This window comes from Vanellus vanellus (genome assembly GCF_965231255.1).
Source record: "Vanellus vanellus genome assembly, chromosome: 5".
Taxonomy (NCBI): domain Eukaryota; kingdom Metazoa; phylum Chordata; class Aves; order Charadriiformes; family Charadriidae; genus Vanellus; species Vanellus vanellus.
This window is the reverse complement of record NC_138910.1, coordinates 17,299,916-17,442,728: the sequence shown is the minus strand read 5'-3', so window position 1 is coordinate 17,442,728 and position 142,813 is coordinate 17,299,916. Positions and strand designations below refer to the sequence as shown.

Genomic DNA, 142,813 nt, shown 5'->3' with positions numbered 1-142,813 from the left:
CACCGTGGGCCAGATTGGAGAGGTTCTGCGGGAACAGGTTGACTTTGTCAAACCGTTTGCCTGAAAGTAAGGTTTCCCAGGGAAATGTGCCAGCTCATCTTTCACGTCGAAAGGTCAGAAACCCACTTCCACTGAATTTGGACATTTTGAGGTTTCACTCAGAGGTGGAATGAATTATTTTCACTAGAAGTGGATTTTTCAAAGAGAGGGAATATCTCTCCTTAGACTAACTAGGAGAGTTGGAAAGAGAGATGCACTTTCAGGCTCACCAGCCCTTCTTCAGGTCTGAAACAAGTGTGCCCCATTTTCAGCTGCACACAGGTGGGAAACACTTGTTCTTGGTTTAATGTCTCCATGTCAGCTGTTTCGGCAATTTGAGGAAAGACCGGTCAGCCCCTGGGGGACGAGGGGAAGAGGCGTTAGCAAAGAGAGAGGGGTCAAAGTAACAGTGTGAGACAAAGACAGGTACAGGTAGATTAAGCTGTGTGTCTCTCTTGAATCCATACTTTTTATCTCCAGTTTTTGTATCCTTTTTTGTTGTTGTTGTTGTTGCATTTTTTTAATTATTCCTTTGCTTTTGCGGCAATTCTGGAACATTCCTGGGTGCAGGAATCCTAGGCTTTAGCTCCTCTCCTCCTCTGGGATTAAAGAGCAACAAGTCTGCTGCTCTGGGAGAAGGCAGGAAAATGCTGGCGTAAGAACAGACAGTAGAGAATATGTTTTCTCCTTTCTCTGAAGGCTAGGAGAGCCTGTGTGGCCCCCACAAGAGGCGTTAAAGCAACTAGAGCTACCCTCAGTTTTATTCCCGCTGCAGTTTGCAATCAGTTGTTGCGTTAAACTGAACTATCTGGTACGTGGACATCTCCTGACCATGACTCTTCTCCATCACCAGCCCTGTCTTACCTTCTATGGGAGCCTGGTAGCAGGACAAGAATGAATTTACCTCCGTCGAATCATTTGAGCAACTTATGTGACAAAGCGAAAAACAACTGTTCACTTGGGTGGCTTAGTTCTGCTACTGGTGGTGCAGAGAGGAAAAGGGCATTTGCGTTTGAATAGAGAGGGAGCTGAATACCTGGGGAGAGCCGGCAAAGAAAGACTCTTTGCTGTCATGCATTTGGGTCCGCGGTCAATTCTGGACACTGAGCTCCCTCCTGAATTCCCAGGAGTAGACGGGCTAACGCTATTGCTAGATCTCTGCTTATTTTATTGGGAGAGACATCATGAGAACAAATCACAGATCTGTTCTCTGCATTCTTGCAGGTGTGTGGGCAGCTGAGGACATGACAAAGGAGGAAGGAATGGCGCATGGCCGTGGGAGACCAGCTCCCAAACAGGAGGGGCAGTCTGGGGAAGGGGTAAGGAGCTGCTTGAAAGCGTAGTGGTATTTCTTCACATTACTTGCATTTTCCATGAGAAGTTCCTTTGCCTCTGAATGCTGAGCACACCAGAAGCGGGAAAGAGGAGGATTCACTGAGGATGGTGCCTATTAAACACAACAGTCTACAGGGCACCCCTTCTCGGTAACTCCTTTAAGAAGCTGATTAAATAGGAGTCGGGAGGTCCCAGCTAGAGAATGGATGGTGCTGTAACTTTATTTCTTATGCTCTTTCCCCAGGCAATTTGCCACTGACCACAGGTAGAAGAGCCCGCTCAGCTGTGCGGACACGCAGTCTGACATTTGCAGAGGACATCTGACAAAACACTTGGGAACTGGAGTGCCACCGGCACGGGCAAACAGGGAAGCAAAATGACTGCCGGTGGGTTGCATTCAGCCAAGGGGATACCTTTCTGCAGTGAATCTGAACCCCTTCAGGAACAAACTCATCAAAATGAGAACTAAAACGCTGGGGAAACTCAAGGTGGACCCATCCAGTGCTGTCTGACCCTGGTGAGCTCACGCAGCAGAGAGATTTCACTAGCGAGAACAGAAGACAGTGAGTGACAGGTCTCACAAAGAGCAGTCCGAAATTCTCTCCTAGGGAATAAATATCACGTTTACCAGCGCTGTCAGCACCCGATGCCCAGCTCTGCGCACCTGCAGATGACTTCCTCCTGAATTTGGTTCCAGTCCCTCTCTCTTTCTTTAGCTGAGCAAGGTAGGAAGGGTGAAACTTATTTATTTTATTTATCTATTTATCTATTTATTTTACTTACTGCACATAAATCAATTCCTCCTTTGCCGTGTTGGCAGAGTTTCAGTGAGCGGGAGGATGCGTGGGAGCGGAGGCTCCTGAATGGTTGCACACAACGACTCCCTACCTCCTTCCTGGCACGGAAAAACGGTTTCCCAGCACTGGGTTTCCATATTGCTCTGCTGGAAGAAACAGAGCCGGGCATGCTCTCTCTGGGCCTGATCTTATCTAAAAACGCTCCCATCGCTGTATTGCGTAGGTATGGGATGGCTGTGGAGAACCCTATTTTGGCAGTCTTCAGCAAGCTGTATGGGAGCTCTGATTTTCACATACCCCGCAGCACGTTTTGTCTCCTTTACATCTCAACTTTTTTTTCTCTCTTTGATCTAAGGGAGACAGAGCTTCCTCCTTTATTCCCTCGTTAGGTTTCAGGCCCTGGAGGATTTATGATCATTGAGTCATGATCATACAGAATCTGATTCAAAGTCGGAGAGACCTCTTCTATCTGCCCTCTCCAAGAAATGAGTTTCCAACCTGAACCTGACCCAGGAGAGAGAGGAAAAGTGACACAATCAGTATCAGGACAAAATCTGAAATTGCCTAGCAGGGAAGAAGATAATTTGTGTGAGAATAACCAATTGGCATCTAGCCCCAATGGGCAATTAGTCACCAGAGACTCTCAGTGGACCAGAGCCACAGAGTCTGGACTCAGAGCTGGATCAGAACTCACCTCTCCCTTCACCAAAGTGAAACCACTGATATTTCTAAATCTGGGCTCCCACTGGCAATGATCCTGAGTCAGTTTTGCAGTAACGTTCAACCTGGGAAACCTTTATCTAAAGTCATATACTTCTTCCTTTGAGATCAAGCAATTAGGAAATATCAGTTAAAATGGATTTACCCTGCTCTATTTTGTCTCCTCGTGGCAAGAGGCAGGTGCCAGCAGTGTCACTCAGGAAAGCCAATGGTCTGGGAGAGACAGAAGAGTGGAAAGAAGCTGCCTGAGATACATGTCCTTTGTATGTGTGCTCCTTTTGCCCTTTCCTTCATCCAGATTTCTTCTGTTTCCTTCTGCCCACCTTCTTCACTCTCAAGCTACATCACTGAACTTACCATTGGCTTAGCAGCCCAAAGAGGAACCCGCAGGGCACACACCAGCAGGGGTTTCTGATCATCTGGAGAGAGTACGGTAGGATTTTCCCCAAATCCTTCTACACAGCGCTTTTGAGCAGCTGAGCAAAGGACCGGAGCTGCAGGCATCCAGCAAAGCAGCGCTGGTGCAGCCAGGCAATCGCTGGTCATTTCTGAACAAGGGTCCTGTGGCTTAGCCGAGGCAATGACAGGTTTCAGCCATCATCCTGCCCTTCCTCGCAAACCTACCTTCTGAACAGCAAATTGGCAGCCACGCCAGGTTGGCTGGACCCCAGGCCTTCCTGGATCCCTTCCCTGACTTCTCATCATGCATGTTTTAAATTACTGTTTAAATCAAAGATGTCAGTGATTCAGGCCAAAAGGTTTTGCTGAGAGGTAATCTCATACTTTTTCTCTGGCGTCCTTCCTTGTGCTGATCCCAGCACCGAAGGCTCGAAGATCATGAGGGGGCTGGAGGGACTGCCTCTCCGTGCATGGAGCATGGTCCACTTCTCTGGAGAACCAGAACATTTCATCTAACATTTCCTTCTATAGGAAGGACATGGGACAAAAATTGCATGCCAGATCTCTTCTGGTTTTTGAGATGATGCAAGTTGTAGTTTCTAGGTTTGTTCGCCTTTTTTTTGTTTGTTTGCTCTTTTGCAAAAGAGTCACATTTGTTCCAGGGGCTTGGGAAGAGTTCAGAGTGCATGCAATGGTGTCAATGCTGTATGGACCGTTACAAGAGCAGATTTAGTTTTGCAGGGTTTGGCTTCAGTAACCCGGCTGCTCCGGTGTTCCTCTTGCTGGGTACGAGGTCACCTCCTGCTGATGTGGGATGCACCCAGGCCCCACCAGCTGATGGATACTTTCAGAATCACTGCAGACTAGAAAGAGTGTTTTAGAGAACTTCCCAGCTCCTCTAAGCTTGGACTATAGGACCTCAAAATGAGGGAGAAGAAACCTAATATCTGCTGCCAAACTCTGCAGGAGAGGAGAAACTCTTCTCTAAGCACAGCGGATATTAATGTATACTCCCTCCCTACAACAGCGTATCCCACTAGGGACACTACTACCTATGCCACTGCTGATATTTGAATGCAGAGGAATAGCCTCTCCTGTTATAGCCTCTCCTGTTTCGGAAAGAGTTCAAGAAATTATCTGCAGTACTGAATTCCCTGGGCCGGACAGAAAGGGAAATACATTTCCTTCCCTGTCACCTTTAATTGCATTGCACCTCCCCCTCGTTTCTCAGCCACAGCAACGCTAACAAGATGCCTCTGGTGGGACGGCTGGCATGGTGGATTGGTATTACACCCTGCTCCGGGTCTAAGCAGGGGCTAGCTGAGTAGGATCTGGGGGGCGGGGGGGGGGGGGTAATCAAGCTTTACGTTTCCCTTTAGTCTGATGGATAAATTTAAAGTGTCTAAATCAGATACTTGCTTTGACACAGCTCTGCCTCGTCTTCAGCTTTGCCCAAGAAATTCTCTATGGGGGCTTATTTCTGCTTTAGCCTCAGCCTTTCCTTCTGTATTTACTCGCCTCTCTCAAACCCCTTCTCTTGTCTTTTCCTTCTTGCACATCTCTCTATCTCAGCCTCTTCTGTTAAGCTGGAATTTTGCTAGACTTAAGAGGCCTTTTTATAAAAGCCCAATAAAATATGATCATGGCTTTATAAAGTGCACAAACGTGAAAAAGTCAAAGCCATAAATGCGTCTCCAGCCGAAAAAGCTCAGCACATAGACTAATGGTCTCAGGCATGAGTGAGGCTCCTGGAGTTAGTGTGAGGGGCACAGACTACTTTTATTTCCACCCCTGGCAAAATCTTCAGTCTCAGCACCTCAGTAGCGACCTCTGGGTCCCTTCCATAGGGGATGTTTCCCCCAGCCCCCAACTTGACTATAGCGCAGCTCTGTTACTCTCCAGGCTTCTATCCTCACCGGTCCCTGACAGGGATTTGAATCCAGATCAATAGTTTCTTGTGAGGTTTTTTTCCGTCCTAAGGCCTGAACAGCTGCATCTCATTCTAAGGAGCAAACAAGTCCCCAGTGGGTGGGAAGGATGTCTCCTCATTGTGATCTAACCTACTGTTGTCTTTTGATACCTGATTGCTTCTCTGTTCTTGCACTGTTTTACAGACCGGACAACACAGACTTAAAATTTACCATCCAGCTTTTTTTTTTTTTTTTAAAAAAAAAAAAGTAAATTTAGATATGTCAGTATAGTTGTCAGTTGGATCCTTAATAATTTTTCCCTAAAAAATAAATAAATAATAATAAAAAAATGCTGTCGTGCACTTGTATCATGTCTGTTTTCTGTAGTCAGTCAATGCTTTCCCTGGCATGCTAGGAACTTTCATGGAGAAATATTCTGGTGAACATTAAAATCACTCTGGTTCTATGAGATTTCCATGGACAGATACTGTCCCAGGTTTCTTGCAAGTCTGATTTTTAATGACACCTACTCAGACATGCGTCTGGGACACCAACAGTATTGAAAAACAATCTAGAGATTCTCTCTTTCAGCTAGAAGTGCAATAGGAGGGGATGTTCACATCAAGGGGTTGTCTGCCTTTTCTGAATTTCTAAATCAGTTACTCCCATCAAAAACGAAATCACAGCCACCCCCACACTCCAACAAAGGTTTAGTAACAAAGCACTACTAGACAGATGTAGTAATAGGATAAATCCTATTAGTAAGGATTTATCTGTGTAACAATACAGGCATTACCCATCATTCTCTGGAATCTATTAAAATTAAGCTTTATAGCCAACTTTACGTAACTTTTGAAGATTTCAAATTTGGAGCCAGAATGCTAAGCAAAACTAAAGCACCAAACCCAAACATCTCCCAGTTTGAGAGAAGGCTGAAAAGAGATTATGAACCCTCAGTCAGGGATGACTGTTAATCAGTTTGTCCTAGGTGAGGATACGTTGTCTTCTTTGTGAAGTAGAATCTGGGTGGGTTTGGAGGCCAATTCAAGTTTATCCACTATTTTTCTCACTTAGTCTACAATGTTTCTGAGATTAGGTTGTTGGTCCCTTCTTCCTTCTAGAGCTAGAGCATCCATGCAAAGCCTTCTTAGCACTTACATGTAAAAGGGAAGAGCCTGGGTTTAGTTTTATGCTCAGAAGGAAGCCAGAATACCAAACTGATACAAATATGGTGACAAAATGATGATCTTTAGAACTGACACCTGTGTGAAGTACAACAAGACAACAGGGGGGTCTTGTTCCTCTCCCACCCATTTTGTCCTATCGGTGTTTCTCAGTTTTCTTGGAATAGGCAATTCTAATATTTGAGAGAGGTATAGACTCCCCATTTAGTCCTTGTCGTCTCTACTGGGCTGGCCAGTTAGTGCCAACGGCGAAAGGGCAACATGCTCCATTTTCGGTTCCCCTGGGGTATTCGTTCCATGAGAGAAGAGACAGAGCCAAGCTATAAGCATGGACACTCTGTAGGCTAGAAGTTTATTTCCAGGGTTCACAGCAATTCAATCAATCAGCTGCATATGCGATTAACCCCATTGTGAAGGCTGTCTGGGAGGAGATCTCTGCAGGAATGTCTCTGTACGTGGAGAGTATCAAGGTCTACAGTTTCTGCCTGACACCCATTTCCCCGGATGATCAGATACCTCCAGTTCCCTGTGCCACCGATCTTTGGACCCATTTCACATCTCCTTCTCCAATGAAAGAAGTGAACTATGGAGATTATACCTAACAAAAACAGAGACGATAACTAATGAAAGAGCAGAAATGAAATTTGCGTGAGGAAAAGGAGATTTTCATGTAACAAAGGTCTAAGGAAGGATTAGCTCCACAGCCCAGAGGTGACCTCAAAGCTTCTGCACCAACTTTTGGGGGGAAACAACAGACTTGAAAACTACATTAGCAGGGGTCAGTCCTTGTTTTGAGGCCTCTCCTATCCCTTCAAAAGCATAAACACCCCACACCTCCGTACCTTGATAAGTCAAGTTTGTGGAGAAGCTCAGGTTTTATTCTGCACCGACCTCTGTTTGAAGGGTTCAGCCATGGGCTAACCCCCCTGCCCTGTAACATTTCAGAGCAATCAGGGAAGACAGACAGATGGAAACACAGGGGGATGGAGGGAAGCTGATTTATATGCAGCTGAAACACAGCCCTGGGGCTGCTGCCAAGCCATATAGATGTGGTGGCAACACAAACAGAGACACGCAGAACAGCCTGTGCAAATATAAACACTGCCACACGTGATGAGGGTTCACCAAGTTCATGCAAACACCAGGGAAGGAAAAGAAAAAAGAGACTTAACTGGGGAGGCAAGTGTAAAGATTATGTCAGGCACAGGAGCTCTGTTAAACACGAAAACAAAAAGAAAGTGTCTCTTCTCTTGTTCTGCAGAAAAGCACGCTTAGATAACAGGAATTTGCAACAGATTTAAAGGACACAGGCCCATCTTCTTGTGTCATCAGGAGATATTCTTAACACTCCTGTGCATAACAGTTGTTATCAGTGATCAGTTTTCCTCTCCTGTCTAGAGCTGGTGGCTGGTAGCTCATTAAATCATATGTCTCAGATCGATCATTATGTTTGTTTCTCTGTCAATTCAGGATTGTTTCCAAAGGCTCCTTCCAGAAAGCTGGCCTGGCACTAGCCACTCCAGTGAACTGGCATTTCTTCTCTAGCTTTCCCACGTGAATCCACACCAAGTTCAGCAGAGACTAGAAGTCATCATCCTGCTAGAAGGGGCTCGCATGGAACGAATTTGTGGAGCTGTGTATAGTCCCTGGAGGTTATGAATTGCAGGGTAGAAACCACTGAAGTAATTATTGCTGACTGCCATCCTAGGACAGAAGGGACATGGAAACTAAACATTCAGCCATCGCTGAGGACATCTCCTCCACCACCACGAAGTCCTACTGGCCACAGATGTAATAACAAACCGTATTCTTGCTTTGGAGTATCATGTTGCAGAGATGCCAGTGCGGCATTTTTTAGCAGCACCGAACTGCAGAAAATATTGCATGCCAGACAGTGTGTTTTCCAGGATGGCATGCCTTTCTTGCACAGGAAAAGCAATTACAGCACTTCTTCTATTGCACGTACCCCCTCTATTCACATCCTGGTGCCCCTCTAAGGTCTGCCTCTTTGCTGCCATCCTTTGGCAGCCTCCAGGTAGAAAAAGGTAAGAGAATCACTGACTGCCATCTGTGAAACCTTCAAATATCCCCATCAAAAGCTAAGCACTCAACAAACAAAGCTGTGGTGTCTTACCAAGGGCCCACAGGGACACCGCAATTTCCTTTGGGCTGAGAGATTAGATGGTTAGAGCGCAGGACTGTAAGCCAGAAGGCTCCCATCCAAGCCCAGCCACTGACTCAAAGTCCATAACCACCCACAGGCCTTTGCCAAATACAGCTGTAAGCAGAAAGTTATATCCATGAGACTGATGAGACACAGTGTCCTCTTGTTTATTGCTGTCCATAATATTGGCATGAGTAGGCCACATTGGTTAGTTGAAATTGGTTAAGATGTCCTTGAGCAACGGGCCTTGCCATTTCAGTACCCTTAGCTACAGAGACGCTCTTGGCTGTTGGCACATCCTCTGTCCACCCGCAGCAGTCGGCTCCACAGATGCTGAGAATATTCCAGCCTTTCACTGCTCCAGCCATACCTTTTCCACGGGGTGGTTCTCCCCCGCAGAAAAAGGGGACCAAGACCAGGAAGCTGAAGTTCCACCTATTTTGTAACCTATAGTTTCTTGTTTCTATGGAATCTTTTTATCCACGCGGGATTAGTTGGATACTCATCATTTGCATTCTCTACACCAGCTGGATGATCCTGTGCATCTCTCATGTATTAATCTCTCATGACAGAGTACACCTCTCATGTACGAATCAACCTGCCTGCAATAATAAAAAAATACATGCTATTTCAAGATCTCAGTCTATCATACTGATTTCCTTCAGACTCTTACTTTCTTGATGATTCTTTCCTTTTTCTTCAGTGTCTTAATCTCTCCAAGTCTTTCCCAACAGTCGTAAGGCACTGTTGTTACCTCATCTACTAGATGACGGTGCCTTTTGCTCTCCAGACAGATTGAGAAATGAAAATGAAGTGACTATTGCTTTTTGCATTGTATTTTTGATAAGCAGATGGAGTAAACTCTAAAATATAGCAGTACAAAAGTCATTTATCTTTTCAGAAATGCATCAAAATGTCTCCATATCTGTTTACATTCTCCAGTTCTACATCTCATCACCACAGGGACTGAGCAACTCTGATTGGTCTCGCACTGAAGTCTGGATATTTGTTCTGACTCCTTGTGAAGGCTGTATACAACCCAAAGCACAGTTCTTTTGGATATATCCCCATTCCAGCAAGATCATGTTTCACTTTTTTTTTTTTTTTTTCATTTATAAAGTGCTCTCTAGTGTGAAGAAGGTTCAGTTGACAGCTCTGGAAATGGAGGTCCTCCGTTTAGCCACAGTAGATGCAATATAAGTAATACAAGTTTCACCACTCCACCCACTGGCAACAAGACCTCAGCTTGGAACCTCAGCAAAAAGAAGAGCAACTAAAGTTCACTCTCTATGACCAAAAGTTAGCTCTTCTGCTGTTGCAGTCAATAAAAGTAGCAGTTTTGAAGAACAGGCAGTTCCAGGCAAGTCTTGCTTACCCTCTTTGGATTAGATACCATCTGTTCTTCCTCTTCCATTAACAATCAGTTCCAAACATTCACATTCACCAGCTTTCCTTGGTTCCAGCCAGGAACCCTGCTAGCAATGATTCAGACTTGCTCCCAAACCAATCACCAGCATCAACCTCAGTTCATGCAGTACGTTGAAGATCTGTAAGGCTGATAAGAATCCATATTTCTCTTGGTTACCCTGCACACACCACCCAGCTCTTGCCATTCCCCAGCTCAGCTGGAATGCATGGCCAAGCCAAGACTGCTATGATGCATTTGGCATGTGGGAGGGCCAGCAGTGAGCCGAACAGCAACCATGGCTTCAAATTAATAAAATAAAATTAAAAGATAAAAAATAAATTATGAAAGAGGATCAAATTCTATACAAAACTTTTTTACATTTTCAGACAGGTCCTTCCACAATCTGGTCCCACATCCTTTAAGGGAACCTGCTATGAATATCTACCAAGTTACGATGTTATCTTCTTTGAAACCCATCTTTATACCTTCCCTTCTTTACAACATGGAAGGCAGTCTCGGCACTTGTTAGATCTCCGATATCCTGAGACACCTGATCATTATGTTTCATTGTTCTTGTTGTTCAGTATCTCTGTATTCATCTTTCTGTCCCCTCTCTTACAGAGGCCTATCTTTTTGCTTATACAGTTCATCAAATAATCTAGATTTGGCTTATGAATGAACTTCATGAACACCAGTGAGTATAAATAAACCCCATTCATAACGTGCATTTTAAATGTGATGCATTTATCCTCTTCCTCACTTTCAAAGGCAGAAGAGCTGTTCTGTGGAAAAACTGAGGTTGGGAAAACGTTCTTTAAAGAATAAGTTGGGGAAGAGCAGGCTGGGAAATAGTTACAAGTGATTCCTTCTTTCCTGGAAATTGCCTTTAAAAGGCACTAGTGTTGGCACTGGAGCTACAGTTCAATAAAAGGAGGCTTTTGATTGCCCATATCACCTCTCTTTTTAGTAGAGCTGTCTGACACATAAAGCGTGAAAGAAAATGAAATCTGGAGGGGGACCCTGAATTGTCCTCCTACTTTATAACTTCAGGCCAGTTCTGTCCAGACTAATTAAAACCCATCGGCTCTACATACCTCTCCCACCCAGCATCATTGTTTCAGTAATCAGAAAAGAGTGAGGACTGTTGTGTCGTATTTACAGCTGGCAGTGATTTCATGAGCTGTTGTAAACATCTCTGCCACTTAAAGATCATGAAGCGTGTTGAGAATATATCAGCTGTATACTGCCACGTGCCTTTTTAGCAGAAATGAAAATGTATGGCTGACTGTGATGGATTGGTTTCCATCATAAAAACTGAAATGCTTTAATGAGAACATGCTTTATGAGGCTAGCTGTTAGCCGTGGGGGTGTCATCACCCTGCAACCTTCCAATTCCTTCCCTCTGGGATGAGTCGAAGGAGGCTGGACCACTAATTTATTACAAAGACAGGTGCGGGAGACAGCAGGAAAGAAGCAAGCAAGGAATAAAGGAAGAAAGAGTGAGAGAGAGAGAAAGAAGGAAAGCAAGGAAGAAAGAGCAAAAGCAAGCAAGCAAGCAAGATGGAGAGACTGACAAACTTAACTACAGGACAGAATTTGCCTGGGCTGCAATTTGTTTGCACGCCAGATGTCTGTACGGTTTAGGCTGACAGCATTGCAGTGGGTGGGAAGTTCAGCACTGCCCAAAGCCAAATAAAAAAAATTACTTTGCTGTTTATTTCCTTCACCAGTAAAAATGGGGTCCCTTCAGTCACGTAGTTGACCATAACATGCACTAACACTTTCCCTTGCAAACATGTGGCTGGAGTCCTCCTCAGAATTTGGCTGGACCAGCTGAAAAAATGGATTTTAATGCTTAGGCTGAGGGAGTCATAAAATGCATCTCTCTAATTAGTTTATCAGTTTGAGAGTTAAGAACTCGGGTGAAGGAATGTAATGATGTCAGTTCTGTGATATTTGAACATGCTTATTTACATTCCTCACCTTGTATCTTTTCCTTTCACACCCATCTTCCTTTCTTCACCTTTCTCCCTCCCTCCTGCCATCCTTGTTTCTTTTTTGCTTCTTACCAAGTCCATCACGTATCTGGGGTCAACCAGAAAGTTCTGCAGATGGGTTGATGACACTGCAAAACACTCAGGATGGGATGTTTCTGTCTGGCCTACAGATGGGAGACTCATAAACACTTGATACACCCAGTGCCCCATTGCTGGTTTAACAGCTTTTCTACTGGAAAGCCAAGAGCTTCCCCAGACAATGCAAGGAGTTGCCATATGTTTGGGATACTAGTAGTTCCTCTAAAAACTCATGTGTTTTCAAGCTAGCAAGAAGAAGGGAAATTCTTTTCTTCTTGGTATGTTTTTAGTGGTTGAGGAAGGATCCAACTATATGGGCTGTTCTGTGGGTATTGGCAGGCTTTGCCAATTAGATATGTGTGAGTGTGAATGATGATTTTTGTCTTAAGTCATACAAATGGATTGCATTTTAAATGTTCTGCACCAGTATCTTCTGTCCCTGATGATACCTTGTCACGGCTCCTTGGAGAGACCACCACTTAATCTGCCTGAGTCAGAGCCCAGTGTTTCTGAGAGAGTTGCATATATCCCTGTAAAAACTAAATGGGAAAAAGAGGCTGCTCCACACCTCGAGAGCTCTGCTCCATGCTGCACAGAGCAATGGACCTCTTTGATGTCAGACTATCTTGGAGTAGGAGACAATTAGGAGCATCCTGTATCCCAGTGAGATTCCAAGTGTGAGCTTAGGACATCCACATCTGATGGAAGAGAAAGTCCCAGGAGATTCTTCCATGTGTAAGGCCTAAAGGTGTTCAAGTATCCTACTAGAAGAATCAGTCTTCTTGAATTCCTTTGGCTAACCTGAAATGGAGATGGTCAAACAACGATCAGGTGCTGTAAGGTGCAGTGAGCATGATAAAATACTCCTTTATCTTCTCTATTTCCTCATGAAGTGCTAGGAAGTCTCTGTCTGATGGTAACCCAAGGATGGAGGACTTAAGAGAAGACCACATCAGTCTGCAATGGTGGAGGATTCCAGCCTGCATTTAGTAGGAAAAAGCTCATTAGCCTTGGTTTTCTGGCTGGGTTACTTCAGAGAAATTGCATTCTTCTTCCTGAATCCCTTTTGTGGTTTGAGATTGACAGAACATCCTTCTTTCCACAGCAGAGATACTTCAGTGGTCTTGTTCTGTGCCACCTTCTGTCCCAGCTCTAGTTATACTTTTTGTATATTATATATGTAAATCCCTAAGGAAACTGTAAAAACTTGTGCAGACCTTGGTGAAAGCAAACTGGCTTCTCAGTGAGACAGAAATGAGGTGTGCTGAGAAAAGAACACCTCCAAAGGGAAATTCAGAGAGTTGTTCCCTAAGTCTTGTGCCAAATTCCTTTGTAGCCTCAAGGTCTTGGTGGCCAACAGAGACTACATCACTCTTAGGAAGAGGCTAGAAAATATGACTGAAAGTGCTAGAATGCCATTGTGTACACAGCATCACTCCCTGACCTCAAACATAGTTTGAATCACCAGCCCTCAGAAAATGTATAACATAAACAAAAAAGATCTAGAGCAGGAACATGGAGAGACTTCCACACAGAAAAGACTTAGAAAGGAGCCCTCTGATGTAGATCATTAACAAACAAAATACAAGAGAGGGATATAAAACTGTGACTGAAACATGGCAGTCCCTAATGCTCTCATCATACTCCCGGAATGAGAGACTTCCACCTCTTTCTGAAGCACGTGCCTAGCTTGATATACAAGAGCTGTTCTTATAACATCTTCATGGGAACCCCTTGGATTACTCCAAAGATTTAAATTCTGGCATCTGCCTCGGGACGTTGCTGAGTCAATGCCCCAGTCTGAAGAATAGGCAGTGGACAGGACTGCCCCATTCACCACAGTGGGGCTCCATGGACAGTGAAGCAGCAGCTGTGATTTCCAGTCCCAAACCAGCAACTGACTCATCCTACCTTCATTCTTGGAGCCTTAGTTTCTTCATACCAGAGACTGTTCTTCCTTCAGATTAATTCAATCTCTGTGACGTTGGCTCCTGTCTGTGTATCCTGGGGGTGACTCCCTCTGCCCTTTCCTGAAGAGCATCTTAGACCAATGAATAAAGTTCAAACTAGATGTGGTACGTTGAGCAACCTAATAGCCTTTGGTTCTCCAGACCCCACAGTAATCCCCATCACTAATATGAGGAACATTTCCACAGAGAAAATGGGGATTTGTATTCAGAAAAGTAGAAGTTATACAAAAGTCATTTGTGGTGAGATCTTTGTATGTGCAAGCTCCCTTTAAAATCTCAGTGTCATAAAAGGTTCTGTCATCTCCAAAAAAAAAAAAAAAAAAAAAACCTAGCCAACACATTTACATTAAAAACAGAATTCTTGGAAATCTGTTTCTTCTTCTGTTAGTTGCAAAGGAAAGAAGAAAATAGTCCACATTGGTAATTCTTTTGTCTACAATACAGCACAGACGCCTTGGGTCCTCTGCAGTCTGTCAAGTACTTCTTATTGTTACTCACATGGTGAAAACAACTTTTGTATACTCTTAAATGCGGTGCAGGAGAATATTTATGTAATGAACCAGATGAAGAAGGCTGGACAGACTCATTCTTATCTACAATGATGTTCATTCCACCAGCTTTAGCCATTTTTAAATTAGGTGCCTAGATTAAGTAACTATCTAGATTATTCAGCTAATGAAGAAAAGTAGGCATTTCCAACCAGGAATACCCCACCTCTGGGACAGGCTGGGATAAATATTCCTTAGAGATATGCATCTTTCTCCATTGCCTAAACTGGGATCTCTACAGCTTGCTGTGGCAAATACCTAAATACTGGACAGCTTAAAATCAGATGAGTTCAACCCCATCTTGAGACTGGCCTCCTATGTAACATTAATCATACCTCTCACTGAATTAATTCCTTCATTTTATCCTGTTTCTCCAACCTGCTGGGTCCTTCTCTCTCTGATAAAGCTGTGCCAGACCCCTATTGGACAGCAGAGTGATTTTGCTGCTCACCGATGTGATATTTTTCCCCTCACAGCCTGTCACTGTCAGGTAGATCTTGTTTCATGCCACCACAACAACAGTCTCCTCTCTTTTCTACATCTGTCCCTTGTGCTCTTGGTTTGAGTTCTGGGGACTTTCCCACACTGTGTCACTTCATCTGGTCACAAAGCCACAATCCCACCACAGCCTCCTTTGCCAAATGTGTTGCATAAGGTTCAGCCTTGTGGCTTTCCTCTGGAGCAAGGAGACAACAAAGATCCTCTGTGGGAGCAGAAACACCAGCCTGCTCTCTCAGGGTGCACTAGAAGGGGGCTTTGGCCTCTTTGTTTCCAAGTGATTACAGATTTTAACCTTAAGCGGGATTACAAAACAGGAGGAAGATGCTCAGAAATGCCTGAAAGTACTAAAGTACTAAAAGGAAATAATTTTAGTACTAAGTCCCCAGCTAACAGCCAGGGTATGCCCGGGGGTACTGCCAGCAGTATCTTCTAGCTGCCACTCCAATAACCTCACAGATGAGTGACTCCTGACCCTTGCTTGCAGGAGGTCATGCTTCTCACCATCCAACACCTAAAACCCCTGCTGTGTCCCCTGGCTGTTCTCCCTGTACCTCTGACAATCCCTGCAGTGCCCCTGCACGGCAGTGCCAGGCCCAGTAAACGAGCCAGGGTAAGCTTAGTAATTTGTGTCTTACTCCACACCTACCATGGAGCAGGAGGCTTTGGATTAGATGCAGGTGCCTGGACACCAGACACATCTAGTCTGGTAGGAGCAAAATGCCAAGAAGGTAGCAAGGCTGTATGGTCACCCAGCACCTGCCTATAGGTCACTGCCTATAGCAGGCAAGAAGGCTTTACTGCACACACTTTGCACATGAGGAACCAAGGGAGAGCACTTAGATCTCACGGTTAGCATTGAAACTTCCCCCAGTGTGTTTAAGCAGCATTGTTTTGTGGATCAGCAGCTGTGTGTAAATGTCTTAGTTATCACCAAGGAACATTTCTCCCCTCGTTCTGTTAATGATGACCAAGAGGGAAGTATTTGGTATTCTCTAGGAACACTCATGGCAGTTCCAGAAAGGGCGTACTTTGGGTCTCTGGCCCGTCCCAGGCAACGTTCAGCTTAAGGCAGCTGCCAGGGAACTAGAAGATTGTATAAAGACATGAGGGCAGCTGAGCTGGGTCTGACCACATGTACATCTAGCCCTGCACCCTGGGGAAAGTAAGAACAGGAGAAGTATAATGCTGTTTCCCCCAGGTCTATCTAAACATGTTTAATCTCTGCATATTTATTAATCCTCCATGAATTTCTTCTTCGTGAACTCATCCAGTCTCCCCTGGAAGCTTTTCTCCATCCATGACATCCTCTGCCCATGCATCTGTCAGATCGACTACATGCCGCAGGAGGAACTACCTCCTTTGGCTGGTTCTGACCCGGCCTCCCCAGCTCTATTTGGTGCCCACCCCATGGGTGCCCACCTCAGTCCCTGTGCATCCTTGTGGGCAGCTCCGCGTCCCCCTGCACCAGTGCTGCTAACTTATGGTGGCTGTGACCAGTGAGCAGGGACCTTTGCAGTGAAAGATTTAAAGCTCAGCTCCTCCGCCATCCTGCTCCGGTGCTCCAGCCCCTCTTTTGCAGAGTTAATACTTCACACATGGTCTGTGCTAGACAGGTATGTGAGACGAGATAGCGATCAGCTGACGAATTTCAGAGTTACAAACTGGCTGGGAGTGCTGTTCTCCAAGACCTCCTCGTGTGCACCAGGAGAAAAGCCGCTGAGCACGAAGGAAGGAGACGGCTCAGCGTGTCAGAGCACGACACCGGTCCTGCTTCTGCTTGGCATAAGTAAGAAGGAAGCAAGAAAGCTTTCTTCAGGCTTTCCTAAATCAAAGTGAGTGAATAGCTGAGGTTGCGGAAGAAGTTGCCCCCTGCCAACACACACACACACACACACACACACACACACAATCATTTCTTCCATCCATATCTCCTCAGGCAACTGAGTTACTGGTTAAGCCCAGTGCTGAGTCACTGAGGTATAAATTCAACCAATATAAAAACCTTCCTCCTTGACAGCAATCCAAAAAAGCACAAATGAGCAGAAGAGATGGAAGAAAAAAAAAAAAAAAGAAAAAGCTAGGAATGTATCAGGGCTGACAGCCCAGGACGAGGTCCTACAGGATATATCTCAGCACCTTCTCTCTGCAACAGCCTGCCCTGGCAAAATCAGAGCCATCCCTTTCCTGACACCCCACAACAACAAACCCAAAAGGATTAATGCTTGCTCTTGAGAGATGTCAAGAAACCCTCCACTCCTACTTAAATCAGGAGATTGCAGAGACCTTTGCACCTGGCAGGATGAAGTCTTTTGGGTCTTGGAGGGAAGATCTCACTTTATGGCTGGAGATGAATGACAGCCATCTGAGCCCTCATCCCATGCTGTGATGGGTGGCAGGGCTGCTGGCTGAGCTGCTCTGGCCAATTTTTACAATGGTGCCATTATCCATCAGCCATCTGGCAGGCGTAGCCTCTATTTTTAATGCAGCAAGCCCTGTGTTGGCAGATGTTAGGTGGAAAGGGAGATTGGTGGGGGGAGACCAGAGATTTGACATCTTGTCCCTTCTCCCTTTTGCTAACATTCCTTTGGCTTGCTAGTACGACAAACCAGCAACAGGAGAAGATTGTTATCAGATAAGTTCTTTGCAAGGACACGGGGTCACGTGGTTTTCATCCATTTCTTTTAAGACTTCAACGACAAGCGCGTTTCCCAGGAGTGAGCAAGGAAAAGGCTATTCAGTAAAGCAACTAGGGGAAACTCTGGGTTTGGTTTCATTGTTTGTAAGAAGGTAGGAATGGCACATCCTCCAAAATATCCTTGAGGGTCGCTGATAGTCTTGGTTATTAAAAAACCTCTCATGAGAGTCACGGGCAATGCAGCAGGTATAGTGCAGAGGGAAGGCAGAGGGGGGACGGAGGTCTTCAACACATTATTGTCACAGAGGTTTCACATTCAGGCTGCCGATGGGGGGCTGTGCTGCTCCACAAGCTCGTTTCACGGAAGGAAAGAGCATATCCTCCCCAAATATGGCCTGATTGCCTCAGCTGATGATGCTGTTATTCATTATTTTAACACCCAAAGCAGGGATTGAGGTCCCATTGTTCTCGGCGCTGTATTAACAGCATAAGGACAAGACAAGCTCTGGTAACCAAACCCAGCAGGAGAGGGGTTCCCTCACACCCAGCCCCGCTGCTGGGTGGTCTCAGCAGAGCTTGCGCTCTTCTGGGGAGACTGGGCTGGAGTGGACAGCATTTCTCCAAGCGGCTGAGTACGAAAAGCGAAGGCAAAAGGAAAAGCAAGCAGGCAGAGGAGCTGCCCAAGGCGCTCGCCCACACCACGGAGCGGTGCTCCTCTCCAAATGGGCTCGGTGGCTTCTGCCAAGGGCAGACTCATCGCGAAGCTTGTCCAAAGACAGCGTGTCTCACTCTCTGAGTTTAACGTGACGCCTTTTGGTCTCTGCAATTCCCCTAGCACCTCTCAAAGGCGCATGGATTTGATTTTGGCAGCTGTTCAGTGGGCCACATGTTCGGCTGATCTGGATGATGTGATTGTTTTTGGGAGGACTTTCCAGGAACATTAAAATTGCCTGGAGGATGCATGTAGCTGGCTGGAGCAGGCTGGTCTGAAAGCAGAAACCCATCCAACTGTGACTAGCTACGGTCCCAGGTGCAGCCTGTTGGTCCTATCGTGTCTTCAGCAGGGTGTGCCTCCACCTCCAGCCAGGACAGACACCCTGAATGCAAACCCACCCCAGGAATGGCAGCTGAAAGGAGACGCTACGGCCCTTCACGAGGTGTGTGAGTCCTGATTTTGCTCTATATTATCTGGCAAAAGAGAAGGAAGGGGAGGGACACATGAAAGAGCAGGCTGCATCTGAATTCCCAGCCCGAGGGTAGACCTGCAGCAGTGTTTTTCAGCTCACCTGTTGCGTGTGCGGACAGCAGCGCTGAGATGCTGGTCCTGTTGTCTGTCCACGTTACTTGCCTTCTCCAGCAGGGCTCAGCTTTTGGACCTAGGAGATGAAGGCAGGCTGTGTCCCTGCTGCAGCCATTTCGGAGAGGTGGCACAGAGCTGCACACCCCAGCGCTCACACGAGCCCGGAGGGAGGAAATGCGAGGATTTTTTTGAGTTAGCTGGTGGTGAGGAAAATCAAGCGATGCTCTTTGGAGTGAGATGCAGGGCTCTCTTCCAGCAGAAGGATCTTGAGCCTGAACCTAAGCCAAATCAGCTGTCATGAGTAATGGCCAGGTGTCACACTGGCTACCAGCGACCAGAGGCACTGAGCCCCCTGGTCTGGCAGTAGCACACTCGGATCACAGCCTGCTCCTTGTAGGGGGGGAGTAGAGTAGATAACAAAACATAGAGAAGGCTTGGCTGATAACACGACAGAAATAGGTCTCCGTGTTAGGATAGTTTTTCTGTCCTCAGAAAAAAAGCAGACGGTACTACGCCAGCTTCTCCAGATATCATGGAAAGACAAATTTAAAAAACCTTCCTTTTGACTAGCAAGATTTAAAATGACCAGCAAGTGGAGGACTTCTAATTGGGGACACCAGATTAAAATTAACACAGTTCTTGTCCCAATTGCCTGATCCTTCATCCCAGAGTCAGTCCTTTCTTCAGGAGACTTCTCAGCCACCTCCCTCCTGTCCCCCTCTCAGCATCCACTATGGACCTGTTCAACTGGCCACCTCCCGAGGGGCACAGACAAACCTTTCGGTGGAGAAATACTGAGCTCATATGGGGATACCTTTCACAGGAGTCTTCTGCAACACAAACCTTCTCACAAAAACACTCAAAACCTCCTTGGAGCCGCATCACATTTCTTCCTTATTTGTAATGGGCTTCAGCAAAACTCGTTGTCCATCAAATCCATGTGTCCAAGATCCTGTAGTAGGAAACCTGGAGCACGTGTGAAAGCGACTGCATTTTGCTGTTGGATGTCTTAGCTAAAATGCAAATTAGCTGTCACTCTTCGGTAAATTGTGTGGTACTAAGCTTTACTATGCTTCCTTCTTTTCCCTTGTGTTACAAATAAACACGCGGGAAGGATAGCCTCTCCTACACATCTAGAGATGCTGATAGCTCAGGCAGGCAGCAAGATTTGGCTGGGCCTAGCTGTTTATAATAGCTTACAAATCTTGCAACTTAAAAACTACAAACCACATGCATATGCTGCTAAATCACTCGGCCCCGCATGGTTGGGGGAACCCCCCAAGCCTAAGTGCAGCACAGAAACCCAACAGAAAAATGGACATCAGATGGGGTAGAAAAGAGGACTGACAGTCCGGGGGGAGTTGGCCCCTGTACAGTGAGAAATCTGTTCAAAATTGCCTCAGGTAGGAGCCGTGGCCCATTTCCTTACAAGTCTTTCCTAGAGAGATGTCAGCTCCCATCTTTCTATGTTAACATGTGTTGGTTTTGGCACCACCAAAATCCAGGTGCACTTCAAGTCTCAAGCACTAGGTCCTCCTCCGATGGGCTGCCACAACTGTGCACAAGAGCACCTGCCTCTTGTACTGAGACCTTCTGATGGGTGGAAATATTGTTTTATTACCAGCAATTGCAGAAAGAGAAAATTAATTACTCGTCGCAAGTTTGGGTTACAATAAAGCAGCTGATGCTGGGTCTCTCGAGACAATTAATGCAGCTCAGCTTGGAGACTCTGAGAGCTGACAGCCAGCTGGAAGGCTGCAAACAGCCTAGTGAAGTGACAAAGTCGGCAGTTACTACCTTTTCCTGGCGGGTTGTGTATCTCATACTTAAGAGACGAGACAACCTTTGGTCACTTTATGGGTTTTAATCACAAATGGTGCTCTCAGCAAGAGAACCCAACGGCCCAAAGCTTTGCATACTCCACCGTAGTCCCATAAAGCACCCCCTCGCACTGCGGGCAACTAAACACGGGCTGCCTGGCAGCCCCTCAGCTGCACAAAGTTGGTGTATCAAAAACCAGCACGACAGTGTTTCTGTGCATAACAGGACGTTTGTTCCCAGGTTCAGCCACCTCTACAGTTTGATCCAGACCTTGAAAAACACCTGAGTGTGGTGTTATCACTCAGGCCTGAGCGTGACCTCAGGCAGGAGGAGATCTGATTGCTGGAAGGAAGAGTTGGGAGCCAGCACCAAAATCAGTGTGAGTGCAGATGGCTGCAATGGGCCAAAACTCCAGGCACTGCTGGAAACAAAAAGTATCAAAATCTGGGGTTGTCTCATGCAATCACCCAACACTTGATGTAGGAAAGCATCATTTTCCAAGGCTGCTGCTCTCTCTCCGTCCCGCTAAGTGTGCTGTTTGCTGAGGAGCTCTGCTTTGCACCAGTGGGGTCAAAACCTGAGAGATAATGCAAGACAGAAACATAACACACTTTACAACTGTCTAGCAGGCACATCTGGATGCAGTGTAAACCTCACTTCTTCGTCAATATAATAGTATGCATGTATTTCTCCCTCTGGGAAAAGCATAAACAGTTCAGATCTGTGCAACAACAACAAAAAAAACCAAAACAAAACAGTGATCAGTGATGTGGAAATTCTGCTACAGGAGGAGACCCTGCAAAATGTGGAGTGGTTTTGATAAAGCAGGTGAATTATCCAATTCTGTCCAGAACAGAAGCCAAAGCCCCCTTTTCCTTTCCCCAGGGGAAGGAAAAGAGAAGCACTGAACTGTAGGACTGCTCATGATGGAGATTACCCCCACCTGCTCCCTCCTGGATATAACCCTGAGAGTTACTGTCTTCTATAGTTTCGATGAACTTCCCATTCGCCACTCTCCCATCCTGGTCCCCTGTGATGTAACAAATGTGACAGCTTCTTCAGTTCTCAGTTGAGCAAATATCCCAGCCACACCACAATCATGACCACACCGATACATCTCCTAAATTTCCCCACCACCTCCTTCCCCACCACCCTTCCTCCTTTGGCCCACATGGGACTGACCACCCTCATCCTGCCATAAGCATCCCAAAAGTTTTTCCTGCTGTCCTGCCATTGCAGTAGGTTTCACAAGAAGCTGACGCCAGGCTCTCCACTCCTCACATGGTCCACATCCAGCAGATTACGTATAAGCACAGATGGCTCTGTACCGTCTGCTAATTGGGGATTGTTCCTTTTTATCTAGTCACTGGGGCTTGTCCTGGCCAGGGGCTGCCTGATTTCTTTCTTTTTGATTTCGGTGGGTTTTGTAAGAAGTTACCAGGCAGAACAGAAGGGCTGGTGGATGAGGCTTTCATGAATGCCTTGATTTGTGTGGTCTGTAGCTGTGCAGTCAAACACAACAGTGGCTTTCCAAGGATCTTACCCTATCTGCACCAGGCAGCGGGGTTACGTGGGGTGTACAGAAATGTGACCCAACAAGTCTCCAATCCCCATAAAAAGGATGAAAGTGGATTTAGAGTAGGGATGGCTATGTTTCTCCTACCAGCTCACCCCCTCTGTCAAGTCCCTGAGTACCAGGGGTGAATAAGGTCAGCACGTGCCACAGGCCAGTGCGTAATGAGCCGTTTTTATCACCCGCTTCTCAGAGGTATGTAACATCCATGCACCATTCTGCTCTGCCCCACTCTGCTGGGGGAGATGCATGGGAAAGCTTCAGCTCAGAGCAGCTTATGGCTCCCTATATGCACTTCTCCATCACTGTCTGCCCGTGGCTGTAAAGCATGGGCCAGGATGGTGCACGCAGAGAATTGACTCCTGGGTGCCTTTGAATGGCCTTTTCAGGCCACAACTCCTGCTTCCCTGCTTTTCTTCTCTCCCTCCCGAACCTACCTTGGCCTCTCTGGTTGAAGCAGCCTAAAGCACAGTGATGGGGCAAACAATGGGCAGAAGGAAAAGCTATAGCACATCACCCATATGGACAGAAAGGCAAGTGTGGACACTAGGCAGAAGAAAAGCTTGCTTGGACATGTGGGGAGAGCAAAGAGAGTGCCCCAACAGCCATCAAGGTCACAGGGATGGAGCAATGCCTCCCACAGCAAGGGAGTAGGGAGGAGAAGATTTTGACGCAACAGCGAGCTGCAGCTCCACAGAAGGATCAGCTACAGCGGTCCCCTCACGCATGTCAAACCCATAGCAAGGAACAGGCTTCACAAACTCCTCAGCACATCTGGCCATGCTCCGTAGTCTAGCATGGCTCATCCCATCGCCTCTGTTCCCCTTGTGGATACAGTCTGCCGGTGGTTCATGGGAGGGCTGAACTGATGGTGTGATTCTTTCCTACATTAGCCTTTAAGAAGGAAAATAACCCTCAACTAGGACATCCAACACCTAATAAAAATTGCCTTAAAGAGACTTCTGACAATATTCTCTAGACCTCACATTTCAGTTACACGTAGGCACAAAACCTTCTGGTGGCAGGGGCAATTCTTATGCAAGTGAGGCTGTTGGTGAGCATTTCCCAATGTGGGAACACCTTTGGCAGAGGAATGAACCCTCTGGTTGCAAAATATCATGCAGGTATTCCTTAGATGGCCATGACCAAACCCCCACCAACTTGGAATGAGCAAGACAAGCAAACAGACCTTTGACTGTGCTGTTGAGTAGCATCTCAGCAGGACAGTGCTCCTTTGCCCTTCCTGTGAGCATCCAGGCATCATTAGCATCCCTAGCGTGAGGAAATCCTCATCAAGGACATGACCTCATTGTTTCAGCGCCTGCACAAATGCAACTAAAAGATGGTCTCTGCCCCCAAAGAGCCCATAATCATATGTAAAATGCTGGATAGGGAACACAGTTTGATTGAAAGAAAGTGTAAAGGAATAATAAGATAATACTGTAATATGTCCTTGGCCTGTCTCCCTTTCCTCAGTGCGTGACTCTCTCAACCCTGATGATGTGATGTCTCATTTACAATTCTGGAAACGCAGGCCATATATATCCCTGTAACCCGTGTAAGAGATCAGGGACTGTACTCTGGAGTCTGCCTGGCACAAGTCAGCTCAGCTTGGCTTGTAACTAAATTCCCTTTCCTTTCCCTCCTCCATGCTGTGGTAGCCACCTCCACAATTCTTACTGGGAATGGCCCTGGGACATGCTATTCCCCAGGCCGAGCCTAGGAAATGCAGGTGTGAGCTGGCCAACTAAAAGGAAATGTTTGTTATGCCCAGTGTATAGGGCTAAGAAGTTATGGCTGACTTGCCTATGGCCATGGGGAAAGTCAGTGTTGGAGACCAGGCTTTCCTCTCCAAGGGTCAGACCAGGAAACAGAGAAGCATTTTTTCACATTAGGATTAGCCCTTATTGCATATCTGTTGCCTTTTTTAAAGCATCATTTAGAATTAGTTGTCACCTAAGTCTCGGTTTCGTAAGGGTGTGCAGGCGCATAAATCCGCATGTCCTGTGCTGCCTGCACGTGTGGGTCTTGCCAAGGTGTGAGGTGTATTGGCTGCACATGCTAACAACCACGGCCACGCACAGCGAAGCCTTTTCGGCTGACATAAATGCTCCTTCTCAATCAGTACATGGCTTGTGCTGCTTATAATGCCCCGGCAAAAATGGCCTGCAGCAAGTTACTGCAGTGTTCAGCAGAGGGCTTCTGGCATAGGGTGCTTGAGGAGGATCAAGTTAGCTCCAGCTGAGCCCCAGATGTTCACCCACAGCTTCTGATCCTGCGCTCACTACTGAGCCGGAGAGCGCTTGTTATCAAATCTTCACCAGTGGTGTCTTTGGCCACTTTTGAGTTACAGCTTGAAGTTAATCCACTGGAGGTGTTTATCTCCAGTGCCATGGCTTGTAGTATAAGGGACTTGGATCTGGGAGTCCTGGAGAGCTCAGGCTTCCCATGAATCGCTACTCCTTTGAATTAGGAGGCAGCATTTGTCACACCTCCGTTAAGCAATTATAATTAGAAACTTTAAGCTACAAAATCATATTGCCTAGACGTGAGGCTTTACTGTGCGTGGCTGCAATGGCAGAAATGTCACGCTGTCTGCTTGTGCTTCTGTCCTTCCTCTCTGCTGCTGTGGAGTATCTGCAGTGAGAGAGCGGGGAAGGGATTTATTTTTTTGGGTGATACAAAGTGAGTGGGGAACAGTGAGAAGAGAACTGCTGATTTGACCTTGAGTGCTGGGAGAAAGCATAACACACAGTCTGTATAAAGTTTCCTCTTGAAGAAAAATAATAATAATAACAAAAAATCTTTTTGTTCCTCTACCAGAGAAGACTATAAAAATCTGCTCCTGCAAAGCTGAAGTGGATTTCACAGCCAAAGCGAGGTCATTCAGAAACTGTTGCCAGGTCAAGTTTTCACTTTGAACATTTTCACAGTTAAAGGAGGATCCAGAACATGTAAGAAAGCACAGCCCCAGACTTTCCACTTTAAACTGCTTCTTGCTTGAACTATAAGGTGCAAAGAAGAGAGGAGGATTGGGGGGGCTGGAGTGGCAGGGCTTGGGTGATTTGTTTGTCTAGAAAATCTTTGCATCTGCTTTTTTGAGTGAAGTTCCCATTGCTTTTTTTTTTTTTTTTTTTTTTTTTTACTCGATTTTCCAGCTGTGTAGCACAAAGCCCAGGCAGGTCAACAGCCTTGCCGAAGATCACAGAGTGAGTCAGTGGCTCTGGAGAGATCAGAGCCAGGACCCCACTGTGTGCCAGCTCTTTGTGCTTCCCTCTGGTTTTAAAATTCATTTCAACCCCAGGTGCTAAAACAAGGTGAAACAGGACAAATTCCAGACTGTGACTTTGACAGAGGCTTACAAAGGACACAGTGAAAATGCCACCACAACGCTGTGACACCAGACACCGCGGACTGAACGGTGCTCAGCCATATTTATGCTTAGAGGTACGGGCATTTCTGTGTCCCCATGACTTTGCAGTAGCTTTTCAACCCACTGGTCCATTTCAACCCAATCTGGCAGCACTGCAGGGTCCTCCAAGATGTAACATTTCTACAGTTTTCATGAAAACTGGCAACCAGATAAAGGAGAGAGCTGGAAATTAAGTACCCGCTGTAGGAAATGGTGACAGCCACAGCGTTAGCCACCAGCAAATGTACCCAAGAAAGGGGGGGGGCACAAACCAGAGGCTGCGGCTGCACTTGCAAAGGCAAGTTGAAGAGGACAGGGGCTCAAGCACCAGCATGTGACTGTCTGTGTAACTGCTAGCACACTCCTTGTCACAGCTGTCATAGCATCTTCTAAGCCTTGGGATGGGTATCACACAGGCAAGAGTCGTGCCCAAGCATAAGATGGGTGACATCTTCCTCTTTGGATGTGAGGGGGGAGGGCAGAATGAAGTCCGATAGATGTGATCCGTGCTGTGCTGAAGGACTTGGATCCTCCAGACTGACATTGGGGTGCTCCTTCTTTTTCCTGATAAGACAATTAACCTATTATAAATTATCTCTGCCTTTTCCCCCAGATTACTATTCTTTTTCTTTGTGCTCATGTTAATCAAAGTTCTGGCCATAAGTTTCAATTTCTGAAATGGCTAAAAAAAAAAGAGAGCTGGTTTTAGGTATTTGCAATAAAATAAAAATATCTGACTATTTTGCCGGCAGTGGATCTCGATTTGTTATTGTAGGGTCACTGGAAAGCAATGGTTGGCAAGGGTGAAAGTAATTTGCAAGCCCTGAGCTACATTGATTAATTGTGGCCAAGTTACGCAGCGATAGTGGGGTCTTTTATTGGAAGGTCACCAAAGGGTACAGGGCTGAGCAGAACAGATCATTACTGGAGGGCTGCTGGTTAACAGAAACTATAGAGCTGTTTATGAACAGGGGGCTCCGCTGGTCTGAACAGGATATTCATGAAGACTGCGCTACAAAATGGTTCGTTGTTGTGGTCATGCGCTCTGGGCTGCTAATATTCGTGGGTGCACTTGTGTGGGCATGTTCAGTTTATTTAGAAAATAAGGGCATTGAAGCACTTGTTTTCTGAGGGAGAAAAAAAAAAAAAGCACAGAGTAAGAATTACTCCAACTGTGCAAATATTGAAGATAAAGAAAGGAGACTGTCTCATTCTGCTTTTTACAAGTTTTTAAATGACAAAGCGAAAGATGTGAAATGCTGGGCAGAGCTGTGCTTGCCATCGCCTGGGGTCCCCAGCGCGGCAGAAGGCTGCTAAACCAATAATCTTGCTTTCCTGACCTTGCAGCCTCCTAACAAATCCTTTCTACTTTAGCAGGATTTGTTTCAGAGAACTAGGCTGTGTAATCTGGTACTCTGGTAATGCCCTCATTTAACAGATTCAAGGCCAAATCCTGCTCATACCTCCACTGGCGTGGTCCGATCACTTTTGGTGCGACTGCTCTGGCGGAGAGCAGACCGTGACGTTTTTCCCATTAATCTCGTTCCCGCTTCCTATTGTGTTTCATTTTACGGTGCCCTGGAAACTGGGAAACCTGTATGTCTTCAGCCATTTGATGTACAGGAAATGTAGTCACTTAACTAATCTTTTCCCTCAACAGAGGGTGGGTTTGGAGTTGGTTGGGTTTTTTTTCAGAGCTGGCCTCACAATGCTTGTGGAAACTGGTTATGGTAGAGGGGAAAAAGATTAGGGTTGGTAACTCAGCAGCCACATACATCATGCTTAGTTAAACCTGTATCCAGACAGCTCCAGGAACAGAAGTCCCGAGTCCAAACTTTGTCTAAGGCTGCTCTCCAGCTACCCTTGGAGCTAAAAGAGCAGCCCTTCTGGCTCATCCACCAGCTGGAACGGATGCAGGCATGACTGAGCCTAAGACATCCCGTGCAGGCTGCAGCTGTACCAGGGTAAATGCAGCCACCCGCCCCTGCCTGGTCCTGGAAGCTGAGCGGCCGTCAGCCAAAGGACTCCCAAGCCTGCTGGAAAAGCATCAGAGTCCAAGGCACAAAAGCCAGGCTGTTTTGGAGGAAGGACTGAAGGCATTAGCCTTGCGAGCACCGGAGCAGTCACCGCTCAGTCAAGTGACCCTGGAAAGGACAGGACTTCTCAACATCCACCAAAACTCTCAGGTCTGGGGACATCTATCTTTAACCATGAAAGAGCTCAACATCTACCTTCAACCAGACAAAAAACTTTTAGATGTATAAAGAGAGGTGGGATGGAGTCTGCAAGCATAGCTAGTTAGGGTGTACAGGCTACCATAATGATTTGGAAGAGTGTGAGTAAAGTTGAGGATGACATGGTGGAAGGAAGGACATGAAGGTCTTACAGGCCTCTCACTGTGACCCCTCCAACATCTTGCACCACTGCACTTGAAATACGTTCAGATTTAGGAAGATTTCAGTCGACATACAATACAGGTCTGAAAACTTTGCCCGCTCTTTGAAAAGATGAGATTTTAAGAGGCAAACAAGAAGGTCTTCAAGGAAGAGATAGGAAATCAGGCAACGTGCTATTCACAGACTTGGAGACCTCAGAAAAGCATCAAGGATCTGGCAACAAGTAGTGGCTTCAGGCAGAGCTAGAACAGAGAGAATAGCTACAGGAGCCAGTCACCTGGGAAAGCTGCTACAGTAAAGTTTATATTGGATCAGGCTGTCCTGAGGGATTTCTGCAGGAAGATTGAAGAGGCTGCTGAAAACTCCGGAAAAAGAGTGCAAATGGGCCATAAAAATGAAGGTAAGTGGGAGGCATGATTTTTTTTTTTCCTTTGGCCTAAATTTGTGCACAGGCTTTTGTTCACAGATGTAGTTCTTGTCCTGAGAAAGAATCCATCACTCTGGTATATGAATGTCGGCAGAGCTGGCATAATTGCCAGGATGCTTGTTTACTGTGCTGCTTCCTAATGTGACATTTCAACACCAAGAAAGGGCGCTCCAGCTTTCTGATGCGGCAGGAGAGGGAGATCCCTGCTCCTCTTCCTAACTGCGTTGTAAATTGCCTGCTCTTCATGGAACCATGTCCTCTGAGTACACACTGTCAAGTTGGTCCACATTTCTCTTGAGCCCTTAACCCTCTGTTGCCCATTTTGTCCAATCCCAGGCTCCCATCTGAAATGTGAAAATCAACTGCCCTAGAGGAAGCTCAATGTCTAAAGGCATCACTTACACCGGACTTGCTCCAGACAGAGGGATGGTGACCAAAGGTCTATGGATCCCAGTGAGACCCAGCAGCTATGGAGAAGCTCTCCTGGAATTTCCGTTTGTAGGAAGGCTCGGCTTCTTTGCCCAGTTCCCTTCACCCTCCTCTTGCCAAGCAGCACACAGCTGGCTGGCGTTTTCCCGAGACCATTGCAAGAAGTGCCTTCAAAGATGCGACATCACGTGTGCCGGAGCATGCCTCTTGTCTGAGTGAGTTCCTGCCAGCCTGACGTGCCGGGGGGAATACTGAATTAATTCCTGATGCCGTTACATGCAACACAACACGAAGATGTCACCCACTGGCACGAGCCTGTTGAGTCACTGCATTTCCCCAGGCTGCAAATGCACAAGAACCACAACCGTTTCCCAGCACAGACCCATGAGGGTGCTGGCTCCTGCCAAGAGACCTGTGAGCTCTGCTCGACCTCCCAACAGCTTTTCCAAGGAGTTAGCACCAATGTAAGGCACACGTGGGTCTGCCTTTCCCTCTCCCTCTCGCTCAGCCTGCCACGGCATGGCTGTGAAAAGAAAATAGGAAGAGTGCAGAGAAAGCTACGCGCCTGCCCCAGGTTGTGAAACTTGGTTCATACGAGGTTGTGGAGATTCCCCCCTCCAAAAGAAAAAAAAAAAAAGCGCGGGGGGAGGAAGGAAGAAAAAAAGAAAGGATGGTTTGGACCGAGTTCAGGCCTTTGATGTGTGCTCTGAGTCTGGGAGCCCAAGAGACAGTTGTACGTTAAATGCCCCACTACTTCTGCACTGGGCACAGACTCCATTTTCCCTCACCGCCTCCTGGATTGCATCTGATCTTATTTCAACTCCCTTTTTTATGCATATGCTTTAATACCACATTTTTATTATTTCTTTTAATATTGAGTGAAAGAATGATAGGTTTTATCGACCAGTCTCAACCCTATGGACCAGTGCATCCCAGGGTTGTTCATCAGAGGGTGACAAGGACTCTTGCTGGGTCATCCGTGAGCGATGCTCCACTCTGCCGGGAGGGCCGGCAGGGCAGAAACGGGAGTCAGGATGCTTCCCAGGGAAAACAAAGTGCAAAGGAAAGGACGTCCTGTTCACAGGGTGAAAACGTCCCCCCCCTCACCAACGAGGGGAGGGAGTCAGGGTAGCAAACCAGTAGCGGGACCATACAGCTCTTGCTGTATGTTCTTTTGCTACTACTGCAGAAGTGGGACAACAAGGGGGACCCACCACTGCAAGCCATTTGTCAGGAGTGCCAGGGAGATCTGTCTCTGGCTTACAAACGCCAGCCGTGGCTCTCTGCTGTGATGGCTATGCCTGTCTGTGTTAAGGAAGTCAGCAACTGGAGAGCAGAGATGGAAAAGGGGAGGCAGGAAGGCTGTTGGTCCTGGATGGACAGACAGACGGCTAATTATTGCCTTTAGGATCCTGGGGGACAGGTAAATTGTAAGGGAAGCTGTAATATGCCATAAACCAAATATCTCTCGTTGAGGCTGTGATTTGTCACAGCCAGGAGAGTTATGAATTTTAGTTCAAGAGTCAGTATTATTTTAGCTTCCCCTTGAGGATCAGGATTCACAGGCTGGAGATGAAGTGGATGTTGTATAAAGCTGTTTCCCCACCGGTAAGTGGGTGTTTCTGCTCTTCACTGAGTGGTCTGCGTGATATGCAGTTGTAGGGAGGGCATTTGGTACAAGGCATAAAACATATCACATTACAGGTGAGAATATGTGGGATCCAAAGCTTTTGATGGGTCTGAAGTGAGACAGCTCTGAAAACGCAGACAACTGGGTCAATAGAAAAATGTGTTATTTTAATGCCTTTGAGGTTTTGCTTCTGATGAGTATTTGGGTCCCCACACCTCTGGCTTAGGATAGGAGAGGGGGTTTCAAGCAGGAAGCGTCAAGCACAGGCAATGAGAGGAGATAATAAGTTGGGCCATGCAAGGGAGACACTCGTCGGGGATCTCACCACTGCAGGAGACTGGGGAGGACAGTGGCCTCCGAAAGAGGCACCAGAACAAGGGGCTGGTTGGAGGAGAGCCAAGTGCCTTTTGACATCTCTGCTCTCTTCCCTGATTGCTACATCCCTCTGGATAAATCAGGAACGGTCTGACTCGCAGGGGCTGCTCCGAATCACTGTGTTTATCCATTAGACCCATCCACGCAAGGGCATGTTCCCGTGAGATCTGAACGAGGCGCAGCTCAGCCCATAGCCAGGAGACGGCACCCCTTAATTCTTCTTTACCTTGAGTAACAGCTTTAGACAGTCACCCCCAGTTCAGCATCCTGCGCCCCACCTCTGCCATGCTCCGGACTGTCAGGGGATTGGGTTAACAACACATGGCAGTGAAATTCGGCCTCAGAGGAGGCAGCAAATTGGCAAGCCAAGCTAGGACCCCTTCGCAGGAGCAAGCTCTGCCATCAAGGGGGTGAAGCCATCCGCTCTTCCTGCACATGCACATTGTCCTCTCCATCCCACTGGGGACGGAGGTGTCGCAGCAGCAGCTGTGAGTCACAAAGTACTTGTTCTAGAGGAAAAGCAAAGGCCAAAATGCGCACGCAGGTTCCCCTGCAAGAGCTGATCCTCCTGCTTGTCAGCAGTGCAACCGTCCGGAACAGTGCAATTATTGTATACGTAATTAATAGTGATCTGGGAAGATTATAACTTTCTCTCTCTCTTCTTCTTCCCACCTCTCCTCCAAACTTTCTGGTTGTGCTTTTTTTGGCAACCCCAAAATAGTAATTTGATGCAAACTCTGGCCACAAATCCAATGGAGCTTGATGGGCTTTAAACGAGGGGAGGGGGGATAGGCAGGGGCGATTGCCTTAATAACCATTCTTGGAGAAAGGCCATCAATGTGTTTTCATTACTCGGAAGAAGAAGAAAGCCAGAAAGAAAACAAGTGGCAGGACAGCCATTAGAAAATAACTATGAATAATTACAGAGTGGGGGTAAGGGGAAGTCCAGGGAATTACTTCAGGGATATAATCATGAGCCCACATCCAGGCCAGTTACTGGCGGCTAAGAAGAGGATGTATCCAAGCAGCGTTTGAGGGCCTCTCTGGTTTGGGTCCGTCTCCATCCCGTCTTGCATGAGCCTGCGTCCCCATCACAGAAGCTGTTGTCCCCAGTGTCTCAGCAGGAATCCGAAATGCTACACATATTCCTGACCTTATAGTGCTCTGCAGACCTTCAGGGATGAGGCTCCATGCATGTGTCTGGGATGGGATGGAGACAGGATATTTTTCTTTCACAATGGGGAAGCTGAGGGTCTACGCTGCAGCCTGGATTAGATCAGAGAGGATCTTAATTGTCCTTTGAATGACACAACTGCTCTACTCATTGTAGGTATTCAATGAAGGAGGCTGTACACAGGCATCCCACCAACAGAAAACGGCAAGAAATCAAAGTGTGATAGTCAAAGGCAGGAGAAAGGAGCGTTTTCCCTAGTCAAAAGGGCTATAAATGGGAACAGCCAGTTCTTCCCATCTCCACATCCCAGAGTAGTCTGGATGTCCCTGGAAACTTCTGTGGCACCTCAGCAGAAGAGACCCTCTGGTTTCTGAGTGCTGTTCAGAGTCGGGTGTAGAGGTCACATCTCCTCATCTCTAGAAAGCTTCCAAACCATCCATACTCACTCCTGTCAGCGGTGCAGTCAGACACCCACCCATCAGGCTCTCCATGAAAATTATACCTCCCTGTCCTTTGGAGAGGGATTTCGATGTGTTCCTGGTGGTGATACCGCTTCAGACGAGAACATTTCCAGACAAGTGGCAATGCAAAAGGAAATTAAAATCCAAAATCCATCTTGGCTCATGCACAGAGCAAGAGGTAATCCAGAGTGGTTGAAAGATGAAAAAAGAAAAAAAAAAAAAAAAGAAATCATCAGGGCCCAAGAGGTTATTTTCATGCCAGCTCCTCAGGCGCTATGCAAAGGTTCAGGAATGAACGTGCACAGCAGCTTGGAAGGAGCTGATGGTCACAGTCAGCAGTCATCTCTTCCAGGTAAAGCACTGCTTACTGCCAGTTCACGGGGCCGGGCAGCAGGTCCGTGATCACAGAGGCAAAGGGCATCCCACGTCACACCCAGCACACCCTCTGGATTCTCGGTCAACCCCAAGCATATTTTCTACACTAAACCATTATCCTAAGGCTCACAGCAGAACCTGCAAAACCTTACGGGGCAGAAAGAAGCATCCTTCTGAGGACAACTGCTTCTTCCAGGAGGTGCCCCTCTCCTGCCACAGCAACAATCTATTGTATTTCTGGGTCACCCATCACCATGGCATCCATCTGCACAGCAAGCTTTCTAAAGCTCCTTCGTCTATGCCAGAGAGACACAGCAACCCCCTGTATTTTATTGCACTACAAGGTAAATAATTAGACAATACCTCCAGAAGACAGCAGGCTGGGGCATCTGTTCAAATTTCCCAGAGACCATCTGAATTTATACTCTTCCATTTATTTATACCATTTTTTCTTCTGGTTATTGATGATGTTTCTCATTTGTTTTTATTAGATGCAGGTGTTTTCTGCACTTCAGCTGGGAGCACTTTCCCTTTTCAGCCAATTCCAATACTTTGTGTCTCAGTCACCTTTTGACTGTGATACTGGAGAGGCAGAGAAAGGGAGAGAAAAAAAGAGAGAGATACCGGGTTTTGCTGCCTCAGCAGATGTGTGTTAAAGTGTTTTAGTGATTCAGCCAGTGCGTCTGCCTGAGGCCAAAGGAGAGGCATTGTCTGAATCTAAAACAATTAATAACAAAAAAAGAATGTGGGCAGCACGGAGCAGGGGAAGGTGGAGGTGGAAAGCAAGCAAATCACAGGGATATTTCCAGCTTGCAGAGCACCTCGACAAGATCTCCAACAGCTTTCAAAGGCAGCCCTTTAAACCCACCCCGTCCTCTCCGAGATACAGAAGCCTCATCAGCCCTGTTGCGCAGATAGGGGAAACTGAAGCTGCTTTTGCAACTCATCCCAGTCACCCCGAGTCTCTGGAAGAGGGCCAGCCTCCCCCCCAGAGCCAGACTGTACCTTCCCGATGCCCCAGGGCAGCACGACCCCATAAGCAGGCCCATCCATGCCCATGGCACGCATGGCCGGGAGGGTGAGAGGGTCACAGCACCCGCTTGCCGCTGGGCCCCATACGTGTGCTGGGAGGGACACCAAGCCACTCGCCCCGCATTCGGGGACTGCTCTCAGGTCCTTCGAAAGCCACCACCACTGCAATGACCTCTGCTCTCCACTCCGTCTGGGAAGGTGCAAAGAGGAACCTCTGCTCATGATGAAGCATCTGCCTTTTCCCCGTTAGCAGAAGAAACTAATTTTGTCTGCGCTCAGGCAAGAGGAATTTGTCCCCTGAGCCATTTCTGCCTCCTTCATTTAAACATCCAGTACAGCCTGTATGCTTCGGTCCTTGTGAAAGACTCCGAGGACCTCACGATGCTCAGGATCTGATGTCCCTCACTGAATCCCCCCACCTTGCAAGCTGACTCGAGTGGGCCACGGCAAGATGGAGGCACCCCAGTCACCAGTCACCGCTGGAAATCTTGGCAGCCGAGCCTTGATAATGTGAAACAGAGCCAACACAGCCCCGCAGAACACCCAAGCGCTGATCTGGTGAGGGGAGACTCCATTTCTACATGCGGTTTAAAATTGATACCCCCATGAGGCATGTTAGAAAGCAAAACATTGATGCTGTCTTCACTGGAAGCATCGGTTGCTTTGTTTTTTTAATGACACAGAAAGCTGCTCGCAAAGAGATAATTTCATTCAGCCTAGCCCTCGCTGGATGTGGAAGGAAGTCCTTGGAGGTGACTCTCCAACGTATCCAGTATGCCACCTAGCCCTCGCTAGCTCTACTACACCCACCGCCGCAGGACGGGCTGCTGCGCCTGCTGGAAAGGGGCTCCCGGCATGAAGCCACGAACACTTGTTGGGGTTATCATCGCAAGTAAGAAGGCACTGTCCAAGGGAAGGACAGATATCTTGGGAAGAAATCACATTTTACTTGTGACACTCAACCCGGCCTCCATGCAAAGTGAAATGCCTTGTTGGTATCTGCACTGCCTGCTGTTGCCCATCGTCCCTTTCTGCACTGCCGTCTCAGGCTTGCCCCATCAGTTCCACTTTTGCCATTTGTCCTTTTCCCTCCAAGGATGAAATATTGGCTTTTTTTTTTTTTTTGTAACGATGTTCAGATACCTGATTTCACAACCTGTGGTGTTTTTTAATACTTGCACATGAAAAAAAAAAAATCACACATCCTCCTGTATAAGCATTATTTTGCTAATGAGTTTCAGATCTACACAAACTGGACAGTGGTTTTGGAGGGAGAAAAAAAATCTCACTCCTGTATCTGTGATTCAGCTCTTAATCTTTCTAGACTGCCTGAACTTGTTTGATGTTCTAAGTGCCTCCAAAACACACAGATTAGCTCAAACTGATTAAAGCGTATGTTCCATCCTCTTTATCATACCCTGGAAAGTCAGTGCTTTTGCACATTACAGAGAGTATCAGAATGAAGTGTGACGTATCAGAGATGTAAAGAAGGGTAACTGCTTCCCAATTTTATTTTTTTTTTTCCAACAGGACCATATGTAACACATAGAGCCTATAGCAATGAAGTATATTAGAAGACACTAATAGAATCCTTGATTTCCTCTGAAAGCTCTATTCACTCCCCCAAAATAAGAAAGCATGTCTTATAAACACAAAACATGATTGTGATCTCCCTTGGAAGAGCACAAGCCAAGAGAAATGTGATCTTCGCTAGCTTCAAGCTCTCCTACAGCTCACGACCAGCCGTATGCTGCACACCGCGCCTTTGCTTTTCCAGGGTAGTGGGGTTTTTCTGGAGTGTCAGCAAAAGATGCTAAAAAGACAGCCCTCATGAGGAGCATGGACCAGGAGTTCATCTGCAGCTCCATGCTGACTGCTGGGCTCAGCGGTTCAAAGCAGGTGTCAGCCCCAAGATCCCCATGGCTGAGGCTACTTTTATAGCCTGGGAGAAAACCCACCATCAGGGCACATCCCATAGCTGAAACCTTGTCATCTTCTGGTTGAGGATATGACTTAGTTTCCAGGCGTGCTTCTGTGGATGAAGGTCCTCGCAGCACGGCACAGGAGTGAAATGAGGGAGGCCACTAGACAACTCCACACCACCTGGATTTCGGCCTCCTCTGAAAGCCCGGGAGAAAGTTCCCAGGTAGACTTAAATTAGATCAGCTTCCCCAGGGATCCCTCCCAGGATCTCTGCCCCGTGGCGATCCAGCCATGCCCAAGGCTCCTGTGCCAGGGCTTGCAGCTGGGCTCCATGGAGGCAGTTCTCTACACGCCTCACCATTTCGTGTCTCGCAGGTTGGAGTGGGAGTGAAACCTCCCCTTCACCCCTCTAGATGCTCTCACTGTCTCCATACCCGGTATTCTTATACGGGGCACACTGTTTCTTAAGGTTTGGAGGAGAGAATGAGGAAAGCAAATTCTCTCCTGCCCTAAAGCTCTCTGACAAAGTGCTTCCAGATCTCCAGGTGAACAGCACTCGCTCTCTGCCCAGTGTGATTTTCTGCAAAGCACCCATTCAGGCTGGCGGCAGATTCTCATAAAAATGAGCGGCAGGATGCAATTAATATGTTGTAAAAGTCATAAGTGCGAACTGGAGAAACCATTTAAAAACCCTTCTAGATAAAATCCTAGGGGGTGGCTTTTCTTACCTTAAGGGTGCCTATTTTTTGGCAGTTAACCGTGATCTAAGCAGAGATTCGGGTAGTATTAAATAAAACCTCTGGAAAACTCTTGGTAGAAAGAAAAACAAAAAAGCTTAGAAATGTGGATTTCTTGTTTGAAAAGGAAGGGAGGACAGGCGGGAGTTGATCTTTACTACAGAGTCCACATGGGGCAGGAAGGCAGTAAAACACGGAACACCTGAGAGATGCAAAAAAAGCCTTAAGCTTGGAAATTTTGGAGAAGAAGGAGTTAATGCTTTTAAGCAACCATTCGTCCTCTTACCATAGATAAGGGTGCATTCTAGTGGCAAAATCCATGCAATGCAGCTGCATAGATGACTGATCTAAAGAAGAAACCTGGGGAATATGAGGCTTTTGGAGGAGCGTTGCGCATATGTGGAAGGGGGGGTTGACTTGAATCGCGCGTAAACCTCACCCAGAATTGGCTGATGCCTTTTAATTTCCCACTCCCCTGGTAGATAACCCTGTGCCGGGGAGCGAACTCCCACCCCCCCCACCCCCCCCTTGGCTAAGCCATTCCTCCCAGTTGGGTTCAGCTCGTCCTTCTGCTCCAGGTGTAACATCCCCGTACACAGCTGCCTGGGCGGGCCACGGGGCTGCACGCTGCAATTTTGGAGATTCCCTTCGCCATGCTTCCAGCTTCCCCGCTCCTAGCAATAATGAATGAGCACTGAGGGAGGCAAGTGCGAAGGACCAGGGGCCTGGAGAGCTGTAACCCTTAGGAATGCAGCGGTGGAACAAAAGAGACAACAAATCCCAAGCTGTCCAGGACCGGAGGATGAGCATTGCAAAGCGCTTTTTTTTTTTTTTTTCCCTTTTCTTCTCCCTCCCCACTTTGTGCAGGGCAAGAGGCAGAAGAAGAATGAGCTAAAACGTGCAAATTGGACTTCGCATGGCAAAATTCCCCTTGTTTTCTGGCATGCCCTAAGCAACAGCGAACTTTTCCAAAGAGGAATCTAACACAGTTCTTACAAGCAGCCCAGCCCTCCCTCCTGCTCACTGTCCGGCTGCATTAACCCTTGCTGTTTGGGGGTGTCAGGGTGCGCACCCCAGCAGTGGGCAAAGCCTCCCTGCTTTTTTACCCCTCGCCCAGGGGCAGCAGGGCAGGAGAGGAGAGCTGGGCACCCTGCACACACACAAAGGCTCCTTCCTGGACCAGGGTGGGCAAGAGTTGGCTCCCTGGGGCGCATCCAGCCATCTCCCCTCTGCGCTCACCTCTGGAGCTGATGGGATGGTGCGTGCACCGGCTCCCCTCTCTCTGAGGGTCCCCAACCCTCCAGCTAACCAGGCAGCGGATGGGGGAGGGTGTCCCTGCCCCCTGCCCCACCGGCACAGGGTACAGCGTGCAGGATCAGGCCCTGCTAACTCAACCTCCCCCACTCCTCCCCAAACTCAGAGCCCCGACACCTCCCTCCCACACTCCCCCCCTGCAGCCGTGCAACCCAATTGCAATCACTTCTCTCCTTTTTTTTTTTCTTTTTCTTTTTGCTTAAACCGTGAAGATCTGAACTTCCACCCCCACCCCCCCAAATCCTCGGCTTCCCCTTCCCCCTCCTCCTCCCCTTGTCTCTCCTCATAATATTATCCTTGATCACTGCCCGGGGTTTGAAGCCCAGAAGTCAGAAGCTGCGCACCCCACCCCCACCCGCCCGAGTGTGCACTGATAGGGCCCTCGCTGCTGGCACCTAGTCAAGCTGAGGTGTCATTGGGATCTCAAATTGCAGCTAGGGGCTGGCAGGCAGCCAGAGGCAGTCTATTTAAAAGACAGCCTGTTCTGCAGTATTCAGTCTCTTTAGAAACTTCTCCAGGGGAAAAGTGTTGGGAGATCTACAAAGTGGATTTTTTTTTTTTCTTCCTCTCTTTTTCTTTTTTTTTTTTCTTTCCCCCTTTCCCCCTGTTTTTTACCGCTCCTCTGCAGACTTTGCAACAAAACACTCCAACTTTGCAGAAAACTTCTCTTTTTTTTTTTTTCGTTTTGCCTTTTTGGGGGCTTTTTTCTTTTTTTCCTTTTTTTTTTTTTTTTTTTTTCCTTTGCAAATCTTGGAAGAGGAAAGCGGGAGGGTTGAACAGAGCCGATCGAAATACAACTTTGCTTCATACCAGCTCGCTGCGTCGGGAGAGACTTTTTCTCCTGCAGAAGAAGAGAGAGGGAAGGGGGAGCTTTGCATCCCCTCTTCCTTCTCCTGAGTTTTTTTTTTTTTTTCTCTTCCCCCTCCCCTCTTGACTGCTTTGATGCATTAATAGCAGGACACTGGTTTTCAAGGAACTTTGCTCCCTTCCCAACCTGCCTCCTCCTAGCCCTTCGGGAAGAGTGTGTGCGTGTGCTTGTGTGCGTGAAACCGCCGTCCCACCTCCCCAAACCCCCCTGCTCCCCCCCGCCTCCCCCTGCAACCTGTAGGCTGTGCAACTCCTGCAGGCTTTTCTCCCTTTCCCCCCTCCTTCCCTTCCCCTCTCTTTTTGCGCTCCCGCGGATCGCAGTTCCCCTCTTCGACGCCAGAAAAAGCTGAAAGAAGGGAGAAAAAGGAGGAGGAAAAAAAAAAAAAAAAAGAAAAAGACAAAAAGCAAACCTAGACGCTCCCCCCCCTTCCCAGCGCCAAAAGAAAAGCAGGAGGGTCTCGCACCCCGAGAATAAACCCCAGAGTGGGGCGCCTGCAAGAAGGGCTGCGCTTTGCTACCCTTTTTTTGAATTTTTTAAATTTTTAAAAATTTTTTGATTTTTTTTTTTTTTTGCCCCCGAAGGGGGAAGCGGAAAGCAAGCACCGCCTGCCCCCCCTTCCCCGTCCCCCGTCGTCGTCGTCCCCCCCCCCAATCCTTGCCGGCGGCGGCAGCCCCCCGCGCCCCCCGTCCCCGCCGCATCCCCCCGCCGCGATGCTGCTGCGGCTGCTGGTGCTGCTGGGCGCCTGCCCGGGGCTGTCGCGCTGCCTGGGCTCCTTCGTGCAGTGCGAGCCCTGCGACGGCAAAGCCCTGTCGCTCTGCCCGCCGCCGCCGCTGGGCTGCGAGCTGGTGAAGGAGCCGGGCTGCGGCTGCTGCCTCACCTGCGCCCTGCCCGCCGGGCAGCCCTGCGGCGTCTACACCGAGCGCTGCGCCCGCGGGCTCCGCTGCCTGCCCCGGCAGGGCGAGGAGAAGCCGCTGCACGCCCTGCTCCACGGCACCGCCGTCTGCCTCAGCGAGAAGAGCTACCGCGAGCAAGCCAAGGCCGGTGAGTGACCCCCCCACCCCCTCAACCGCACACCCACCCCCTCTTCCCCCATCCTCATCTTCCCCGGATGCTTTGCCGCCCTTTGCCGGCTCCTTTCCCATCTTCCCGCCTGCTTTTGCCACCCCACTCATCATCTCCCGCCTGCTTCTTTTTTTTTTTTTTTTTTTTTTTCTTTCACCCCCCCTCTTTCCGGGTGCTCTTCCGTGCCCCTCCGCTGGCTTTTCCGCCTTTCCGGCTCCCTTTCCATCTTTCCGCTTGCTTTTTTACTCCCTCCCACTGACTGCTCTTCCCTGCCTCTCCCCCTCCCGGCTGCTTTCCCACCTTTCCGGCTGCTTTCCCACCTTCCCAGGTGCTCTTCCATGCCCCCGCTTGCTTTTCCGCCTTCCCCGGCTACTTTTCCATCTTTCCGCCCGCTTTTCCATCCCCACCCTCCCCAGCTGCTCTCCATCCCCCCTCCCCCGCCGTGTGCTTTTCTGCCTTTCCGGCTGCTCTTCCATTCCCCTCCACCACCGGCAGCTGCTTTTCCATCATTCTGGCTAATAGTTCTCTCTCTCACACACACGTATATGCACACCGGCTGCTTTTCCATCTTGCCAGCTATTTCCCCATTCCTTCCCCTCCCCACCCCCTCCACCGGCAGCTTTTCCAAACCCCTGGTTGCTTTCCCACTGCTTCTCCACCACCACCACTTCCCCTGGCTGCTTTGCCACCCCCCTATTTCTTTTCCACCTTTCCAGCTACTTTTCCATCTTTCTGGCTGCTCTTCCACCCCCCCGAGCTGCTTTTCCATCTTTGCAGGTACTCTTCCATCCCCCCGGCTGTTCTTCCATGCCCCCCGCTGCTTTTCCCATCCTTCTTTTCTATCCATGTCCTGCTCAAACCTCCTGTTGCCTCATCTCACAGCCTCCCCCACCCCCCTTCCATCATCACCTCTGGGTTGTCCCATCCCCGATGGAGAGCTTTTCTTCCCCCACCACCCAGGTGCACCCACTTAGTCACAGCTGCATCCCAGCCCTTCCCCAGTTGCATCCTTTACATCTTCCTGCATCCCTGTCTTCACCCTCTTCCTGACCCCTTTCTCTCGCCATATCCTCCACCTTGCTCTGGGGCCCGAGCTGCTCTCTCCAGCTTGAGGTACAGGGGAGGGCAGGGCACCTCCTTGCGACCATCTGCCCCATCCCCAAAATCCCCAGCCCCTAGCCCCCCCCCTCCACCCCAGGTTTGCTGCTCAGCCTCTGGCTTTCTCCTTGGGATCACCACAGCCTGCTCTTCCCGGCCATCCGCTACTGGGCATCTTTGTTGGGCAATGGGTTTTAGCCCGGGGTGGTGCAGGTGCATTTGGGACAGAGAACCTGTGAAAGCAAAAAAAGAATAATAACGATGGTGTTGCTAATAACCAGAAAGAATAAGGTTAAAAGCGAGCATGAAGGCTGGCATGGTAGCAGCGGTGCAAAGCCAAGCTTCTGAAATGTATGCACCTTGCACGTGACAAAAGCACGAAAGAAAGCGCTCCTTCACTTTGACACGCGTTAAAACTCCTATTTCTGGATCCTGGAGCTCGTGCAAGGCCACTTTCCTTATTTTCTTCCAAATACATCTGTATTTCTGCCACGGGGTGAAGGGGAGGCAGGGAGGATATCTACACGTCCAGGGGACTGGGGAACCACTAGGCAAAAAAACCCCAAACCCAGAAACAAACCCCCCACTTCTTTTTTTGGTCCATGAAAAAGTCATTTTTGCTTGTTAGCAAGCTTCTGCTTATACCCGCGCAATGGGAATCCGTTTCTCCTTTCTAGCACCTAATAAATCTTGATGCTTTTATTATTTTTCCCCTTTGCTGCTCGCAGGCAGTGGTTGAGTTGCTACGCTCCATCATTCAGCGCAAACCCAAATTCTGGGTGTGTAACTGCCCCCTCACCCCCAAATGACAACAAATGTCCCAAAACACCCCTAAAATCAGCCAGAAACGGCAAAGCTGAGCTTGGTTTCCTGAAGGGGAGCTGGAAGGGGTGAGGGCTGGGAGGGGACCTGCGCCGGGAGCGGAGGGTGAAGCCAGGAGCCGCGTTCCTGCTGTGGAGCCCAGGAAGCCGGGCAATAACCCGCCGGCAGCGGAGCTATGTGAAGTATCCCGGACCGCGTCATCCCCGGTGTTTATTTACTCTACGCGTGTGTCTGTGTGTGCGCGGCTGGGGGGGGGAGGCAGGCGGTGTGGTCAAGAAGGCAAAGCTGTGCAGCCGAAACGCAGCGGCGGTGGGGAGAGTGGGGCCGAGGTTGCCCCGTGCAGACTGAAGGCACCCAAAAAAAGCTTTGGCACTCGGCTCCCAGCGGGAATCTCCTTTTCCTTCCTCCTGCCTCGCTCTTCCCGAGGAAACTGGTCCTTTGGCAGGTGCTTTGACTGAAAACTTTGGCCAGTGCCCTCATAGTATTGCTGCTTTTGGTTTCCTTGGGATGGGGAGCACCCGTTGGATGAACAAGGGGAAGGATAGGAAAGAGGTTGCAGGTTTGTTGCAAAACCACCACCCCCCGGCACCACCCGCGCTTCCAGTTTGGACTCCCCGAGTGCCGCAGGGGGCTCTTTTCAACGGGTTTTGTTCGCGGCCGAGAGGTGAGCCTGGATGGGAAAGGCTGCTGCAGGAAGCCGCAGGAGACCGGCAGGCTCCTCTTGAGATTTGCGCCACTGCAAAAGAGAAATAAAAAATAAATCAGGAATTCCTGAGGACGGGAGAGGGGAAAAACTCCCTTGGCATTCGACTGGTAGCGTGTGAGAACAAAGTATATTTTCATAGGCATGTTTCTAAGCAACGGGGCAAGGAAAGAAATGAAGTTTGACTTGAACTTTCTGGCCTCTGCCAGTTTGGCCAGCAGCGCGGGGACCGTGCGCTGGGGAAGCTGGCCTGGCCCTCCCATCTATCAATGACCAAAATTGGCCCTGAGCTGCGAACCGCTGAGAAAGAATCAGCACTCTGCGAAATAAACTATGTGACAGCGGCGGGGACTAGATCAAACTGCATTTCTATCTATTTCTGCTCTTGCGCTGGCCAAGTTTAAAATCGCAGATGCTTTCCTCCTTCTATTCGAGGTGGAGACACGAAAAGCGGTATTGCAAGAGCCCAAGCCAGGGAGGCCGCGCTTGGCTCTCCTCTACACCAGATGTCTTGCCCGGGGATAAGATGCTCCCGGGTACCGTGCCTCAGTTTTCTCATCTGTAGGCTGGGCACAGCGGTACTGAGAAACGCTGGAGCTACGGGGCAGAATGTGCTTCTGGTTTGCTGAGAGGTCGGAAATGAAAGCGAGTGTGGAATTAATGGGTTTTGGTAAGGCTCGTTTTAAGGAGACGGATGTGTAGGTACTGACGGGACGGTCCCTGCAGTCCTTCCTGGCACAACAGTCAGACGCTGTCCTTTACCAAAAGCCAAACATCATGGCTGTAATTGACTGTTCCTGGGAAAAAAAAACATGAATGAGCTTCATTTATGGCACAGGCTGCAGAATTCTGGGTTTTCTCTGTTTTGGTTAGGTTTCCTTTGAAATACACCACGTCTTTCCATTTTTCTCCCCTGTGCTCCCGCCAGACTTCCTCCTGCTGAGACAGCAAGGTCAGGCCGAGCACCGGGGAGCGGAGGGCACAGATTGGAGCCTGCTGCCCTAAAAAGGCTCGTGGAAAAACAAAGATTGTCGACTATTTCCCTTCTCCTCTCTCAATTCCTGCTGTCTTTCTAGAAAGCGAGCGAGACTTGGCAAGTTTCCTCACGAAACCGTGAGCCAACGATAACCAGGAGGGGAAAGCGGGGAGTTGCAGAATTAGCCCTAAGAAAATCGTCTTTGCTGCGTCAGCTGGAAGTAGGCGGAGGAGGAGTGCTGCCGAGCCCAAGTTTCCTGCAGCTCTTGTTTGGTGCAGTCCTTTATCCTTCCCCGGCACATTCCCCACCACCCCTCACCCCCCGTTTCTCCTTCCTGCGCTCTTCTGCTCCCTGTTCGGGGATGCGGGGCTTGAGGGGCGAGGGATGGGGGGCAGGTGGGCAACCCCACGCCGAGGTCCGGGGCAAGGGTGAGGGTTAGGGCAGGGGTCGTGGGAGTAGGGCGCTTGGGATGGGACGCGCCGGCTTGGGAACATGTGTGGCTCGGGGAGGGATGCGGCTGGTGCAAGCGAGCGGCAGGTCCTTTGTGCGAAGCAGCTCCCGAGCTGTCAAGGTGAAAGCTAGTAGCAACAGGCCTGCGAAGCCTCCGATCCGAAACAGGAAAATCTCCATTTTTCTTTTGATCTGAAGTTTCAACAATAACACTATATTAAAAAAAAAAAAAAAAAAGGCGGGTGAAATCCATCAGGTGCCAGCAAGAGAGCCGGGTTTCTGCGGTGTGTGTGTACGGGGGAGGGAGGGATGGGGTGGTTCAAACAGGAAAGGAGGGGCCTTGGCTGGAAAGATTTTTCGGCAGCCTGGTTTCTAAGGAAGGAGGGAGAATATTAAGTAGTCGATCCAAATGAAATTCCTGCTGGGTGCCAGCAGAGTTCACCCGAGAAAAGACGTGGCTCTGTGCGTGCGTGCGTGCGTGCGTGCGTGCATGAGCGATAGCGCTGGTCCCGCGCTCCGGTGCAGCGCTGGACCCGCTCCAGGTGAATGGAGGCAGCCCCCCCAGAGCCTGCACCGCTGCAGCCGAGAACAGGGGCTGGCCTTAAATGGGAGCCTCTTGCAAACCTGAGCGATGCTGGAGGAAGGCTGCGTGCCTCCTCCCGTCGATATTGAAGCACCGGCATCCTGCGCCCGGATGACTGTCGCAGCTTTGGCACGTCGGTGGCGTGAATGCAGTCGTGCACGACTGGAAGTGTTTGCATGACTGCGGGCTGAGGTGTCCCGTCAGGCTCGGAAGAGAGGGTACGAGCTCGGAAGAGCTCGGGTACGTTTTGTGCCAGCTTCAGGACAGTCCCTGGTTTCTTTTGGTGGTGTAGTTTGGCACAAGTGTGGCAGGGCAGCCGGGGATTAAGGAGAGGAGAAGCAGCATCGAGCGGGCGCTGCCTCGCACGGAGCGCGGTGCTCTGCTTCCTCCTAACGTCTGCTGGAAGTTTTACCCGCGCCGGATGGAAAGGCATTGCAGATGTAGCAGCAGCTGCGGGAGCTGTTATAGTGGTGGCGGTTCCCAGTGCTCTTCACCCAAACTGGAAAGCCTGGGAGCAGTCTGGGAAGGGGGGCAGGAACCTCAGCCCCTCTGGGGCTCATCCTCCCCTGCTCAGCGGGCTGAGCCGCTGAGAACAGTCGCAGCTCGTTTCACCTATGCTAAGTCACAGGGGAGATAAAAGGGCCCGTGGCACAGGAAATCCTGCCTATTTTTTTACCGCACACTTAGTAGTGCAAATTCAAGGTCGGACACAAATAAAAGCCGAATTGGGCTGATGCACACCTGCCCCTCGGTGTGGGCTGCAGAGCAGCAGGATTGACATGCTCAGGGATGATACGCATGTGAGCGTACGCACACATGTACCCATGTTCACATGCCCACGCCCGCCCGCACAAACATTTAATGTGTGCAAACACACAACGCGGAGCATTTTCGTCTCTGGGGGCAGAACAGTTTCCAGGCAGCACACGCAAACCCCGTTTAGGTGCAGTGGATCTGCTTATGATTGGCACATCAGTATTTTGCCGTCAAGATCAGATATTGGCATCCAGACCGGCTTACTCTATCCTCCCACTGAGGGCTGAGAAATGAGGTGCAGCAGGTGAGCATATCAAACAAGGGGAGGCGAGGAAGGAGATAGAGGCAAGATAATTCCTCCCAGCCAGCTGTGTGGATCCGAACTCACCTTCCATGGTTGGAGGTGGGATCGTTTTTTCTGAATGGACTAAGTCTATGTTGATTAAATACCCCGAGAGATATCCCAGGGAAGGTGCGGATAGGTTGTGGCTTGCAGAGGGCAGCTGATCCTCTGGCCGCATGGCAGGGCTGGAGGACACGTGCTGGGGGCAGCGGTGCCTGGTGGCATCAACAGGGGAGACGGTGCCAGGGGCACTGAGTGCACTGGGACCCCACAAACTTCTCTTTGCCCAGGCAGCAACAACTGGCCTTCGGGAAAGTGGGAAAGAAGAACTGAAGTGGGAAAATATGGCAAATGTGCTGAGGGCAGGAGAAACAACCTCCAACGTTGAGGAGGAGAAAGCAGCAGGACTTGAAGACATGGTGCATGCAGAGGTCAAAGGTGACCCAAAGAGTTTGGCGTGGGTGAGCTCACAGGCAGCCAGCATAATAACCACCGAGTCGTTTGTAAGGAGATTTTTTACAGGTAAAAAGATAGGTATTACCTGTTTATCCTCAGGACAGGTGTAGCCAAAAGCACGAGGGGGCTCTGCTGGAGAGGAGGAGAGGGAACACTGGCCCATGTGCTGCGATCCTCTAAGACCTGGACCCCCAGGCCCATTTAGCAAGAGCCTCCATGGGAGGTCTCCCCGGCGTAATGTGCAGGGTTGCCCATGGGTCACAGACCCCTTAGTGTTTATGTCAGTCCACAGCTCACAGTCAATCCCAGTGGAAGCCAGCGTAATGTGTTTGCAGAAATTTGGGACTCTCAGTGGTTTGATGTGGGCAAATTTGCTCTCAAGGAAGCCATTTCTCAGCATGTTTTGGTGGATCTCCTGTCTATGATGTTTCCAGGATAAGTGTGCTAACTGCCCATCAGTCCATGTCTTTTAACCATGAGCTTCTGGCTGGGAGACCACACCTGCCTTCAGCTATGCCTGCAGGAAGGTCCAAGCCTCCCTGGCTGCAGGAACGGTCTGGTCAACAGGCTAAACCTTGAGGAGGCATCTTAAATTTATGCCTGTGGAGTTAGTGGGCACTTTGTGTCTGTGTTTACGTAAAGCCTTGCTCTTACTATTGCCCTCACTCTCCAGACCCCTCTGATAGTCCCATAATTTTTCCCTGTGCCTTCACCCTTTTGGTACTGCCTCTTTCACACAGAATGTGGAAATGAGGTGTCAATACCAACCCCCAGCAAACTAGCACATCATTCCATATTAGCCTGGCAGGGCTTGATCCTGCAAGATGCTGAGCACCTTCTTGCTAGGCCCAGAGCATCATAGGCGTTCAGGGACCTAATGCCCTTCATAGGAGATGGCTACCTCCATCCTCGAAGGACTGTGACACCAAAGCAGAAGACACCGTTGGCTTCAGTAGGATTGGAAGGCTTCTAGCAGCTGCCTGCCTTGAGGGCTGTTGTTGCAGTTTGATTTGTTTGCTTGTTGAATGGACAATGTTGCCTCACTGATGGAGGTAATTGTTACGTTGATGGAGATAACTGGTCTGGTTGCTATTTAAGGGCAAGAAGGTAATCCTGACAGATACTTAAGGAAATGATCCCCTAGCTAAACAAGAGAGGGAAAGTATCTTAAAGGTAACTTTGGGGGCAAACTTGGCCAAAAGTCATAATTATTTTTGTAGAAAAGCAGTAGAAATATTTTCTTTGTCCAAATTCAGATGGGATTCATCCTCGGAAGACAATAAATCAACAGACCCAATTACTATTCATGCTTAAGAAATCAGATGTTATGCATTGGACTAATGATGAAAATCTGTTAGTTAAATAAGCCAGTGAACAACTATGGAACCTTGCTTTCACTTTTTAATTTAAAGGAGATGCTGGAAAAGAAAAAAAGTTTCATTAGGGAGAGACTGCATGTCTTATACCTGTCCAGCAGCCAATTATGGTGCTGCCACAGCCGCATGTATGTCTTAATACATCTTAATAATGTCTAAACACAAAGTGACGTACAGTCACTTTGCTTTGACTTGTGACTCCTGCTTTCCTGAAGAAATAGTGGAAACCGGTGAAATTTACTGCATCATTTCATAACCAGTTCAATTTTCAGTTATTTGGTTTTGTAATAGCAGAGGTGGCTTGAGGTTGCAGGAAAAACAACAAAGCACCACAGGGATTTTATGATTCCAGACAGGCTCCGGACCTGTGGCAAAGGGTGATCAGTTGTCTTGGAGTTTCAGACCCAAAAATGGAGGTCTGCACCCTTTGCTCCATCAAGGGACCCGTGATATTTTTTTTAACATTGCAAAGCATCTTCGTATCACGTTGGACCAAAGGGAATTGGTTAGTGTATGCAGCGGTACTGTGCAGGGAGGGAAATGTCTAGGAGACGCAAAAGTCATCCGTTAGGATCAAGCTTGGGCAAGTTTTCTGCTTATCAATATTGTCAGAGCGTGAACATCAAACTTCTGGTACTGTTTCGTGGTACTGCTTAGGTTGACTGAGAGATTAACTAATGGCCAGGCCTACTCCAGGCGAAGGCTTTCAGAGAGAAGGAGCCATTAAGAAAGTAGAAGGGAGTCCTGAGGGCAGAGGTGGAAATCTCATCACTTGGGGCTCATAAAAGTCAGGTCAGACGGTACATGTGACGATGTGTCATCTGGTGCTGACACAAAGATGAGCAATGGATGATCTCACAGATCTTTTCCATCTGGTTTAAGGCAGAGCTGTGAAAGTCAGGCTGAAGGCCTAGAAATTAATCCAGGCTAGGCTGGAGGTTGCAATCACAGCTGCACGCCTGAAATACTTGTGGTGTTGGACCAGTTCTCGTCCAGCACCTGACACATTCGTCTGCACCTCCAGACTCCACCTGATGTGCCTTCACCTCTCTCTGGGGCGGGCAAAGGGTTTGGCTTTCTTGGCTCTTCTAGTTACTGGCTGCTGTTGAGGCTGAGACCCTCAACAACATAAGTGAGGATGGACCTTGTGATGGAGACCACCAGCCTGCAGTGGCAGCAGCCTCTCCCAGATTCAGTTCCAGTAGGCCAGTTGGTAAAATCTTCTGCTTGCTATGAAACTAAATCAGATTCAAAACCCTGACTAAAAGGCAAAAGTCACTTTCATCCATAAGCAGGTCAGAGAGCTTAGCATAAACTGTAGTGGCTACATCTCTGGTAGGATATCCTCTTCTTGGGATCATCTTCTTTAATATAGAGGTTTCCTCTGAACTGCACATTGTTCTCAGGTTGAAACGCTGCAATATCCACAGTGATATCCCAGCCTTTGATGGCTGCCAGCAACACTGTTCCTGGTTATGGCTCTCCTTCTAAGGCCTTAGCACCTAGCTGTACTATGTTTTGTCACGTTTGGGTTTCAGTGATCAAAATGGGATCAGCATCCTGGCAGCATCTTGCTTTCAAGTCCAGGTTTCTTGACATCTCATGTATATTGACACGTGCCTTCTGCTGAGTTTTAGAGACAGGCCCCACGTAGTCCAAGGGGGCAAAGCTACCTACTCTTCCTTCCTAGTGACCTCCACCCAAAGAATTCCTCCTTGTCCCTTTCTTTCTCATACAATAGTGATAGTTGATGGATGCTATTAGACTTCTCTTCCAACCCATCACTCCTTCTTCATTCCTAAAGACATAGTGAGATGTTTTTCAGGTGATCCCTTCCCACCCGGTGGCCAGAGGAGCAGTTCACACCCTTTTGTTTCCATTCAGAAGACCTGAATATATGTTTGCTTTCTAGGAAGGGTTTTCCTGTCTTTTTGCCACAGAAAAACCCCATGGAGAACCTGCTGGTAAACAATTAAACAATGCTTATCAGGAGCTACTTTAGATTTTCCTCGTGATTACTGTCAGTTAGGCAGAGATTGTCATGCAATTTTCTTCCCTGAGTTTTCCTTCTTTGCTCTTTTCTGCTTTTAGTTCCTTGGCAGCCTGGTGTTTTGCTGCCTTTATTACAACCGATGGGATCTGCCGCTAGGGTGGCTTTGTTGGAAAAGATGCGAGACTAAGAAAGACTGAATGATTTCATCCTTTCCAGGAAGGAAAAATATGTTCTGGTCACTATGATATTGAAAGATGATTTATTTAGATTTCTCTGGGTCATTCTTCAATTCAGCTCTCAGCTTCTTGTGCAGTTTCAGCATATGGAATGGGCAACATCTGTAGTCTCCAGATGATGTGAAGGAAATATGTTTTATCTTCCTATCAACAGTGCATCAGCAACAGGAGCTTCTTGATGTAAATCTAATCCTGAAATACTTCCTTCCCTTCCACTTGCCAGTTCAGTTCCCTGGAAGATAACTTTGTTCAGGAAATGTCAGGCTGATACAAGCAGCTATCTAGAAACAGAGTGCCTGCAATTTTGCAAGATGGCGCATGTCAGCATCATTTAGTTGTAATGGATGGATGTTTGTTCATCACCTTACTGGAAGGAGAAACTCTGGAAAGTTTCCCAAATCTTTTACTGGTTAGACATTTTGGGTTCCCTCTTGCACTGAAATAGTTGTCGAGAACCCCATGTCTCTGGCCACGCTGCCTGGCCACCACAGGCCCAGACCTTCACCTGAACTTGATGTGTCCTGTAAATGCATTGCTAGCTCCCAAGCCTCTGTGGGGAACTGATCGTAGCCAGATTTAGGAGCCCTCTGGAGAGAAAGGGACAGGTCAAAGCCAATACCGAGCCCCAGTCCTTGTTTTTACGTCCCCAGTCAGAACCAGCCCAGCCCTCCAGCTAATGCCCAAGCTTGGCTCTTCCAGCACAGCGTAGATACTTGGAGCCTGCTGAACTAACAGCTAGCAATGTGCAGGGAAGGAGCTTACATCAGGGAGCTCCCCATCTCTAAACCTGCCTTTCTCCTTGCTCTAGAGAGTTGCTCCCAGGTAGTTTGATTTTGTGGCTGCAGCAAGGAAGGGCAGCTCAGGAAAGTATCATTTGGCACACAGCAAGGCAGATCCTTCCTTACGGTTCACGTTCCCATAGCTGTACCTCTCCCACCTCCGCGGCACTGTCACTGCGGAGAAGTGGTGCTGACCCAGAGATCCGTTCCTACAGATAGGCCCTGTGCTTTCAGAGGAGACCAAAACATGAGCTGGTTCCCTTGAGAGCTCCTTTCCCACATGCTGAGCTGCATTTCTCCCCCATCCAGCTCTGTATGAGGACACCGAGGTCATCAGGACAATCATCTCCCTTTCCCATGAATCCTATGTGAACCCGGGGGCAGCCCAAGCACCTGATATTCACGCTCTGCAGGTGAGCCCTGGCTGATGCAGCAGAATCTGCATCCGCAGTTTCTGCTGAGGAGACAAAAATCTCCTGAGAAAGAGCTGTTCTTCCAGGCTAGTTCAGCAAAGCCCAAACAATAACTTAAAAAGGCCACAGTATAGCACATCCCTCTTCCATCCCCTCTCTGAGGCTCTTCAGGTCTTCCTGAGCTGTTCCCAAGCATCCTACTGGCCTTGGCTTAGTAAAATGGGGATAAGTTTTAACCTAGGGTTGAGTCCTTCCAGCCCTCTGGCTGCTTTTCCATCTCTTCTCTGATATTGGTCCCACTGATCCATATCCTTCTCTTAAAAGGTGTCTCTGTGGGACAAGAGAGTGAGGTCCCAGCAACTTTCACCGTGCTGTCACAGGGATTTAAGGTACTGGGATACCCTGGAGCTCTCTTCCAAAAGCTTGTGTGGCTTTTGGGCTGTGGACTATTTGGACTGTGATCTTATGTCTTTGGTAGGGAACTGGGCATGGTGAGGCAAGAGTGGGTGTTTCTGTGGGTGCTCCACGATGCTTTGACTGCTAAAGACTTCCTTCCACACTCTGAAAATCACAAAGGGGATTTGCTGCCTTCAGCAGCTGTTGAAATACCTAATTCCCAGTGAAGGAAACAGGGTCTGGGTTTTATTACCACTGCTCTTGTGCCTGTAAAACAGTTTGGCACTGCCGCCCATGAGAGCTGCACCACAGGCTGCAAGGGGACCAGACCTGAAGAGGCACTGGGATTTATCTTTCTTAACTTCAGATGTTTGGAAGGCCTAAGTGAGACCATCGGAGTGACAGGAGGAGACACTGCAGCCTCCAGAGATACATTGCTCCACCCTAAAATTCGGTGCCCAAGCCAAATGATGGGGCTGGTCACAATTTGGAGGGTGCAGCATCTCTGCAATGACTTAGACGTGGAGTTGAGCCATCCAGCGAAGCCCCAACACCTCTGTGCTAGTGGGCGGGCGTTAGTTGGCACAGATCTGTCGTAAATGCCTGTTGCGCATTGCTGGGACCTGGGGGGAGGTGGGGTGGCAGTCCAAGCAGGGCTGCTGTTTTTCTGTCCTTCTCGGTGTGTGGTTGGTGTCTCCTCCCAGTCTCTCATCGCCTGCGAGCATCACCAGCGTGCTCCCTCGCCAGTCCCCACCAGACCAGCCGCGCCGGCCTGCTGTTGAGTCCCCACCAAAGCACAAAAGTTCGTCGAAAGTCCAAGGCACATTGCAGCTGGCTCTCTGGCAGCCAACGCCCTGGGCTAGCGGAGGGACCGGCCAGGGCCTGCATCCCCGGCCCTGGCTGCTTCTCCTCCAGTGGGTGCCAGACAGCCTCGGGCTGGGCGGCCGCCTGAGATCACCGCCTGACTTCACCGGGGCGGTGGTCTGGAGCAGTGACCCCGGCCCGGGCCGGCTCTGCTGCCCACCCCCGTGGGGCTGTGGGTCGTTCACCGCCACGCTGGGGGGTTGCGCCTGAGACAGGAACGTAAACGAGCTGTTCTTCGTTAGAGCAGTGAAGGCTCCCTTCAGCCTGGGCTGATCCCGGCAGCCTCTGGGGAGCTCAGGAATGCTTGTGCTCAGTTGTGCTCTCCAGCTGCTAAAGGGTGCGAGATGAGATGACTCTCCTCGCTCTGCATCCCTTCCCTGCCTGCATTATCCCTTCCCTGCCTGCATTTTTGGGATGCAAAGACAGCGGCTTTCCCTATGTGCCGACCAGGAGGGAGGGATTTTTATTTTCCCATCATGGTCACAGGTGGAAGTCCAGGCTGGGGAGGAACTTGCCTGCCCATCCCAGGAGATTTCGGCATAGGTCAGGCACATCCCCTCCTCTGGAGTGAGGACAAGTGGGGAGGGCAGCTGGGGGAAACGCACGATGGGGGTTTTTACCAGCCAGGGACCTGAGCTCAGACTTCCTGTATAAGATCCAATCTGAAGAAAAACAGGTACATCTCTAACGTGATTTGGAAGTGCAAAAGTTGTTTTCAGGGACAGCACTGACATTCCTCCTCTCCCGGCCCCTGGGAGCCCAGGGAAACTGCTCTGCGGTGCCCAGCAAGAACCAGTACCATAACGGATAGGGGAGGAAGGAGAAATGGGAGGATCCCGTCCCGCCAGCAGGTACAGGGAAGAAGACAAACATTGATTTCAGCAATCATTGCCTCTGCCTGCGTGTACGTGTAAAGTCCATCAGGAAGACGTAAGAAGCCGGCGTGGGGCTGGGCAGATAATGGAGCCACCACAGATAGGAGTCTGCAGCTGTTTGTGCTGGGGAGCTGCTGTTATGGGTGAAGCTCGGAGGGAGTGTCTGCATCTGGCTCTGATTAGCTCTTCAGAGTCCTGATTGATGGGAACTGCAGAAAAATCCCTCCCTCTCTCCCCTAGCCTCTCCTGTAATTTTTTTCCCTTCTCTGTCACCAGCGTTGGCTGCCTAGGTGTCTTATCCCAAAATGTTCTCCCTCCCCCTAAAAAGAAAGCCAAGGTGTCTATTAAAGAAGATTAATATCCCTCAACACCATCAGAAATCACCGAGCCAGGTTTGGGAAACACCACATTGTTGTAAGCAGTGATGGGACAGAAACTGGAGTCCTCCAAAGACAGCTGCCAGCAGTGCCCAAAATCACAAGAAGCCCATTGGAACAGCAGGGTTGGGGGGAGGACGCTCGTGATGTCCTGCAGCTGAGCATATTCCCTTCATGGGCGTACTGGGAGGTCGTACTTCATCCTGGGGGTAAATCCTCCTCCAGTGGAGAGCAGAGACATTGTGCACTTTGCACTGTGCTGTTTAGCAGGAGACACTTGCTGCTCTATGAGCAGCAATGTTTCAGCCCTGGGTAATGTAAGCCTTAATTGCCATCTTGCAATGAGCACCTCTGAACAGAGATGGCCCAGTTTGGGGGCAGAGGAAGGACTGGGCAACTTCTCAAGGTCTCCACCAGTGACATTTGCTATCGTTCCTGTGCTAGAAGTTTAACTGAGATCCCCGTTAAGTCTTTCTTCAACACCTTCCTGCTTAAGTGGTGCATTACGTTATGCTCATGTTGTAAATAATAATAATCATGATGATAGTCAAGAGGGCTGTTTAGCTTTTCCTTCTTAGGTGTGTGTGGCTTTTGGGGGGGGGGGGGATTTTGAACAGGACAGCAAGTCCTCTAGCAGTGGGCTGTGGATGTAACAAGCACGGATCATTAGCAGCAGCCGTCAATAGATACTTTTCCTACCTTCCTGCCAGAAACCGATGAAAATGTGTTACGAAAATTCAAGCCTCCTAGCCATTTGGAAAAAGCTTCCTGCTCCACTCTGTCATGTCAGCAGGCAGGGAGGTGGTGTTCCCACACGCCCCGCACCCACGCATGAACACACACCCCAACCCTGTGAGGACCTCACACGTGTCCAAAACGTCTGGAGCACGGAAGCACCCAGGCTGGGTTTTGGCCCAGGTGCAAGAAGGTGCACGGGATGTCTGTCAAGGACAGCAGGCAGCTGGACAGGAGCGATTTGCAGGTTCCCAGAAACTGTGCCTGGTGTTTTGCTACTCCGTGTCCCTTTTGTAGGGGCACGGTGAAAGGGTTGGAAACGGCTCCTACTATGGAGCTCCCTCTGGCCAGCCTGGTGCGGGGAGAGGGCACTAAGCCCTCAGCCCCAAGGCAGAGGACAGCCCACGCTCTGCTACTGGTATTTTCTGCCGCCCAGGGCTCATGGAAGCCTGCATGAATTAGGACATCAACAGCACAACCCTTCAGGACTGACCTGTGTCAGGAGCATCTTCAGATGCTTGCCACTCTTTCCCCGAGTCCTTCATGGGCACTGTGGCACCAGGACCAGACACGAAGCCATGGGGTGGCTCTGAGTTGAGTTCAATCATCTCCTGCCTTGGCTGTAGGGTCAACATCCCCTTGAAGTGGCTACAGCCCAGGTCTCACCTCCAGGCTAGCAGGACATCCTCAGCTTAGCCAGCAATGTCATTCTTCTGTGTGGCCAGCGAGCCTGGGACCTCTGCTGAGAGGTCACCTCCTCCTGAGGAGTGGGCAGAAGGGATGGAGGTGTGAGAGCCACCCACCTCCTGCTTCCCACTGTCCCCCAGCTGGGGACATGGTGAGTAGGGCATTGCTGCCTATGCTTTGTGCCCACAGCTGAAATACAGAGACATAGCGCGCTCTGCCTCTGCAAACAGCTGCCTGCCTGAAACCCAATCGCCGGGTTGGCGCAGCGGATGGGAGTGGGTGGGAAGGGGCTGTGCAGCGGGCCAGATCCTGACAGCGAGGGAGGAGGAACTCCAGCCTCCTTCCTGAGTCTCAGACAGGCACAATTAGGGTTCATTTGGGGAAATTGGGCGTTGCTCCTGCCGGCGTCTCCTCCGGAGCAGACGCACAGCGGTGCCAACGCTGCCTGCCACGAGCCAGGCCAGGGTGGCAGATGGAGGTTAATGAATGAGCTGGTGGGTGAGCATGGGCAGGTGGGTGCAGGGGCTCTGGAGATGCTGACGTGGGTGTCTGGTTGTGGCTGCAGCGGGCGGCTGCAGGTTGATGTGGATGAGCCAGCCAGGAGACGAAGGAGGGGGACCACGTGGGTGCTGTCTGCCCCAGCTCTGCCTTTCCCTCTTATGTTGGCACCAGAAAGGTCCCTCACCAGCTGCCCAGAGCTTGTCAGGAGTTTGTGTGTCAGAGACTTCTGCCCTTCAGTTTGTCAAAATTGGCTTGTTAGTATCAAATTAGGGAACAGACAGTCAGGTGCATGAGCAGGGACCGCTTCAGCCCTGTTGCTGCAGGAAATTAGGCTAGAAGTCATCAGAGGGTGGAGGAAAGGGATCCCTCCAAGGCATCTATGGGGTTCTCACTGGGAAATAAAGACCCAAACCAGACATCACAGCTGAGTGGCAGATGGAGGACCCCCACCACAGCCATCCCTTGTTGGATCACTACTTGAGCAGGTACCTGTGCGTGCCGGGGAGGATGAAGGAGTTCCAGGAGCTTTTTCGATCCTGCAAGAAGAGCTGGACGTGGGCTGGGAGCTGGGCAGATTTCGGTGCACGCCAGCCCTCACCTCCCTCTGCCAAGCACTGGGCTGCCACAGCTCCCATCTCCCCTTGCCAAAAGGGCTCCGCGGTAGTCCCCAGCTCCCAGCCCACGCTGCCAGCTTGCAGGAGGCAGAGAAATAAGGTGTTTGCAGAAGCTGAAGCTGCTGACCACGTGAGCGGGCTGAGCCGCTGCAAACACCCGTCACACCACCGGTCCAGGGGACTGGACACCCCGTGCTGTTTTTCTGACTGGCTTCTCACTGCCTTGTCCCATTTGTTTGTTGTTTTAGGTTTGCCCAGGTAGCTGTGCCTCTTCTGTTTGTTATTGCAGAGGTGATGAGCTGTGCCCCTCTTGTGTTATTGTAGGGTTGCCCACACCAGTGTGAATCCTCCCCTCCCCCTAATTACCCTAAGGCAGTTTAGGGAGATGCCCTGGCTTTGCCATGTCCATCCTGTCCCTGGCAGTCGGTGCCAGAGGGGATTCCTGGAACAGATCACAGCTTGTTTCATTGCCGTGGAAGGGCTTAGTCACTGCAGATGTGTCCAGTTTCCTTTTGGACCTCGGATTGCCGCAACATCTTTGTGGCAAAGGATGCTCTTCTATTGCACCTTGTACCCTGTCATCTCCTGAGGTATAAGATCATTCCCAATTTAATCATTTTCTTCCCTATCCCTTGTGTGTCATTCCCTTATAATAGAGGAGCCCCAATCTGTGGGGCCCTTCGAGTCCTGCGGCAAGAAAAAAACCCCAAACGTACAAATATCATAGGGCAAGATGTCAAGAGGATCCTGCCCTGGGGATACGTGCGAGTCCTGGGGATGGTGGACGGGGGACTGTGGGCAGTTAGGATGGTGCTGGGTCTGGGGTGCTGACCCAGTTCTGTTCTTGTGGAAAGAGAAAAACAAAGGAGCTGCTTTAATAAATAAGTGGCTGTAGAAAACTTTCCAGTTTTGCTGGGAGAGAGCAGGTCCACCTTGGCAAGGAGGGAGGGGAGACTGGCAACCGTGGCAGGCTTGGGGGTCCAGCGACCAGCTTGTCCCCGTGGCCACCTCCAAGGCCACCCCGTTGGGGGTATGTGTGACAGTCTGGTGCTGCCATCTGCTGCTGAGCGGCGCGTCCATCCCCGACTTGCCGGGCATCCCCCGGGTACCCCTGGGCAGCCTGGTGGGGCAGAGCCATCCTCCTTCCCCCGGGGTGCATCTGGGCTCCAGGGAGCTGTACATCTGCAAGAAAACTCCTGTTTGCCTCGTTGGGGAGGGGATAGGGGGTGGGCTTATCCACTTTTATTTTCATCCTAAGCCTTTTTCTTTTGTCCCAACAGTGATGTTGCAAGGAGAGGCAAAATTGGTGCCCTGCTGTCTTCACTGTAGGGTTGCAGGAGGGGATGGACTGGGTTCGCTGGGCATCGAAGTCGTGGGAGACACCGTGCAGGGAGGGATTTCAGCCGCTCTGATGCTTTTACTCCTGCCGCGGTGGGTTGCCATGTTCCTGACCACCGACCCCAGCACAAACCTGCCATCAGCACAGGGCTGCTGGGAACCTGGGACTGGGAGACCGGGAGCCTCAGGAGCTTTGAAGTCTATTCAAATTTAGTCCAGAAATAACCCTTTTTCACTCTGGTGGCTGTACTAAATGTCACAAGTCATCTAAGTTTAGACTGTCACCAGCTCACTCCTATATATAACCACGCAGGGATCCTGACTGCATCCTGCCGGCACAGGTCACACTGGGGCGATCCGGGCGGTCTATAGGAAGGCAACTGCCATGGACAGAGCCTAAACCCGCTCCTCCCTTGCCGTCAGTGCTATCGGTGGCAGCTATGGTCAGGCAGCACCGCTCGGCAGCGTTACCCTAGGCTTTGCCGGCTGCTCAGTGTGTGCCAGCGGACAGGGGCTGGTTCGGTCCCGTGAACGTGGGGTTGCAGGCTGAGGAACCCTTGAGATCCCTGCACTTGTGAACCGCGTCTTCGACATCGCTGCCCAAGTGTCTGCCCAGCCACCTGGTGGCTTTGCGGTGGGATTGACCTTGACTTTGGAGTTGTCTCCAAGCATCCGTAGCTTTTGCTCTTGCATCTGCCAGGGCAGGGTGGGGTGTGAATTTGTCACTTAAACCTCTCACCATGGCTAAACAGGGGCTTCTCTGCCACATTTTGTGTGTCAGCTGGTCCTCTCTGGGTGTGGGATAACCCTCCCACCAGTCCTTCTCCACTGACACACTGCAAACAAAGCTGGAGCCTTTTATGTAAAAGCCCATCCTGACCCCCAGCTCCTCCATGCCCTCAGACACCTTCCTGTCCTGAGCTCGGGGGTCACACAAAAGCCATGCCAAGTCCCACACAGTGGGATAAAGCCAGGGCTGTAGGCAGCAGCTGGGAAAGGGATTTCTTTGGTTATTTGTTCCCGTCCTGCCTGGTGCAAAGATGTCCTATGGGGTCAGGCAGGAGGCTCTCCATGCAAAAGCAAGCCCCAGTCAGTTCATGGAGACCTGACGGTTTGGTACCTCTTCCCTTCCAGAACGGGAGTCTCGAGAACATGAGGAGCCAACCACATCAGAGATGACAGAGGAGACCTACCCGCCCAAGGCCTACCGGCCAAAGCATGGGCGCCTCTCCGAGCTGAAGGCTGAGGCCCTGAAGAAGGACCGCCGGAAGAAGCTGACCCTGGCCAAATTCGTGGGCATGGCTGAGAACACGGCGCACCCCCGCGTTGTCATCCCTGAGCTCCGGCAAGAGTTTGAGCTGGTGGGTGCCTTTGCCTGCCCTCCACGGGGCTCCCGTGGGGAGCAGGTGCCAGTGGCAGGGGGGACAGGGGGCCTGGGGGCATTTGTAGCTGGAGGCTTGCTGAGTGGTGCTCCCCTTCTCATGCTCCATCTTCTACCCCTTTGCAGGGCCCCTGCCGCAGGCACATGGAGGCATCCCTGCAGGAGCTCAAGAGCAGCCAGCGGATGGTCCCTCGTGCTGTCCACCTCCCCAACTGCGACCGAAAGGGCTTCTACAAGAGGAAGCAGGTAAGCAAGAGCCCCATGGAGGGATGCTTCTCACACAGGGAGGGTCTGCTGCCCTGGATGGAAAGGATGGAGGTTTTTCCTCTGCTGGGCTGGTGGGAAGGGTGCTGTGAGCATCTCCAGGCGTTTTTGGTGGTGGGTGGCCTTGCTGAAGGCTCCAAGTGCCATCTGGCCTGAGGTGAGCATCCTGACGGAGCTGGTGTGGGAGGAGGAAAAGTCAGCGTGCCCCAGGCTGGGGTAGCAGCAGGGATAGAGATGTGCTGAAAGCAGAGAGCAGGAGCTAGGTCCTACCCGGGGGATTGTATCACTGGGGTGAAAGGGGCAAAAGCGCAGGGCTGATCCTGATCCCCAGCACGAGGGAGGCACGCGGGGGCTGGTGGGCATCTCCTGATCTCTGCCCTTGGGTGTCTCCCCAGTGCAAGCCCTCCCGAGGCCGAAAGCGTGGGTTGTGTTGGTGCGTGGACAAATACGGCATGAAGCTGCCGGGGACTGACTACCTGAGTGGAGACCTGCAGTGCCACGCGTTCGACAGCAGCAACGTGGAGTGAAGTCGCATCCCCTCCCTCCGCCCCATCACTACCTACCCAGGCTCCCTTCCACCCTCCCCTCTGCACCTCCCCGCGCCCCGGGACTCCGATTCCTTTCATCTCATGTAAGAAGAAAAAAAGAAAGGAAAAGAAAAAAGAGAAAGGAAGGAAAAAGGGAAAAAAAGAGAAAGGGAAAGAAAGAAGAGAAAGAAAGGAAAAGCAAAAAGAAAAGAAAGGAAAAGCAAGAAGAAAAGAAAGAAAGAAAAGAGAAAAAAAGAAAAAAGAAAAGAAAAAGAAAAGAAAAAAGAAAAGAAAGGAAAAGAAAAGAGAAAAGAAGAGAAAAGAAAAGAAATAAGAAAAGAAAGGAGAAAAACAAATCCTGAAGAAACTGAGGACTCGGAATCTACAGCAGCCTCTTGACAACAAGGACTCAGCAAGGAAAGGACAGAGCCAGAGACAAACCAGCTGCGGCCGCTCTGCCATCCTGCGCCTCTCCCCAGCGCCACCCGCATCCCCCTGCCGTGAGCAGAGGCCACCCCGATGTAGGAAGCTCTCCCAGTTGGTGATTTTCCAGTACGGGTTTTGGGCGGGTTAATTTTTATTTTTTTTCCGGGTTAGCCAGTCATTTTCTGAAGGGTCTTGAGAGAAAACCTTGCGGCCACCAGTGTTCCTGCTCCTCACTTCTGTCCTCCAGAGTCTCCTGCCCACATCGCTGGGACTCACTCGAGTCGACTTGATTTGACTTCAGTCTCAAACGACCGCCCCGGATCCAGACAGATTTTGACACGTCAGGAGGAGGAGTGGGACTGCTGGCTTCGAGTCTGGAGATGAGCCGGGGAGGGAAACACAGCTCCTGCAACGGCACGAATACCCCCTCAAAAATACTCATGGACTTCAAAAAGAAATCACCCATAAAGGAAAGATGTCCTTCTCCATCCGGTTCCTCTCAAACGGGAGGTCAGAAACCTTTTTCGACAAGCGGAACTCTGACCGTTGTCCATCCAGGTGTGGAAGCCTTTGTGCATGTGTGTGTGTGCGAGCGTGCGTGTGCACGGACGTGGCTTTTCCTCCTTGTAAAACTTCACCTTGAAACCTGCGATTTGGAGGGCTTAACTGTAAGCCGGGGGAGAGATGCTGCCCCCCTCCCAAAAAAGAATAATAAGCTGTGGGACTAAGCACCGGAGGAGCATCGGTGCCCGTGGGATCAGGGCCCTGCCGACGCCAAGGGCTGCATCTGAACCGACACCGCAGATACTCCATCACTGTCCAGACTGTAGCATCCCTATGTGGGGACAGGGGGATCGGGGCCAAAATCCTTCACCACCCTTTGCTGCCACGAGGAAGACCAACTATGGAGATTTTTTTTATTATTTTATTTTTTCACAGCCAAAAAAGTGGTTTGCTCCAGGGGGAAAAAAAAAAACAAACCCAAACCTACACTTTGTTTTGTCTTGGATTTTTGTTAAGGACGATTTATAGCCTTTCCCATGGGTAGGAAAACATCGGTCTCCATCTTTTCACGTTGAGGATACTGCTTACATTGCCATGGCTGATTCCTGCCACCCTGCAGCAAGATCCTGCGACAGGACCTCGTGTTTCACCGGGGATCCAGCTCCTTGTTGAGTGACAGCAGCCACCATGCCACTGAGACCCACTGCCTCAGGCGTGCTGGGACAGCCCTCAGCTGCCTTCCTGACTTCTCTGTTGTTTCTGGTTTTTACGTTCGATTTTGGGACTGTTGCCTCTCGTTTCCCCATGACAAGGGTCTCCAGGGTGTTGGTGCTGGGAGGAGATCCTGCAGCAAAGGGAAGGAAGGAAAGGAAAGCAAGCTGTGGGGTCTGGGGGCTGCGATCCCAGTGGGCAAACACGCACCCACTGGGGACCACTTCCCATCGCCGCAGCTGGAGCTGGCAGCCAGCACTGCCCAAAGGGCAGGGAGGAAAAGGGGTCTTCTGCAGTGCCACCGGCTCCCCGCCAGCAGGGATGGGACAAGGGGGATTTGGCACTGAGGGGCTCCGGCAGAGGCTCCTCTCCATCATGGATTGGTCACCCTCGTAGCCTCCCATGGCACAGCATCGGTCCCCTGAGCATTCCACGGACCCCCCCCCCAGGACACTTGCCCCAGTTGAGGGCAGGACTGGATGCCCACAGTTATTTCCCCTGGAGTTATGGTGGGGGCGAGTTTTGCTGATGGAATTCCACAGAGACCTGGTGGGGCGTGTTTGGAGCTGTGGGTGAGGCATCTTCCCTTGCGGAAAAGAAGGGGCTGCCACCAAAAGCAGATCTGTCCTCCCAGAAAAATCCCAAGAGCGAGGTGACCCCTGTGATGCTGAAGGGGAGCATGGCGGGTGCTGGGGCTGAGGGAGAGACCCCTCTGGGCTCTGCAGGGCTGATGGAGCAGGGTTGGTTTGACCAGGGTGGGGGGCTAATGGTGCGGTGAAGGTGGCATGAAGAGTGGGGTGAAGAAGGCAGGCGGAGGAGGAGCCTGTGCCAACCCCAAGGGCCACAGGTAGCCATATTGGCACCACTGTCTACCATCTCCTCCACTTGCTGATCCCCGTGCAAAACCTCCTGACTGTTATAGGCCAGTACCACCTTCCCCAGGACCCTTCCCTCCTTCTCTCTCCCTCTTTCTTGCTTTTTTGTTTGTTTGTTTGTTTTGTTGTTTGATTTCCCAAAACTTGAAAGCCTTTGGCTGCAGAGAAGGGAGACGTACTGCCAGGGCGGGATGGGAGCGGACAGAGGGACAGCAGCTCCACCTGGACTTTGTCTTTCGGGGCTGATGCTTTTGCAGGGTGAGGGTCAGCTGACGGGGCCTGGTGGTGGTCTTGTGACCTGGCCACCGCGGTGATGCTGGGAGGGGGACACAGGGTGCCTCCTTGATGTCCTCCTTCAAAGGGAGTCTCAGCCATGGCCCTGGGAGCCCAGAGCACCGAAATCCATCCCGCACAGCCTCCCTTCTCCCTGCCCATCCAGCGCTGGGATGGCACTGCCTGTGCTGTCCCCACCAACCTGGGGGAAGGAGGAGGAGGCAAGGAGGGGGCAGTGTCGCTCTCCCCTAACCCCCCCAAACCACCTCGGCTCCCAGGACAGGGCACCAAGTGACCCCCCCTGGCCACCCGCTTCCTCGAGGATCCCCGGCAGGACGAGGCTGTTTGAAGGCTGCACTAATATTTAGGACCGGGGTTGGGCTGGGGGCGAGAGTGGATTCAGGAGGGGTTGGTCACCCCCTTGGGCTGGCAGTGACAAGGTGCTCCCATTCTCACCGCCCAGCTGCACTCCTTTGCATTTGAGGTGAGAAAACCAAAAGGGGCAGATTTGAGAGCTGGCGGGATGGGGGGGGTGGGGAGAGGAGGAGGGGAGGGGTTGGGTGGTTGAGCAGCTGGGGAAGGGGCAGTGTCGAGGCACATGGGGAAGTGCTGGCAATTTGTGCTTTGGGGGAGAAGGTGTGAGGCTCGGGGGGTCTCCGGCCACGGTGTTTGCACCGAGCCCATGCTGGTACCCAGGATGCGAGCTGGGAAGGAGAGGACAAGGATGGCGCAGGGGTCAGGACAGCCCTTCCACCACATCTCCCCGGGGAGTGGCGCAGGGCGGCTGGGCTACCCCTTGTCTGTACTGCAGTGGACTTCGAAAACCACTAGTACAAGAGCATTTTGCACTATTTCTCTGCTCTCTCCCCTCCGCCCCTTCTCCTTTTTTCTCCCCCTTCCCCATGAAAACTCTACTCTTTTTTTTTTTTTCTGTTGTTGGGTTGTTTTGTTGTTTGTTTTTTTTTGGGGGGGGTTGTTTGTTTTTTTTTTGTTGTTGTTGATGATATTATTTTTTTCCCGAACGGAGCATTGTATATTTAATGACTGACAGTTCACCTCGCTTCCAAACCGCTGTCCTGGCGCTGGCTAGGAGCCCTGCCTACTGTGCCTCCCCCCCCCCAGCCCCGCCAGCCCCCCGCCACAGCCACCGGGACAGACGTCACTGCGCACGTTACCCACCGTTGTAACACAGTTGTTAAAACACACCAGATTCCGAGTTTCCTGCCTGGTTTTTATCTTTAAGCAATACTCACTACACATTTTACGGTAGCTTTTTATAGCTTTACATACATACGGTAGCTCTGTTGTTTCATTTTGTTTTGTTTTTGTTGGTTTTTTTTTTTTTTTCCAGTAAACAAGAAATACTCATAATCTTACTGGTGGGAAAAAAAAAAGCAGTTTGTGAAAAACTGACAATGGAAGAAGAGCTTAATGCTCTGTTTAGCATTTTGTACTTAAAAAAAAAAAATCTCACATTTTATTAAAAAGTGAAGATTGCTGTATACTATTTATTCAACTTATAATTTATGTTACTCTTTGATCTTTGTCTTTTCTCATGACAAAGCATTTATTTAATAAAGTTATGCATTCAGTTAGCTTGTGCCTGACCCGCATGGACTGTCTGCGTGCCGGGGCCTGCCAGGGAGCTGCTGTGGCCCCGAGCATCCCCCGGCCAGCCGTGCTGTGCCCCTGGGGAGCTCAGCCATCTCCATAGGGGTGCTGGGGGAGGTACAGGGCGAGGGGTAACGTGGTGGCAGTGGTTTGGGAGAGCTTTTGACGCCGGAGCAATCTGCTAAGGCAGCAGTAAAATTGCAAGCTGGAGTTTAGAACATCCTTAAAGCACAGCTGCCTTATGTTTCTTTAGCAATTTCTTTGCATGGATACGGCAGTGGGGCACGGCAACCGGGTTCAGCCAGGTTATGGGGGAGAGGGCCTGGCTGCTGGTGATGCTGAGCCCCCAGCTGCTATCCCAAACAGCCCCACAGTTTGGGATCAGATGTGGTGCTTGAGCCTCAGACCTCTCTGTGCAGCAGGGAGATTTGCCCCAGTGTGCAGGAGCATCCCTGTGCCATCCCCGAGCAGCCCATCCTCAGACACTTCATGGTAGCCCTCGGTGGCCCTTCCCACTGCCCCGTGCCCTTCCCAATGCCGGATCCAGGCTCCCCCTCCACCCGCACAGCCATCACCCTTCATCTCCCGCCTCCTGTCCCCCCCATCCCCTCCATCCACCCCGGCTGCCACCATCATCCCATGTGCCCAGAGCAAGGTGGGACGCAAAAAACGCTTCTTTGACCCCCACTGGGGACCGTGGGTTGCCAGGGGTGAGTTAAAACATACCCCCCATCCCATTTGCACCACTCGGGGCTGGCACAGCCGCCTGCTCCCCGATGGCTTTATCACCCCATAGCACGGACGGGGCCAAACCCACCACCCCGAGGGAGCGAGGTGGGGGGAGTCTGCACCCCGCTGCCCCCCCAGTGCCACCCCACAAGGCTGGGCCCGCTCCCCCCGGGGCACCCCACGGTGCAGGAGCCGCAGCCGGCAGCAGGCGGCGCGCCGAGCCTGCCTGCGCTGCCTGCGCTGCCTGCTCTGCCTGCGCTGTTTGCTCTGCCTGCACAGCTGGGCAGGGAGGCATTGCTGCCGCTTTCAGCCACGCCAGCACTGAAAATGGGTTTTCCACCCAAAAAAGTTAGTGCTTTGGGGTTTTTTTTTAACCCCCAGCTAGTGGGCTAGTGGGTCGTACTCCTACCCACACGCTACAGCTATATGCACATATATAGATAGCTATAGCTGTATATAGATACAGCCATACAGTCTTATACTAATTATATTATTTATATTAAATATTATTATTTGTATTATACTAGTGTGTTGGTTTTATGCTATACTAAAACTGTAGTTTGCCAGCGTAGATAGTTTTGTGTGTGCACACCCGGGCTGCCAGCTTTCTGCTAGCATCCCGCATGCAGGTCCCAACGCCCAACCGCGCACCTCATCACCCCGAGTACAGGAGGCACAAAGGCGGCCCAGAAGAGACCCCAGAGCCAGGATCCAAGCCGTGACACCCGTCACACACGTGCAGGCTTCAAGGCTGTGCGGGGAAACCTAACCAGAAGCTCTTTGCTCCCCTTGCCTTACTGCTGCGTCTCTGCCCCACTGCAAGGAGCCTGGCCGGCTGCAAGCCCCCTTTGCTGGGCTGAGGGCTCCTGTCCTCCTCAGGCTCTTGACTCATGTGCAAAGGCCACCTCCAGCCCTGGCACCAGAGCGTGGTCCCAGGCATGGCTGGGCTCTGAGTTCAGGCACCTCAGCCACCCCCAGCCCTCCCTGGGCAGCACCTTCCTTGTAGCACCCTCATGTCCCACAGTGCTACTGGCATTGCCCCCGTGGCATCTCCTGAGCCGCTTTCAGCTCCCCCCAGGGGCACAAAACAGGGTGGTATTAAGTGTTAATTTTGCTCCTTTTCCCATGTTCTCCAGCTTACATCCCCCCTCCCAATCCTGCCTGTCCTACCCCCTTCCCCTGCAGCCCCGTGCGCTCGCTGCCCCTGTCCCCATACATTTTCCTGGTGCTCCCCACCACTGCCCTGCCACTCAGCACACATCGATCCCACTCAATGTCCAGGCATGGGGTAGGAAAAAACAGATGGCTGAGCAGCCTGGTGGCTTTGCCTTCTTTTGGGGACGCCAAAGGGAAACCGCAGCCACCTGGAAGCTGGCAGTTGGGTGCCACATGGGGCTCCTCCCTCAAGGCTGCAATTTGAATTGAATGCAGTGTGGGTTGGATTTGTTTTTTTTTTTATTATTATTGTCCTTTGCCTCCCTGTGGTGCCCCAAGCACTGAGGTGTGCCATCACGCTCCCTTAAGCAGCACCTCTCACCCTAGGAGAAGGTGCAGGACCTTCAAGGGACCTGGCTCCACGGCCCTGTGAGGGGAGCAGCTCAGCCAAGTCCTGATCCCACACGCAGCCCAGGCCTCTCCCAGTAGCCCGTTCTGGGCAAAGGCTTTGCATGGAAACACTAAGTCTGGCTTTTCCACTGACTCAAATTTTGCTCTTCTTGAACAAGCAAAGGGGAGAGCCCTTGGAGGGTCCTCCATGGAAATCCATGGAGGGTTTTTCCCTGCAGTGCCCCGCTCAGCTGAGGAACTCATTGCATGGGGTGCAGAGGAGGCCCAAACCATAGCAAGATGCTTAAAGGAGCCTGGATGATTCATGGTGAACAGGTCCACCTGCGGGCTAATAAACAGCACAGTTAGATGCAATTGCCAATTCAAGAGGTCCGTGAAATACCAAGGTTGGGAAGCTGGAAGGAGCAGAGCTCCTTTCTCCTTATAGCCTTTGCCCAAGCATCTGCCAAGGTCCCCGAGGTCCCTGTGCTGGGTTAGGAGGGACTTTCCCTTGCAAAGCTGCTCCCTTGCTCAAGGAGGAGGAAACCACTCCTCTCGTGCAACCTCTTGGCAGCTCAGGGAGCTTCATGAGCATCAGTTCCTCCCTGCTCGTAGAATTGGGACCAGTTAACGATGAAAGGCCCAAATCCCATGCTGCTCGTCGGGCCCAGTGTTTACAACATCACCCAGGACAAAATCCGAACAAGCCCAAATTTGCGTGCGATGCATCAGGAAACGTGTCCTATGAACAGAAGGGAGTAGGGAGGGGGAAGATGACAGTTTTCTGGCATCCCATTTAATTTATTCCAACTTTATGCAGCTCAGCTTTTCCAAAAGAGAAAAAGAGAAACACAAAAGAAAACTTCCTGATTCCTAAACAAACCAAAAAGTACAAACTGCAGATGAGAGCCAGCATGTGCAAGGTTTACATGAAAAAGCAGAACACCCTTGGATGTTAACAGAAAACAGGTAGCATCATTTGTACAGTTACTTGGCTTTGCATGCAGGTGTGTTTTCTTTCTCTCTCGTGCACTCTCGCTCCCCCTCATACACATCCACGTGCACACACCCCCACCCCCAACTTTCCAAAGGGGGCCCTTTCCCCATCTCCTCCACTGCCACATCCAAACCCCCGCAAAGTCATGAGGGGCTTAATTTGCAGAGGCCACCTCTGCTCTTCGCGCTTGGGATCTGAAACGCAGGGCCAAGAAGGGGGGAAAAAAGCCACAAACCCCAGCGCTCCCCTTCCTCCAGAGCCCGCTGGGCTTTTTGGTTTTCCTTCTCCAAATCAAAGTCTCCAGATGAGGGGATTATCAGTGGGGAGCCCGACGTGGTTTTTCTCCAGCACCGTTTGGTGTTTCTGGGATATGCTGCCAGTCACCAGGGGCTCGTCCCATCCCTGGGGGTCGCAGTCACAGGTAGCTTTGCTGCCTGACCCCCACCACGCAGGCACAGGGTGCTCCCAGCCAGGACCCACGCTCACCAAGGAACCCCCTTTCTGCATCCTATTCAACCTAACCCCGCAGAGGACCTGGGATCTGGAGGCTGTTTGCTACTCAGAAGCATTTGCCAAAAATTGGGAAATGCTTTATTCCCCGCCTTCAGCTTGATTTCGTTTAAGGAAAGCCCAAGACTTTTACTGTAAGGAGAGGATTTTGCTCTGCAAATCGTATCCATATTAAAAAGGAGGAAAAAAAAAGGGGGAAGAAAATAAAATCTTCTTGCTTAGGCAACGGGGAAGTTATTTATTCTCAGCGTCGGTGTGTCCTGTACAGAAAGAAATCAACAGGTGAAATAACAGCAGAGACACATCTCTCCTCGGAGTGGCATGTCCAGCGCAAAACCTCTCGGAGCGCCTGGAATCGCTTGGATTTAACCTATACAAATGTTTGTGTGGGCAGAGGGCTGCGTGTGTGTCAGGGCCTTTACAAAGCAAGATATATACTGTAATTTACTTACAAAAAAAAAAAAAAAAAAAAGAAACAGAAAAAGTGTGTGCTGAATAGCAGATGCTCACTCCAGTCCCAAGCGAAAATGGAGGGACAAAGGCAGCTGCTTGGGAGTGCAGGTTTTAGATGGGTTTTTTTTCCTATCTAGAAACAAAGAAAGAATGAATGAGAGAGAGAGAGAGGGAGAGAGAGAGAGACACTCCCTGGCTTGTTATCCTAAATCTACACAGGCATCCTTCCACCCAGCCCCAGCGCGTTCAACTTTAGCTCCCTCAGCATAAGCTGATCCTAAGAAATATTGGGCAATAGCCCTTCAAATCCCCTGGAAAACCAAGCGTTTAGCAAAGGCCCCATCCTCCCAGACCAGTGGCTGGAACCGGGTCCCTGTGGGGCTAGCTGTGCCCCAGCACCAGAAAGGGAAGGACCCAGGGGTGGTGTTGGTTTGTTGGTTGGTTTGTTTGTTTGTTTTGGGGGGGGGAGGGGCACTGTCTCATCCTTAGCCCTTTCCCTCACTGATGCCTCCTTGGCGGATGCATCCCGACCACACCAGCATGTTCCAGCTGGGAAGCCAGGGGCTTTCCTCCTTCCCTCCCTCCCACACCACATCCCATGCCAGGACCAATGGCCGGGCTGGGGCGCAGGGGACCGGCAGGACACAAGAGGCAAGCGACACAGTATTTACAGTCTTTGGTCTCGGGGAAGGGAGGGAAAGAGGGGGAAAGGGTGGGTTGTTTTTTTCCTTTGTTTTTTTTGTCCCACTCCCACCCGTGGCAAGGGTTTTTTGTCCCCTGGGATGTGTCGGGGGGCACACGGCACTCTGTGCTGGAGAGTGCGGGAAGATGCCGCGAAGCAGCAGGGAGGGCAGGGCTGCGGGGCGAGGAGCAAAAAAGACCGGTTCTCTGGCTTACGTTGGGTGAAAGACTATAGGAAAGCAGTCCCTTCTCCTTGCAACCCCCCCACCGCCCTTCTCCTCCCATTATCCCTCCCCTCCCCAGGAGCCGGGCAGCAGGGGAAGGAGAGCAGCACGCAGGACCCAACCCCAGTCTCTTCCAGAGCCTAAAGAGACACGCTGAAACCCATGTAAAATCCAGCACTGGGGCCACAGCGAGCCGCCTCCAGCAAGCAGGATCACGTCCGTCTACTGGCTCCGCAGGGCATGTGCTCCCCGGTCCTCCTGCTCGTGGGCTGTGTAGAAGAGGTGGCACTCGGGGTCCCCGCGGATGGTGGGTGCACCCTGGATCACCTTCCCGTGGATGGGGTCCACGCACCAGCACTCGCCACGCTGCCCGTTCACCGACATCTTGCACTGCACGGAGAGGGACAGGGCAGCCATCAGCTGAGGAAATAGGGGGACAAAACCCCCTTTCCCAGCTGCACCAGCCCAAAGCCTGAACACAGGCGGAGCTGGGGTTTCTCCAGCAATTCGGCATTAGTTTGGATTTAGGCAAGATTCAGGGATGCTGCACTCAGGCACCACAGGGTCTGTGCTGCACCAGCATCACTGCTCCAGCGGTCCAGGCTGAGGGCTCCACCTCTTCTCCCAGGGGCTGTGCCAAGGACCAGAAAGCTGATTTTAAACCACAACAGCAACAACTGTCCCTGAGATGCATCACCCTCTATCATCAGCTGTGGATGAAAGCACCCACAGAGTCAAAAATCCCTGGGGGAAGAGAGATAAGACAGACTGACTGAGGTGCTGTGTAAGCTTCATTTTGCTTGCAAATCAGGCTAAACAAACTAAACATGAGAGCAAGGCCCCCATGGCCAGAGCCAAACATGTTTCCAAACAGGGTCTAACTCCATCCCAACACAGAGGTAATGGGTGGGTAGCGTGGTGCATCAGGGCCTGTCCTCTGCCCCCCAGCCTGGTCTGGTTAGAGAGAAGTTTCTTGCCCTAATGGTTATCGTCCACCCCTTGCCCTGGCAGGGCTGCAGGCACTTTGAACCCAATGCTCATCCCTCCAGTGCCACCAGATACATCTCTGAATAGGGTGCAGTGGGAGATGCAGAGGTTACTCCAGCAGGCTGGGCTCTGCGTGCACTCTGTAAAGCTGAATTCAAGCCATTTTTTGCATCCAGACTGAGGTCAAAATGCAGCCTTGTTCATGGGGAATAAAAAGCATGAAAAGAGAGAAAAAAAAAATCCTCCCCAGGAGGAGAGTGCATCCAGGCACTCTCCACATGAGTGCTGGCCCACAGGAGGCGGGAGCAACTGGGAATGCTTTTATTGGCATCCCATTTCCAGAAAATGAAAAGGAACTGATGCTTAGCTCTGGAAACCCAGATGGAAGGAAATGGGTATCACTTCATGTTTGTCTTTAGCCAGGGCAGGGGCGGGGGGCAGAGAAGAGAAAGTAATTTTTGTCCCCTCTCTTTTTTCTGCAGCAGTGACCAGTGGGTAACCCATCTGCACCCTCCAGTGCCGGCTGACTTGTTTCCCAGGCACAAGGAGCAGCAGAGTCTGCCTTGTCTTTTGTAGCACACGATGCACCGCTGCATCGCCCAGCCTCGGTCCCCAGACACAGCTTATCTCTTTGGGGGGAATTTGCCAGCTCTGCTCCATGTCCCCCCTTCTACGTGTGCCCATGCTGGGGGACCCAGACAGGCCACGGGGCTCTTCAGAGGGAGGCACAGTGTCAGGGTCCAGTCAGGACAGGGAAGAGAGAAGGGATGGAGGGAGATTATCTCAGAGCACCCCTACCTTTCTTAATGCCTTTTTTTTTTTTTTTTAATGCTCCTGATCAAGGGGTAGAAGTAGCGCTGAGAAAAAGGCTTAGCCATGAAAACAGCAGGTTTTCTCGGGTCCCCTCCCAGGGCTTAGTTACACATAGCTGTAAGGGGTGCTCATATCCTGGTACTATTCACACATGGCTGCCAGTCAACCCTGGACAAGCTGGTGTTTTGCTGCCCAAGAGGTTTTTCCTGGCATTTTTTTTCCCCATGCCTCAGCTGCTGACACCTGCTGGTTTTGCATGAATGAAGCCAAGAAGTCAAAATTCAGACACTCATTAAGTCGTTTGAGTCCTTTTGGGTCCCATAAATACTTTCAGAAGCATGCTGCTCCCCAACCCCCACCTCGCCTGGAAAGAATCTCTCCCAGAGCTGTGGGACCAGTCCCAATTTGTGGAGGAAAACCAGTAAAGTGCACCTTCCTGACCCCAGGAGAAGCGCTTTCTGCTTTGTCTGCAGGACTGGCCAGCGTTCAGCCTCTCTCTGCTTTTCCCCCATAGCGGGGCCCAGCCAGGACAAGACTTGGCTCAAAGCACATGAAAATAGACCTGGTGAGATACGCAGCTCTCATGGGGAAGAAGACGCTCTGAACTAAACAGATTCTCCATCTCTGGGCTGCCCACAGCCATGTGTGGTTGTGGGTCTCGCATCTCCACTTGCTAGCCCGCGGCTGCAAATGCACCTGGGTGTTACTAAACCTGACCATGCCACGTGCGATATTTGCTCTTTACCCCACAGCTCGCACCGTGTGTGCGACACCAGGCCTGAGCTGCTGTGTCCCCCCCTTGGCTGCGCGTGGTGGGGACGAGCGTTGAGCCGAGGGCCACTACTGGGAGTGCAGCCAGCCCTGGGGCTCTGGGTCTCCCCACTTGCCTGTTTGAGATTGTACAAGCCATGCTTGTCGCAGTTGGGGATGTGGAGGGAATAGAGGTGCTCCAGGGGACCTCGCTCATCCGGCAGCCGCATAGTGGAGATGCGTTCCAGGACCTGATCCAGCTCCTGCTGACAAGGGGTCTGAAAAGAGTCAAGAAAGCAGAAAACAAACAAAACCATCAGGGCAATTGGACAATTCATAATATCAACACTTTGGACAACAAACAGAAACACCAGTAAGGATGAACACCTGTGTGCACCTCCTCGGGACTCGGGTTTGCCACTAGGCTCCACTGCTGACTTCACCTGCAGGCACCCAAAGGCACATCCACACATGTCCATGTGTGGAGATGCAGGTGGGGAGATACGCACGTCTCCCATGTGCCTCATGTGGCCAAGAGCCAACATGACACCAGGTCACAGGCCCTGGAGGCACGGAGGACGAGACGCCTCAGAGATGGTCCCATGGATCCCACTTGGTGTGACAAGTGATGTGAAGCAGGACTAATCCAGACAGATCAGGAAGGTTTCCATCAGTCCAGATCCCACACCTGTGATGCAGCTTTGGCCCAGAAACGCAACTCAAAGCATGCGAGACTCCATGGGAGCGGAGTGGAAGCCCCGGGAACGAGAGCACCCAGAAAAGCCAGCCTCTTGCTCCACAGCAGCTCCAAACCAGGGCTCCCGGCCAAGGCAGCCTGGCTGAATTACTCCTGATGTGAGCTGGAGTCCACACCTCTCTGCTTTTGCAGTCGTTGTTGGATTGTTTTTTTTTTTTTTCCCAAAGGAGCCGCAGCAGTGTGGGAGCTAACTTTTATTCTCTCTAACTTGACAGAGCCTACACCTTATTTTGAACCTCTGCTTCACTGGTTCATTGGAGGGGGTGAGGGCTCTTTTAAAACCCACTTCTGTCCCTGCACTCCCCAGATAGAAATACCCTACGTGGTTATAAAGATACATATTATGGTCCTTTTGGGGTGGCTTTCCATCCCCATCCCATCTAGTTGCCTTGACCAAGCTGCCCGCTAGAGGGAAACCACGGCCAAGGACTGGAGGGTAGAGAGACAGTGACAGGGAGGACTCCGGGCACTCTTCTCGCTATGTGACAGCCCCACAGCCCATCCTCGGGGGCTCTGCGACCCCCTCCCCACCTCAACCTGGACAGGGGCTGCCCTGCAGCAGGCAGACACCCTCCCACCCCCCAAATCCCCTTGGGCCATCCCTGGCACTTGCTTAGGGAAAAAGGGTGTGAGAAAGCTGGTCCTCAGGCAAAGGGCACGCTCACACCCCTGCGCAGGCAGGTGTCGAGCCAGCGGGACCCCCCCTTCTCCGGCTCTGCTGTCAGGAGGTGAAGCGGCAACGAAAATAACACCTCCTCGCCAGCACATCAAAGTTCATCAGATGGTGTGTTCGGCCCCAACTTCAGGCCAAAACAAACGTTTGCTTTTCCTTTTCTTCTCTCCCCCTCTCCCCCCTTTTTTCTTTCTTTCTTTTTTTCTTTTTTTTTTTTCTTTTTAAGACCGTTTGTTGCAAATGTCACGAAGGCTTTTGCATTCAGCATTTCCCTGGCGAGCCTGCAGCTGCCTCCGTTAGCTCCCCACGAACCCCTGCCCCCTCACCCTGCCCGTCGACAGCCGTGACTTCTTCGAGTCCTCGTGGTTGTGATGGGGTTTGCCGACTTTGCCCATCTGCCGCTGCTGCTCGTTCACCTTCTCCCTCATAACCGCCAGCTCCTTCATGCCCGTCTTCATGGGCTTCCTCCCACCAGCTCCGCTCAGGATCCCTGTTGTGCCATCCACGTGGTTCTCGGCAAGGATGCTCTCGGACCGGTCATCGCCATTATCTGCAGGAGACAGGACAGACAAGGAAAGGGTCAAGCTCAGCCAGGCGCTCCCTCACGTGTTCATCCCATCCTGGATCGCTTTCAAGCGTGGCTGGTTACCAAGCCATAAAAATCTTTGCATGCAAAAATTTTAAATTGCATTAGCCCTTTCATCTGGAAGGTGAGAATAGATCCTTTCATTCTGGAGTTATTACCACACTAAAAGACAGTTTAGAGAGCAGGGGAAATCACTGCTGGAGAAGTTCTTTCTGGTTTTTCTTTGACCTTCTAAATTACTTCCCGAAGAATGTAATTTTCCCATCAGAAGTCCAGTTGGGTTAAGGATGCCAAGTGCACTTCGGCTCCAAAACTTAAAACCACAGTGATTAGTAACAATACCTTGAGCCCATCTATCATCCCCCAGAGTATCTCCAGGAATACTTACTCAATATTAATGTGCTAAAATAAATTCTCAGGCCTGCTTTCAAAAATACCTTGCCTCTGTTTTATGGCCACCCTAATTTCCCTCGGAGATCCTGCCATTTCAGTGATCGTCCTTGCCGTATCGTCTTTCACATCGTTTGTCATACAGTGCATTACTCATTTATCTTCTACCTATTTCTGCACTTGGCCACTTCTGCTGACCGTGGAACAGCCCCACGTGTCCTGCGCCCAACTCTGCCACTGCTGCAAGCTGTGAGACCCCCAGCTAGTTCAGCCATTTCAAAATCAGTTAGCAGAAATCTGGGGATAAACGCTGGACCTTTTCCACCTCCTCCACTCTCTGCTTTGTGCATTTTCGCAGTTCACTGGGTGCCGTTTCTGAGAGCAATCCTTGCCAAAGTAGGACATGATGCTTGCAATGCTGCAGGCGCCAGTCCCTTTGGACTTTGCGGCGGCAATGAGGACAGATCTCAGTACCTCCTGCTTGCTACAGAAGCCTGGAAGGTGACAGCTGACCCCTCCTTGGTGCCTGGTCTGAACTGGCTGAGCAAGCACATCTAACTGTAGCTGGATCTACCATTGAAGCTGGCCCTGCTTTAAGCAGGGGCTTGGACCAAGACCTCCAGAGGTCCTTTCCAGTCCAAATTATGATTCAACCCATGCACGCACATCATCTCCGACCGCAACAACCCAGGCTAAGGACATCTCTGTATAGAGGAGCTCTTCCACAGCTCCACAGGTCCCACACCAGTGACAGACCAGGCCATTCTGGTCCTACAGTGGTGACAAACATGAAGTTTCTTCTAGCATATGCCAAGGAGGAACTGTATCATCCAGCCTCCCAACATCAGCATTCTCTCTGGCACCTCCAATTTCAGCTTTCCAGCACTCCAGAACTCGGGCACTGATATAGAAGTAAAGAAATCACATCATACTGTGCACAACGGAGGGTAAGCAATGCAAACTCATGTAGGAATGCTTAATTTATGGATCTCTCCTGCTTCTTGGAAGACCAAACACACGGAGCATTTACAGATTTTAACATTTCCTTTTTTTCAGCAGCTGCATCGTGATGTTTTGTCAGAGCATAGCTCTACTTGTCATGACAGAGAGTGCAAAATCATAATAGCAAGTGTTTTATTTCTGCCACAGCCTTCCAAGCTCTTTTCAGGTGTGACAGCCGCAGGCTCACACAGGGGAGACTGCAAGAAGAGTTTTGTCTGAACTTAAGTCAGCCAATGAGTGGCTGCCTGGCAAGAGAACAGCCCAAGTGAGCTGAATCAAAGAGCCACCCTAGCCCAGTATGCCATCCACAAGAGACTCTCAGCAGCTGCTTGGGGACACACATCGGAAGGACCATTGCCAATCTGTGCTGCAGACCAGCAGTAAAAGCACTTTCATGGCTGGAGAGTGCATCCGACCCAGAGGATTTAAAAGCCACCGACAGACCCATCCCCTCAATGGATTTGTCCAGTATACTTTTGAACTTCCTCACCATTTTGGCCCCAGATCTCCCAATACTGGGATCATCCCACTTCCCAGAAATACTAAATGCATTTGGTCTGCAGGTTTTTAGCTGCTTAGGTAGCAACCGAAAAGCAAACACGGGGCAAAACCAATCTGGCAAAACCCACGACTTTCCTCAATACTGGTTCCAGATGAGAACTGGAACCAGGTTTGATAGCCAGATGGGCGAGCTCAAAGTCTGGGCTGCTGCCTGGCGATTGCTGTCTGGCTGTCATCCTAGGAGCCGGACAAGGAATATTTTCAGCAGGAATCTTCTGTTTATACACCAGTCTCCCCGTTAATTAGAAACACATAGTGAGAAGGGAGAAGGCCATGAGGCCGCCCTTCAGACAGGATCAAATGAAAAAGCACCGTGCAAGAGACGGGCAAGGCTGGCCAGGCTTGGATCCTCAATGAGCTGCTTCGGAGGGTTTTAGCCTTCCGACAGTCTTTTGTTCTCCTCTCCTTGGTGTCTCACCAAGCTGTCAACAGCAGAAGAACAAGCGCAGCAGCAGGGCAGCATCTCAGACACGTTGCAGTCCCCTGCTTCATTCAGAAAACCAATGGTACAAACTGACGGAAAAGCAGCAAACTGGAAGCGGTGCCTTCCCCCATCGATTCTCACTCCCTCCTGCCTCCAACTAAAATATATAGACATCTGCCCAAATAAGCACTGCGCTAGTAAATGAAGGCGAGCTGGTAAGCCTCTTGTCGGCTGATTCATTCACAAAACCTGCTTCTGATAATATTTTCGCTCATTTTTCTCACTTTCCAATGCTAACAAATATCAGCCCAAAGAAAACCACCGATGGGAGCAGAGTGTGCAAGCCCATGTGCATGAACACACCCAGGGGCAGGAGAGATTGGTCTTGGCTCCCTGGGCACCATCACAGGAGCAAGGCTGGAGCAGAGGCCAAGAAGATATAGCTGCTATCAACTGCAAGCTCTCCTCTCCAAGGCCAAGCCAGCCACAGCGAGCCGTACCCTCGCCCTCCTGCTGAGCTGGATTGATCCACATGGGGCTGATGCTGGAGTACCATCATAGCTTCTCCCTCTCCCAAACCCAGTGCTGCTCTTAGGATGAGCACTTCTGACCTGGGGCTTGCAGGGATGGCTCCACCACTGGAGAGGGGAGGCAGGATAGAAGAAGTTGGCCCCACGTGCAAAGCACCACCATTTTCTTCACAGATGAGCTGCACGCACGGGAGGAGGCTGAGCATCAGGTGTGATGGACCACATTTCAAAGAGCAAATGGGACAAGTGTGGTGACATCAAGCCTCGAGGCTGGGAGAACACAGAGCATGCCATAAGCCAAACAACGCCCTTTACAGGCAGATAATGCTTTTTAACGCTGCTCAAAAGAAGCAAATTGTGCGTGCTTGCTTATGACTATCCATGAAGCAATTAAGCCGCCCATCAACCCTACCGGCATGGGATGGGCAGGTATGCAATTGCCTCAGATATACAACCCTAATCCGTTTGTCATCCTGGCAAACGCCCTTTTGCTGACCAATTTCAATTCACGCTAAATATATCTGTGAACGAAGTGGTGCCAAACTCCAAAACAATTAAGTTTTATAGTTCTTCCATTTTCCTATGGCATGTGGAAAACATCTCCTGTGCTATTTTGGATCAAAAGGTAGAGCACTTTGTGCAGGGTGGGACAAGTGTGGCAGGAATCAAAGCAGATAGCTGAAGTTCTCCTGAACACTGATGTGGAGCCCATGAAACACCTCTCACCATGCCAAGAAAATGATTTCTTTATGGCCCTCTTCAAGGAAAATTCCCATTGGCTTCAATGGGGCGAGGACTTGGCTGAGGTGAAAGCATGTTCAAATGGCCATCAGCTAACATCTGTAGGGAGCTGCACAGTCTTGCCAACAGTTTCAAAAGCGGCTACCAATTTCCAGTGCTGAAATTTTTGGGAACCTGGTTTGAGACCTCTAGGCACCTCTATCGAGAGCTGAGAACCAGAGGGGCTTGAAAACAACCTGCCACTTCCAGAGCTACAAGAAGAAAAAAAGCACCACACCACACCACCACCACCCCAAAAAAAAAAGGCAGCTGCCTGAAGTTAAAAATACATCTTTATCCCTTTGAAGAGCCCCGAAGCGTATCTGGGCTGCGGGACGGGATGGAGCCAGTAGCACTCACTTAGCAGGAGAGGGCCAGCCGGTATCACGGGGAACATGCACCATGCCAAGGACCACAGCCGCCCTCTCCAGCGCCGCTCTCTCTCTGCACTTGTTTTCCTTCGACGACAGCTTGCCCGCAGGGTTTCACATGCATTTGCTTATCTGTCCAGGGTGTTTGCATACTGTTTAAGTGCTGATTAAGGTCCCAGACCCACAGAAAGTTTCACCCAAGTGGCCTTCAACAACCTGCTTGGAGCCCGGCTAGACTCAGGTCCCAGCTGTGTCCTGGGCTGGATGGGACTTACATCTCCCTCCTGCAGCAACCACAGCCTCCCTTGGCCAGCGCTTTCCCTCTGAAGACATCGAAGTACTTTGCAGTTCATTAATTACCCTGGAGAGAGAGGTGTTCAGCCTGGGTTGCACACGGTAAAAAACAAAAGGCACGGAAAAAATTGAGAGCGTTGCCCAAAGCCACGCAGGGAATCGCCGAGCAAACCCAGGAGCCGGCGCTCCTGCCCTGGCACCGCACCGTGCGCAGGAGCGAGAGCACTCGGGACTGCGGGAATGCAGCATCCAGAGAGTGATTTTTCACCCTGAGGCAGCGTTGTGTGGCTATCCAGGTTTTTCTTCTTTTCCTCCGGCACTTATCGCCTCTTGTGGCCGTAACTTCTACTATTCCAGGATAATTTAAGCGCCTGTTCTGGGTTTTGCTTGCCACTTTTTATTTGAAGGAGCAGAGCTGCCGGTCCCAGGCTGCCAGGAGCCCAGCGCTTGTCCTTCACAGCCTGAGAGCAGACAGGGCCTTTAAACCTGACCTTTAACGTGCACAACAGCCATGGCCGGAGAATTACTTACAGGAAGGTGGGGAAGGAGCAGACAAACCCTGACCGCAGCCCCGGTGACCTCTGCCTCATCAGTCTGCAAAGTATTTCTAGGAGATCCCTGGGCAAAGGTTCCTGTGCAACAGCTCTGGTGTGGGCGTTGTTGACCTGGAGCTCGGATACCTCAGAAAACGTTTGCCAGCAGGGATTATACCGGCGTTGCAATTTCCTCGCAGCAGGAGCTGCCAAGAACAAAGTCCCCCCCAGGCCCTCTGGCCCATCCTACCCCAAAAAGGACCCAGAGTTTGCTCTGGTTACCGCTGCCAAACTGCAAAGCGCTGAGCCACGGCACAGCATCCGTCAGCGCTCAGCTGGCGGCGGAGAGGAAACGCGGGGGCACCAGTACGTGGTCTGGCCCCGGGCATAATCAAACCGGGCCACATGCAGCTCTCCAGAGGCAGACGAAACCAAAGCAGCCGCTCAAGTTTCACTCTTTGCACACACACACACACAAAAAAATGTGACTGGGAAATGCCACAGAGGGAGCACAAGCAACGGGCCGTGTAAGAGAGCGGGTGACAGGAGGAGAAGGGATGCAGAAGGGGTGTAGAGCAGAGACGATACCTCCCTGCCCCGGGACAACATCTCTCACAGAGGCCATCGGGGGGTGCTCAGCAGAGGACCAGAAGAAAGGACACAATTATAGAGCAATCCCTCCTCAGCCCTCCTCCTGGCAATCAGCAATCCCTCCGCCTGGCAATCAGCAGTTCAGGAGCCAAAGTTTGCATCTAGACTAGGTTTAATAGCCATTAACAGGCCTGACTGGGGAGGAGTCATGCATGATCCCTTTCTGGATTCAACTACAGGGACACCCCCCCCCCCCCTCATACCTCTCCTGGTCCCCTCTCCCCAGCCAGCAGCCTGTTCTGCTTAGCCTCATCTGGTTCTGCACAGGCGGCACATGGATGTTTAAGCACTTGATTTGGTTGCAGAGGACACACCACCAGCATTCCTGGGCAGCCCAGGGGTGTCCGTGCCACCCAGCTTTTGGGAGGGCTGGCAGGAAGGCTGGTCTCCCAAATCCCTCAGAACTGTGAGCTCCATAGGACACACAGATAAGAGATCAGCTGGGAACATCTCTCCATCTGCCAAGGAGGTCCTTAGGGCAGGTTCCCGGGATCCTCTGCCTGCCTGAACTTTCCAGGGTTATTTCATCACACCAACCCGATCAGTAACAGCGAGGCAATTGTACACCACAGCCAGAAAATTCCTGCATCAGTCTCCAAGAGCTTGTTTTACCTCTGTGATAAGCTGTCCGAAAGCACTCGGATCCCCTGGGGCCAAGAGCCCTGGGGCTCTGCAAACACCCTTTATTTTTGCCCCGAGATCTTTTCAGCCCATCTCTACCAGCAGGGAGGGCAGGACTGGGGAGGGAACGGCATGTTCTGGCCAGGGGTTGCTTAGCAAGCTTCTCTCCCTGCCCTGAGCGGCTGGCACCGAGGGGTGATCCAAGGGGCACCCAGTGCCTTCCTTTGGCTCAGGCGTCCCGCAGGAAATGCTTTATGCTCCTCCACAGTGCCGGGGACATGGCCTGGGGCAGCCCGGCTTTCAGCAGCCCCGCTTTGCTCTCTTTTCTCTGCCCATTCCTGGTGGCTGGAGAGAGCAACTTTCCCTCCTCCATCCACCTAGGTCCAGAGCCAGGGAAAAACCTCTAACCCACTGCACGGTGCCCTATAGTGTGCCTGTGCCCTTTGTGCACAGACTCCTCTGGCACCCTGGAGCAAGCACCGAAGTGATACCGAAAGGCACCTGATGTCAGAGGAGGGAAGAAGAGGGACAGAGATGTCCCTTCCCCTGGGCTTTACTTCAAATACTCTTCCCCCCCCCCCCCTTTTTTTTTTTTTAAATCCATGTTTGTAGACTAGTTTCCCAAGGATACAGGACTTGTGCAATAACACAGCCTGCCTCTATGTGTTTCTGCATGTGCATGTGTTTGCATGACTGACTGCCTGTCTCCCTATTAGTCCTCCTCCCCCTCCACCTCCCAATATATCTACAAACACGTCAGCAAATGCCAACTACGTCTCAAACAGGAACAGAATTCTCAAAAATAGTAAGTTTCCACCATTTCATGGAAATGCGCAGCCAGGCTGAAGAGAGATAAAATAGCAGGGTTTGTTTTGTTAGCTTGCTTTCCAAACGATTCGACTGATGGGCCGTGTAGCACATCACCCAGCCCACTCTGTGTGGGCCCAGCAGAGGACAAACCACCGCTGGGGAAGGTCTGCTCCAGCCCTCCTCCTGCCAACAGCGAGCCTGCAAGTGGTGTTTGCAACATCCTGCTCCCTCCCGCGCCAGCCCTCCGCGGCGTGCCAAGAACGATAAGGCAAAAGGCTGTTCAGGTGCCTCAAAAACGCAGGGGGACAGCTTCAAGCCCCCTCATTTACCTAACTTCCACTTGCAATCCTGCTTTTCTTTCACCCACTTCTTCCCCCGAGTGTGGGGCTGCTGAGCATCCCAACACGCGCCTACAGCAGAGACTCTCCGGACTCACCTAAAAGCTGAGGAGCCAGAGGGTCTCATCTCGTGGCTGATGACAGTGGTTTTGAGCACGCGCTGAACTTCAACATACGTGAAGGCAGCTCGGTCAGGGGAAAGACCTTAAAATGTTTGGAAGGTTTTGCTGAGTGAGGCTCTCCGAGCTCCCTGCCGCCACAAAAGCATTCCCCCTTGTTAGTGAACCGTATCTCAGCCCTTTCAACACACTTCTCTGATTAGCCCTCCACAAAGCTGCAACCCTCCCAGCAGAACCAAATGAATTAACTTGAAAACACTTCCAAGCTTAAATTAATTGCACTGCAGCTTCCCGATTTGACCTTGACCCCGTCTGTAAAATCCCCAGAGTAGCTGCTACTTAGTCATTAGGGGCTTCTGCCTAAATGAAACAAGCCATTAACCTTACCAGGCCAAGCCTCTGCTCTCCTTCTGCGGTCACTCGCATGCAGCCCTGTGGTCTTCGGTGCCTCAGCCACCCCCAAAAAGCCTGCACCGACTTCTAGTGCAAACTCGGCTCCTAAATCCTCAGTTGCTGTGAATTTCCAGAATGAAAACAGACCACAAAACCACCTCGTTCATTTCCTACAGGTTTTACTGCTGTGTCTGAATTACTTTTATTTCCCCCAGTTTGTTTCGGGAAACACAGGCTCATCGCTGACCCCGACTCCAAGCCCATCGGGGCTTTTGCATCCCACAGTGCAGACCATGCAAGCACAGAAGAGCTTTCTTTACTGCAGCCTCCATGAGGGTACCTGCATGTTAATTATTATCTAGATGATCTCTGTTTGGCATTGGGATGCTGCACTTCTCTTTCCTGCAGGAGAGCCAGAGGCTGGCAGAGTTACAGGAGCCGTGAATCTGGACGAGGCTGACTCCCGGGTATGACTGCAGCCCACCAGAAAGGGCTGATGGAGGTCTGATGATCTGATGGATACACAATCACAAACAAGAAACTCTTCTCTGAATTCACGCTAAACATTGCTGCCTCCCTCTAACATTTTTGGAAAAAGTATAATATATAGGACCTGTTCAGACTCTTCTCCTGTTTTAAGATGACTACCTTTCAAGGTGCGGGCAGCAACAAGCAAACACCAAGTTAGCTGGAGACAGACTGTCAAAAAATCGATATGAACCTGCACCAAGGAAAGATGTGCTACTAGAGGAAGCACTCACATCTGCCCATCGGGGTCTTCAAACCCACGGAATGCGTCTCTTGGGTAGGGTGCTTTAGCTAAACACAAGACATCTTGTTCCAAGGAGAGGTGGTGGAGGGAAATTGTGTGGTCTTTATCATACGAGGAGCTCGGGGAGATGATAGTCTAGGGGTTGTTTCTGGCGTTGCCCTCTGCCTGTTCTGGCTCCCCAAGGATGGCTTAGGTCACCAGAAAAATGTCCTCTGGCTCTGCAAGCCCAGCTGTGCCCTTTGGTGCCTGTTCACGACCCCCATCAAGATCAACAGCTCTGGGAAGCAGCTCTGGACAGGGCACGACCAGAAGAGCCTACGGCAAAGTATTTCTACACGCCTTCTAGGGAAGGCTGCGTGCAGAGTGGCCAAAAGTCCGACCTTCCGTCCTGCAGAAAGGTGGAAAAGCTTCAAAATCAGAAGGAAAAAAAATAATAATACAAGTAAAGCGAAAAAGACTTAAAACGCCCAAAAGGTCAGAGCAGTGCCCCACCCTGCCTGCGAGAGCCGTCTCTCGCCTATCTCCGGTATTGCTCCACTCCCTTCTCAGCCACATTGGCTTCACAGGTTATTATGACTATTGCATGCAAATGGAATGAACTTCAGCCATTTGCATTACTAGTTTTTAAATAACATCTCACTTTTCCACAGTCGATTTTCCAGACGGCGGCTCAGTCCAGGGCTCCCCTCACCACCCACCCAAATCTCATTGCGCATTTCCTCAAAGTCTGCCTTTTTGAAAACGCACTATTATTATGGTAATTCCTTCCCACCCTCTCCTCAGAAACCCTGTCAGAGCCCAAAAGCAATTACCACCAGTGTCCTCGCAAGGTCTGCTGGACCTACTGTCCCCATGCAGCCCCCTCGCCAAGCACCAGCCTCGAAGCCAACACTGTGACTGCTTTTTCCCCAGGAACCTGCATTCCCCAAGGACAAAGCACAAGTGCCTCCAAACAAAACCAGAGCACTGAATTGTAGGTGGAAAGAGGCAGTATCTGCTGTAATTTAGTCGTGAGTCTCTTCTGCCCACGAGAATCTCCCAGATGCCTCCAGTACTTACAGACATCATTCGTCCCTCCTCATTGGAGCTATTATGGAGTTGCCATATCCCATATATAAGCCCCAAGTTGAGCTGTTCACAGATTGTGGGTTTTTCTCATTTGATGTTCAAGCTAAACAACATTGCAATTGTTTCAGGTTATGTCAAAATACTTTGTTCATCTGTTCTTGGGGCAATATTTCACTCAGTTTTGCGGTCACTTTGCTGGATTTCTTTAACCCTGTGTTTTACCCCTCTCCCAGGCAGAGGCAGAGCTGAATGTGAACACTCGTGTCAGAGCACGGCATGAGAAGGGACTGAACCTGGTTTTACATGTGTATTTATTATGCACATTTACTACTTCTCTTACTATGTGCATTTACAAGGCAACTGCCACGCTCTAGGCATGAATGCTTTGTTGATCCAACACTGCTATTGAGATAAACAGAGGTTTTGCCAAAATTAAGACTTGCAGATTTGTCCCACTGCTGAATGTCACATGCAGTAACGTCGTGAAGACTCATGGACAGGCTACCAGAAGGCAGCAACTTACTGCAGATCGGTTGATCTGTAATAACTGTTTATGGCACACAACAGCCACGCACATGCAAGTAATGCAAGTTACCTTTACGGTCCTTCAGTGGCTTCCAACCTCCAGAGCCTACAGCATGGCCAGACCTCTGTCACTTGGCCTTCAGAAGGGGAAGTTTCCTCCCACACAGGTGGGAGGGAAGCGGCACAAGGCAGCCTGCTGCTTCGCACTGCCGTGTCATTGCTTTGGTCTCTTGCCTTTACAGAGAAAGGGGCTGGATCTCACTTTGTTTCCAAACAACTCTGTATTTTGGGCCACCCAAGAAGTTGCCCAAGCTCCAACCTCAGGAGTATGCAGGCTCCCGCCGAGCAAGAGGCAGGAAGAGAGAGTCATAAAACTGTGGTAAAGGAAGGAAGAAAAGAAAGGGGAACATCAGTCGGCTGCATTCCCAAGGAGGAGGGAGGCATTGCAAAGCTTAAAAAACAGACCACCACAAAACGCAGAGCGATGGAGACAGATGTGATAAGCCCGCTGAACCACTGGAAGGGAAGCTCAGATGTGCAAGAGTCAACTTTCCGCTCAAACGGCTCCACAAAGCATTTCACGTACATCCAGCCAGCGCGCTCGGCACCACTGCCCCGGTGTGTTCGCTATGCACCTGATCTACGCAGCACCCCTTTCCCAGTGGGAGGATCTGGCTACCACCTAGAGGCTCGGAAGATACCCAGACTTGCGGCAAAGAGCCCTTTAAAGGGTGAGCCGCTGGTATGTGGTGGGGGGGTGGTCTCCCAGTTACAGCAAACCACCCATGCCTGCGTTAACAAGCCAAACAGTTAAAACACTGAGCTTCTGCAAGAAAATGCTGGGGAATCCCCTGGCGTCAAGAGGGATGGGCGTTCGCATGGAGTTCACCCCAAAACGCTGGACAACTTCAGCTAGCTTGTGGCATACTGATGTTTAAGTCCCTCTCCAAACGAACCCTGTACATGGTCTAAGTGTGGCCCAGGTGAGCCTCCGCAGCCAAAACCCAGCCGGCTGCTCTGCAGCAGGTATCACTCACCTTCTATGTTGCAGGTGTTCTACAGCACATGAATAACATGTTTCACTTGGCCTTTATTCATCTTCCTACAGCCAAAAGCATCTCAGAGCTTTCTGCTGCATAATTGAACCCCCAAATTTGCAAAACAAAATGTGGCAGCCATTTAAGGGCATGTAACTCCCCAGGCATAGGGTCTGGGGAAGGAGCACATAAAGGAGGCCACCGCAGCCTCCCAGGAGCACTAAGATGGGAGGCTGTCATTAGATAAATTGCCCTGGAGTGCTATAATTAACCCACCCTCACTGCTCTCAGGCAGACCACCGCAACTGAAAAGCGCCATAACACCAGCCTTCCTGAGGGCAAGGGGGCAGGAGCTGAGAGGACAGCGGGAAACATCACTCCTGAGCACCCACATACCCTCCGAGGGCTTTCATCAGCCCCCAGAACAAAAGCACTGCTGCACCATTCCCTGCCGGGAAGCACAGGCACACACACACCCGCCTCCATCACGCTTGGTCCATAAAACTCCACTTCATTAAAGCCACTGCTGCCACATCTGTTAGTGCTTTAAAGCACGTACATCTGGCTTAATTGAGCACTTGACTTTATTGCTGCTTTATCTCCATTTGCTGAACAGACCTTGGGGAGAGGGTTTTGTGCATTTTGGGTTTGGGTTTTTTTTTTTTTTTTTCCTTCTTCGTTTTTAAAATTTTTCCACTGAAAAGGAAGTGCAAGGTCCTGCACCTGGGGAGGAAGAACATAAAGCACCAGTATAGGTTAGGGGCGGACCTGCTAGGAAGTAGCTCTGAGGAGAAGGATCTGGGGGTCCTAGTAGACAGTAAATTATCCATGGCCCAGCAATGTGCCCTTGTTGCCAAAAAGGCCAATGCCATCCTGGGCTGCATAGGGAAGAGTGTGGCCAGTAGGTCGAGGGAGGTCATTCTCCCCCTCTACTCTGCACTGGTGAGGCCACAACTGGAATACTGTGTCCAGTTTTGGGCTCCCCAGTTCAAGAGGGACAGAGAACTGCTGGAGCGAGTCCAGTAAAGAGCAACTAAGATGATTAAGGGCTTGGAGCATCTGCCTTATGAGGAAAGGCTGAGGGAGCTGGGACTCTTTAGCCTGGAGAAGAGAAGGCTGAGGGGAGACCTTATTATGGCATACAAGTATCTAAAGGGTGGGTTGAAGGAGGATGGAGCCAGGCTCTTTTCAGTGGTTCCCAGTGACAGGACGAGGGGTAATGGGCACAAGTTAGAACACAGGAAGTTCCGTTCAAATACACGGAAAAAAATTCTTTACGGTGAGGGTGACAGAGCACTGGCACAGGCTGCCCAGGGAGGTTGTGGAGTCCCCTTCTCTGGAGATTTTCAAGACCCGCCTGGATGCAGTCCTGAGTAATGTGCTCTGGGCAATCCTGCTTTAGCAGGGGAGTTGGACTAGATGATCTCTAGAGGTCCCTTCCAACTCTGAAAATTCCGTGATTCCGTGAAATGCAAGGGAAAATCCCACCTGAAGCAGGAACAAGAGCCCCTGTGACAGTTGCTCACGTGCTGGGCACTGCTTTTAGAAAAGTCTCCCCTCTAGCCAATGAACCCCATCCTAAGTATTCTGGTTTATCTGCTCCAAAGCCTCAACACACCAATCCCACTCCTACTGTCCCTCTGTCCCCCCTGGAAAAAAAAAAAATTAAAAAAAAAAAAAAATCAAGAGTTACTGGCATAAGGTATCACAGTACATGCCAGGAAAAAAAGAAAGAAAAGAAAAAGGATCTTGCTGCCCCTGCAGTCTCTGAAACTTTGCCTCTGCCAAGTTACAACAAACAGGAAAAGCAGAATCAAAACACAGCCCCCACGTCCCCCTCCATCCACCCCGCGCGGGCTGCGCTAGTGCCAGCTACCGCTCGCAAACAATCACGCTGCGAGCCTCCTCTGGCACATCCTTCCAGGTGGCCTGAAGAGCAGAAAAGCCCGGCTCAGGAAGCCTGCATCTGATGCATGGGGCGCTTGAAATCCCTTCCAGGAAGCGCAAAGGTCCTTCATGCCCCCAGACAGAGGAAAGGTTACCCGCAAGCCCTTTTGCCAGCTCCTACGCTGGAAGATGCTTGTGTTTCCCTGTGAAAAGGAGAAGCCAGGCACGCAGTAGCTGGGAACGGAGAGAAGTACTGGCTGCAAAGTTGGCTCTTTTCCCACTAAGCCACCCCAAGTGCTTCCCAGCCACTGGGAGAACAACAGGACTGGTCCCTCCTGCAGGAAGGAGTCGGGGCACCACCGCTGGGCTGCAGCGTCCTCCCAGGGACCTGTGCCCAGCATCTTTCCTGAGCTTTCAAGCCATGATTTGGCACAGGCAGGTACCAGCGGTGTCTCCAAAGCCTGGCTTTAAAACACTGCCCCAGACAGTATTCCTCTCACTGCGGAATGAGGCTGGGACTGCTCAGTGGGCAGCCTGGCTTTCGCCGAGCACCAAACGCACAGCAGATCCATTACGCTAGTTGGTGCTAACAGGATACAACCCACACATACAGCCCAGGGGCTTTATACCTGCTAAAAGCAGGATGTCCTGCTGAAACCAGGGCTACTGCAGCTTCAGGGTAAGTGGCTGGATGAAAAGCGATGCAGCAATTCCCGCAATCTGTTTCAGACACTCAGAAGCAAGCTCCTCAGTGACACCGCTTGATTTTCATGCCCATCAGGTCCGTTCCTCACTCCCACCAGTCATCTCCCCAGATGTGCTGCCCTGACTGTCAGCTACTTGTTCTCCTGCCCCCCCCCACCCACAAGGGAGTCCTGCTCAGACACCGTCACACCTTGTAAGCTCTGGCTTTCAACTCTTCCAATGGAAGCAGGCAGCAGTGTCCTGCCTGTCCTCCTTCCTAGGAAAGTAAGATATTCAAAACACTGTCAGCTTTCCCAATGCCGTGTTCCAGTTTGATTTCATGCTGTAGTGCCGAGTCCAACCATCTTTTATACCCGCTGCCTGGTATCTTTTCTCAGATGTCTAAACATAAAAGCCACCCCTGAAGCGAGCAAAAAGCAAGGCGTACTAGCAGCAGCCGAATGAGGTCCCCTGGTCCTTCCTGCCCCAGTCCAACAAGACTTCAAGCCCAGGAGAAGAAACATCTGAATAGCGAAGTGAAAGAGGGCCAAAATGTAATTAAGCTCCGTGCTTCCTATCCCAAACTGCTAGTGGGTGCTGCTGTGGGTTTGAGAGTTACTCAGACACTCTTGTTTCACTGGAGAAGAAAGCAAAAGCAATCCTGTGTTTAAAAAGACAAGCTCTTCTGGGTTCCTTGGGAGGCAGGTAGTAAGCAAATTACAACTTCTAAACCTCTCCCTGTCCTCTTCCCTTCCTTCAGCAAGGCTCGTATGCACAAAGCAGAAACATCTTTCCTATCAAAAAAATATCTCTTTAGGCTTTCTAACTGAACCCAGCTGGGCTTTACCCATGGGAAGACCAACCCAAGTCATCCTCACAAGGACACCCCATCTTCCAAAGTTGGAGAAGGCACAGAATTTAGATACTGCAGTACATAAACCCCAAACCTGCAAGCAGAGCCTCTGACTGTGTGCCCTCTGCTCAGGGTCCACGTGCTCCATGAGCCAAGTATGGCTTACATACAACCCCCCTTCAAATGAGAGGCATGGAGAGGGGACAGCAGATGGTATCTGCAGCGATGCTCACCAGTGGGAGAGGGCTGTGGCGGTTCCTTGTACGGAGACCAAACCAATCACAAGTCCAAAATATAAGCTGACCATGACGCAGAGGTTCATCCATGCAGAGGCTGAGGGCTGAGCAGAGCAGACCAGACCTGTCCAGCTGCACACAGCTTGTTTGAGGCCCCAGCACATGACTCTTCTTCATGTCTCCCTGCCAAGGCAATAGTGTGCTCTTCCAGCACTGGGCTGCAATATCCATGATCCACCAGCAGCTACAGCTGTGGTCAGCAGATGATGTTAGGAGGAGTGTAAGGACTGATCTTTTCCTCTGCTTCTGGAAACCAATGGCGAAGGGACTTTCTGAGCCAGAGGCTGCACATGGATCTTCATATTTTATAGCCAGCCATCCCTCTATAATTTCTATACTTCCTTCTAGAAGCCATTTATATCAAGGACATTTCCAACTTCCCACAGCAATGACTTTCATAGTTTAATTTTGTGCCCTGCTCCCCCAGATGTGCTGCTTGATCTTTTTATGGGATGCCTAATGAAACTGAAAAATAGTGATCTTATTCCTCCCCCTATTCACAATTTCATAGCTCTCCATCTCAGCCCACGGGAACAAGTCAGCAGAAAGACCTAAACACCAAAGTGCAGGTCTTCCTACTCTGTTGAGATGGGTTTTGAAGACCCTTTAATCAAGGGGTGACCTTCAGAAAGCAATGTGCACCTGCTGTGTGCCACGCACACCTCCATCGCGCCTCCAAAATCAACCGCAGCCCTCGCGAGAGGCCAGGAGCCAGGACACCTCTTCTTTAAAGAGAAAGAAAAATGCCCGGCCTTTTCACAAATACAGAAGGCCTTGGCACAAGCCGAGGGCACAGGAACAAAGCCAAAGCACATGGAAAACAGCAGCAGCAGCAGCAGTTCTTACTGCTGCCTGTCTAATTGGAGAGCCGGGATGCCACCCCAGAGCGAGGGATTCATTGCAAGCTCCTGACAAGCTGCGTGGGGTGCCCCGACACAGGGAGAGAGACCCCTCCAGCGCCACCCCCATCACTGCCCCGACGGCCCCAGCCCATCGGCACTCGCTCTCGTCACGGGCTGCTCTTTCTCAAAAGCCTGCGAAGCATGTTGGCCGGGCCCCAATGAAAGCACCTTCTAATGGGATTTTTCAGGATTCAAGGATATCAGTGTCTGGCACAGGTTGAAGTAATTAAGAGGACGTCCAACAGACGATCTGGCATTGATTAACTGGCTATTTACCACTGAGCACTGCAAGTCCCCCGCTCAAACTCTGCACCAAAACACTTGCTTTTTCCTAACTGTTTTCTCCCTTGCCCCATCCCTGCCTTTCACAAAGCCCGGCCGTGGCCCCTCTCACACCACCCCCTCTGCCTCGCCGGGCTTTGCCTTGCTAAATAAACCGTGACGCGTTGGCCGGGCTGAAGCCAGAAGGCTTGCTGAGGGTTAAAGGGAAAAAAACATGTTGCTCTTGGCAGACAGATAAACCCAGTTTTCACTGAACAGGCCTCAAGACGGACAGCCACATGCGCTTGCAACCATCGTGTTTGCATTTGACTCTTCCTATTGAATACCAAGGTAAGAAACTCCTTGGGCTGATCTCATTCCTACCGGCTTCGCTGGGTTGGGTCCCTACACAGCCACAGATCTGTTCATCATCAAGTTCTTCCAGACCAGTGACATCCCTAAAGCTGCAATAGCTGAGTTATAGGCTCGTTTCACTGTGCCTCCTTCCTACATCACTTAGATAGCGCGCCTGGAGGAGCAGCAAAGAGGTAGCCCTGGAGGGAAGGGTTTGTAGTCAGCAGTGAAGAGTTACTGGTGGCATTTAAGACCTCACAGGAGCAGAAATGCAAATTCTGCAGGGAGAGAGCAGTCAAAGACAGGATTTGTTACAGCAGCCAAGACAGCAGAGTTGGTAGGTCCAGTTTCACTGAAATCAAGCTGGATCCTCTGCCCCAGCAGAGGAGGACCCCATGCAGCAGGCTGAACAAGCCCTGCAAAGTTTGTCAGTGGGTCTCATCAGCCAACAGCCCAACATGCAGAGAACAAAAGACTGGCGGGTTTTTAATGGCAATCGCTGTTTCTATACACAGACCAGACCACGTAATGCACTGCATGGACTACATCTTCTAGAAACACCAAGCGAATTATGAGAGTACTCGCACTATCTCTGCATGAAATATCGCCAGCAGTTATGTCCTCTGCTCTCTTTGAAGGAGTAGGAAGGTCTTCCACTCCCAGGGAGCTCCAAAGGAGCAAAATGCACTCAGCACCTCCAGTATTTGGGTCCTCCCCAGCAAAGCTGTATCATCTCTGCTCCCAATGCCCCACCAGCAGCACAGGAGATGTGTGGAAAGACCAGAGATTGGTGGGGCAGGACTCTTGCCTCTTTTGATGACTGCACAATACTATGTAAATTGATGGGGCAGCATAAATATTTATTATCGAGGGAGTGTAAGAGGAGAATGGAAACTGCCAGTCAATAATGAAAAACAAAACCAAATAAAACCCGTAGAGAAAATTCCCTACAAGCTTCTTATTCATTCCTAAAATACAGCTGTAATGGAGCGCCACAGAAGAAAGCAGGACAAGTTGGTCAGATAAGATATTAAAAAGGAAAAAGAGCAACCAGGGAAAATTTGACTTCCCCTATAGTTAAGTATATGAAGACTAGAAAGGAATTGATGCCACTTGCAAATAGTCAACTGTTACTGAGATGACAACCTTACTGGATGAGACAGACATGGACAATCCAACTAATTAGCCACTGAAACAGTTTACAAAAGGGCTGTGATAGCATCACCTGTTGTAAGTGATTTTTAAAGTCAAAATTTAATGTCTTTTGTAGTGCTGCATTCAAAACAGCAGTTCACACTGCAAAAATCTGTGGTCTGAACTGGACCAAGAGTCACATTTAAGGATGGGAAACCCTCCTTCTGGCCTTAAAATTGTGAAAAATTAACCCAAAAGCACCAGAGATGGATGTCCCTAGGAGAAGGCCTGACATTGCATGGGCTGACCCCTGAACCGAGTACCTCCGCCAAAGAAAAAGGCAGCGGTCAGATCAGACCTGCTACTGTGGAGCTGGTGAGCATGCGACGGAGGTCTCCAGATGATGATTCCTTACAAAAGTGGCCTTGATCCATTGCCATGAGTGATGAGGTTCGCGTAAATCCTTAAATCAGACAGGAAACGAGGCAGTGTCGATACAGTGAAACAACCCCGGAGACAGACAAAGGAACAAACTTTTAATAAAGCATCAGGTGGTGGAAAATGTGAGAAGTCACCAGAGAAGTCATCCAGACAAATTAACTGGAAAATGGCAGAAGGCTGATGAATATTTGGCGCTGAAACAACCATCAGCCTCCCTGGGATGTTCCCAGAATGAAACTGTAGAATGAGCCATAAATAGTCTGAAGTGCATCTTGCTCCTTTGCCCCAAAGGCAGCACGGCTGTGCAGGGGGAGCTTGGAGGTGGGGAGAAGCAAACGCCTAAAATCCAGCCCTCACTGAGTCAGAGGAATAAATCACTCTACAGCAATCTACACAGGACCACTGTAAGCTGGGGAAGAGCCTTCTGGAGACCTTAAAAGCATGTGACACTTCTCAATTTCTTGCCTGCCAGCTTTTGTTTCATTTGCAATTAAAGTATCAGAGATGCCAGCTGTCCTCTTCCCTGTTTCTGTAGGGGGTTGTTTGCTTCAGATGATGTACCTGATACCTCCACTTAAGCAACCCATTCTCTATCGAGGGCTTCCTAACTTTACCACATTATCTAGTTAATGGCATTGTACAAGGGCTTTGTTTTAAAATCTTTCCCCATTTCCTCGTTGCAAATATTCATTTTCTGAACACTTGCCATTTCTCCATTCCCCAAATCCCCTTTCGTTGAAGGTTTAAAGTCACAAAGTACAGATTTCCTCGCTTCAACTTTCCCCAAAGCTGGAGTAATTTGGCTTGGCTGCAGGGCAAACTCCAGAGCCTACAGAAAACAAACACATAGGACACTTCTATTACCCTGAAATGCTGAGCAATAAAATCTCAGTAAATAAATAAATACATGGAAACTTGCTTTAGGTCAGAGTGTGTCATGCTGCTTGGTTTGCTACAATTAAAAATAAAATCTATTTTAAAAAAGAAAACAGACAGACTGGGGTCCCGCACCTAGAAAACAATATTAACAAAGACAGCAAAAAAATCTCTACATCTCCATTTCCTTTGAAAATTCAGTACAGTAACTTATTGTTAAAAAGGAACAGTACTTCAGCCTAGATCCAGCTGCACTTTGAACCAGACCCCAAATTCCAAGAGCACAATTTTATTTTGAATTTGGTGGATAAATATTGATTTTTAACAACCACTCTCCCATGACAAAAATTCCCTCTTGCCAAGCCGAAGGAACATTAGCATGGCAAGGTCAGCCCTACATTTCCCTGTGCACAGACAAAACTTGCTGGGCCCACAAACAAAAAAAAATTAAAAATCCTTGTTTAAGGGAAAAACAAAATCCTTCCTGGGATTAGTGCAAGGGCCTCCTGAGCCACTGGATGGAGGACTTGCCATCAGCCACATCGCAGCACCCTCCTTGGGAACAGAAAAGCATCTGCCCTGTCCTCGAGGTTTCACCTGGAGATGTCCTAGAAGGACAGTGCTCCAGCCAGCAGAAGATGCTGTGTTTTCTAGATGGGATATTATTAGGGCTAAGTTATGGTATGCTGTCCTCATGCCAGCACTCTTCTCTAGCTCATGGCGCTCTTTCCCCTCCCCGTCTTTGTTTCCCTCCTGTATCTCAAGGGAGCAGCCAAGTCCTCCCCTGCCAAGCCCTCCCCATGGCACACGCTTGAGCTCCCCTGGAGCTCGTCCCTGCACCTGCGCCTGCCCACATCCATTTCTTTGAGCTCCTGACTGCAGCCAAGGGCTTGCCAGCTGCTTTCAGACGGGTTAACGCTTCCCTCCCTCTGTGGGATGCTTCTCTCTGGATATAGAGTGAATCCGCCTGGTTTTTGCAAAGCAGAACTCAAGTGGCGCTCCACACTCCCCCTGGGATTGATTAAGACATGTACAGGTCTGTCTTGTCCACTGAGGGATCCTGCTAGCAAGGGTCCCATTCATCAAAGTCTTCAGTCTGGTCTTTTACTGCCTGTCCCAGTACTCAGAGCTATTCTGTTTTATCCCATTCCTGACCCTGTCGCCCCTCCTCATCACTTATCCTAAAGAGTTTTCCTGAGCTTTCTCTCTCCCTGACAATGACACGAACTCAGTGCAATCACAAATATTGAACAGCTTCATACCTACAGTTTCTACCATCATTGCAAACCCACACCCAGGTACACCTCACATCTTATCCCTTGGGTCCTCTGCAGCCAAACCCCACCATTCCCACGCAAGACACTGTCACTCCCTCACTACCACTCTCAAACTGAAGTGGTAGTGGTCCCTTGTCCCCATTTTAAGGACTATTTTCTCACATGCATTTGTATCTACTGCTCCATGGGAGATCACGCAGACCAGACAACTGATTTTTCAGAAAAGAAGCGTAGTGTAATCAGGCACAAGTATCAGCTCAGCTTGGCATGATCCACCTTTGCTTCATCTGCTTGGCATTTACCTTCAAGTCCCTTATTACTCTGTCTTCCAGATCTGCTACAGTGTCAGTCAGATTAATGGGTCTGTATTTTTTTGAATCACTCCCCCACCCCTGGCAATCTTAAAAACTGGGTCCCTGCCTCCTATTTACCACCACAACCTAAAATTTTTTATTCATGACTGATTTTTATTTTTTTGGTCCTGGTCCCTTTAGAAAGTGGGGTCAGTGTTCCTGACCTCTGCTCTCCAGCTGATTTCGATCACTTTAGTCCTTTGACTTTCAGTTTTCCCCTCAGTTTTCAAGGCTTCCATGTCCTCATCCCCTCCAACTGTACTGAACACTGAACTGAAGTTCGGTTAATACTGGAGCCATACCTAGATCATCTTTAATCTCCAGTTGGTCCTCACTGCACAGCGGCTTCAAGTCTCTTTTTATTTATATAGCTGAGAAACCTGTTGCTATTTGTTTTAATTTCCTTTGCCAGGCCTAACGCAGCTTGACTTTTGGCAATTCTCATTTTATCCCTACCCCTCCTGACCTCCAAGACATTGCTTTTTTGCCGATTAGTCTTTTTTTCCATCCCTTACGGACTCTGTTTAATCACAACTATCCTTTTTAAGGTGGCTATTCACCAGCTTCAGCCTGGAGCCTTTTCCTGATGGGTATTCCTCCTTTGTTTGGGATCCCTGGTCCAGATAGTTTCTGCACCTCTGAATTAGAGAGACACTCTGCATCCTTTGCATTCAAGTTCTCATGCTTCTCTGCCCAGATGACTTCACCCACCACGTTTTTTCATTTTTCAAAGTTTGCCCTTTCAAAGACAAGTATCCTAGTTCCAGACCCACTTTTGTTTAGGCTTCCACTTAATTTAAAAGGAATCCGTTTCACGAGCACTAAGCCCAAGATTCCTCTGTACAACCAGGCCCTCCTGTAACATCAACATTAGTTACCAAAACAAAACCTAAAATAGCACCTCCATTTGCTGGTGCTGTTACTATTTCATGAAAAAATCCAGGCTGTCACATCCAGGAATATCTATGTTTTACCTTATTAATACAATGTGTTTGCCAATGTGTATTCCTAGATATTAAGATACATTCTTAAGCTCCCACAGCAATATTATTTTGGTAACATTTATCTTTCTAATAACATTACAGAGAGATCTATCCACACAACCCCTGCCACCCCTCATTTCACAGTCTGCAGCTCTACCTATCTATCCTCCCATGGCTATTTCCAAAAGCACTTAGATGAACTGTAGTCTCCTAAAGTATTTCGTGAATACCTTCAAATGGTCCTGTCACCAGGATGTCTCCCAAAACAACCAGCCCATCACAGGAACAACTCTACGAGCTCTGACCACAGGTCCACAGAGCCTTATCTCCTACAGTAGACAAAAGTGGGTAAAGATGGAAGACTGAGAGGATTTTAGCCCCCACTAACTTCCTCAGTCACCCCTTGAGCACTCGAAAATTTTGAGCGTTCACAGCATCATCTGGAAGCAGTCCCGCAACTCAGCTACTGATGCTATGAAAAGGCACGTCCATTTATTTGGGCAGCCTCTGACCTCTTGGCTGTGGTCCTCAAAAGAGACCCATAAAACACCTTCAAAAGGCGAACATGGAAACAAGCATTTATAATTCTGCTAGATACTAGAAATCCCAGTTTCAACAGGGAGATTGGCTTTATTGCCTGCAGTAGTTCTGTGTCCTGCCTCCTCCCAGCTAATCCCACGTTCAATAGATGCTAAGTTCTCTCTCTCTTCCCCATAGAAGGTAGTTTCCTTAATGTCTCTTTTTTTGCTAACCCCCCCCTCCCTCACACGCAGGTATGAATTACCTTTCCCTCCAACAATCTACCTGATCAACCTACCTCATTAAGCTCGGAGTATCTGCTCTCAAACTGAATGTACCTTTGAAGATTGCTGTCTCTGTTCCAGAGCAACTTGTGTACCTGAAAGCTTGGCCACCAGCCTAATAACAGAAGTTAGCCTTCCCCACAAAGCTTGCCTTGCCCATGTCTTTAGCCTCCTACAGCTAGGACAACACCACTACCAATCCACATAGCCTACACACTAGCTTGTAGTGTCACCCAGCTCTGGGGCCCTTGACTTCTGATCACAGCCACCCAGACCATCCTCCTTTCTGAGGACACTGTTAAAGAAAACAATACACACCAACACACAAAAACACCGCCACAAAAACCCTTCACTGAAGATCATTTAAGTCTTTGCTACCGGTGTCCTCATCTTTGGTCTGTTTGAGATGGAGTCAGGAGTGTTGCCTCAACGTGAGTAACTGTGAATGGACTTGTCATGGAACTCACAGGCTCTGGCATGTTTCTTCATCAAAACCAATATCATCTAAAAAAAGGGGGAAATGCAAATGAAAGAAGATGAATTAGACTAAAACAAAAGTGGATTCCAGTAGACCAAGAAAGTCCCAGTGCCCATTCTGTTACTGAGTGTGAGGCCAAAGAGCCTGGCTTTCAGTACTGTCTTTGTTCCTGCTCCCACTCCAATTTTTGTGCACCGTGTTTCACAGTAAAGTCCTTGAAAGCAGCTAACGTGGCCCTGGCCATAATCTGCTTAAGGCAGCTTGCGCTGGTGCAATACAGCTGAGATCAGGGAAGTCAGTCCTGACACCAGGAAGGTCCCATAAACAGTCTCAGGGCCAAGTTCATGAATTTGGGATTCAAGAGAATTGGATTGAAGCCCTCCTACTCTGCTTCCCCCTCCTTAAGAGACCTTGAAGAAGTCACTCTATCCAGCAGTACACATCTATAAAGAAGGGATCATAAAAATCCCGTCCTTGACAGGATGACTGTTAGCATCAAGCCAGCAGATAGAAGGAAGCCCTTGTAACTATGGCAAGGACAGCCATCTAGCCGCACCGAATAGATATTTAGGTGCAAGTCCCTTGCTCTGACACTGACTCTGCTTTTAGTGCCACATAAATAATTCCACTTTATCTTGGCACACTATTATCTCTGCACATGCAAGTGGGGGGGGGGGGGGGAAACAGGTTTCTTCTTCCTCTGTTCAGCCCTGCAAAGGCTGGAGCTGTTTCATGAAATCTGAGAGGAAAAGGATTATGGTAATTACCTCACCTGGCTCACTCCAAAGATTGCCTCCACACAAAAAGCTCACGCACTGCAGCTGCCCAAACTGAGACAACCCCAGGCCTTAACCCTAAGCTGTGCATCTGACTCGTTTTTTATCTCAGGCTATGCAGATGAAGCAAAGCTGACCCCATGCAGAAACCCAGGAGAGACAGCTGCCTCTGGATGCTTACCCTGACACGGCTCCCACCTCAAACCACCCAGCAGGGTGGGGGAAACGTAGCTGTTTTCCCCACAGCACCAAACACAGTCCACCTAATCACATCACCTTGCTACCTGCTGAAAAACTCCTACGTCTCGCTTGGCACCAGGCACTGTGATTACCGAGCGTGGCAGAGGTCGGGCACTCCTCAAACTTGGGACTTTCAGGAAAGATTTGGGCGCGTCTTTTTTTCCCTCCCAAACAAAAAGAATCAGCAATTTTGCAAAAGTGATTTGCATTTTCTCAACCCAGTCATTTTTCATATCAAAGAGGTGTACGTGCCAAAACATAAGTGAGCCTAGGCACGTAACAGGCAACGTTAGTCTCCAACTTGCCTTTGCGAAAAGACAGACAGTAATGAGCTATTTACTCACGGGGAGAAAGTTGCTCCCAGTCAGTGAACAGCTTCAGAGGGACCAAGGTTTGGTCCTGAAAGAACTGTGAGATCCCAGGAGCAAAGGTCAGACTGCCTCTTAGAAGTGATAAATCTAATTCTACACCTGAGCCACTTTGTCAAATGCTATTGTTATCATTTTAGATGAATGTGTTGACCTGAGGTCCCTTCAGGACAACAGAGTCCCAGCATACAATTTGCTGAACAAACCCACTTAGAGATAATCTTGTCTCCTAAAGACTTCTTCATCAAAGAAAAACAGCCAGGCTTTAAGGGAAGAGCTGAGCACCCCTAATCTCATTGCTTCATGACTGGATTAGCTAATATGGATCTTCAGGTTCTGAAGCTGAGCTCCCCCGAATCCACCTGCTCCTGGCTGAACCTCCCGGGGTCTGGCTGACTCCAAGGCTGCAGTAAGCAGCCACATTATGGAGGAGTCCTCCAGCCCAGAGCTTTCACTCTCCTTGAATGCATCGAGGTTTCAAAGTTCTCCAAAATCAACGCTGCACCATTGCAATGGTTACATACAGCAGATAGGCAAGCTGTAGCAGCTCAGGGTGATCTGCTCAAGATCACGCAGGCATCAGTGGCAGAACTGGGAACAGAGTCCCAGACTCCAGCCCTTGTTTTTTCCACAATGGATAGCGTAACTCCAGCGTTAGGCAACTTGACTTGCACAAGTCTGAACTGTCTGCTCCTCCTACCATAAAGAATGCTCTTGCCTGCTCTCCATTGTATGGTCTCGATGGCCATGGATTTGGAAGGAGGACAAGGCAAAGACAAAGCAACAATACAGAGGTATATGATGCAGCCTCGTGTCTCACATTGCCCTATCTCCTCAGCTGGTTATAATCTCTTACACAAAATGAAATAACAAGAGGATGACTAATGACTGGAAGATGAGAGAGCCTTGCTGAAATGACACAACAGAGCAAAGGACTCTTGCCAAGGGCAGCGGAGAACCCTATTTCATGGGTGTCATGAATACAACAGCCATCTACCTGTCTCACCAGATCCATCGTGCCTTCAGTAGGCTGCAACGAAAAGGAAAAAAAACCCCAACCCTTATCTTCCACTGAAGGCACTGATTAATGCCCCCAAATCACCTTAGTTGCTATGAATCCCTTTTCCCTTAATGAGCTAGGCCAGCTCCGTGCTCTTTCACCACAGCTGTTCACAAGCACCTATTAGAAATATCTCAAGCACCGAGGGAAAGCAGCATGAGCGGGATCAGCCAGGAAATCCCCAGATGGCCTACAGGGAGGGAAAAAAGGCTGCATGATGCAACCTTTTGCTGAAGCGAACCTGCCCTAACCAGTTCCCATCCACAGTAATTTCTTTCCAGGGCAAATGAATTTCTTCCTGAGACAGCTGTTCATTCATGTACAGATGTCCAGAGGCAGCCACCTCCATGTTTCTGTTGCCTTATCTCCACCACTTATGCCACAACATCAATTAGATCTAATGTTATTTCACTCCCTGCTTTGAGCAACAACAGCTCTTGTTTCAGGGAAGGACACTCTCCCCTCTTTTCTTTGTTTCCCTTCTGTGTTTCCACATCTTGGACCAAGCCTCTCCTGTCTCTCTTCTGAGACTAATGTTAGTTTGTGACCTTGTCCTCCCTTCTGCTCTGATGCCAAATAAGCACCAGTCCAAACCCATTCCATAATGAGAATTCCCACCTGGATGGACCTCTGGGGACTACAGCAGTTTCTGGAGCAGCTTACTCAGAACTTGAAGGTTGCACTGTGCTGCATGATCAAGAAACACTTGGGAAAGGAAATCGAGCTGAGGAAGGAACCAAGAAGGTCTGATGGGTGTCAGCCTGCCATCAGCAGGGGTGGAAGCAGCAGCAGAAGCTCTCGGGAAGAATGCAAAGAATAAGAAAGAAAAGGTTTGACAAGGCAGAAAGGAACAATTGCCTTAAAATGGCCAGACTGCTACCAGAATACTCTTGGGTTGGGGGAGGCTGAGGCCAGCTTCAGCATCTCTGCTGCCCAAAATGACAATGAACTGGTGGGTCCTCCAGGGAGCAGAATCAAGGAGGTCGGCTGTCCAGGGGACCAGCACAGATGAAAGCTTTCCACGAGTTTCTCTGACGTCAAATTCGAAGCATTAAAAGTGTCTCATCTCTGCCAATTTTCACAAAATGAATAACAAATAGTTTAAATGGCTTCAAAGATTATTACACTGGGCATGCAATGGAACAACTAAAACATAGGGAATGTCTCTGAGGAGACCTTATAGCAGCATTCCAGTACCTAAAGGGGGCCTACAGGAAAGATGGGGAGTGACTCTATCAGGGAGTGTAGTGATAGGATGAAAGATAATGGTTTTAAACTGAAAGAGGGTAGATTTAGATTAGGTATTAGGAAGAAATTCTTCACTATGAGGGTGGTGAAGTACCGGAACAGGTTGCCCAGAGAAGCTGAGGATGCTCCATCCCTGGAGGTGTTCAAGGCCAGGTTGGATGGGGCTTTGAGCAACCTGGTCTAGTGGGAGAGGTCCCTGCCTATGGCAGCAGGGTTGGAACTAGATGATCTTTAATGTCCCTTCCAACCCAAACCATTCTATGATTCTGTGATATCTTTCCTTCCTGAGCATTACCCAACCCCACAGTCCAGCCTCGCATGGCAACACCCAGGGCCAAGGTGGAGCTGGGAAAACGCCTGGTGCCAGGCAGCAGCTGTATGCCACTGCAGCTGGACAAGGCAGAGAAAGAAAAAGGACTTGGCACATCCAACTGATGGTGCAAGACAAGCCAACGAGTCTCCAATGAATGTCTCCCCTCAAAGAGACCTAACACCCACCAAAAATGTGATAACACAAGGTTCCCCTTCCAGTCCCCTGCTTTAGCTCCTCACGCTCACTGCAGAGTGTGTGACCTTCACGAGGGGAGCGGAGGCGATGCTCACCCCGGGATAAGCTCCAGAGAGACCCAGAAGACAGACATCACTGGAACAGGAGTCTCAGCAAGTCACCTCCCGGAGCCAGAAACACTGACTAATTAGAAACATCTTTAAATCCCCAACTGGGGAGGTGCCTGAAAAAAGCCAAAACACAATAATGATGATGATGATATTTGTAACTGCTGTTACTTGTTATCTTCTCAAAATGTTGACAGCAGCTCTTAGCAGGCACACACCAGTGAATAGCTTACATGCACTAATTCTCTCTTAAAACGCACATGTTTAACCCTCATCAGAGAGAGCACTTCTCCATTCCACATGCGACCTTAGGGATTGCCAAAATGATTTAAAACCCTAAGAAACAAGAGCTTTTGGAGGTGATAATCAACCCCCTCCTGCCCACACGTGACTCTCAAGGTCTGTTTCTCATGCTCTACAGTTTCCAGCTGGGACCCGTTAGCAAGCTATCAATTGCCCCTTACATACAGATGAACAGGTAATTAGTAAAATGACCTAATTAATATTAATACACTGGAGTGATAGAACTAACAAAGCTTGATTTTTAGGGTTTTTGGTTGGGTTTTGTTTTTTGGTGCCTTTTTTTTTTTTTGTACGTAGCTCTTTCCTGAGGCTGTGCTTGAGAGCTGATTGTTGGTTCTCTGATGTCTAATACTGGCTGAGTTTCTGCTACGACTCATCAGGCGACATGAACAAGGTACAGTCCCACCACCTAGCAACTAGTTTCATAAAAGCTGTAGGAAACCAGTATCTTAGAGCTCAATCCCTCCAGTGAATTTTCTGGTTCAGGAGTTTTCAGGGTAGCCATAGAGACAAAGATAATCCACACGTGCCCACACACAAGGCTCGCTTGGAAGAAAGCCAGGCTCAAAATGGGACAGCCGGTACACTGCTTTAAAACGAGAAAGAGAAGTCTTTACTGAGCGCAAGAGCTAAACAAGGGCTGTGTTTGCAGTTCATCGCCCAGATGCCCTCCCATCAGGTTAATACGGCATGGCATACCGGAGATGTTAAGGGGGAAGGATCTGCACTTTGACTGCAATCAGATGCTTAGAGCACTCAGGATACACAAAGCGTGCACGCACATGACGGGGATCAAAAATGTAAGATTTGGGAATTCTAAGGAGTGAGGGAGAGGCAAAGAACGGGCATAGCGAACGCAGCCTCACAAAACACATGCACGCACACGCCTGCGCTAAGCAAAGATGCAGAGAGCTTCGGCGTCCGGCCCCGGAGCAGCAGAGGGGATCCCGCCTGCCCTCCCCATCCCTGGGGCTCAGGCGGTGGCATGAACAAGCGGTGACAGACGTGTTACGGAGCAGCCTGTGGGGAAGCAGAAAGCCAGTTGCTCCCCTTGCAAAGCCTGCGGGCAAGGCTTGCTCACCGCCTGCCCCGGGCTGCTGCAGCAAGGAGATGTGGTCCCTGCGTGCGTGATGTCCACGGGGTAGCCCCACATGGAGAAATGGGATGTTTTACCCCAAACACCATCCAGGCCTGGAGGTGTTCCCACGTCTCTGTGACTCCAGCATATCCCATGCGGAGGAAACCCAGGGACAGGGCTGGATCAAGCGGGAAGAATTAAGTTTGAATTCATTTAAAGCTTTAGGACCCAAACAAAAAGCAGCGGGTCAGGGGGACCCTGCCGGCTGGCTGGGGTGGCCACACTGCAACTGAAGAATTCAGGGGCACCTTCTGCAGGTGAGAGACCTCCCAACTCCAGTGTCAGCAAGGAGCAGTATTTGCCCCTGTGCTGCATCACCCAAGAGGCCATCAAACTAGTCAGCAATTCAAATATCTGCGTGAGTTTTCTGCTCTCCTCAGGTTGGGACAGTTTTCAAGGGACATTGTCAAGGCTGACATACCCCTAAAAAAAAAAAAAAAAAACACACAAACCCCACCACACATCCCATCCCCAGCCAGAATCCTTCAAAAAGGAGAGAAGCAGAGGGAGAAAAGGGAGAAAGGAAAAAGCTGCATCAGGACGGAGGCCGCAGCGCGAAGGATGCAGGCACAGGCACGTCGACAGCCCCTGGGAAAGGGGAGAGCGGGAGGGTTGAAACACAGCCCAGGCCTGCTGCTTCGCAGCTGGGATTTTAACACTTGTCACAGCAAGAGAAATTAGTAACAGAAATCAGTACAGGGAAAGAAGGGGGTGTCAGGTTCAAGGCCCGCGCTGCACCAAGGGAGAGCAGCAAAAGTGGTCTTTAGGGAAGGGTTGATTGGCTTTCGTTCTGCTTTGGTTTATATATATATATATTATTTTTTTTTTTAAACGGTTCTTCAGAGTCCTGACCACAGCCCCAGGAGAGGTACACCCTCCTTTAGATCTTCCTATTCCACCATCTTGGTGCATCTCCAAGGCATGAAAACCCTGGAAACGAGAACACCAAGTGAATTGTTATTATTTTCCCTGCTGGAGCTTTTAGGGAGTCAAAATAAAATGCTTTTGTGAATGGCAACAGCTAGCTTTGTTATCGGGAGTCCCTTCCACTGACCCTTACAAAGTATTGAACGGAAGGACTAAAATGAAGAAAATAATCTGCGTTACCCCATCTCACAGCAGTTCAGCTCCAGCCCACATCCCACAGACGTTTCCATCACCTCCATGAACCAGAGCCGACGTGTGTGTTGGTGCTGCCCAGGCATTGCCCACTGCACGGCTCCTTCAGCACGAGGCCACCCCACAGCTCAGACCCCCACTCCTCCAGCAGGGGAAACACATGGGAGTGAAGGTGACCGGGAGACACACACACACCATTTTCTCAGGACAACCCCATCCCCATATTCCTGTTGCAGATACCATGCAACCCTTGGGCCCTGCAGCAAGAGCAAGGGCGCAGAAGAAGCCTTCCCCCCATCCCACCAGGGTACATGTGCAGGGGATCCCCCTGACCAGAGAGCAGCACCAGTGCAAGTGCATTTGGGGGCCCTCGTACCCCACCCAGAGGAGCCTCCTGGGCCACCAGCTGAGCCATGGCAGCCACCCACAGGCGATGCTCCCAGGAGTCTCAACACATCCAGCCCCTCGCTTCCACTTTTGCCTGTTCGTAAGAAACTCGGGCATCTGCGGTGATTTAGATTAAGCCATTTTGTTTCACAATTGGAGTGGAGGCAGAGCAGGCTTGTGCTCAGTAGCCCTGCTTCTGCCAACAGGAGAAACCTCTGCCCTGCAAGATGCTGATGCTCATGCCTATACAGACTCAAACCTCATGCAGGTTCCCTGGAAGTGGAGGTTTATTTTTACATAGAACGAATGAAGCGATAACCCGTGCCAAACTATGATTTTTAAACTGATGCATAGCACAGGTAGGCTTCTTTTTGAGGTTTAACAGGTGGCATCAGCAACTCAGGTTCCTATTGCAAATGGCAGAGCTCTCCTACATCAGGAAAAGCAGCAAACACCTCCGTCCCGCATCTGAAATTATTTGAGCAAAACAAAACGCCGAGCTCAGCAACCACCCATCTGAGCCAATATTACCAAAGTGAAGGCTCCTGAGCTTTTCCCAATACCTTTGCGCTGGGACCATGCTCAGGTTATGGCTGCAGAGGATCGCACAGTACTCTCCTTCTGAGATTTCTTCCAGCGAGGAATGTGAACCACTTGGAAATGCTAACAGCTTTCCCACATGGATGCAGGGAGGGAAGCCGAGACACCAGGCAACCACAGCCTCTCAGAAAAGAATTCGTGATGAAAAATGATGGCTCTCCCTCCCGGCCGGGGTAACCTTAACCTGGGAGAGACTCTAGACCCACTTTCTGCACCCCAGCCACTTGCTCCAAGCAGAGATCCCAGAGCACAGAGCATTGCCAGATCAGGACTGCACCTACACATCAGGACTCTTTCTAAAGCATGTCAGTCAATGAGGAGACTCAGCAGGAGCTTAGTTGGGCTGGTAGACAAAAGGGAGGGGGCAGGGGGAAACTGTGACAAATTGAAAATTCAACATGGATTGCATAACTACACAAATAATTCCTTTCAAGCCCAAAGGGATTCCTGCAAAAGAGGTAGTTTGCTGCAGCTCCTCAGCTCCACTTAATGAAAGAACCCCCAGACAGCTGGGTGGGTTCCGCCCCCAAAAAAATATGCATATAACCCTGTTGTTAGCTGTAAGATACAACTGATCCTCCATTAGCAAAGAAGAGCTCGGGGAACCAAACAGGCAACACTGGAGACAGATTTCCCCACCCCGGCCACACAAGAAATTTTCTTGAAATGGAAAAGATGCCCATTCCCTTCTGCTAGAGACAGTTTTTCATTGATTAAACCAATATAAGAGATATTCATAGGAAAAGTGGGGGAAAATCTGCTGAAAAATATTTTTGCTAAACCACTGAGATTTGTTAAAGCATGGAATCACTTCCCAGCAGGAAAGAGGAATTGGTGAAATGAAGGGAAGGCTGGAAAAGTGGAGAGGAAGGGGGAGGAGGGAGGCAGGGGAAGAGTCCCAACAGTAAGATTTACTCTCAAGCTATAGGATGCAAACCTGCATCCACCCAGCACAAGGAAGGGCCCCCTCCCCTGCACTTCCCGGCTGCCATGGCAGGGTTAGGCTTTTTCCACACGCAAAAATCTAACTCTGCAAGAATCTCTTCTGGCCACATCGATCTCAAGAGATACAGGTCTCACTGTAATCCCAGTGAGAGCAGCCAAACTTACCCAGACCAAAGGCCCTTTTTTGCCCTGCATCCTGTCTCCTACCAGGGCCAACTGAGATGCACAGGAGGCCTCCCCAAACCCCTGGGGCTGACAGTATCCTCTCAGCGACAGCCAAAATGACCCTTCCTCAAAGGCAGCAGTCCCCAAGAGGGGAGGAGGAGGTGTCCAAAGCGTTTCACCTGGTGAGAATAGGGAACTGGGAGGTGGAAGAAGAGGGTAGAGGCCATCCGTGAACTGAGGGGAGACCTTACCACTCTCTACAACTAACTGAAAAATAGTTGTATCGAGGTGGGTGCTGGTCTCTTCTCCCAAGTAAGAAGTAACATGACAAGAGGAAAAGAGGAAGTTGTGCCAGGCTAGGTTTAGACTGGATATTAGGAAAAATTTCTTCACCAAAAGAGTTATCAAGCACTAGAACAGGCTACCCAGGGAAGTGGTTGAGTCACCGGCCCTGGATGTATTTAAAAAACATGCAGATGTGGCACTTAGGGACATGGGTTTGTGGTAGACTTGGCAGTGTTACGTTTACAGTTAAACTCAATGATTTTAATGGTCTTTTCCAACCTAAATGATTCTATGATTTTGATGCAGAAAGTGCATTGTTTCCCAAAGGGAGAGACAGCCATCTCAGGAGCAGCGCTACCCATGAGTGCATCTTGGGCACCAGCACCCACGTAGATGCCCTGATGTTTAATACGGTAGTTGAACCCACACTACAGACTTTCTCTCCAAGTGGGCACTAGCTGGACCTTTCCTCCTCTACCTGGCCAGTAATTTTCACCAAACTTTCAGGAAGGAAATCATTGGTCAGACCCTGCACCACCCCACCTGCAGGGAGTTGGTCAATGGATCCAAAAACTAGCGGGAAAGGGAAAACCTTTGTAGAAATCAGGCTGAAATGCACTTCCTCCAGTGGGATCTTTAGAAGCCAAGCCCACTGGCTTTGGAGCTCCCTCCTTGAATTCCACATTATATTTGACACTGTTTGCCTAAAACCAGATCCCCAACTCCCTGCCAAGCCCTCCTAACCCAATGGCTTCAAGGCCAGGACTGCAGCCCACTCCACAAGTTCCTCCTCCCCTCTCCCCAGTTTCTCCTCCTCTTCCCTGAACGCCAGTCCCGCAACTGCTTATTCACCACTTTCCACCTCTACCCCAGTTCCCCTTCCTCCCTCTTCTTGCTTCCCACATGAAGATCATGAGCCCTAACTCCCATCCCAGCCAAACTCAGGTCCCATTTTGTTCAGGAGAGCCCGGGTGCCTATCACGAACTCCAGGGCCAGGCATGAAGACCAGAGAAAGGGACCAGGTGGCAGGTTGGGTAGTTTGAAGGCTGTTTCTTATTAGGAGGGTGGGAGAGCACTGATCCCTTTTTCCCTGCTTGTGTCCCTATTTGGGGGTAGAGATGCACGAAAGAGATTCAGGACTGCCTCCTTCTCTAGCCCCTCGGTTGGCAGAAGCAGTTTTGCAGCTCAGTGCTCCAGCAATGTACCTGCAAAAGTACATTGCTACCAAGAGATGCCACTCCACGTGTTCCCAAACCAGCTCGCTCAAGACAGCGCTCACATGGCAGAGCCGAGCTTCTCCATCCTCCCATCCGGGTCAGCTGGGACACAAGCAGCAAAACCCACGTCCTGACCCCCCGGCTCGGGAGCAGAAGTGCTGCACAAGCGCTGACTCAGGCGTGAGCAACACCGGCACGAGGGCATCGCCTGCCCGCGGCATCCGGGGCACAGACAGCCCGCAGCTTCAGCCCAGAACATGCTCCGCCCCAGTGAATCACACACCAACCCCAGCAAGTCCTTTCAAGACCCATCAGTCACCAAAGGGGGGGGGGAATAAAAAATTACATGCACACAAAGTAATTAGAGGTGTAACCCTCTCCCCTCCCTCTGTGCAGGCTTAATGCTCCCTTTGTCCGGGCATGTTTGCCTCGCTAAGTCGTGCCTCGGGACAGCTTTCTTGACAGAAAACAAAGGTTAATTAATAAAAAAAAAAAAAAAAAAAAGAAAAAACAAAGAGAAACCCCTCATTAAAATGGCCACCCTCTCGGCACAGCTCTCTACCCAGGCTGGTCCTTCCTGGAAACAGAGCACTGACCCACGGCCATGACCTCTGCAAAAAAGCCAAATTACACACAGCCAACTCAGGGCCATCTCCAGCGATGGAGGGGTGGGAAACCAGCCAGCAGAGCAGACCCGAGACACAGCAAGGTGCAAACCTGATGGTTGTTATCCACCTCACCCACTGAAATCTCAGCCTCACTAATAATTTGTCTCCCATTAAATTAAAACCGTCCCCTAGTAGCTTGGTGGCACATGTCCTGTGACTTACTGTAGCTCTGTTACCTCGCTGGACCGATGGCTCTTGGGAATACATTACGGAGGATGGGATATCAACTATCAGAGGTGCTCTGCTCCCATCCCTCCTCACCTAAGCAGCTGAAACCACAGCAAACCTCACTTCCAATTTACCACCTGCATTATCAAGTGCTTCACCTCCACAATGGAAGTCTCTCATTACAGCACAGACATGAGAAACGCAGGTGAAAGTCGGCTTCAAACCTGTGCTCTGCAAGTGCAAAAACATCTCTCCCACGTACTCATCCAATTTACCTTGGACGCACATAAGCACTTCTGATCCTGTTAGCTAGAGAGAGGTGGTGAAAGCACACACGCACATGCATGCACACCAGCCAGCTCATTAAATCTAATTAGACAGTCTTCCATGGGGAATTTTGAAATGCATATCCAGCAATTGCTGTGCGCTGCTCTTTCCTCAACCCTCTGGATGTGTGAGCGCGATTACTCACCACATGAAAAATAAAACTAATATGAAACTTAAGGGAACTGCCATACTTGCACATTAACAGAGGTGCACTGTAATTTAACCGGAGTCTTCCTGCTTAGAGATAAATACGGTGGCAGCAATACAGGGAAAGAACACCCAAGGCTCAGATTTGGATCCAACCTCTCCAAGAAACTGACAAACCAGAAGTTTTCCCCAGTAACTTTATAAAAAATTTACCCTATTGATATTCTGGTCTGTAAGGTGTGGAGCCAACACATGTGTACACAACGCAATCAGTACTATGAAGACCACTAAGCAAAAACACAAGGGACTGAATTCTGAGGAACTCAAGAAAAAAGAAAAAACCCTCTTCATGATCTTCCAGTATAGAAAAACGGAGGCTTCAGACCTGATATATGATGTATAGGATACATGAGAGCTAAGCACTGAAGTGGAGGGTTTAATGCATTCCCCAAAGTGTTCTCCACCCCCAGCTCTGCCAATATTGCCAGCCAGGGGCAGTTAATGCCAGCTCCAGGGATAGTCCCCGAGCTCGGGACAAGTGTCCTTTACAACTGCCACTTGACTGCATCAATTCATCACACAGAAAAATCTCTCAACTGGCTTGTTTACACAGAGGATGCTTAATCCGAATTCACTTTCACAGTAGAGTAGCTGAACCATGTTAAAGACACCAACTCAGTACAGAGCAACCCTCCTTTGAGTTTGCCTCCTTATTTGCAGGGAGAATTCTGCTTACGTTGAACAAGGCGCATTTCAATTCTCAATAAGTGTATTGCATTAAACCTTCTATAGGAAAAACTAATCCAGACTAAATACACATCATGAGTTCCTGAGAGTCCCTGGGCATCCAGGCTCAGCAGTCTCCCATCATGCCTAACCCAGCAGATCCCAGACGTGTTTGGGAAATTTCTGGTTTCCGTGCTGATGTGAAAGCAGCGCAGCAGGTTTGACCAGGAGGTGACAACAGCACTGCTCATCTGCACCAGCCTATGGAGAATACTCAGGAAACAAAATAAGCATCTTTTTTGAAGCCGATCGTTTCTTTACGCTACGTTCTTTGTTGGGGTGATTGGTCACCTCAAGCTGCTCTACTGAAAGCAAAGAAACGGTGTCCACTGAAGCCATTTATACACATGTAAAACATGTAAAGAAAAATATTTTGCATTGCAGGGGCCATATTCTGGTCTCTCCATGGCCAAGTCTGAACAACCAAACCCAAGCAAGACACCACTTGAGACACGGAGCTATTACATACCTCTGGTCCCAGCAGCAGTAGGAACTAGTCTCACCTTCAGACCTGCCTCCTTTCAGAGGAGCTTTATAAATGGTTTTAACACACAGGGGTCACAAAACTTTAAACAGACATGAACCACTTGAAAGTTGAAGAGCATTTGGCATTTCAAACCCCAGCATACAGCATGGAGGCCTTCACTTGGCCATGCCATATTCCACTCCTGCCAGGGCAATGCTGAGCTTCTCAGGAGAGTTTTACAACAGCAGAAGGTCCTGGATCAGAGGCTACAAATCTCAACTGCTGTTCCTCTTTGAAAGAAGTCAAAAAATTCTCCCTTGCTGTATCATGAGTGCTCTACCTCCAGCCCTTCCCTCCCTGGTGACTTTGGATGAAGACCACTCATGGACTCGGCACCCTCAGATTGCATCACAGCATCTGCCTGCCCAGTGATCAACATCACAACAGCATGTAGGGCCAAGATGGGCTCCAGTCCTCCTCTCCCAAGCCTTGGATGGGACCAGCCCCGTGAGCAGAGGACAGTCACACCCCGGCCATGCTTAGGGAGCAGCTGTTTGATGGGAACCACCAAGCCATCAGTCTTGGGAGCCCATGGGGCCAGCGCTCTCTTGGGCACCAGCCAGCACAGACCTTCTAGCACAGAGTGGCTGGATTTTGGACAAACCCATCGCATTGATGCACAGAGACATCTCAGAGCACACATGGATACAGGTGGCTGTGTGTCTATCTGTGCACGTGACACTGGTAATTTCATGTCAGTCACTCCAAAAACAGGAACACAGATGACAAACACAGAAGCCACATACCACAACTGTAACAAAGAAACTTCCCTAATCCTTCTCAGATGTACTTTGGGTCAAATCCAACTGGCAGGCAAGGATGGTGGAAAGGCTCCCACTGACCTTCTGGGAGTGGGATATGATCTTCATGTACATGCACTCAGGGAGGGCACAACTAGTTACGTGTAAGGCTGGTACATTCAGTGAATTTGCAAGCTTGGCTAGTGAAGACAAAGGGCTTGCAATTTCCATAAATCAAGCCACTCCCAGTTTTTTCACCCTCGTTCCTTCAGGTCTCAAAGACAAAAAAAGAAAAGAAAACAGATACACACAAAAAGATCCTACATTAAAGTAGGAAAAATCATGGAATACGATGGACTAAAACAACTGTCACTTATTCATATGGATGACATACCTGCAGCATTTGCCTTTGTTTTCCTTGCTGGTTAAGTGTCTAATTTACATTCCTACTGTTCACAGTAATGAATACAAGTCCTAAAATATGCAGGATAACAGGTATCCAGCTAGGGTCAATGCACACGGCTGCACTGACCGAGCTGTTCAAATTTCATGATTACTCCAAGGATACAATTTTTTTCATAGACACTACAGTTTCAATTTAAAAGACATCAGAAATTAACTGCAGCACATAAAGCTAGAGAATAGCTAGCTGTCAAAACAAACAAACAAACAAAAAAATAAACAAAAAACCCACCACTAAAATCCACATTTTCACCAGTAAGACTTTTCAGGAGAAGGTCAAAATTTCAGCAAAGTGATACACAGTCAGGAAGGGATAGAAAGAAACTGCATTTAAAAAAAAAACTCAGAAACTAAAACCAACAGTTTTTTGTAATTTTTGTGACTCTACATTAGATGACTTTTCATTGTTACTCACGATCAGAGACAGCAGTGATATATTTTCAATTTTTTTCCCATTTTGGTCTTAAAGCTTTTAATTGTAGCAAAGATCTCAAATAAAAAGAGAACCTGTTAAAACTGATACACAACGCAACCAAAGGTTTAGCTGTATTACAGAGCTGGCTTTGCTCTGTGAAAGTGTTGTTTCAGCAAGAAAACTAAAAGAAAAGATAGTAAGACATTTATTCCGACTACTGGAAAATACAGATGTTAGTCCTAGATTATATCCTGTTAAAAACAAAAGCTATGGGAGGGGAAAAACTTTTTAAAAGTATTGGAGTCACAACAGCTTTTTTCACAGAGACAGAGAGAAGCAACTTGAATATAAATAAGTGTCCAAAATAGGTCAGCGCTCTTTTCTTGGCCACTGAAGTCTGATACTTTTCACTGGAGGTTAGCCTGGACGGTGGTGGCACACACGCTGCAGGGACGGCGGCTGAGCCCACGGGCAGCTCCTAGCGCGGTGGGAGCCCCGGTGCCCCACGCACAGCCCCATGGCAGTGGGTCGGGGCTCCCACACCGAGCATCACCAGGCACGCTCCAGGCAACCGCCGCACACTTCGCAGCCGTACCTGCCTTTTCCCCCGATTGTACGGGTTTCTGCTACAGCCTCACTCACGTCCCTGGAGGGTTTTGAAATGCTGCATTTCCACAGCCAGTTTTGAGCTTATCAAGCAAGAAGCATGATAAGAAACACCAGGGTTTCCACGGCCTTCACCGAGACCCACCAGCTCCGTGCATTTAGCACTGAGCGTCCCGTCCCCTTTGTGCCAGGGCAGGATGGGCCCTGCACAATCCAGCTACAGTGGGCAAAGCCATTACCTCCCTGCCAGAGGTTACAGCCCCTTAAACCGAAACAGAGAGCAGTTTTAGACCCCAAAATCAGGCCATGAGCTGCAGAGCATGCACCTCAGCTGCTCCGCCACTGCTTCCATGGGAGAGGCTGGTGGGGGCAGTAACACCGGGCTGCAGGAGAGCCATAGGTCTTCTCTCTTTTCTTTTTTTAAAGGCAAAAGCTGAAAAAGTCTGCCAGTCCAGCCTCGGCAGCATTCCTGCGTAGCTCAGCTTGTTTACCACCAATAAAAAGCCCATTAGTTGCACAATGCGCCTGTTAAAAATAACTAAAAAAAAAAAAAAATCATCACTGGCAAATTAGTAAGACATCAGGATGCACAGACACCTCAGCACGGCGTTATGGAAACCACAGAGGAGTCAGACTTCCCTCAGGAGCTTTTCCCAAGGAAGACGAGCCCAGAGATTTCTCTCCCTTTGAGCGGACCCAGCTAATTCGAAGGGCTCGGGACCAAAATGCATCAGTCATCCACCAGCCAGCTCAGGGTTTCCGATCAAGTGACTTTCAGAGAAAGTAAACTCACCAGTCTCAAATGCCACCCGTTTGCGCCAGCGCTAATGAGCGCGCGTGGTCCCCCTCGCACAAGGGTTGCCAGCGGAGGAGGCTGCGATGCTCCAGAGCTTCCCCAAAACTTCCCATCCCTGCCCAGGGTCTGACACATGGCAGCAACGAGTGCTGACTCAGCACATCCCCCTCCCTGGCCACCCAACGATCCCGCTTCAAAAGCGTCGCTGGTATAAACCCAAAAGGAGGCACAGGAGAAACCATTAGCTGCCCTCCTTTAAGGACCAGACACACCTCACCAGACTCCTATGGGCATTGCTGGCACAAGGAGAAAGCCCTGTATTTTCCCCGTGCATCTTAACAACTGCTGTAAAGAAATACCCAGCTCCCAGCCCAGCCCCTGACCAAATCAAACACAAAATTTGGCCTCACCACCTGCCACGCACACCACTACTCTTCAGCTAAGGAGCCCACAGTGGCACAGCACAGAGCTTGCAGGAAGGGCTTAGAGTGCCTTTTCCGATCACTCTCCCCAAATTTGTGCAATTCAGGGGTCACGCCAAAGCTGACCCAGGAGTTCTCACAGGCAGTGGAAAGAGTGGAGGACTGCCACAACCCTCCTTGAGTGCACAGAGCAGAGGACACAAGGGGAGAGCTAGAGTAAGTTCAGGAAGGCGCTACCTTGTGGGTTGTGGGCAGAAAAATTGAGGGATTTTGTTTGTTTGTTCGTTTTGCCCCCCCCCCCCTTTTTTTTTTTTTTTTTTACAATGCTATCCCTCTTAGCACACCACCTCCAGAGACTGAGCAACCCTGGGAGCTGCTCTAAACTCAAGAGCGATGCTGCTTTTTCTCTTGAGCCCAGCTGAACAGCCCAAACCCCAAACATCGCCTCCAACCCCGCCATTAACTAGTTAGGGAAAACTTGAAGATACCACTTTGCAAGAACACAACATAATTTTATTCACTGTCTTTCCCCAGAACAGCAGATTGTCTGTGACTCCTCTGCAATTAGGATGTTCTGCCTTTCCTCTGTGTGAGCATCACAACCCCTTCCACAAGGCCAGCCATCCCCCTCCCCAGCCCCTTAAGAGGAAGCTCCTTTGGGAACGTACCACGCAGAGCTGCACATTAAGGACCCTGCATTTGTGAAATAGGATGAGGATCCCTTCTGCTCACAAGGTGATAAAAGAGGACTTCAAAAGCAGCTGCAAATATCCAAGGCAGTGATTTAGACTGACCTTTTCACAAGAAGAAACAATACACAAATGTATTTTTCAGCCAGGCACTATATCCTCTAGATTTCTAAGAATGAAGTGGGGTAACACAAGCAGGTGAGCAAGCATTGTGATAAATCCTGGCTGAAAATATAGTCTCTGGATATAAGAAATAAAAGCATTAATAAGCACAGGGGGTCCACAATATCTGCATTACTGCTGTCACTAACAATTCTCCTACGGAGCCCTGAATACTGAAAATCCCCAAGCAGGACCCAAATGCCGTATCAGGAATGCTCACCATCCTCATACCAAAGGATGACAGTTGGTAAACCACACCTAATGGGCTTACATACAGAAGAAGATGAGCTCTTCTACAGCCTCTCAGCCTGGGAAGGAAAAACAGCCAGCCATCCTCCCTGCTCACCCCAGCCTAACATTTAAATTCAGGTGGGACTTGATGGAGACAACAGGGGGATTTGGCTACAACCAAATTAGTACCGGGTGTTTGGGCTGGGATGATGAGGATGCTCAGCTGCTTCAACCATGATCATCTCCAGCCGGAAACGGGTGAGAGCTGCTCCCTTCGCTGGGTCTCTATTTCTGAAACCAGCATTATGTTTTAAAGGTTATGCTCAGGAACAGCTTTCTCACAGCCAAGAAGCCCCTTCCACAACAAGTAAAGCAGGAACATCAGTGTGGTTACACTGAGGAAGAGTTTGGCCTGTTAAGGTCCTTACCAGGTTAAGATTTTTAACCAACAGCAAAGGACCTTCTTCAGACTGAGCCACCAAGCCGCACTGCACTTCGAAAGCCTCACAGGGATGGAGGTGGATGTGGCTACATTGGAACAAGCCATAGCAGAGCTTTGCTGGAGCACTCTCTGCATGGAGACCATGCAGCCATGGCTTGTGTTGGAATGCTATCACCTCCAGTCCCACTAGAGTTACATATTCCCACATCATTTTAACTAAATAGGTTATGTCAGGGTTTCTCGAGATGCTAACTCCATCCTGAGGGTGCTTAAAATGAGACTCAAACCATGATGCCCAGTGACCCACTCCGTGCTCATCCCTGCTGCATCTAATGTGTCCAAAACAATTTCGGGGGAGAGAGCAGGAGGGGCGACTCCGCTCCAGCGGACTTCACACCGCACGGAGTATGGCATCGGATGCGCTGCTGTAGCGTGATGCCGGCGAAGGTACCGTGGGCCCTGCCGCCGCGAGGCAGCGTGCCAGCACAAACACCCCATCGGCTGCTCCGGCTGGTTCAACAGCAACACAACCATGTCCTCAGGCCGGATCCAGACCGCAGCCTGCCAGCCCAGCCGGACACGCGCATCTCCGGTGCCGACAGCCACGGAAAACCAAGCTTCGGTTTGCCCTCGGCTAAGCCGTTTTTGGGTGCGGGGCCCTCCGAGGCGGCACAGGGGAGGTGGAGGTGCAAGCCCCAGGAGTTTGCAATAAAGGAGATCTGTGTGGCTGGCGAGTGCGAGGTCTCCTGGGAACGGCCCTTTTACTGGGCTCCAGATGCTGTGGAGTGATTGCTTATATGAAGGCGGGGGAGGCCTCTTTACTGTTTCTCATTTCCTCCTTTTTTGCCTCCCCCCCCCTCCTGATTTCCTGGTTTTGTTCAGAAGCACAAGAGAGTCATTCATCATTTTTCTTCCAGCACAAGGAGCGCTCTCACCTCCCCCTCACCCCTAAATCCCTCCCCACCAGAAAAGGGCACGCGTTCCCCAGCCAAAAAGGCTCGCAGCGGGGAAGGCAAAGCTCCCCGGCTCCCACAAACAGCTCCGGCACAAAGGGCCACATTCTCAGCTGGGTTCAGTGGGTGCCAGCCCCCAAAGGGTGAAGGCCAAAACTCAACGACAGCAGAAACGCTAAGTCAGAAAATGGGTATCGGCGGCGGAGGAAAGCAATTTCCACGGGTTTGAATTACGGGCGATGCAAAGCAGAGAGGAATTTGCATGCTGAGGAGACAGACAGCGCCTCAGGTAACCAGGAAAAAAAAAAAAAAAAGCGAAGAGATGACGGTCTGCTTCCTCCTCAGCCCACGGGCCCTGATGGTCACTCGACTCACTGAAACCTGGGAAAACGTTCCTTGCGGAGTTGCCCCCCCCTCACCCCCCCGCACCCTCTGGAAACTGGACGGGCACCAGTCCAAGTGCAGTCCAGGCGCTGGATTTTCATCGCTCTACGTGACAGCCAGCCACCAGCCCCAGCTTTGGGATGGGCTTCCAGGAAAGCCCCGTTCAGCTTGCAAGAGGGGGGGAAAAGGGGTGGCTACAGATACAGACATTTAACCCATCTGGAGGGTCAATGACACCCCCAGGAAAACCTCATTGTAGCACTTTGTCCCAACACCTCCAAGGGCCATGCGGGTTCACAGTCACACTGTGCTCTCCATAACTTCTTGATGGCCTTCGAAGGCCACCTTGGAAGGAGGGAGACAGGACAACAACATCTCAGTACAGCTGCAACAGAGAAGTGAACCTCTCTCCAAACACCCTTGAGAAAGAGAGCAAGTATGAAGACTCCAAAGTAGTTAAAATTCTTGCACGCATTTTTAAAAAGCAACTGTGCGTTTGAAAACCAGGACTGTGCAAACACCTGGGGTCTGTTTGGGACCTTTTGGTTTGGCTGATGACCTGGGAAAAAAGGAAACAAAACGGGACATACAGAAAATGTTCCAGGTTTTGGTTTGGTTTGGGTTTAATCACAGCAGTAACAGCAACCAAGTCAAAAAGGTTTGCTATGGTCAAACCCAAGGCTTCCTTTTGGTGCTTTTAGAAGGAAAAGAAGTAGAAAACTGGTCAGTACTGGGGCTGGTTGGTTGGAGCAGGGCCTGTGTACCAGCAGCTCCACCAAGGAGGTACATTTATGGCACAATTTCAGCAAGAACTGGAAGAGCAATGAAAACACAAGCCATCGAGAGCCTGGCCATTTGGGACTAAACTCTTCCACACCCACTGAGTCAGAGATCCTGGAGGCTCACCGAGCCAAGCGGGATCGCTGCACTCCTCCAGTCTCTCCCCCAGACACCACCAGCTGCTTAGATGAACTGAAATGTCATTGTTTGGAAAGACCCAAGTGCTACACAGTGCAGGAGCCCAGATAGCCTGTGTTCACATCTCCAGCAAAGGAAGGCTTTGGGGCCACTTTTCACACACCCTGGCTCACTGGGTAAACTGGTAGCATGCTCTTCAGGGCCACTTTTGAGAGTGTGGCTGTTCATTCCCTTTGCTTTCTTTCAAATGCTCAAATGGGAAACTTTTTTTGCTGGTGGTCTCCCTCAACATCTCTGCAAGCTTGTTTTGAGGTTCCTTTGTGCTCCCGAGGAGAAACACCAGTATTTCAAAGTTACCTGAAAAAAAACCCTAGATTTTGCTCTTTTGTCTTTTCTTTTTGTTTTTAATGGTTTGGCAGCCAAACTGAAATGATCAGCCCCAAGCAGGAACCAACATGTGGACTCCACCATCCTCCAAACCCAGAGCGTGTCACCTCCACAGCTCACAGACGTGCTCACGCAGAGCTCCGCACCTGACCCTCCCATCCCGGCGGGATAGCCCCTGACGGCTCCTCTCCTCTCTCTGGAGCAACAGCAGGTTTCAGCAGGTCTTCACCGAGCCAGACAGGTCAAAATGAGCCTGCTGCTAGCACCCCGCTGGAAACATGCAAAGCAAATGTGAGAGCAGGCATGGGGAGAGAAGGTGAGGCTGGCAGAAATGCAGCAAGAGAAAACAAGAGGAAGAAAGAGAGCGCAGCACTTCACAGAAGGAAAAAAAACCTGCTGACCAAGAAAAAGAAAAAAAAAAAAAAACAATGGGAAAAATGTACAGGGCTCTAGGGAAACAAACAGCAGCAAAGGAAGAAGGCAAGAGGGGCTGGGATGAACACCCTGGCCTGAATGCACGTGGTCAGCATGGGTATAATGGTGCATATTTTCTTCTCGGCACCAAGGAGATCCCAGAGGGCCCTCAAAAGCCATTTGCAAATGAGGACCAAGCTCTTGACTTCTCCTGGGTGCAGCAGCTGCTGGATTCCTTACCCGTCAGGCTCTCATCCCACAAAAGTCCAGGCTTCTGCTATTGGAAAGAATATTAAAATAAACGCCGAAAAAAAACCACCAGGGGATTTGCAGTAGAGACTTTTCAGTGTTTTCCACACCCTGGCATCTTCAAACTAGGCGACACGTGGCACCATCATGGTTTCTGTAGTGTTCATCACTGGCGCAACTCACAGGCTGTTCAGCCTAAGAAACTCGCTCTCCTGAGATACAATCCCATCACTGGCTCTTCCAAAGGATAAGTATCCCCAAGAACAACACACCCAGCAGTACCTGCCTCAGCTTCCTTGACTGCCAGATGGGGCTTTCACAGCGCAGCAGAGGCCAAAGGCGGGTGCCCATGGCCAGGCTGTGCCTGGGGGCAGCAGCACCACAGTCGGGGAGGGATGTGATTAATTACACCAACAACAAACAGCCGGACGCCAGCCCCAACCCCACGCAGCTCAGATGTTGGGACAGGGGATGCAGGAGGGAAGCAAGCGGCTCAAAACCCAGACAAGCTCCCAAATGAGGCCAGTCTTACCCTATTCCAGCTACGGACCTGCATCTTGGCCTTCACAAGGGCCAGGAAAAGTCCTGCACATTTTCTTTAGAAAGGAACACAACAGTGAAAAGCCCCCAGTAGGAGAGTTTTCCTTTCAGCCTGACCTGGACCGTCCTGTGTATCCGCCGCGAGGGCACGGCCACCGGGAGCCAGCTCACCCGCTCAGGGAGGAGAAAAGGGAAGTTAATTTTCGCAGCCAAAAGAAAATAGGGAGTTCTTTTCAGATGGCAGGAATGTAACCGTGACGTTTAGTCACTCGCTATTTCTGCTTCCCGGCTACGTCTCTCTACACGAAAGCAGTGTCTCTGGGCAGCATTGCAACACGTGTTTGCCCAAACTTTGGTGTCTAAACCCGCTCCGAGGTCCCCGCGCCGACTCCTTGGGGAGCTGTGGGGTTTTCAGGGAAGTTCCGTCTCGCTCGCTCTGTGCCTTGGCTGCCTCAAAACAGATGCATTCGTCTAGCTGGATAAAGGGCAAACCTGCAACCCTGGCCTCAGGCCGCTCAGGGGCTGACTCACCAGCCCAAAACAGCAGAGCCCCGCTCTCCCCGCGCCGTGCAAGCTGGGACACGCCGGCAGCGCTGCACTGCGCCAGCCCCTGCGCCGCACGAGGACGGGTTAGGAGTAGAGGGGCACCAACGCCGCCTCTCCGGCTCTCAAATGCAGCCGTTCACCACCGTCGTGATGGGGAAACTGCATTTGCACTACGTTGGGCTGCGATGGCGAGTGACCCTACCTCTTGGCATTGCTCCTGCAACGAAGCTAGCAACCCTAGCCAAAGTCCCCAGCTCCATCACGGGGACAGTATCTGACCCGCCGCCTCCCAGTCCCTGCCCGGCTGTGGCTCCCTGCCCTCCAGTCACCGTGCATGCTTCCACGGTTGGAGAGACAAGAGAGCAACCCTTGGCGGGGTTATTCCAGTACAGGGCTGACTGCACACCTTGCCCAACACGCCCCAAGTACCAACGTCAGGCAGTCAGCTCAGCACGGGTCACGCTGCTGACCCCGCTCAGCACGCCATTTCAGGGATTCCCAAAGCGCAGCCCGGTCTGCTGGCTGCTCACCTTCTTCGTGGTGTTACCGCACTAATTGCCCTCTTGCATTGCAGGCGATTTTCTGCCACACAGCCTGAAGCCCCTCCCATTCACAGCTCTTTCTTCGGCAAACTTTTGGCAACCTCGCCAATTAAAAATTTTCGTAAATCTGATGGGGGTCCAGTGCCTCAAGAGAGGAGCTGCAAAAGCTTACTGCAGACTCTGCAGAGCTTCTCAGGATGTAATTTATACGGCAGCGGGCAGCCCGCAGTGGGTTGTAAACACTCCCACAGGAGCGTTCACACACTCAACACTGATCTCGATATCAGTCTTGAGCATGGGTAATGATGATGGGAGACAAGCAAGATGCGTAATTTAACTGCCAAAACCACAGCTTCATCACAGGATGCCATGGAGGGGATATGTATTCAGTTGACTATCCCTGCATAGGTAGGGAAAATAAAAGAGAAGAACTGGGGGAAAAAAAACAAACAAACAAAAAAAAAAAAAACCAACAACAACAAAAAAAACCACAAACAAGATTCAGTCAAATATTTATAGGGGGCCACTGCATTTCAATCACAAGCAGTGTTTTAGGTCAGCTGGGACATTTCAGCTCTGCTCAGGCAGATCAGGTCCAAGGGACAGTACGCTGGCAACAACCACAACACAGAGGCCGAACTCTCCCAGCACATAACTCAGGGAAAAAACAGACCCGGGCAGGGTTGTCCTTCCACCGGGCACAGCCCAAGTGATGGGACCTCCCTTCTCGCCATGGCTGTTGTTCCCAGATGCACGAGGTGGCAGGAGACAGGAGCAGGCAGCAAGCTGTATTTGTAAGAGCAACCGCAAATTGGTCTGGTACATGGAGATCTTCCTATCCCAAAGCCTCAAGACACCACAGTGATGTACACAGACAAGGGTTTGCTTGCCTCCCCCAGCACTTGAATCCCCACTGCTAGAAGTCAGGAGGGCAGCTCACACAACAAGGAAAGCTGCTCTGTGAGCAGCTGGCAGACCAGGCTGTGCTTGGGAAATCCCTGAAATTTCCATTTGGAAATCACCACGGGCTGAGCGGTGTTGGCAGCATGATGGGTTTCCATAGCGGTGTTCCTACCTCACAAGGCTCACTCCACGCTCTTTTCATAAATTCCCAATTTGTGCACTGCTGGGTACCACCTAAGGCAGCATTTATGGGCTTGATGGACCTTTGGACAGGTTGATCTGCTGCCCGGTCATATCTGCACTGCCCAAGCACTTTCAGCATGGTTTGAATTTGCAAAGGTCGGGGTTAAGGTAACAAATCCTTGAAACCAGCCTGATAAAAAGAATAAACAGAAAAATGGAGGAAAACAGTGACTGAAATCAATAACAAACATTACTAGAAAGACGGAAGCTTTCCAACGGTCTGAGATTAGGAGAACGTATGTCTGCATTATCATTTTTCACTATTTCTTTCGAGGCACATCTTGATAATGCTGAAAATTTTGTCTTTCAGCCCTTTGTCAGCTCAGCTGGCCTTAGTCCCTGTAGGATGGGGGTCACAGGTCCCAAGAGAGCTGAGCATCAACCAAACCACGCTTTGTGCAGTAGGACCTGCAGGAACTTTACCACCTCCCTGGTCAGCTTTGCCATGTTGAACTCACTTCATCCAAAACAAGGGGGAAAAGAAAAAGCAAATAAGTCAAGCCCTGGTTCACAAAGATGGGGTTGAGCATAAAGGAGGGGTTACACTCAAAAGGAGAACTCCCTGTCCAAACACAAATTTCTGAAGCAATATTCATAAAGCAAACACTGAAACGACCGGCAAGTAGTGTGCATTTTGCACACCTGCCCCTTACCAGCAGGCATATCTCAAGACAACATCAGCGCTTCTAAAAAGGGATTAAAATAAAAGCACACTGAGTCCACGGACAACCTTTGTTTAAAAGCCATGTGAGAGGCAGTAAGTTTCTACAGGCTGACCCCCCACAAACGTAAGCAAGGGAAAGTTATCAGCTCTGGGCTCCCAAAATATTTACTCAATCTAACGTTATTCTGACTACTCTCGAGCAGACCTTTCCAAAGTCCCATGCTGTCATTTTAATGGCATACCTACCCTTGACCAAAACTCATATGCAGAGCACCCTTTCCCAAGGGTATTTCCAAGCACTTTACTACCAGAGAAGCAAACAGTGTCCTCGCAAGGTAGGAACAGCGCTACGGAAACCCATCCTATCGGGAGAGGAATCTGAAGGTGTGAGGCCTCCGCTGTGCAACATCCAAGGATCAGACCTGAACACTACATCACACTGAAACTCTGGGAGTAATTAAGAAGCCTAGATGAACGGCTTAAGCTGAGCAGGGGCCAGGAGGCTGAAAGAAGACACCCTCGTGGAGCAGGCTGGGGTGTTTTAGTGGCTGCAATTCATCTAAAATTTGGGTTTAGATGTCATCTGGCCAAAAGCCACAGCTTGGGAAGCACGTCTGGTGGAGGATGTCGGTATACTCTGCGTGTTTCCTCACAAAGGCTTGGGATACCAGTTCTTATTTTTAGTACTATTTTCATTTCTTCATGTAATGAGTTCAGTGTTTCAGGCAGCCCTGGAGGAGCAGGAAGGACATGTCCCATAATAAAACTAATTAATTCATGTGGAATTTCTAGCCATTATTGTGAAAGTGGACAAATTCCTCACTCCTGAAAAGCTGCCAAAATGGCCATTAATCTGGCTGTGGTCACAAGCAGGATTCCTGTGGCCTCCTGCAACACCCGACCGGCCCCCGGGACAGAGACTGCAGAAACCAAAGTGGATGTTGTTATTTCCTCACACCGACTCCCACAGCCCGAGTTTTACTAAACAAGACAGTTGCCTCAGAGGGCTCCATGCCAAATTCCTCCCAGTGCCCCCAGAACGAGCATGCCCCAGTCATGTGCACAGAGGTCTACACCTCCAAAATCAGCACAAATCAGGCATTTCAGCATTATTCCGAGCTCTGCAGACCGACCGTTTCCATCTGTCCAGCCTTGGTGATGCCCTCAGTGACAGGTGCCCTGAAGGAAGCAAGGTACCAAATTTGTCCTGGAGGCATCAGAAGTTGTATTCCCACCACCCAGCTGGGCATGGTAGGAGGCTGAGCTCTTCAAGTCCCATCGGCAGGCAGTGGGAAGCTGGGCTCCTCCACAGAGAAATTCCAGGCAAGAATCTCATCAACCAAAATCCCGCAATAATGCACAAAAATTAATGGAATCTGTCTCTCTGCCTGTGAGCTGGGGGTGACAGGGTCTGCGGGGCTTGGCAGGAAAAAAAAAGCATGGAATAAACTTATTTTAGTCACTAAAATCAACAACAACAAAATTACTCAGAATACCCACAGGGAGATGACCTATTGTGTAAGAAGGCACCATTTTGCCATAGTCTCATTTTTCTCTCCCAATTCTGGACTGCTCTTTAAATTAAGTGATGGGTTAGAAGGTTATCCTCAAAATAGTACCTCTAGTGCTGTCCCACCATCCAGTCCCAGGAATGGCCGTATTCCCTGAAATCCAGACCTTCTGCCCCAAGTGTCCTGTGTAATGGACTATCTGTAGCAACCTGGCTTTCTAACAGTCTAAACAAAATCCTCCCCAAATCACCACTGCACAAGCCCTGGAGGCAGCACTGTTCACTATGGCCAAAGGAAAAGGTCCCCTGCCATGGCCACCTCATGGTAGGCTTTAGGCCTCCTCATTCCAGTTTCCATCATGGCGGATGATTTACCTGTCCATTCACACCACACTCAGATCAAGATGGTGTTGCAGCGAATTCCCTGCCATTACATCAATCCAGTTCATATAATGCTCAGAAGAATGGAAAGTGCCCTCTACACATCAGGGATCATATCAAACTCAAGGCCCTTGGTTAGTGGTGGGTACTGTGCTAGAAAAAGAATGGCTGTTGGAGCCCAGTAGTGAAGACAGGGAGAAGGTTCCACCACAGGAACGTTATCCTTGACCAGCTAGACTAAGAGGTGACTTGCCAGAGCCTGGGATGGGGCCTGCAGCAGTTCTTCCAACCTTGAGAAAGCAGTGGTAAGACTCGTTATGGTATTATCACTCAGCATTTCCCTTGCGCTGGTTCAGCTGCAAACCTAGAAGAGCAAACCAGCTATCGCATGGAGAGTAGATTGCAGTACCCCTGATAAGTGTCCCCAAGAAGCAAGACAATTCACCAGTGTACCTGGAATTGGCACTGCAGGTTGAGCAAGAAGGACCAGGAGAAACAGAAAACAGCCACGGAAAGCCCTGGGGCTGCTGGGTTAGCCTCACTGCAAACATGATGGCCATGGTGGCCAACCACCCCAACCCTACAACCCCCACACTGAACTCTCACGGTGGCCAGGACCCAGAAGACACAAACCAGGCACCTCGAGGAATCCCCAAACCAGGCACCGCACATTATCCACAGCCTCAGTAGCTCCACAGCCCTGCTGGGACTACGGGGCAGAGCCCCAGCACCAGCCCTGGGCTCCAATGGAGCAGGAGGGTGGTGAAGCCCCATGCCGGCCACCCCTTCTCCTCTTCCTCCTCATGCCATTCCTCTTCGCTTAACCTGAGTTCCTCTCCCCATTGCTGCTTGCTTTTGAAGTGCCAGATGAGACAGCACCAGATGGAGGCAAGCCGCTCGCCCGCTGAAAGCAATGGGAGACGAGTGTTTCCACATGGGCTGCGTGGGAGGGCTGCCATCGCGCCGCTCGCAAAACCTGCGTCTCCCCCGGCGCAGCTCGCAGCCCAACAGCGCGCTGAGTGCCACAGACAAAACCTCCTGGATTCAAACAGAAAATGACCCCTGAGCAACTTTGCAGATGTGAAAAAAGGTCAGATTCTGGCCATTTTCATCGCTTCTGCTCCTCTGCCTTCACTGGGGCCACTCAGGATCTGTCCTGCTGCCCCCAAGAGCAAAATTTGGGACTTCTAAAACACAGGACACTCCCTACCCTACCGGAGACAGGCCACACTGGCAGACACACACCTGAACTTTGGAGATACCAAAAATGTCTTGCAGGACACCCCAAAAGCACAAAACTGCCTTCAACAACACACTGCACCCACCAGTCCCCCCAGGCTGAACAGCAAGCACGCCTGGGATGTGGACATTATGTGCCCACCCTTTTCTAGTTTTAAAACAGCAAGAGGAAAATGTGGGAAGGGTATCAGACAACCTCCTCACCTAGCCAAGAGAAGTCCATTAGCATGGTTTGGATCTTCTGCAATTAGCCAGAAGAGCTGAGAACAGACTGCCCTAGCCGAAATCTGAAAAGCAAGATCTCACAGGGGAATCTTGCTGTGGTCTCGAGCAGAAATACTGGGCAAGGCTTCATGAATTTTCCTGACATTACAGGACTCCAGGACTCTCCCGTAGACAATGCCACGCGAGTGACTCCAACAGCATGTGACTGTTGCACGTATCCTGCATCACCTGGCTACAAGGACAAGCTGCGAGGAGGCACAAAAACTCCTCTCTAATCTCACCTCCAGTCAGTAAGGTCTTGGAGATGTTATTAATTTCAAGGGCAGAGCATTAGAAATCCCCTCATCCCACCTGAGTTGTTTTATCTGCAGAAAATTGTAAGGAAAAGCAGGGATTTCAACACGGTCCAATTCCCACCAGCGCTTTGTGTCACTCTCAATTACAGTCCAGAATGAAATACCAAGAAATCGTTCCTCGCGGCCGGCAGAATTAATGGGATCTTTGACTACAGAGAGCACCAGGCAGTGAACTTGTTCCCTTACCAGCCAAGAGGCACAGTGCAGCTTTCTTCAGAATAAAAGCTGCAATGTCAAAGGATAGTTTAAGGCTTATAAAAGTGACCTGATGTTTCCCAGTATTCCAGTCCGTTAAAAAGGCACGTGATTGCTGACCCTTTCCTTTCTAAAACCATTTCTTTCTACCATAAGCTGATGCAGCAAGAGACTTTATCTTCCCACTGGTATCTAGCTGAGTTATGTGTGGGGCAAAACGCTGAAGAGAAGACAATCGATAATGCAGTTACAACAAGCTGTCAAATGCGGGGCTGCAGCAAAGCTCTGATAACTGTGCACTAATCCCTTTCTCTTAAGCCTTCGCCCAGGATAACCACCACATCACATTTGCTTGTAATTAGATGTCAACTCACATGTTTAATGAGGTCACACTTGGCCAGTTCATGAATGAGAAACACCTCCTAGCTTGCTGGCAGTGACTGCTGAAGGTGGGCAAGGATGTTTCAGTCAGAAACTCAGTCTGCTGAAGGTAGTTTGTCTTTCTGGAAACAGTAATAAGACTGAATCTGCAATCTGCTAAGGTGGCAGAAAACCTGTCCTTCAAGAAAAGTGAAGATTTGGTTGAGTTAACTCCCCATTATAGCTCACCCGAGGTCCAGATAGGGACCAGGACCTGTATGATGGACCACGAGGATGTGCACGAGGACAGGGAGGGAAGGGGGCACAACTGCCACAAGATGAGCTCAGCAGAGATGAAAGGCAGCACAACATGTCAGGACCCCCAGCAAGGATTTTTCCTTCTCTCCTGAGTCCACACCAGGAGCACGCACCATGGTTAGCCTCCAAATCCCATAGGACACTCGGCACCTACGAAGCAGCGTGTTGTTGCATGGCACACAGCAAAGGGACACATTACACAGCTCCCTCCCCCCAGCAGACATGGGACACTAACGCAGCTTTCTCCACAAGGCTAATGCCATCTGGTAAAGCCGCGCTCTTCCACTGAGGACAAACCTGCCTCTTCTGGCAGATGCAAATGGTGAGCAAGGACGTGTTGGAAAGCCAAGCCCAACGCATTCGATACGCGCTGCTAAATGACACCCTCAAAAGTGGTCACACATGCACTGATTTAGGCAGCACCTCCCCAAGGAAGAGCCAGGGGTGAAGATGGGGGGAAGCGATAATGGAAGCGCACACAATGACAATGGGTTTGCATCCACTAAGCCGCCACTGGACCAAAGTATTTCACCCTGATTCAGGGAAAGAAACCAGGAATTCTTAGACCTGGAAGCTCAGTACACCACCAAGCTCAGCCCTCCCCCTGTAACAGAAATGCCTTAAAAGCAACTTTACATTTTACTTTGGCCTTCCTCTTACCCTGCCTGCCTAAAGCAAAAGACCTTCCCCGAAGGAATCAGAGCCCCAGCAGGGAAGGCAGCTGCGACCATGCTCAGAAAGCTGGAATTGCCCAATCCAAGCAGAAACACAAAAAAATCCACCAGGGAAACTGCTGTTCCTCCCAGGTCCCTAGCGTTGAACACGCGACCAGGAAAAACAGGTACAGGAGTACTGCTGCCCACTGGGATGAAACACTGTCTTCGCAAATGCAGTCGTGTTTGTGGGTAACAGCAACAGCCGCTCACCGGGCAGACAAATTAGCCCCAGCTAACATTGCAGCCAGGTCTAGTATGAAGCCGTACACAAACACACCTCTCGCATTCCAGTTTTCACTGTTTTGCCTCCTGAATTGTTTATCTCGGCTCAATTCCTGGATGTGGATAAAACAAACGACATGGACTTTCTCACAGACGGGGCTTCTTGCTGTTCCCTTGACAAATACCATGCTCAGCGAGTATGAGCCTGAAACCCAGAGGAAAGGAAACAACTGCAAAGGGCAAGAAGGAAACAGATCATTTGCCAAGGGACAGCATGAAAACACATTTCTCCTCTGGGCCAGAGCCTTGAAATCTTCCCAGGCTTCCCCTTCCCTCCAAGCCACCGTTTTCACACCACCATCACCCTCCCCTGCAGCAAACTCAAGTGGGACTGGGGCAGGGGGTAGGGTTATTTTCAAGCAGCTGCTCCACAAGGTGTTATTTCTTGTCTTAACACTTAAAGATGACAGCCAGCCCACGGCCTGACCAGGTTAGCTCTTGACCAGACACAGCTGCCATGAAGGACCTTGAAGACCTGGTCCACCTACAGGTAAAGCCCCAGGGGCAGCAAGGAGAGATGAGCTGTGTGGGTGGGTTTTTTTTTCATTCATATGTCATCCTTAGAGCTGTTATTAATTCCTGTCACTTTTAAGAATTTCTTCCACCGCAAGGAGCTCTGCAGACATTCAGCTTAGCCTGGGCAGAGCTGCCGTAGTGGCTGTGGACATATTAACACACTCCTGTGGATTTTGGTTCTTGCGGTTGGCTTCTCTGGTGTCTAGTAATGCCCAAGGTTGCATAAGCCAGGCTGAACGCCTGGTTGCAGCACTCGTAACTAATCTCCCTCTTGCTCATGTGCGTCTGCCTCAAAAGGCGTCTAACACGGGACAAGGGGGACACTCATAGCCTGGCTCTCCTCTAACCCTCACCCACTTTTTAGCAACAGATTGCCTTCAGGACCTGCGCTGCTGTGCTAGATCTGGCCAACTTGACTGACGGGGTCAGAAGCTGTGGGGGCGGAAGGACTGATACACACGGGCACATGCAGATCACGACGGACGCTTCATTTCCTTATAAAAGCAGGAGAAAAGCAGAAGTCTTCCTGGCAATTCAGTGGACGTGAAAAATGCACTCATAGCATTACTGGCATGGTTTTCAAGTTGCTGTTAAAATTCCACTTATATTATACTACCTCCAACCTCAGAGTCTTCTGTGTTTTGGAGCAATACATTAAATTGTCTTTTAGCAGTTGCCTGCCAAGGGGAAATGGAGGTTTTGACATTTGACCCATAAGGAAGGATGTGTGGCATTTGGGGCTACCCAAATAAGGATTTTAGTTGGATGCTAAAACGAGCTGCATTTTTAACAGTTAACTATTTTGACGCTGTTTTTGCATCATGGGAGTTCAAAGTGGAGTCCCTGACCAGGTGAATGAGGCAACCCCAGCCCTGCAAGTTCAAGTTTGCCTGGGGCTGCATTCTTTGCACAGCTCTCTCTCCATTTGGAAAGGTTACTTTGCACTGGCATGGACTAAAAAAAAAAACACATTAGTTTTAATAAAGAAGTGAGATTCCAAAGCAAGACTCAATAGCCAGCAGTGGGTTCTGAAGCAGATCCCGCTGAATTAGTACAAATATCCCAACAACAAAATAAAACAATCCTACAAACCCAACTGAACTGCACTGGCAAAGGGAAAAAAAATCCCTTAACTGGTCAGCTTTGAACAGTAGCTCAAGAACCCTTTTTTCAGAGTAGAACAAGTTTTATTCCTAGGACCTTTTCTCCATTAGGAGAAAAAAAAAAGATGTTCTTCAGCTATTCTCATAACTCAGGCAAGACAATTTAGGACACTTGCTGACATCGCTAAGATCTGCCCCGCTCCACCTCCTAGCACAAGTTCCCACCATGGAGCAGCACTGGCACCCTGCTGCACCTTGAGCCAGTTCAGGTCATTGATCTGACAGAAAACCATTGACTTGTTTCCTGGGGCTGGGTTTTCTGCAGGATTAGCTCCTGAACCAGCCTACTTTGACGCAAGGTGAGAGCTAACCCCAGCAGAAGGAGGGAGGGGAGAGGGGCATGGCAGCTGAGAGCTGGACAAGACCACGCAAGCCCCTGATCGCAGGTCACGATGGCCAAAGTAGAAGGCAGCATCCCCCCCCTCCAGCTGAAACGGGAAAAGTTAAGAGATCCCAATGCCACCTAAACCACCTCTCAAAACACATTGTGTCTCCATGACCCATTTGTTCCTGGGCCACCCTAGACCTGCTTGGAGAGAAGATGGCTCTCAGGGACTGGGACATTATCTGCCAGGACACAGCCTGCTAACACGACGTACAGACAGTCCTCACTCTGCTCCCTGTGTGCTGGCGGATTTCGGGCACACCATTTAGTCCATCTGCAAAACAACATGCCAACCTCACTGAGGTGCCGAAGGAATAAACACACGCTCAAGACTGGCATGAACTCCCGGCGAGCTTCACGCGCACAGTTAACAGCCCTCCGTCCCCAGTTCAGGTGGTTCCAGTCAGCAGTACGTAAAGTTTGTTACAGGATGACCTGAAATAAACTGTAAAACAGTGTGGTCCAGCGGCATCAAAACTATTTCAGAGGCACTGATCCCTGGAGGTGCTGAGCCTGTCTCGCTCCCACCATCGGTGGGAGTTCACGCACTTGCCTCCCCCGGAGGAAAGGGGGGGGGTGTAGAAGTTCTCAGCCTGATTTCCACAGACTGCTGCTATTTTGTTCCAACATTCCCAACATCTTCAAAATACCCAAAGCCTCTTGTGCAATGAGCAACATCCTCTGCTTCCTAGCTACATGGTGGTTTATGTTACTTTCCGCCTACAACCATTTCAGGATTGGCTTTACAGACCTAAGTGGAAGACTAAACAATGCTGGAGCCACAGCAGGAGAATTTGCAGAGTTTTATTCCCTGTTTCATTTGGGCAATCGTTCTGCCTCTCATCAGGGACAAAAAAAAAAACAACTTGCCAACCTCTTAATTTAGGAATAGCACGAGCTCTGCATTCCAGCCCTGAATCAGCCAAAGAAGCCTTTTCAAGCTGGAAAGGGGAAAAAGGGCAAATACCTTTAAGCACATTTGAAAAAAAAAAAAAAAAAAGCCTCAACACCTGCTTTCTGCAAGCAAAAACCTGCTCTCGGGGCACTCTTGAAACGAGCTTGACATCAGCATTTGAAAGGGAATTCCACTCCCTGCTCTTCGGGTGCCAGACTCCTTTCCCTGTCACTGCTTTAAACGAACAGCAAACTCTCTCCCTCGTATATGTTTTGCAGGCACGCTGCAGAGCGAAGCCACGATGTGAGTCTGAACAGAAGAGTATCAAGTGAAGCTGGCAGATTTGGTCTTGTTTTTGTTGTGGGTTTGAGTGTTGGGTTTTTTTTTTTTTTCATTTTTTTTTCTAATGGCTACAACAACCTGTTAAAAGTTTTGTAATCTGAAGAGAGCAAACCCTTTTCTGGATGTCCAAGCTCCTCTGCCAAGACATGCTCAATTGTGAATATTCCAACTGCATGTTTCACATCACGCTGGTTAAGGATGTGCCAGTATTTTTATTATTCACCCCCTATGGACATTACAGAGCACCACATACATGAAAGTGTTTTTAAACTGTGCTATTTACATGTGTGTGTATTACACATAGAGATACGGTCAAATAAATCACATGCATTATAAAGGAATAAGGACAATAAAATCAAGCAAAATACCCAGTGAAGGAATATAAAAATTCTGAAATAAAGTCCATAAAAGAAAAAAAAAAAGCCACATTAATTCAGAAAATCACCTCTCAACCCATCACTGCAATGCCTTCTTTCTCCCCCCACAATTTCTTGTAAAAGCTTAAGCCTGGAAGTCAGCCCCAGATTCCTTAAATCTCAATGCCCTTGGTTTCTTCTGGAGAGTGTAAAATTCACTCCCTTGACACTCATACTCTGTAGTCAAGCAAGATTTCACATCAACGTGTTCTCCAGACACCCGGCTCTCTACAGCCCTTCACAGCTGAGCAAAGGAGGGGGAGACAGGAGGGGGGGACAAGAGGGGGGACAGGACTGGGAACAGGACTGGGGACAGGAGTAGGCACTACAGCAGTCACAGCCTGGCTGCACGGAAGCAGCAGCTTGCAACGTGCAGAAGTTTTCCCTGCTGCTGGTTTTTCTTCATCCCCCTCTCTCCATCTCTCCCCCTTCAAGCGGAGCAGCATGCGCAGGTCCCCGGCTGCGCTCCCATCTTCCCAGGGAATGAAATCAAGAGGTACAGCCCGGGTCAGAGCATTTTTAAATAAAGCCTCAACAAGAGGGAAGGGAGGGAATTTAAAGTCGTGCTGATGAACTAGTTATGCAAACAGGGTCAGAAACCCAGTCTCAGCCAGGGGAGCAAAACCAGCAAGGAGGCAGAAGTCAAGGAGGGGCGATTTCAAAGGAGAAAGTGCTGGTTTCTACTCCCAGACCCGATTCAGCAATTTTCAACATCCTATGGAGAAGGAAAGAGCTTGCGGTTGATCGCAAGGGAGAGGAGGCATTAATAAAACCAAGCTCTGCTGTATCGGCATCCCCAGGAGCGCTCCCTCCCACAGCAATCACAGCAACAGGTCAAGAGCCTGTCGGCATCCTCATCCTTGGGGCTGTGCCCTCGGGGGACGCTCCTCTTCCCCCTGGTACCCAGTGCCTGGACCAGGGGGGCCAGTGGGGGTTAGGATCCCCACGGCAGCAGCCACCCCAGCTCCCAGGTGGGCTCTGCTGAGAAGGTGGCCATAGGGAACGGAGTCCACACCTAGCAGGGCCCCCGCCACCCCCTTCCCTCCAGGCAGCACATGGTCCTCCCGCACCACCTCCCCCCGGATCTTTGGGGCATCTGTCACCCTCCAGGGTGCTTTTACTCCCCCATCAACCCAAAATCTGCAGTTCCGCCTCCCTCTGCTCCCCGAAGGACTCCCCCCTCAGCTGCATCTCCCCAAACTTCAACCATGAGTTTTCTTCTCTAGAAGACACGTACCTCCACCCTGCCACCGGGGCAGTCTCCACGCACCTCCCCCCCCATTGCACCCCGACCCTGGGTGCGAAGGAAACCTCCCTCTCTAACCCCCGGGGCAGCTGCACCCCCAAATACCCCTTTTTCCCCACAGCCCCAGGGATGCACTCACGCTCCTTCCCCGCCTCCAGCGCCCCTCTCATTCCTGCCCGCTTTGTCCCTCCCTGGACCTTCTCTCTCCTTACCCGCATGGATCCCCCTTCCCCGCCCTCCCGAGGGGTCCCTCTGCCCCGGGAGGATCCCCTCTGGGCCACCCTTTAAGATCCCTTTGTCCCCTGGACGTGCTGATGCCCCGGCTGCGCCGTCGCTGCCCCCAAGCCTGTCCGGTGCACGGTATCCAGCGCCTGGTGCTCGGTCCCCGGTGCCCAGTACCCCACTCCCGCTGCACGGGGCACGATGCACGGTCCCCAGTGCTCGGTCCCCTGTCTCCAGTGCCCGGTACCCCAAGACGGGTACGCAGGGCACAATTCACGGTCCTCAGTGCTCGGTGCCCGGTACCCGACTCCCGGTGCTCAGAGCACAAGGCACGGTCCCCTATGCCCGGTGCTCGGTACCCCACTCCCGGTGCTCAGAGCGCAATGCACGGTCCCCTGTCCCCAGTGCCGGTACCCCATGTCCGGTGCACGGAGCACACACAATGCACAGTCCTCAGTGTTCAGTCCCCTGTCCCCGATGCCCGGTACCCCACGCCCGGTGCTCAGGGCACAATGCACGGTCCCCAGTACTCGGTCCCCGGTACCCCACTCCCGGTGCTTAAGGCACAATGAACGGTCCCCAGTGCTCGGTCCCCTTGTCCCCAGTGCCCGGTACCCCACTCCCGGTGCATGGGGCACAATGCATGGTCCCCAGTGCTCGGTCCCCGGTGCCCGGTACCCCACACCCGCTGCGCGGTGCACAACGCACGGTCCCCAGCGCTCGCCGCCCGCTGCACAGCGCACGGCGCCCCGTCCCCCAGCACCAGGTCGCCGCCGCCCGGGTCCCCAGCACGCCGGTGCGCGGTTCCCCCCCACCTCCCCCCACCACCCCTTTCCCCCGGTGCACCGCGCCTGACCCCCGCGGTGGCCGGGGCGGGCTGCGCGGTGCCGGGGCGCTGCTCACCTGCGGGGCGCTCGGCGCTGGCGCCGTACTCGGCCGTGTCGCGGCGGCGGGCGCAGGTGCCCTGTCCCTGCACCAGGGCTTGGAGGGGCAGCTCGGCGCCGGGGTCGGGGTAGCAGCGCAAACCGGCGGCGCAGCGCGGCGTGTAGACGCCGCACGCCTCGGCCTCCAGGCGGGCGCACACCGGGCAGCAGCCGCAGCCCGGTTCCCGCACCAGCTCGGGGCAGGGCGGGCGGGCGGCCGGGGGGCAGGCGGCCAGGCGCTCCGCCGTGCAGGGCGGGCAGCGGAACAGCACCTCGGGCAGCGCCGGCCCCGCCAGCGCCAGCGCCGCCGCCGCCGCCGCCACCAGCAGCCGCGGCCAGGCGGACCGCGCCGCGCCGCCGCGACCGACCCCGCCGAGCGCCATGGCGGGACTGACGGGGGCGGCGGGGCCGGCAGGTGGACACGCCGCTCGGCCTCCCCCCCACCCCCCCCCTCCCCCGGCGGCGCGGAGCGGCGCGGAACGGCGCGGAACGGCGCGGAGCGGAGCGGGGCCGGGCGCCACGAGGCGCCGCCGGGTCCTAGAGCCGCCCCCCCACACACCCCCCACCTCACCCCACCCCGCGGGGGTCGGGGCTGCCCCGAAGGGGAGAGAAGGTCAGCGCCGGAGGGGGTCGAGGGAGGCCCCGGAGGAGGTTGGGGGTGTCCCGCTGGGGAAGCGGGGGGTCTGACCGACACAGGGCGGGGTCGGCCGCGATGGGAGTCAGGGTCTGCCCCACGGGGGGTGGGGGGCAGCCCCCCGAGGCGTACCCGCTGGGTACAGCGGAGGGAGTTGGGGTCTGCCCCACAGAAACACCTGGTACAGGGAGGGATGGAGATCCTACCCCACAGGAGGGTTGGGGGCCCGCCCCACAGAGACAGCCAGTGCTGGGGGGGAACTGGGTGACCTCCACACCCCCAGTGAGACCCGAGAAGGGGTCTGGGGGGCAGACGGGGGTCCACCCTCACCCCTCTGCCCCAGAGGTTCCAGGCCAGGCACCAGCAACCAAATTTCACCCACCAGGAGGATGGGGGCAAAACCTGGGCTCCGGGACAGTCCCACCATCTAGCCCCCCCGCAAACGCTGGGCCTGGGAGGCACCCTGCCTCCATGGGGACAGGACCCCGAGGTCAGGTGAGACCTCCTGGAGAAGCACAGCTCCATGCCCATAGGGCTGCCCCCATCTCCAGCCTGGCTCCCCAGAGGGCATTTACACCCCCAGACCAAAGCTGCCCGCAACGGGCTCAGCACCTCCCCGTGAAGGTGCCTGAAAGCCAGGGTACAACCCGGGGTGCAGAAGCAGAGCTCTCCAGGCTCAGGGTTTTGGTGTGAAAACACCATTTCAAACCCTATCACACTCCTTTCCCTACTGCACAACTGTCCCAGACTACCCAGAGGAAAATTAAGTGTAGGGGGTATTACATAGAGGTGACTGTTTTTTTATTAGTAAAATATAATAACAACAAAACCAAGGGAGTGCAACCAAGCTAATGAAGCTGGAAAACTTCATTAATATTATGGGGTTATATGGTTAAAGCCAGGCACTGAGGCAGCCAGACTTCCCTCAGCGGAGGGAATGTCAGCTTTGGGGCAGTTAAAGTTAACATTTGCTGCTGCAGTTTTTTGTTGTTTTGGTTTTGGTTTTTGTTGTTGTTGTTTTTTTTTTTAAATTAAGAAAAATGTTAAATGCTGCTGTTGATGACTCGTGCGGCACAACTTTCAGCACGGGATTACTCATGGCCCGGGAGTTATACAACAACATGTTTGTTTGTGGGATCGACGAGCGCAGGGTGGGACGATGGTCTGCAGCGCTCAGCACGCTCTGTGAAATCCCTGCAATATGTCCTGGGACCAAGCAAACGGTCCCACCCCGGTTTTCCAGGGTCTTCCTAAGCAATAACTTGGGTTTTACAAGAGTTTAATCAAGCATGGCCTCTTTCTCTGGCTGCCCATCACGCTGCAGATACCTCGTGGTAGAAGAGCTGCCTATTTGCTTTACTTTGTAAAATGTACTATTGCTTATTTGCACCTCGCCCAGGCTCGGCGGTGATTTTTAAGCATCCCCGTTTCACTTCTGGAGGAATCCAGTTAGTTTTGGGGTCCCTGTGGCAGCAGCACTCATTGCTGCTTGCAGCACTCATTGCTCTGAGGGTAGGGGACTCGGAAACTCCAAGCCAACAGAAACGTTCCCCTGAAATTAGAAGCAAATCACAAAGACATTTTTATTCCACTTCACTTTACAAAATCCCCTTTTGAATTACAGAACGTGAATTTTAGCCTGACTCAAGGAAATCTCTTCAAGAATACCAAATGAATAAATAAATATACACATATTAAAAAATCCCAGCACAGACTTTGCATTCGTTACTCCCACAAATCTCAAAGTGGGAAAATGGGATGCGCAGCCCTGCTCACAGGCAGCCCCTCAAAAGCCTCCCTTTAAAACAGATTTGCCGGCAGATGTTCAATAGAAAATGGAGTGAATTATTTTCACCGCACTCTCACGACTTCTTGGGGATGGGGGAAAGGAGACTCTCGGTACCTTTTTTATGATCTGCCATTGACTTCACTAATGACTCACATTTGGTTCCAATGAGATATTTTCATATGACTAATGAATCTATATTTGGAGGCGTAAGAGGGTTTGGCTAATTATCTGTTGCAGTCAGTTAAATATTCCAACTATTCAAAGTAGGTTTTCTTCCAGTGGCAAATGTTATGCCCCCGCGGTCTGTCTTCTCCCGGTGCTTTAAAAGCAGCCCAGCACTTTGACTCGTACCAAGCCGACATCTGGGTTTCTGCGTGTGTAAGCACGAGAGCTGGCCTGAACTTAATTATACAGCGAACCAATCCTGCATTTTTTAGGTGGCCAATAGGTCATTCCCCAAGGGACGATTTAAACCCGATTTTTCAACACGCACTTGATGCTCGCAGCGGCCCGTTTTGCTGGGGGCATTTACTGGGGTGCCATTAATAACTCCTGGCAGGGGCAAATTCCTTATGAGCACCGTTGTGTAGGCTGCCTGCGCGCAAATCATTTTTCCACAGGGAGGGCTCGAAATCTGGTGAGAGAAGGGAAGGGAGAGAGGAGGGGGAGGGAAGGGGCTCCTTCGGCTCAGCTGCCTGAATTGCAGGAGGACGTTAAACATAACGATCCTGGAGGGAAAGAAACCGTACGCCGCTCAGATGTGGGAACGAGCCAGGATTTCCTGTTCATATGCCTCTTTAGTAGGTGCTCGGGCTGTTCTCCTTCTTTTATCGCCGTCATTTTCTTTGTCCGCCACCGAAGCAATAACGCCGGTTGCAGATACAATGGATCAGATGTTCCCCCTGCCCCGGCTGCTGCAGCCCGCGGCCGGGAGACCCCTCTGTGCTGCTCTCCAACTCGAGCAGAACAATAAAGAAGATTTTACAGCTGTTGTGGGGATGGGGGGAGGCGGGGAGGCAGAGGGAAAACAGCTTGAGTGCCCATGGCCAGCTATAATTTCTCCAGCGGGTCTTTGCTGACAGTTTTAGGATTAACAAGTGAGCTCTGTTCCCAGGCATTTACCCCTCTGGATAAGCTGGCCTGTTTGTTCTCAAGGGTTTATTTTACCCTACAAAATATGGCATTGCCAAACAGATGTAGGCTTGTTCCTAGAAAGGCAAGTTATAGCTGAAGCTGCATCTCACAGAGGCTTTAGCCCTTGGAATTGTTTGGAAATGCTACAGTATTCCTCCGACCCTTTTCAGGGCAGTTTTTTCCCACAGACGTGCTGGTCGATTCTTTTATGGCTCTGTCCTTTGTCAAGGATGAATTAGGAAAAATAAACTCGCAAACAAAAAGTGGAGGCCCAGCATGGAGATCCTCTTGCTACCAATGATTAAGAAGTATTTTACAGCTGCGGGAGGGGGGGGGGGAGGAAGAAAACAATGTGTCCTCCTGCATTTTTCTTTCCCTCATTTTTAGCTCGGTGGGTACGGAGTGGGGGATGACAGAAAAGAAGAACAAACCAGTCTTATTATTTGTAAGGGCCTCCTTTTCAAGAGACTGACCCAGAGTGCTTTACGGTGCGTGCTGCGGCAAGCCTCCCGTGTCCCAGCGCTTGGCAGGGTGAGGTGATGAGGAAGGGAAGGCTGCGAGGAGGAAGGCTGCGAGGTCGAGTGCTGGGCCTGATGTGAGTATTTGGTGGCCAGCATCTGGCTTTCTCCCTGGTGTCACGAGTAAAGGTTCGACGATGGGCTGGGACCTGGGCATCAGGGCAAGACAGCAAGGGGTCTGCCTTCCCTCCCCCCTGCCCCCATCCCTCCCCGGGCGGGGGGACATGCCCCAGGTCAGGGTGAATTGGTAGGGGGGGGCAGAAGGAGCTCTGCCTCGATTCCTGTCCTCTGCAGGGAAGACGTCATCTCCACCTCAAAAGGAACAAAATAGCCTTAAAATTCAATTGTGGAGATGCCGAGTCCCTTCACGAGGCACGTGTGCATTTGTAGCCTCGGGTGATGCCCCGCGCCGGCATGTTTTTCCCCTCACCTGCAGATCAAGCACGCTGCCAGAGCTTTGGCAGCCGGATCACCCCCTCCTTGCACACTCTTGGAGGGAAATCCCACCTCACCCACAAGCCCAGCTCCCCTTCCCTACGCTGGCATTTGGGAAATGGTTCCCTGTGACACACCCCCCCCCCTCCGTGCTCCCTAGGACCGTAGGTCCCCGACGCTCCAGCCCCACCACCCCCCCCCCAGCTACAGGAGCAGGGAGGGTGAAACGGAACATGCCTCCAGACACCCCGATTCAACAGCTTCGCCCACCGAATCGGGGTGGTGGGAGTGAGCCGAGCAGGGCGCTGCGGGGAGGGGGGCACTGCGAGACCCATTTGAGCCAGCCTGCCCGCAGCACTGACTGCTCCCCAAGGCAATTGCACCGAAAATGCCAAGCTTTCAAGGAAATAAAAAGAACGGCCCAGAGATCAGCTGTTGTTTCTGTTGACACTATGCCAGCATCGCCTCTTCTTCCTCCATGGGGTCAGGTGCCCGGAGGTTTGCTGCAAGCCTTACCTGGTGCTGCCGTGGCATGCAGGAGGCAGCAGTTTCAAATGGTGGGAGACCAAGTTTTGTCCAGCCGTGGGGCTCGGTCAGCAGAAGGGGTTGAACGTGGAAGGGGGAATGGTTCTCATCTGAAATGAAGCTCATGTTTTCTCACTCGGAGGAATCAGCGGGTTCCAAGTGCTCCCCCTGCGCCCGCACCGGGCAGGGACAGAGCTGCGCCACCTGGGTTGTTGCACGCTGTCCCCAGCACACCCTCTGCCTGTCCCTGCCCACCAGCCTTCGCTCCTGATGGTGACTCGCTTTGGTTTGCCTTGCAGTTACACCTCAGTCTGTTGTCCTTTCCCCCCTCATCAAAACTCACCCAGCACGTTTCGTGCTCCCCTCAGTACTCGCTCTGCTCAGGTGAGAGGAGCATGGGCACCCCACGAGGTCCTGTGGCTGTGATCCCCTTAGCTCTGCTGCCTATTTCTCCGTGGGTCATGCTCAGAGGTAGGTCTGAACCCACCCAGGCCCCCCCTCTCCATCATCAAATTGCTTTCCCCAGGTGCATGAGCCCAGCCAGAGTTCAGATGTCAGGAGAAGGGTCAATTATAGGCCACTTTCTTTACATTTACCCTATCTGCGGTGGTTTTAGAGCAGCTCTAAACGCATTATCTATGAGCCCAATCCAGTAATTACGAGTGCTTTGGAGTGGTCCAAGCTAGTTTGTTTAGGTTTCTCCAGCACTGATTAGAGATTAGCAGAGCTAAAACCACCCACTAGCTGGAAGGCATGGAGCAGTGGTGGTTTTCAGGCTCAGGGGCCAGGTGCTTCATGCCTGACCACCCCCCGGGCCCCACCAGTCTCTGGTGAGGGTGCAGGAGAGGCAGGCAGGGTGTCACCAGTTTGTCTGGTCTGCAGTTGCCAAACATAGCAGAGGCTTGTGGATTTGGACACCCCGGTGGCCAAACTCCTCACTCATCCCTAACCATCCCTCAGAGGTGCCTTCGTTAGTTTCAGGTGTACACAGCAGTTTGAAACCAAGCACCTGATCGGGAGGAGGTGATGCAAAAAGGGTTAAATATTGACCAAGGCTGGTCAGGCACAGCGACCTGGCTTATGGCGATGATAAAACAAGAGCAGAGAGGATTTGCGTGGAGGTCGTCCTTGACTTCAGCAAGTAGAAGGGTTAATTGCTTTTGGAAGAGGACCGGGTGAGGATGAAGGAGATGTGGCTGAGGGAGTGGAAGGAAGAGCTGTTATCTCAGTCCAAGGCAGCAGCCCATCTTTGCAGAGATTTTCCTACTTTAAACAAATCTCTGTTTGAAGTGGGCCTTGGGTAGCTAAAGGACCTGGCACTACCCACAGCTTCTGTATTGCAGTTGCCCAGTTGCAGTCCTCAGGAAATCAGCAGAAGGTGATCTCCTTGCAAAGACCCTAAAACTTCAGCACCTTTTCAGACATCACAAAATCCCAACATATAGGGAATGGGGATTAATACTCTGTGGGTTTTGTGGCCAACAAGCCCCAGCTTCTCACCTGAGGACCTGCTCCTCTGGCTTCAGACACCTTCCATCTCCAGGCCACTTGGCCCCGATTTCCCTTCAGTGGTAGGAGCGCTCCCACAAACTCGCGTGCCTGAGCATAAGAGCCACCACGTTGCTTATACCTGCCGAGTCTTCCGATGTGCTCCTTGGTTTCCGTGGGGATTTAGATCCCCAAATAAAAGTTAGATTAAAAATCTGTTTGCTTCAGCAAGTCCAGATGCTGGAGGGTCCGGCTCCTTGGAGAGGGCTGGAACAGCCTCCCAGCCCCGTGACACAGTGGGATTAGGAAATGGGCAGGACCCCCCTGACAAATATGAGAACCCAAAGATCCCTTTGACATTTACATTGACAGGCTTTCCCTCAGTGTCTGGTACCCCTTGAGCAGGGCAGCGGGATGAAAGCATTTCAAAGCACACGTAGATGCTTAAGAATTTTATTAGCAGCATCAGCCAACATTTCCACTTGCTTTGTATTTGCTGTTGGAAAAGTAATAACAGCTTTGGAGAACCTACTCAGGAGAGAAAACAGCTCTTTCCTAGGCACCACGCTGGGATACTGCTTTGAGTAACAACATTGCATGGAGGAATGGAGTGGAAAGGGGCTGCAGCCCCAGGAGGAGCAGGGATTGCTTACACGAGCCCACGGAAAGTGCTTGGATGGAACAGGATGAAGGAAAGGAAAGTGTGGTGTGACTACATATCAAGAAAAGACTCCAGCTGCTGCTCTCTAGCTGCCTGTGTCAAAGCCTCCTCAGGGAAGTAACTTTATGCGTCTCATGGGACAAATAAAACAAGTACTGGAAAAAATACAGGGAACAGTCTTGTGTTGGCCGGGGACAAGACAGATCATTCGGATCTTAACCCAGAGCACAGAGTTCTCCTAAGGCAAGAGAAGTATTTGAAGGTGCACTGATATTTACCTCTAACATAAAGGAAACCCCAGGCCCCTGCAGTTCCCTAGCTGTCGAGGAACACGAGCTACTCCAGGACTATGGAGCACGTGGGGCTGTGCTGCCTTTGACCCTGTACCAACTCCTAAACCAAGGATTTCCCCAGTCCCATTTCCCTGGTCCTGTGTCTGCACCTCTCCTGGGTCTGACTCATTTCTGGAGATGTGGCCAATGCAGAGGGAGACGAAGCCAAGAGCTGAGGGGACAGAGCATCTTGCAGAAACAGGTCCTCACCCCACAGGTGGCCTCAGACAAGCTCTGTCCCACCTCTCTCCCGACTCAGTGGTAAAGGCAGAGGCCATTCGTATGGCATCGTGGGGCAACACCAGCTCTGTCTTTCTGCCTCCAGACAGAACCACTTGCCCTCCTCAGGAACAGCATGGGAGAAAGACTGAAGAACCAACCCTGTATAAAAGTGTCCTTTTCTGCTAGCAGCTACAGATGAACACCTCTGGTGAGCGCCACAGCCATTCGACCGATAACGGTACTTAATCAAGAAGCTGGCAGAAAAACACAGGGCCTCAACTCAGAATATTTAATCATATGCTTTAAAGAACTCTACCTGTCAAGGCAGGTGTGGGAGGAGGTGATCTGGATGATCTCACTCCAAGGTAAAGTGGTGAGCCCTCCTGCAGCGGTGCAGCCCTGCTGAGACAACCAGGCAGCCTGGCAGGTGGGTTTCCCCTTGCAGGACACTCCCACGGCAACGAGTCTGCGCGTGTTTCTATGTGCCAGCCTGTGAACACAAGCGTTGACATGCAGCCCACAAGGAAGACATCTTCCAGGACCTTCTGCCCAAGCATCACCGCTCATTTCTGGCTTGCCCCTCTGGACCCTCGCTGATTCCTGTTACACAAAATGAGCTGGACTAAGAAGCTCTCCCCACACTTTCCTGACACAAACAACCTACCAAAGAAAAAACATGACAAAGGTAACAAGCATGGGCCACCACTGCCCAAGGCTGTATATTCCTTCCACCCCAAGAAAAGGTCCCCTGCTGACCCCGTAAACCAGTACCTCCTGGAGCCCCCCACCACAAGCAAACAGGTGCCGTGCAAAGCAGACGTTTGGGCCAGAGACTTCCAGAGGTCCCCTTCAGAGATGGAAGAGGTTGCTCAGGGCCTTGTCCAGTCCCATTTTGAATATCTCCAATAACAGAGATCCCACAGCCTCTCTGAGCTAAACCCCTCTCCCTATGAACTTTTTTCCTTTTTTTTTTCTTTTTTTTTTTTTGAACTTCCCTCGCAGCAACTTGTGCCTGTTGCTTCTTGTCCTTTTGTGGCACCCCTCTGAGAAGAGACCTGCTCCATCCTCCCTGAACCCTCCCTTTAGAGAGTCAACTACAGCAATTAGCTCCTGCCCTCTCTTCTCCAGGTTGAACAAACCAAGCCCGCAGCCTCTCCTCGTCGCTTGCTATCACATGCTAGTTATTAACCAGACCTTTCATTAAAGATTCTGGTGTCTCACTCAGCAGTAGAGCGTGATTTTTAGGTTTATAGCTCTGCGTCTATTTCCAAGAATATTTCACTGGCCTGATGTACAAAGCTACTTAAACCTTAAAATGAAGTCATCTCTGCTGCAGAATGCAGCTTGCTAATTAACTCTTCACAAAACCACTACAGCTAAGGTCTCGGAGCACGGGCACCAATGTTGCCCAGTGAAAGGGCAGAGGGCTTTTTGGAAGATAACAGGAGGGATCCAGATCGCAGGTTTACCTGGACATCAGAGCTGCATGAGCCGAGCTCTATCACGTTGCTTTGAAAGCAAGTGGACATTAAAGCCGAGGATGCTCCCACTCAAATAAACTAAATTTGGATTTTAAGCACAGCCCCACTCTGCAAAGCAGCTCTATAAAAATGTCATTGTGGGACTTCCTGTTTATTGTCTCTCGCGGACTCCAGATGAAACCCATCCCACCAGAGAGAGCTGTTTTCTAACGAGCCTTCTGCAAACGCAGGTTCTCCTCCCTCACCCACCAGCTCTGAAACAAAGGGTGCAAATCTACCTCCCCAAACCCTATGCAACACCCCGGCTTTGGGGATATCCACCCAGCCAGAACCTGCTAATCTCCTTTCTTGCTCCGTGCTGGATCCATCCTTCTCCTCCAGCATCTGTTTCTCTCATGGGTCAACTCCATCCCGGCGGGCGCTGCTGGTGTGGCTGCAGGGGGGTATGGGAAGCAGTCGAGAGCAAACACAGCCCTTATCTGAGGCAATAAACCAGTTACTCACCTTTTTTACCTACCAGAACAGCTGTGAGCTGGAGTAGAGCCTACTTACCTTCATTGCTGGGATTTTTCAGCGAAGCCTAAGAGAACCAGGAGCCTGGGCACTACGGGCATTCAAAGGCAAATGAGTACATGATTTCCTCTGGCATTTTTGATTTTCCCAG

The 142,813-nt window shown here is 50.4% G+C and overlaps 2 protein-coding genes across 2 annotated transcripts; one reads left to right on the top strand and one right to left on the bottom strand.

The window, feature by feature from the left end:
* Positions 1 to 39,006: 39,006 nt before the first annotated feature.
* On the top strand, positions 39,007 to 61,056 carry IGFBP5 (insulin like growth factor binding protein 5). Its single transcript, XM_082484323.1, has 4 exons — positions 39,007 to 39,973; positions 58,500 to 58,726; positions 58,873 to 58,992; positions 59,406 to 61,056. The coding sequence occupies exons 1-4, from the start codon at positions 39,643 to 39,645 to the stop codon at positions 59,535 to 59,537; spliced, it is 810 nt and encodes a 269-aa protein (XP_082340449.1). The 5' UTR covers positions 39,007 to 39,642; the 3' UTR covers positions 59,538 to 61,056.
* An 8,108-nt stretch (positions 61,057 to 69,164) lies between these two features.
* Positions 69,165 to 133,313, bottom strand: IGFBP2 (insulin like growth factor binding protein 2; the record flags this gene model as incomplete). The annotated part of the gene is made up of 4 exons (XM_082484357.1): positions 69,165 to 69,466; positions 71,764 to 71,904; positions 73,383 to 73,606; positions 132,911 to 133,313. The coding sequence occupies 4 exons, from the start codon at positions 133,311 to 133,313 to the stop codon at positions 69,299 to 69,301; spliced, it is 936 nt and encodes a 311-aa protein (XP_082340483.1). The 3' UTR covers positions 69,165 to 69,298.
* Positions 133,314 to 142,813: the final 9,500 nt, after the last annotated feature.

What these genes read in the sequence shown, in the direction of transcription:
- IGFBP5 (XM_082484323.1), top strand. Translation starts at nt 39,643, where the DNA reads ATGCTGCTGCGGCTGCTGGTGCTGCTGGGCGCCTGCCCGGGGCTGTCG. An exon ending in TCCGGCAAGAGTTTGAGCTG is followed by an intron (nt 58,727 to 58,872) that starts GTGGGTGCCTTT and finishes ACCCCTTTGCAG; the next exon opens with GGCCCCTGCCGCAGGCACAT. An exon ending in GCTTCTACAAGAGGAAGCAG is followed by an intron (nt 58,993 to 59,405) that starts GTAAGCAAGAGC and finishes GTGTCTCCCCAG; the next exon opens with TGCAAGCCCTCCCGAGGCCG.